This window comes from Mustela erminea, chromosome 19, assembly GCF_009829155.1.
Source record: "Mustela erminea isolate mMusErm1 chromosome 19, mMusErm1.Pri, whole genome shotgun sequence".
Classification (NCBI taxonomy): Eukaryota; Metazoa; Chordata; class Mammalia; order Carnivora; family Mustelidae; genus Mustela; species Mustela erminea.
Genome location: NC_045632.1, coordinates 11,886,674 through 12,029,168, shown reverse-complemented (window position 1 = coordinate 12,029,168; position 142,495 = coordinate 11,886,674). Strand labels below are relative to the sequence as shown.

Genomic DNA, 142,495 nt, shown 5'->3' with positions numbered 1-142,495 from the left:
TTCTTTCCACAGTTTGGCACTTGAGTTCTTAAAACCCCTGTCCAAGCTCCGCACAGACCAGAGACTACACCTGAAAACCCCCAAGCAAATCCGGCGGTGCGAACAGCAGGTGCCGTCGCATGTGGAGGGAAGGGGGCACCTGCGCACCGCGGCGGGAGCTCGAACAGGCGGCCTCTCTGGAGAGCGGCGAGGGGCCTCCGGTCCCTACGACCAGATCCAGCAGCTGCACCGCCGCGCACTCACCCGAAGGACAGAAAACTATGGGTTCCAAGAGGTCCGCGGGTCCCAACATTTACAGCCACGTTACCTGCCACGGCCACGCTGCGGCCAGAGCCCAAAGGTCGGCGGACAGATGAGGGGACAGCAAAGACGGGCACGTGCAGAGAGAGATTCAAAAGGACGGAGTCCCGCGTCTCCTAGGATGCGGAGGAGCAAGAGAGCAGGGCGCGACGTGCAATCAGCCAGAGGAAGATGGATACCGCGTGACCTCGCTTCCCCGTGGGATGTAAGGAACAGAACAAAGGAGGGAGCCTGGGGGCTCAGTGGGTTAAAGCCTCTGCCTTCGGCTCAGGTCATGGTCTCAGGGTTCCTGGATCAAGTCCTACATGGGGCTCTCTGCTCAGCGGGGAGCCTACTTCCCCCTCTCTCTCTGTCTGCCTCTCTGCCTACTTCTGATCTCTGTCAAATAAATAAATAAAATCTTCAAAAAAAAAAAAAAAAAAAAAAGAAAGAAAGAAATTCCCTGAACAGAAGACGCCATTTAAACCACATTAGCGAAATGAAATGTACCTTAATTCATGTTCGTAAGTGAAACTTAAGTTATTTCTTAGAAAGACCTCTGACAGGCAGAAAAGAAACACCAATGGCGACTACGGAGTAACACACAGCGTTGTTGAAACAGCGTTGCACACCAGAAACTAATACAACATCGTAGGCTAACTATAGATCAATAAAAAGTCCAAGTTAAGAAACATCAGCCATCTACCTAAAAATGTGTGATCTGATCAGTTTGAATCCACCCCTGCTGTCCACACCCTCTCTGTAGTAGGATAAACAAATCCTTGTTTTCAGTGTCTGAGCCATCCTGTAGTGTCCCGCCCTGGAGCTCTGGATTAGCTCACAAACCATTCTTAAACGCACACTAAGCTCTTACTGAATACTATTTTACTGATCCGGCGGTTTTAGTTTTGCTACTTCTGGGTGGTTTTGTTTTCACAGTCTCAGTATGCAGAAATATCCATTACTTGTTAAACAAGAAACTTTGCAAGTTGGACCGAGGAATCCATGTTTTCTTACAATTCCCCCAAACGACATCAACATGCAGCCAAAATCGACAGCCCGTGCCTTCTAACACTGTTGGGCATCCCTAGAAGTAGAAAGCCATAACTCACCCTTAAAACGTCTTCTCTAAGGGGCGCCTGGGTGGCTCAGTGGGTTAGGCCGCTGCCTTCGGCTCAGGTCATGATCTCGGGGTCCTGGGATCGAGTCCCGCATCGGGCTCTCTGCTCAGCGGGAAGCCGGCTTCCTCCTCTCTCTCTCTGCCTGCCTCTCTGCCTACTTGTGATCTCTCTCTGTCAAATAAATAAACAAAAATCTTTAAAAAAAAAAAAAGTCTTTTCTAACATTGCACACACCACATAGGATAGCGTCTGTGGCAAGGCCACAGGGACGAGTTTCTGATTAAGAAAGACAGCATGAAAAAAAATTAAGAAAACTGGAGAATTTCAGTAACAACATAAACAACAGGATTTTAAAATAAAATAAAATAAAAAAAGCAAGTTGCCAAGGATCATAACTCACCAACCCGGATACCAAGTCTCCAAGTCTCCTGGACCAGCTGCTAGAGCAAGCAAACCCAGAAGTGGGGAGGGAAAGTCTACACCCACCTGGGGCCGTTTATTCCTGCCTTGTTACTGACTAAGGTAGGCTCTAGAGGACCCCGTCCACAATCAGAGGAAACACAGCTTCACCTGGGCTTTTGTGCCTCAACTGTTTTTCTCCATGTAGACCTTTCTTCTCGGGTCTGCCAATTACAGGGTGGTCCAGACCCAGCTTGGGATGTTGCAGGTCTTGGGGTATCTGGTCAAGGACCCCCAAGATAATTGATGGGGGGCAGTGCCAGAGGAAAAGCAGTTTTCCACTGATAATCTTGACTTCAGATACCTACATGTACCATGAACCATGTAAGGTAAACACGCCATGCGATCTACACCAGGGTCTAGCAAGATGCCTTTCCAACATAAGTGACTGTGGAATGATGCGACCATGGGTACTTCTGGCAGGTGACAGGATATGTGGAGGCACTGCCTAGATTCTGCTCCCGGGGGTCCCGAGGTTTGGGCACCACTGGAATCACCTGACTTCTCTCACACTGACTCGTGACCTGCTCCCAGCTGCCGGCACCTTGCTCTCATCAACAGGGAGAGAGCTCTGGGGAGGATCCGTAAAGGTAACTCTTCATAGTTCATAGATTACAGAAGAAAAAAAATAAGACCGTCTTCATAGATGCAAAAAGGGTAAATCTGGAAGACTCCATGTCTATTCATGCTCTTAGATGTGTCTTTGTAAATTAGGAAAGAAAGGAATTTTCTCAGCCCATTCGGAAAGAGCATTCTGGAAAGGCAGTCAAAACCTCCTAACGGAAAGATGCTGACTGGAGACCTTTTAGGATACAGGACAAACACGCCCTCCATCACCAATCTTACCTCAGTGCAGGGCTAAAACAGAAGCCAAATCGGTGGAATGAGAGAAAGGATTTGAAGACACAAATTTGAAATTATATGCAGTAATTTGATATATCTGTGCAAACTCCCTCCCTGCAAATCTATGGAGAAAACCGTTAGGATTAATACCATAGAGTGTACTTGAAAGTTGCTAAGAGAGTAGCTCTTCCGTGTTCACACACACACACACACACACACGCGTGCGCGCTCACAGAAGGAAAGTATGGACGTAATGGAGGGGTGAGCTAATCCTGTGATGACAGTAGTTCTGCAAAATATTAATGTATCATCAACACCCCGTGCTTTTAAACAGACCCAGTGCCCATGTCGATTGTATCTCAATAAAGCTGGGAAAAAATGTCCCCAAGTTTTTAAAGAGTAACTTGAATATAAAAATCTGTGTGGGGGGGACAAGATGGTAGGGAAGTAGGAGGAGGCGCCTTTTAAACCTGTACCCTAAAGTGAGCTGATTACCTACAAAAGAACTCCGATCACCCATGAAATCAGCCTGAGATCAGAATTATACCCGTCTGGATCTCTACAGGGGCAGAAGATGCCAGTGGGCAGGTAAAGCGGAGTGGGAACAGCGGACTGATATCGGAAGATAAAGGAAAAGGGGAGGGAGCCACCAGAGGTGACCGGTTGGAAAGTAATACCCCTAATACGAGTGAGAGTGCCCTGCGTCTGGGGACCAGCATTAACTTGGAGATTGGTTGAAAGCACTCCAAAAGAGCAAAGGATTGCGGGCGGTGGGGGGGGGGGGACTGTGGGAATCGGGGGGGCGGGGGGGGGGGGCTAGGGACAGGGGCTTAAGTCCCCGGTCCCAGGACAGCCTCCCCTGGTGCTGAGCCAGAGAGAGTGTGGCAAAGAAACCAGGTCTTGGTCCCTAAGCCGACAGCGTGCCTGAAAACGCGCGTGGGGTCTGGCTCCTGTGAGGGGCTGGGAGCCTCGCCAGATAACAGAACACGCAAGCCCTGCTATACAGCCTAAAATGCGCGCACCCCACATCCTCCCCTGAGAGAGGTACACAAAGGCCCAGCCGGCACTCTTTGACCCACGCCATTGTTTCAGAGCTTAAGATGCTCGTCCCAAACACTCCCCTGAGAGAGGTGCACAAAGGCCCAGCCTGGTGCTTTATGGATCTGTGCCCCATTCTCAGAGCCTGAGACGCATGTGCAACCCACAGCCTCCCCCTGAAAGACGTGTGCACAAGCTGGGCGCTCTTAGACCCAGAGGGACCAGGCACTCCCAGCCCAGGCAGGAAAATCTCAGTGTGCGATTGCTGCTTGGAACCTCTCTGGCGGTCTGGATCTGCGCAGACAGCCGACGCTGCTGTGGTTTTGGGTACAAGCAAAAGATCCTGTGTCCCCAGGGACCGTGACTTGGAACCTGCTCTGCCAGGCGCCAAGGGGGAACTTATTTGGGCTTTGCAGCCAGACTGAGTCTTCTCTCTGAGAGGGAGGTCAGGGTGCAGTTTGTTTTCCTCTAAAACTACAAAAATCGTCAAGGTGAGAGGAAAAAAAAGAAGTGAACAAACATAAAAACCGCCAGAGAACAAAAGCCTGAAAAAAACCAGTTTCCTCAGAGCCCATCCCCTTGAGGGGGGCAGGAGGACTTAACTCAGGGAACATATTGACTGAAAACCCACGTGGCAGGCCCCTCCCCCAGAAAACCAACCAGGAAAGGAAAAAAAAAAAAAGACTACAAGAGAACAAGCACCACTACTTCATAGGACAACTTTTATTTTTAACTCGTTCCCACTATTCTGGTTCATTTTTTTTTAATATATAGATAATTTTTTAAGCTATTTACCATCACAGTGAGCTGTCCAGTACATCAAATTCCATAATAACCTTCTAACCTGAACTTTTTGATACATACACCTGTGTTTTTCTTTTGCATTTCTATTTTTTGAATTTATTTTTTTAATTTTAGTTTAGTTTTGTCTAGTTTATTCCTTTTTATTTTTATTTTCTAATATTCATATAGAGTTAAACTTCAAAGTAATCGCCTTTCCCCCGTCAATACTACCCCTATAGTATAGTATAGTATACTATAGTATAGTATAGGTAAACCAATTTTTAATCCCCCTTTATCCTAGGAAAGTTGAGTCCTTTAACAAAGATATCAAGATACATCCAGGAAGAATCAAAACAACATTCCTCGCCCACACTGAGAATTTATAACCACTCTCCCATCTTTTTCTTCCACCACTGTTTCTGTGTTTTTGTGTTTGTCCTGATAGTATATAAATCTTACACTTGGGGTTCTTTTCGACGAGGTTCTTCCTTTATTTGCATATATCTATATTTTTTTCTCTTGTCATATACTTTTATCAGTCTTTTTGTTTGTCTGTTTTTGTTTGTCTACTTCATAAATCTTATCTTGGGGCCCATTTGGGCTGAACCTTCTCTTTCATCTTCCCTTTCTTTCCTCTCTCTCTCTCTCTCTCTCTCTCTTTTTCTTTATTTTTCTTTTCTTTTGTCTCTCATATGGGTGTGGAATCCTGATTGCTCAGAAGTGTTCCAGGGTGTATCTTGACTGCACCACGGTCACTACATCTGTTCAGTCATCTCTCACCAAAATGACTAGGAGGAGGAATGCCCAAAAGAAAAAAAATACAGAGGATGGACCTTCAGCAACAGAGCTAATGGCTATCAACATAGACAATATGTTGGAAAGAGAATTCAGGCTAATAATTATCCAGGTAATAGCTAGGTTGGAGAAAGCCATGGAAGACCAAACAGAATTGATTAGGGCTGAGCTGAAAGCGACCAGAGATGAAGTTCACAATGTTAGGGCAGAGCTAAAAGCTACCAGGGCTGAGTTCACAATGCTCTCAATAAGTTCCAATCTAATCTAAATTCTCTCAAAGCTAGGGTAACTGAGACAGAAGATAGAATTAGTGATCTGGAGGACAAACAGATAGAGAGAAAAGATCAGGAGGAAGCCTGGAACAAACAGCTTAGAAACCACGAAAACAGAATCAGGGAAATAAATGATGCCATGAGATGTTCCAACGTCAGCATTATTGGAATCCCTGAAGGGGAGGAGAAAGAAAGAAGTCTAGAAGATATAGTGGAACAAGTTCTTCATGAAAATTTTCCCAATCTCACGAATGGAACCAGTGTTTATGTACTAGAGGCCGAACAGTCTCCACCCAAGATTATACATTCCAAAAAAAATCAAGGCACCTGATAGTCAAATTGAGGAATCATAATTGTAGGTATAATCTCTTGAAAGCCGCTAGGACAAAGAGGCTCCTTACTTACAGAGGAAAGCCCATCAGAATAACATCAGACCTGTCCACAGAGATCTGGCAAGCCAGAAAGGGCTGGCAAGATATATTCAGGGCATTCAATGAGAAGAACATGCAGCCAAGAATACTTTATCCAGCAAGACTGACATTCAAGATGGATGGAGAGATAAAGAGTTTCCAAGACTGGCAAGGCTTAAAAGACTATACAACCACCAAGCTTACACTGCAGGAAATATTAAGGGGGGTTCTATAAAAGAGGAAAAATCCTAAGAATAGCATTGAACAGAAATATAGAGACAATCTACAGGAAAAAAAAGACTTCAAAGGTAACACAATGTCAATAAAAACATATCTATCAATAATCACTCTCAATGTGAATGGCCTAAATGTGCACCTAAAACGGCACAGGGTTGCAGACTGGATAAAACGACAGGACCCATATGTTGTCTACAAGAGACCCATTTTGAACCTAAAGATACACCCAGACTGAAAGTGAAGGGATGGAAAAGCATCTTTCATGCCAATGGGCCTCAAAAGAAGGCTGGGGTAGTGATTCTCATATCAGATAAATTAGATTTTAAACTAAATACTGTAGTCAGAGATACAGAAGGGCAGTACATCATTCTTTTTTTTTTTTTTTAAAGGTTTTATTTATTTTTTTAAAGATTTTTTATTTATTTATCAGAAAGAGAGAGAGCGAGAGAGAGTGAGCACAGGCAGACAGAATGGCAGGCAGAGGCAGAGGGAGAAGCAGGCTCCCTGACGAGCAAGGAGCCCGATGCGGGACTCGATCCCAGGACGCTGGGATCATGACCTGAGCCGAAGGCAGCTGCTTAACCAACTGAGCCACCCAGGCGTCCCGGGCAGTACATCATTCTTAAAGGGACTATCCACCAAGATGATCTAACAATTGTAAATATCTATGCCCCCAATATGGAAGCAGTCAACTACATAAGAAAATTGTTAATGAAGATAAAGAATCATATTGATATGAATACATTAATGGTAGGAGATCTTAACATGCCTCTCTCAGAAATAGACAGATCATCGAAGCAGAAAATCAATAAAGAAACAAAAGCATTGAATGACACACTGGACCAGATGGACCTCATAGATATATACAGAACATTCCACCCTAAAACAACAGAATACTCATTCTTCTCAAGTGCACACGGAACCTTCTCAAGAACAGACCACATACGGGGTCACAAATCAGGACTCAACCGATACCAAAAGACTGAGATTATTCCCTGCATATTCTCAGATCACAGTGCTTTGAAACTGGAGCTCAATCACAAGGAAAAGTTCAGAAGGAACTCAAACATCTGGAAGCTAAAGACCACCTTGCTTAAGAATGCTTGGATCAACCAGGAGATCAAAGAAGAACAATTCATGGAAACCAACGAGAATGAAGACACTTCGGGCCAAAACCTATGGGATACAGCAAAGGCAGTCCTAAGGGGGAAATACATAGCCATCCAAGCCTCCCTCAAAAAAAATTGAAAAATCCAGAACACAGCAGCTGTCTCTACACCTTAAAGAACTGGAGAATCAACAACAAATCAAACCAACTCCACACATAAGAAGGGAAATAATCAAGATTAGAGCTGAGATCAATGAGGTAGAAACCAGAGATACAGTAGAACGTATCAATGAGACTAGAAGCTGGTTTTTTGAAAGAATCAATAAGATCAATAAACCATTGGCCACACTAATCCAAAAGAAAAGAGAGAAAGCCCAAATTCATAAAATTATGAATGAAAAGGGAGAGATCACAACTAACACCAAGGAAGTAGAAACAATCACCAGAAGTTATTATCAACAGTTATATGCCAATAAGCTAAGCAACCTGGATGAAATGGATGCATTCCTGGAAAACTATAAACTCCCAAAATTGAACCAGGAAGAAATTGAAAACCTGAATAGACCAATATCTAGTAACAAGATTGAAGCAGTGATCAAAAACCTCCCAAAAAACAAGAGCCCAGGACCTGACGGACCCCATGGGGAATTCTACCAAACTTTCAAAGAAGAAATAACACCTATTCTCCTGAAGCTGTTTCCAAAAATTGAAGCAGAAGGAAAACTTCCAGACTCTTTCTATGAAGACAGCATTACCCTGATCTCCAAACCAGGCAAAGACCCTACCAAAAAAGGAGAATTTCAGACCAATATCACTGATGAATATGGATGTTAAGATTCTCAGCTAGATCCTAGCAAACAGCACATTAAAAAGATTATCCACCATGACCAGGTGGGATTCATCCCTGGGCTACAAAGATGGTTCAACATTCGCAAATCAAGCAATGTGATAGAACAAATTAATATGAGAAGAGAGAAGAACCACATGGTCCTTTCAATCGATGCAGAAAAAGCATTTGACAAAATCCAGCATCCGTTCCAGATTAAAATACTTCAAAGTATAGGGATAGAGGGAACATTCCTGAACTTCATAAAATCTATCTATGAAAGACCCACAGCAAATATCACCCTCAATGGGAAAAAGCTTGCAGCCTTCCCGTTGAGATTAGGAACACGACAAGGATGCCCACTCTCACCACTCTTGTTCAACATAGTATTAGAAGTCCTAGCAATAGCAATCAGACAACAAAGAGAAATAAAAGGTATCCAAATTGGCAGTGAAGAAGTCAAATTCTCTCTCTTCGCAGATGACATGATTTTTTATATGAAATACTCAAAAGACTCCACCCCCAAACTACTAGAACTCATACAGCAATTCAGCAACGTGGCAGGATACAAAGTCAATGTACAGAAATCAGTGGCTTTCTTATACACTAATGATGAAAATACAGAAAGGGAAATTAGAGAATTGATTCCATTTACTATAGCACCAAAAACCATAAGATACCTGGGAATAAACCTAACCAAAGAAGTAAAGGATCCGTATTCGAGGAACTACAGAACACTCATGAAAGAAATTGAAAAAGACACAAAAAGATGGAAGACCATTCCATGCTCTTGGATCGGAAGAATAAACATTGTTAAAATGTCTATACTGCCTAGAGCAATCTATACTTTTAATGCCCTTCCAATCAAAATTCCACCGGTATTCTTCAAAGAGCTGGAGCAAATAATCCAAAAATTTGTATGGAGCCAGAAGAGACCCCGAATCGCTAAGGAAATGTTGAAAAACAAAAATAAAACTGGGGGCATCACACTACCTGATTTCAAGCTTTACTACAAAGCTGTGATCACCAAGACAGCATGGTACTGGCATAAAAACAGACACATAGACCAGTGGAACAGAGTAGAGAGCCCAGATATGGACCCTCAACTTTACGGGCAAATAATCTTCGACAAAGCAGGAAAAAGTATACAGTGGAAAAAGGACAGTCTCTTCAATAAATGGTGCTGGGAAAACTGGGCAGCTAGATGTAGAAGAATGAAAATCAACCATTCTCTTACACCGTACACAAAGATAAACTCAAAACAGATTTAAAAAACCTCAACGTGAGACAGGAATCCACCAGAATCCTAGAGGAGAACATAGGCAGTAATCTCTTCGATATCAGCCACAGCAACTTCTTTCAAGATATGTCTCCAAAGGCAAAGAAAACAAAAGCGAAAATGAACTTTTGGAACTTCATCAAAATCAAAAGCTTCTGCACAGCAAAGGAAACAGTCAAGAAAACAAAGAGGCAACCCACAGAATGGGAGAAGATATTTGCAAAGGACAGTACAGACAAAAGGTTGATATCCAGGATCTATAAAGATCTCCTCAAACTCAACACACACAAAACAGATAATCATATCAAAAAATGGGCAGAAGATATGAACAGACACTTCTCCAATGAAGACATATAAATGGCTATCAGACACATGAAAAAATAAATAAATTTTTAAAAAATACGCAATGTGAAAAAGAGTTTCTTCAATAAATCGTGCTGGGAAACTTGGACAGCTACATGCAAAAGAAGGAAACTGGACCACTTTCTCACACCATACCCACAAAAACAAATTGAAAAATGGACTGAAGACCTACATGTGAGAGCTAAAACCGTAAAATTCCTAGAAGAAAACATAGGCAGTAATTTTTTCTCACATCAGCCACAGAAGCATTTTTCTAGACCCGTCTCTTGAGGTAAGGGAAATAAAACCAAAATGAAACCATTGGGACTACATCAAGAAACCATGGGACTGGGACTGGGACTACATCAAGATAAAATGGTTCTGCACAGCACGGGACACCATCAACAAAGCAAAAAACGTACTGAATGGAAGAAGATATGTGCAAATGACATATCTAATAAGAGATTACCATCCAAAATAGATAAAGAATGTAAACAATAAAACACCAAAAAAAAAAACCCAAAAAGAAACAAAAAAAAAAATCTGATTAAACAGGTAGAAGACAGGAATAAACATTTCTCCAAAGAGGATGTGCAGACGGTCCACAGACCCAGGAGAAGGGGCTCATCGTCACTCAGCATCAGGATACGCCAATCAAACCACAATGAGAGACCACTTCACACCTGTCAGAACAGCCAGAATCAAAAAGGCCAGAAGTGACAAGTGTGGCAAGCATGTGGAGAAAAAGAAGTCTTTGTGCACCATTGGTGGGAATGCAAGATGGTGTAGCCACTGTGCATGACTGCACAGCGGTGCTGCAGAAATTAGAACTAGAGTCACCGCATGGTCCAGTAATAGCATGCTTTGAGCATTTACACAAAGAAAACAAAAACGCCAATTTGAAAATATATGTGCAGCCCTGTTTATTGAATTATTATTATTATTATTATTATTATTATTATTATTATTGTTGCTGTTGCTGTTGTTGTTGTAGTAGCCAATATATGGAAGCAACAGGAGTGTCCGCTGATAGATGACATGGTAGAGAAGATGTGGTGCGCACGCACATGCACAGACATGCACACGAGCGTGCACACACACATGCACACACACACACACACAAGAATATTACTTGGCCATAAAGGACGAGATCTCGCTATTTGCCAACAACATAGATGGAACTGGAGGGTTTGGTGCTAAGTCAAGTCAGTCAGAGAAAGACAAACGCCGTATGATTTCACTCGTATGTGGAATTGAAGAAATAAAACAAATAAACAAAGGGAAAAAAGAGACAAACCAAAAAACAGACTCTTAACCATGGAGAACTAAGGGTTGCCAGAGGGGTCAGTGGAGGGAATGGGATAAGGAACACACTGACCACCGTGAGCACTGGGAAATGTACAGAATTGTCGAATCGCTATTTTGTGCACCTGAAAACAACGTAACCCTGTGTGCTAATTATACTTGGATTTAGTAAATAACAACTGAACCTTAAGGAAGGACGTCCTATGCAAAATGGCAAGAAAACTATAAAGTAACTAGAAACAAATCTAATAAAAGATTATAAGCCTTACCAGACAAAGTATTAATTTCTATTGACAGACATATAAAAATGTAAGAAATGAAGAATTATGTTAAGTTTTTGTATGGGAATGATCCTTATTATGAAGACGTTCATACTCTCCATACAGATCTCTATATTCAGTACATCGCTAACAAAATCCCAACAAAAATTTCTATTTCAAAATATAATTCTAAAGTGCATGTGGAAAATGGGGGGCAGGGTTAGTGTAAACCAAGCCACTCCCAGAGCACAACACAGTGTGGGAAAGGGACGGTGACTGAATCGGACCTACCTCACAAAGATCTGATTTAAAAGCTACAGTATCTTTCCTTCCCTTCCCCTCTGTTCATCTGTTTTGTTTCTTAAATGCCACATGAGTGAAATCCTATGTATGTGTCTTCTCTGGCTGACTACTTCGCTTAGCACATTACCCTCCACATCCACCACATCGTTGCAAATGACAAGATCTCCTTCTTTCTGTTGGCGGAGAAATGTTTGCTGTCTACGTACACCACATCTTCTTTATCCATTCATCTGTGGGAGGCAAAACCTAAGAGATGCTGAACTCTAGGAAACGAACTGAGGGTGGCTGGAGGGGGCAGGGGGATGGGGAACCTGGGGGACGGGCATTAAGGAGAGCACTGGATGGAATGAGCACTGGGTGTTCTTTTTTTTTTTTTAAGATTTTATTTATTAATTTGACAGAGAGAAATTACAAGTAGACGGAGAGGCAGGCAGAGAGAGAGAGATAGGGAAGCAGGCTCCCCGCTGAGCAAAGAGCCCGACGCGGGACTCGATCCCAGGACCCTGAGATCATGACCTGAGCCGAAGGCAGCGGCTTAACCCACTGAGCCACCCAGGCGCCCAGCACTGGGTGTTCTATGCGAATGATGAATCACTGAATTCTACCCTTGAAACTAATAATACAGTGTGTGTTAACTAAATTGATTTTTTTTAAGATTTTATGTATTTATTTGACAGACGGAGATCACAAGTAGGCAAAGAGGTAGGCAGAGAGAGAGGGAGAAGCAGACTCCCCTCCGAGCAGAGCCCAATGTGGGGTTCAATCCCAGGACCCTGAAATCATGACCCGAGCCAAAGACAGATGCTTTAACCCACTGAGCCACCCAGGCACCCCAACTAAACTGAATTTAAGTAAACAATCAAAAATAAAAGCTACAGTGGTTAAGACTTCTGGGCACATGGATGGACAAATGAATCAAAGGAACAGAAGAGCCCAGAGGCACAGGCGGTCAGTATAAAACTCTGCTTCATAACACTGGTGGGGTAGGCAAACTATTTATTAAATGGAGCTAGTAGTTTTTTAACGCAAAATAAAAAAAAAAATAGATCCCTTCTCCCTATCCTGGAGAAAAGCCATTACAAATGGATGAACACTTCTGTGTGAAAAGCAAAACTATTACATTTTAAAAGACAATGTAAGACATCTGTACATTGAGCATTTCTTCATGAGTCTGTTAGGAAAAGTGTCTACTAGCCATCAGGGAAATATAAATCAAAACCATACGGAATCCCACCTCACACCGATCAGAATGGCAAAGATCAACAAGACAGGAAACAACGTGTGTTGGCGAGGATGCGGAGAAAGGGGAAGCTTCTTACACTATTGGTGGGAAAGCAAGTTGGTGCAGCCACTTTGGAGAACAGTGTGGAGATCCCTTAAGAAATTAAAAATAGAGCTTCCCTATGACCTTGCCATTGCTCTACTAGGGATTTATTCCCAAAATATAGATGCGGTTAAAAAGGGGGGGGCACCTGCACCCCAATGTTCATAGCAGCAATGTCCATAACAGACAAACTGTGGAAAGAGCTGAGATGCCCTTCAACAGATGAATGGATAAAGAAGATGTGGTCCGTATATACTGTGGAATATTCCTCAGCCATCAGGAAGGATGGATACCCACTATCTGCATCGACACGGACGGGACTGGAGGGGATTATGCTGAGTGAAGTCAGTCAGGCAGAGTCAATGAGCATGTGTGGGACATAAGGAAGAGCATGGAGGACCACAGGGGAAGGAAGGGAAAAATGAAGGGGGCAGAAATCAGAGATCGAGACAAACCATGAGAGACTCTGGACTCCGGGAAACAAACTGAGGGTTTCGAAGGGAGGGAGTAGGGGGAGAGGGTAACTGGGTGATGGGAACGTGGCGGGGGGGGGGGGGGGCACGTGTGGTGATGAGCGCCAGGTGGTACACGGAACTGATGAATCATGGAACACAACATCAAACGCTAATGACGTACTACGAGCGGCTAACTGAACATAACAGCGCAAAAATATCTACTAGAGAAGCCAGATACTGTAGCTAGTGTTCGCCCATGAGACTCTCGAAGACAGGATACGGTCTCACCATCGTCCATCCCTAACATGCAGCCCTGGGACCACGACACACGTCCTTGCCGAAAGGGAAGAAGGAAGGAGGACGCTACGTGGAGGGAAATGCGGGGTCGGCTGAGCATGGCCATCGGCAGCAGGAGACGGACTTGAAGGGTGAACGTGACCTCCAGACCGAGAGAGGGCCAGGAGCAAGGGCTGACATGAGCGGCAGGAGCCGCTGAATGAGGCACGAGGCACCGGTTGAATGTGGGCCTGGGATGGCTTCTCTGACCTCTGGGAGGATCTCTTTTGGTTGTAAGCAAAAAAATAAATCAGATTCAAAATTAAGAGAAAAAATTAGAATTTACTGACTCGTGAGCTGAAGTATGGCACAGAGAAATCCAGACACTGTGACAGTGACATCAGCATTCAATTTGTTCCTAACGGGAATGCTTCTGGCCTGACTCCGAAAACGCTCCATCCAGTGCCTCTGGGCAGCTCCCGGTCCACCTCCCACCAGGCTCAAGGACAGCGGAGAGACAGCAGGTCTCGCCCCCATGGGACGAGCTCAAAGGATACGGACTCTGAGTGAGCTGATGTGAGTCCTACGCTAATCCGAGGAATGGAAGTTGCACTCAGAGATAAAATACAGTAGTGATGGGATGCCTGGGGGGATCAGTCAGTTCGGTGTCTGCCTTCGGCTCAGGTCATGATCTCAGAGTCCTGGGATTGAGTCCCGCATTGGGCTCCCCACTGAGCGGGGAATCTGTTTCTCCTCTTCCTCTGCCCCTCCCCCCTGCTCATTCTGTCTCTTTCTCTCTCTCTACCTCTCAAATTAATAAGGTCTTTAACAAAATACAGTGGTGGCTCCAGGGAAAGATCAATGCCAGCCGAACAGCACAGAGCGGGCAGTACTGGCTCTTGGGCGGCAGGAGGCAAATGGGCAAGGGGCTTACATCACTACAGATGCCTCAGACCCCAGCCATCTCTGGAAGGAGAGAGACCCCAGGCCTCTCGGGGGAAGTCCCGAGATGCACACCTGGCTATTCCTCATCCTTTCAGAGAACGTTCACGGGGCGACTGCCGTGAGTGCCCCACAGCACCAGGTGCTGAGCGAAAAATAAGAGAACAATCAGACGGGGCCAGCTTATACTTTAGTGGGGAGCCACAGACATTAACCAAGTCATCGGCCACACGCAGTTAAAAGTGTAACTGAACAGACACTTTCCCATTGCGGACCCAGCTGGACAACGGGTGCACAAAAAGGCACGGGCATCCCCGGTCATGCAAGTGGAAACCACGGTCAGAGCACGGAAGTGCTGAGTCACTCCACGGCACACCCAAAACTAACAGAACCCTGTACCTTAGCAAACCTGAATTCAAACAAAAACTTTGAAAAAAAACACAGTAAGGAGTGGCCTCACCCCTGTTGCAATGACCATAGTCAAACACACAAGAGGCAAGCGTTGGCGAGGACGTGGTGAAAACAGAGCCCTCGTGCTCCGTTTGCAGGATGTAAGCTGCTGTGGCCATTGGGGAAAGTGGTGCGGAGGTTCTGCAGGATGTTAAAAATATGGCCCAGCAACTTCACGGCTCGAGTTCCACCCCATGGCAATGAGAACAGGATAACCAAGGGTTGTGCACACGCCTGTGTTTATTGAAGCCCTGATCACAATCGCCAAAATAGGGCAACAAGCTGAATGGAGAAAGATGTGATTGTGTACCACAGAGCATTATTCAGTCATGACGAAGGAAAACATACTTACTAAAAAAATTGCAAAAAATACTTATACTCAAAATTGTTTATTTATTTGAAATTCAAATTTAACTGGGTGGCCTGATTTCTTATTTGCGAAAGCAGGGACACCACTTCCATGGGAACCAAACATTGACCATAAACAGACATATGGTTCACACTCCTCCAGGAGGAACAGAACCCACTGCACTCAAGACAGTGTTACTGAGTAGCAGCGGGACACAAGGCTATCACAGAGACACGGGTGCCATTGCTCAAACAGGGAACCACACAGGAGAAATTCAGTTCCAGGCACCTGAGGTGCCTAATCACGGCTCTGATAGGGCTGTCCGGCAGAGGGCTGAATGAAGGGGGCCGGAATCCCCAAGAGGTCATGGGGTGCAGGTTCCCCTTCTCTGAACACACACGCGCCCCAGGGCGGCCTTCACCTCCTTGTTCCGCAGGCTGTAGATGAGGGGGTTGAGCATGGGGGTCACCAGGGTATAGGACAGGGACACCACCTGCTTGCTCTCGGGGGAGTAGCTGGCCTTGGGACGCAGGTGGATGACCCCCGTAGTGCCGTAGAACAGAACCACCACCATGAGATGGGAGGCGCACGTGGACAGGGCCTTGCGGCGACCGGTGGCGGAGGGCATGCGGAGCACAGTGGCCAGGATCTTGCCGTAGGACGTGGCTATCAGACAGAAGGGAACAATCATGACCAGCACTGTGGCTGCCAACACACTGGCCTCGAAGACGCTGGTGTCCGCACACACCAGGCTGAGCAGGGGGGCGATATCACAGAAGAAGTGGCGGATGCCACGGGGCCCACAGAAGGGGAAGCTGAACAGCCAGACGGTGAAAACCAGTGACACGGGGACTCCGGCCAGCCAGCACGTGGCGGCCAACAGGTGGCAGAGCCGGGGGCTCACCAGGGCGCCATAGCGCAGGGGCCTGCAGATGGCCACGTGGCGGTCCCAAGCCATGGCAGTCAGGAGGAAGCACTCGGACGTGACGCAAGACAGCACCAGGAGCAGCTGCAGGGCGCAGCCCGCGGCGGACACGCCCCGCCCCGGCCACAGCAGGGTCACCAGCAGCCGGGGCACAATGTCCAGCGAGAAGCAGATCTCCAGCAGGGCCAAGTGGCGCAGGAAGAAGTACATGGGCGCGCGCAGGGCCGGGTCCAGGGCGCTCAGCAGCACGATGAGCGCGTTGCCCAGCAGCGTGAGCAGGAACATGGCCAGGAAGAGCGCCGCGAGCAGCGGCCGCAGCGCGGGCACGTGCGCGAAGCCCAGCAGGACCAGGTCATGGGGTGCGCAGCTCCAGTTGGCGCAGGGTGGGGCTTCAGGGGCGCCCGGGGGAGCCCCGGCGGTTGGCATGGACCTGGATGGGCACAGGAGCTCTGGGAGGGGAAGAGGTAAGGAGAGGCCATGAAGGACAGAGCTGGGCCTACGCAGGCTCTGTCTCCCCAAAGTGCGCTGCGCAGAGCACGGGAGGCATCTTATCCGAAGGCAAATCAGCGCCGGCCACACACGGGTCCTCCTTGAATGCCCTCCATGAGCCTGGGAGGAGATCCCAGGGCCTCAGGAGGCCCACGAGGCCCTGACTGGCCTGGCCCACCTACCTTCTGACCTCTTCTCCATGCAGCTACATCCACAATGCCTGGTTCTGTCTCAGGGCCTTTGCACTTGCTTTCCCACTGCTTGAGATACTTTTCCCTCGGATGTTTATGCAACTCTTTCCTTCCCTTGCTAAAAATGTGAACTCAGGGCACCTGGGTGGCTCAGTGGGTTAAAGCCTCTGCCTTCGGCTCAGGTCATGGTCTCAGGGTCCTGGGATCAAGCCCCGCATCAGGCTCTCTTCTCAGCAGGGAGCCTGCTTCTCCCTCTCTCTCTCTGTGCCTGCCTCTCTGCCTACTTGTGATCTCAGTCTTTCCAAAAAAAAATTTAAAAATCTTTAAAAAAATAAAATAAAATAAAAATTAAAAAATATGAACTCAGATGCCCCTTACCATCAGACAGCCCTCCCTCAATGAGCTGGTTTCAGGTGTCTTCTCCACAACACGCACGTGCCCCAGCCACTCTCTAAGACATCCTGTCATCCCTAAAGCACACCGAAAGTAGCCTGGTTTACTTTCTTACTTGTCTGTGGTCTAACTGCTGCACTCAGAGGGCCATATCCACGGCATATTTCTGCCTGCTTTGGGGGCTGTGTCTGCAGCATGGGAAGGAGTGGCTGGCACATAGTAGGACTCCAGAAAGTTGGGTCTGTTACAAGTTTGAGTCTCCTCTGTCAACAGACAAAAGTGGGTACTTTCTCCCCACAAAATAATTTCTCTTCCGTTTGGCTCAAGTCTGTTTTCTCTCTCTCTCTCTTTTTTTTTTTTTAACATGTTGGTTTTGACCATCCAAATCAGTGGTTCTCAACTGGTAATGATTCAGTCTCCCCTCGCCCACTGGGGGGCTGTGTAATGGTGACATTTTGAGTTGTTATAATTGAGGTCCTACTGGTGTCCAGTTGGTCAAAGATAAGGACGCTGTTCAATGTCCTACAATGCCCAGAATTAGACCCCCCCATGTGCCACCAAAACTGAAGGAGTCTAACTCCAATGTCAGTAGGACCAAGGCTGAGAAACTCTGATATAAATTGATTTCAGGATCCACTAATAGGTCATGACCTGCAGTTTGAAAAGAAAGCCCAGGCTCGTAGGAGCTGTGGGACGTATTGATAAGAAATTACGGTACATGGTACATATAAAAAAAAATGGGCAGAAGATATGAACAGACACTTCTCCAATCAAGACATACAAATGGCTATCAGACACATGAAAAAATGTTCATCATCACTAGCCATCAGGGAGATTCAAATTAAAACCACATTGATATATCACCTTACACCAGTTAGAATGGCCAAAATTAGCAAGACAGGAAACAACACGTTTTGGAGAGGATGTGGAAAAAGGGGAACCCTCTTACACTGTTGGTGGGAATGCAAGTTGGTGCAGCCACTTTGGAGAACAGTGTGGAGATTCCTTGAGAAATTAAAAATAGAGCTTCCCTATGACCCTGCAATTGCACTACTGGGTATTTACCCCAAAGATGCAGATGTAGTGAAAAGAAGGGCCATCTGTACCCCAATGTTCATAGCAGCAATGGCCTCGGTCACCAAACTGTGGAAAGAACCAAGATGCCCTTCAACGGACGAATAAATAAGGAAGATGTGGTCCATATACACTATGGAGTATTACGCCTCCATCAGAAAGAATGAATACCCAACTTCTGTAGCAACATGGACAGGACTGGAGGAGATTATGCTGAGTGAAATAAGTCAAGCAGAGAGAGTCAAGTATCACATGGTTTCACTTATTTGTGGAGCATAACAAATAGCATGGAGGACAAGGGGAGATGGAGAGGAGAAGGGAGTTGAGGGAAATTGGAAGGGGAGGTGAACCACGAGAGACTGGACTCTGAAAAACAGTCTGAGGGTTTTGAAGAGGCGGGGGTGGGAGGTTAGGGGAACAGGTGGTGGGTATTAGAGAGGGCACTGATTGCATGGAGCACTGGGTGTGGTGCAAAAACAATGAATACTGTTATGCTGAAAATAAATAAAAAATTTTTTTAAAAAAGAAATTAGGGTATATGGGCATCTGGGTGGCTCAGTGGGTTAAGCCTCTGCCTTCGGCTCAGGTCATGATCTCAGGGTCCTGGGATCGAGCCCCACATTGGGCTCTCTGCTCGGAGGGGAGTCTGCTTCTCCCTCTCTCTCTCTGCCTGCCTCTCTGCCTACTTGTGATCTCTGTCAAATAAAGAAATAAAATCTTTTAAAAAATTAAATAAATAAAATAAAAAACGCTTCTCATTGGGGCCTCTGGGGGACTCAGTGGGTTAAGTATCTGCCTTCGGCTCAGGTCATGATCCCAGGGTGCTGGCATCAAGTCCCACGTCGAGCTCCCTGCTGGGCGGGGAGCCTGCTTCTCCCTCTCCCACTCCCCCTGCTTCTGTTCCCTCTCTCGCTGTGTCTCACTCTGTCAAATAAATAAAATCTTTAAAAACCAATGGATTCTTATTTAAGAAGAAAGGCACACTAGGACCTCCTTTTGTTTGAGCTATGTGCAAGGCTGGGAAACATTGCTTTAGAACACGGCAAAAAGGTCCCTTCCTCTCTCTCTCTGCCTGCCTCTCTGCCAACTTGCGCTCTCTGTCAAATAAATTTTAAAAATCTTTAAAAAGGGGCACCTGGTGGCTCAGTGGGTTAAAGCCTCTGTCTTTGGCTCAGGTCATGATCCCAGGGTCCTGGGATCGAGCCCCACATCGGGCTCTCTGTTCAGCAGGGAACCTGCTTCCCTTCCTCCCTCTCTCTCTGCCTGCCTCTCTGCCTACTTGTGGTCTCTATCAAATAAATTAAAAAAAATTTTTTTTTTAATCTTAAAAAAAAAGAATACAGCAAAAAGGAACAAAACTCTGGCAGGTGCACAAAACCTCTGGCCACTCAAGACTGGACGGGTTTGTATAAAAGACTCAACAGTTTGCCAGATTCCTGCCTGGAGTGTCCCTTTCCTGGACTGTAGAAAGCTTTTGCGGGAAGTAAAGGGCCTCATTTTTACACAGTTTTGGGGAAATTCTCTTCCTCATGCAACCACTACACCTCCTGGACCTGCGACGGCCTCCCCGCTAGCCTGCCCATCCCCCTCTCTGCTCAACACCCACCATGTCCCCGCTCAGCATTGTCCACTCCCCGCCTGTGAAATTCCTGTCATTGTCTCTGTCTGCCCAGGAAGCACACAGGTAAAGCTTCAGGTCCGCAGCTATGCCCAGCGAGGGAAAGAGGGACTGATCTTGTGTGCGCCAAGCATTTCCACAGGACTTTGTACCAGGCAAAGTTTCAAGCACATTACTCGTGCACGGACCCCACACAATAGTGACAAACTAGGTCCCCGAGTAACCATGAAGTACCAGCCCACACCCCCACAACTCACGGGGGAACACACAGCAGTGTCCAAACCTCGGCCAGAACAGGTTACCCTGTTCCTGCTTCCCAGAAGGGTGTCCACACTTGCTTACAAACTGGGGCTACCAGTCATAACACATTGAACACAGAGAGACAGACAGACACAGAGACAGAGAGAGACACAGAGAAATCATTAAACCCCTGGAAAACTTCTAGGGGGACAGTGAGGCCACAAGGAGTAATCTGGCCACAGGTCTCCTGCAATAGTAAGAACATTCTGAATCTGGGAAAGGCTCTTAAATTCTTCAACGAGGCCCACAAAATAGGCAAAGTTCAAGCAAAACCTCTTGATGACCCTCTCAGAGGGCAAGGACCATCTCTGCCCCGGGCCCTTTGGAGCCCCCAGTACCTGCCGCAGCACCTGGCATGCGGAGGTGAGTTCACTATGTGGCAGTGCCCTCGCTGGATTATTCCTCCCACAATGGGCTTCCCAGACAATGGCTGTCTGCTTCCCTCCCCTGCCCCAGACACGTCAGGACTGATCTGAGCAGAGGGTGCAGAGTGACAAGTGCCTCTGTTAACGACCCAGCACCTCCCCCCATGCAGCCCCACATCTCCTAGGATGCTCGCCCCTGGGCAGGAAAGGAAGCTTCTGGCTGGAAAAGTTTCCCCTAACTGAGGTTTTGTGCAGACCGCACTAATGGCGGAGAGCTTGCTCCTGCACTTAGCGCTGAGCTCCCCCACTAGACACGGGGCAGCCCCAAGCCAGAGCTGGGGAAGCTGTGTAACCTCGGGCAAGTGGCTTAGCTGAGACGAGGTCACCCCCAGATGTTTCAGGGAGCTGACCGGAAAGCAGCCAGATGGAGACTTAAACCCCAGCTCTGCCATCGACTAGCTGTGTGCGTCCCCAAATCTCACTGAGCCTCTGGTTTTTTTGCCTGCCAGCTGATGGCATCTACCCCATAAGACTGCTGTGAGAATTCCCTGAGATCGTAGACGACAGTCGGGACACAGGGAACATTCAATAACTGACAGCAGTGACCATCTGCCTCATCGCCACCATGATTATCACCAACCTCTTCATCACCCGCTGTCATCACCATCATCATCACCTTCATCACCACCAACATCATCATCACCACCATCATTGTCACCAACACCATCATCACCAGTATCATCGTCACCACCATCACCGTCACCATCGTCACCATTACCACCATCATCACCACCATCGTCATCACCATCGCCATCATCATCATCACCATCATCGTCACCACCATCATCACCATCAGAGAATGATGGTCACGGGGCACCCCAGCCCCCTCTTCCCCTGCAGCCTGGAGCCCTTCCCTTCACAGAGGACCCACTGACCTGCTTCTTGGTCTACCTGGAACTGAGGACAAAGCTCTGACTCTCCCCTTCAATCCAGGAGCTCCCAGGGATGACTGGGATTTCAGGAACCGGAGACTTCAATCTTTGGTTCTGGCCACACAATGAGAGCCCTGAGGACTGAACCCACAGAGAATTCTGCTCATTACCAAATTGGCACCTGTGTGCTCCAGGTGGAGGCAGAGGGAGCTGGGGAGCGAGGAGTCTCTGCTTCTCTGAAGGCTGTAGTTTCCACTACATTCCCTCTTCCTGGACTTCTCCAACCTGTGTTCCTTCTGACCTCTTGCTTCTAGAATGTTCCAGAGAGGCTGAATACTGCCTGCTCCTACCACCCACATATGCTCTTCATCTTGGCATTCAAGGCCCCCTGAAATCTGTCTCTGCCATCTCCCTGTCTTCATGTCTTACCGTGTCCTCGCCACATGTCCCCCACAGCCCCACAACTCTGGGTTATGTCAGGAGAGCCAACGTAAGCTCCATGTTTCTGACTTGTGCTTTTTCCCATATGGCTGCCATGCTTCGATCACAGAAGTAAAAATAGCCAAACTATCGAGGGGTTGGGTATGTGGGCTCTGCCATCAGAATTCCACCCTGTATGCTTGGATGAAGGGCTTGAGCCCTTTGACTCAGTTTCCCCTTCTGTAAACAGAATGTTTCTAGAAGAGTACCTGCCTCCCTATGTTGCCAGCACAGGTGATGACCAAGGATCCACATAACCCTGCTTCCAGGGGACTAGCACCATGCCTGGTTCTCCCGGGGCCAGCAGTAGATATTCTCTGGTCCCAGGATGCCTGCACATCTAACCACATCGCCCCATCTGCAGGGCCCCCATTAGTTCACATCTTAATGTGCGCACTGGATATGTGTTTGCAGAGTGAGCAAGTGAGCACTTTTACCAGTGGCGAGTCAGCTTCGTAAGCCAGACAGCATTCAGCATAGGACAGAGCAGAGAAGAGCAGCATCTTGGGATGGAAGGATAAGCCAAGTTTCCCATACATCTCTGTGTCCATTTTCCTTCCTCCTTCCCTCTCTGTCCATTTCTGCAAACACATCTGCATACCGTCTGCACTGGAATCAATGTTGTAGCGTCTGCATCTCTGTCTCCGTATCTGTACTGATAGACAGTTATCAGGTAGATTCCACGGATAAAAGTTAAATCCTACAGCGTGTGTCTTTGTTGGCTTCTCTGATTTATCACAAAGCCCTCTGGGTCCACCCATGTTGTCATAAATGGCTCTGGGACCTGAGTGACCGCACATGACCGTAATGCATCTCTCACGGGTAACTGTATGTTACCTGACTTGTTGGTGCCCCACCTTCTTGTGGTTAAGTGTGTAAAGGAATGATCATGGGACTAGCTACCTGAGAAGCATAGTCTGTACCTTGCAAGTGTAAAGTCCTTATAACAGACTCTGTGTGTGGTGTTAGCTGTTGTGTCTGAGTGACAATGAACACTCTACACTCAAAGGTCATCCAAAAAACAAGCAAACAAAACCCAAAAAACAAAACATGAAAGTCCATGCCTGACACGTCTTATTTACGCCATCTTGACAGCAACTGTATTGGGTCAGCCTTTTGCCCTGTATCAGAGGTTGGCAAGCTATGGCTCTTTGCCCACTGTCTATAGCCCTGGAGCAAAAAAGAGGGAGGGAAGGAAGGAAGGAAGGAAGGGAGGGAGGGAGGGAGGGAGGGAGGGGAGGGAATGGAGAGAGAAAGGAAGGAAGATGGGGATAGAAAGAAAGAGAGGGGGAGGGAGGGAGGGAAGGAGAAAAGAAGGGAGGAAGGAAGGAATCAAGGAAGGAGAGAGAGGAAGGAAAAGGAGGGAGGAAGGGAGGAAGGGAGATGGGGAGAGAAAAAAAGTAGAGAGAGAGGGAGGAAGGGAGGGAGGAACATTGTTACATTATTAAATAAATGCTTGAAAAGAAAATCAAAAGAAGAAGAACATTTTGTTACACATGAGCATTATATACAATTTAAATCTCACTAAAAGGTTTGGGAACACAGCCTGTCCCTCATTCATTCATGGTCTGTGGCTGCCTTCAGGCTATGATGACAGAGCTGAGCAGTTACAACAGAGAGCACGGAGCTGCCAGAGCTGAAAATATTTACTCTCTGGCCCTTTATGGATAATGTGGTAGAATCTCTGACCTATGCATGGAAATTGGTGGAGACAGAATGCACCAAAAGGTGCATAGAAGGTCAGAGAGATGCGTACAAGAATGCACCAAAAGGTGCACAGAAGGTCAGAGAGTGATGCGTACAAGACCCCAGTGCTAAGTGTCCAGCTCTGTTCCCAACCCCGCCAGGTACGCCAAGCACAGTGCACAACCCCAGAGCCCAGCCAGGGCATACAAGGCTGCAGCACAGACCTCGTGGTGTTGAAGGCTATCGGCGAGTGGGTTCAGGACCAAAGTGAGATGACATAGTTTGTGGAGCTTGGCATGGAGGCTCTGCAGCCCAGGGGACACAGGGACATGGCAGTAGCCACACCATATGAAAGAGCCATGGCCAGGTGGGAGCTGTGGAGCACAGTATGGAGTTCCCTTAAAAAGTTAAAAATAGGGGTGCCTGGCTGGCTCAGTGGGTTAAAGCCTCTTCCTTCTGCTCAGGTCATGATCCCAGGGTCCTGGGATCAAGCCCCACATTGGGCTCTCCGCTTGGCAGGGAGTCTACCTCCTCTCTCCCTGCCTGCCTTTCTGTCTACTTGTGATTTATGTCAAATAAATGAAATCTTAAAAAAAAAAAAGTTAAAAATAGAGCTACCCTATGACCCAGCAATTGCACTACTGGGTATTTACCCAAAGATACAGATGTAGTGAAAAGAAGGGCCATATGCACCCCAATGTTCATAGCAGCAATGTCCACAATAGCCAAACTGTGGAAAGAGCCAAGATGCCCTTCAACAGATGAATGGAAAAAGAAAATGTGATAGATAAATATACAGTGGAATACTATGCAGCCATCAAAAGAAATGAAATCTTATCATTTAAAACTACGTGGATGGGACTAGAGGGTATTGTGCTGAATGAAGTAAGTCAATCACTCTCTGATATGAGGAATAGGAGAGGTGGGGTGGTGGGTCATGGGGGTAGAGAAGGAAAAAATGAAAGAAGATGGGACTGGGAAGGAGACAAACCATAAGAGATTCTTAATCTCACAAAACAAACTGAGGGTTGCGTAAGGGGTGGTGAGGCAGGGACAGGATGACTGGGTGATGGACATTGGGGAGGGTAGGTGCTATGGTGAGTGCTGTGAATTGTGTAAGACTGATGATTCACAGACCTGTACCCCTGGAGCATATAATACATTATATGTTAATGAAAATTTAAAATTGTTTTTTTAACTAGATTTATTTATTTTCAGCATAACAGTATTCATTATTTTTTCACCACACCCAGTGCTCCATGTAATCTGTGCCCTCTATAATACCCACCACCTGGTACCCCAACCTCCCACCCCCCCCCGCCACTTCCAACCCCTCAGATTGTTTTTCAGAGTCCATAGTCTCTCACGGTTCACCTCCCCTTCCACTTTCCCCCAACTCCCTTCTCCTCTCTAACTCCCCATGTCCTCCATGCTATTTGTTATGTTCCACAAATAAGTGAAACCATATGATAATTGACTCTCTCTCTTTGACTTATTTCACTCAGCATAATCTCTTCCAGTCCCATCCATGTTGCTACAAAATTTGGGTATTCATCCTTTCTGATGGAGGCATAATACTCCATCGTGTATATGGGCCACATTTTCCTTATCCATTCGTCCGTTGAAGGGCATCTTGGTTCTTTCCATAGATTGGTGACCGTGGCCATTGCTGCTATAAACATTGGGGTACAGACGGCCCTTCTTTTCACATCTGTATCTTTGGGGTAAATACCCACGAGTGCAATTGCAGGGTCATAGGGAAGTTCTATTTTTAATTTCTTGAGGAATCTCCACACTGTTCTCCAAAGAGGCTGCACCAACCTGCATTCCCACCAACAGTGTAAGAGGGTTCCCCTTTCTCCACATCCCCTCCAACACATGTTGTTTCCTGTCTTGTTAATTTTGGCCATTCTAACCGGTGTACGGTAATATCTCAATGTGGTTTTAATTTGAATCTCCCTGAGGGCTAGTGATGATGAACATTTTTTCATGTGTCTGATAGCCATTTGTATGTCTTGATTGGAGAAGTGTCTGTTCATATCTTCTGCCCATTTTTTTATATGATTGCCTGTTTTGTGTGTGTTGAGTTTGAGGAGTTCATTATATGAAAGGTTGGATATCAACCTTTTGTCTGTACTGTCCTTTGCAAATATCTTCTCCCATTCCATGGGTTGCCTCTTTGTTTTTTTTACTGTTTCCTTTGCTGTGCAGAAGCTTTTGATTTTGATTAAGTCCCAAAAGTTTATTTTCGCTTTTGTTTCCTTTGCCTTTGGAGACATATCTTGAAAGAAGTTGCTGTGGCTGATACCGAAGAGATCATACCTATGTTCTCCTCTAGGATTCTGATGGATTCCTGTCTCACGTTGAGGTCTTTTATCCATTTTGAGTTTATCTTTGTGTACAGTGTAAGAGAATGGCCGAGTTTCATTCTTCTACATATAGCTGTACAGTTTTCCCAGCACCATTTATTTATTTTATTTTTTTAAGATTTTATGTATTTATTTGACAGACAGAGATCACAAGTAGGCAGAGAGGCAGGCAGAGAGAGAGGAGGAAGCAGGCTCCCTGCTGAGCAGAAAGCCCCATGTGGGGCTCCATCCCAGGACCCTGGGATCATGACCTGAGTCGAAGGCAGAGGCTTTAACTCACTGAGCCACCCAGACGCCCCTAAAAATTTTTTAAAAGAGAGATTATGCTGAGTGAAATAAGTCAAGCAGAGAAAGTCAATTATCATATGGTTTCACTTACTTGCAGAGCATAAGGAATAACACGGAGGACATTGGGAGAAGGAAAGGAGAAGTGAGTTGGGGAAAATTGGAGGGGGGATATGCACCATGAGAGACTGTGGACTCTGAGAAACAAACTGAGGGTTTTGTGGGGGCGGGGGTGAGCCTGGTGGTGGGTATCCAGGAGGGCACGGATTGCATGGAGCACTGGGTGTTACATGCAAACAATGAATCTTGGAACACTGCATCAGATACTAATGATGGTGACTAATATAACACAATAAAATAATTTTTTTAAAAAAAGAGTCTGCTCTGTCATAGAATAAGAATGTGGACTTGGTGCCTCAGTTTCCTCATCTCTACGATGCCAACAATTACTATATCTAACCCACAAGTGATTTGAAGACTATATGAGTTAAGTAAACAGTACTGTACTCCCAGAGCTGTTCACTGTTTCGACAGAGAATGAGCTCCCATCCCCACCGGAGATGGGTCTGTTGTGCTGTCTCTAGTGTGAAAGTTGAAATTGCTAAGTGAGGGCCGATAAGACATTTAGAGTCTCTATGCAAGTATGGCCAGATCTGCTGAAAATAATGGAGAAGCCAGCTGGAGGTGTTTGCTACAACTTTGTAGAGAGAGAATTATGGGGTGTCTGGCTGGCTCAGTCAGTAGGGAACACAGCTCTGGACCTCAGGGTCATGAGCTCAAATGCCAGGCTGGGTGTAGAGATCACTTAAAAATAAAATCCAAGATCTATAAAGAACTCCTCAAACTCAACACACACAAAACAGATAATCACGTCAAAAAATGGGCAGAAGACATGAACAGACACTTCTCCAAAGAAGACATACAAATGGCTAACAGATACATGAAAAAATTTTCATCATCACTAGCCATCAGGGAGATTCAAATCAAAACCACATTGAGATACCACCTCCTACCAGTTAGAATGGCCAAAATTAACAAGACGTTAAACAATGTGTGTTGGAGAGGATGTGGAGAAGGGGAAGCCTCTTACACGGTTGGTGGGAATGCAAGTTGGTACAGCCACTTTGGAAAACAGTGTGGAGATTCCTTAAGAAATTAAAAATAGAGGCACTGGGTGGCTCAGTGGGTTAAGCCTCTGCCTTCGGCTCAGGTCATGATCTTGGCGTCCTGGGATCGAGCCCCACATCGGGCTCTCTGCTCAGCGGGGAGCCTGCTTCCTCCTCTCTCTCTCTGCCTGCCTCTCTGCCTACTTGTGATCTCTCTCTCTCTGTCAAATAAATAAATAAAATCTTTTAAAAAAAAATAAATTAAAAATAGAGCTTCCCTATGACCCGGCAATTGCACTACGGGGTATTTACCCCAAAGATACAGATGTAGTGAAAAGAAGGGCCATTTGTGCCCCAATGTTCATAGCAGCAATGGCCACAGTCGCCAACCTGTGGAAAGAACAAAGATGCCCTTCAATGGATGAATGGATAAGGAGGATGTGGTCCATATATACAATGGAGTATTATGCCTCCATCAGCAAGGATGAATACCCACCATTTGCATCGACATGGATGGGACTGGAGGAGATTATGCTGAGTGAAGTCAAGCAGAGAGAGTCAGTTATCATATGGCTTCACTTACTTGTGGAGCATAAGGAATAACATGGAGGACATAAGGAGATGGAGAGGAGAAGGGAGTTGGGGGAAATCGGAGAGGGAGACAAACCATGAGAGACTGTGGACTCTGAGAAACAAACCGAGGGTTTTGGAGAGGTGGTGGGGTTGGATGAGCCTGGTGGTGGGTATTAAGGAGGGCACGGATTGCATGGAGCACTAGGTGTGGGGCATAAACAATGAATTCTGGAACACTGAAAAAAAAATTTAAGATTTTATTTATTTATTTGACAGAGATCACAAGTAGACAGAGAGGCAGACAGAGAGAGAGAGGAGGAGGAAGCAGGCTCCCTGCTAAGCAGAGAGCCTGATGCAGGGCTCAATCCCAGGACCCTGAGATCATGACCTAAGCCGCAGGCAGAGGCTTAACCCACTGAGCCACCCAGGTGCCCTGAAAAATTTTTTAAAAAAAGAAATTAAGGCTGTGTTTGGTAAGACCTTATGTGTAGCTCTTTAAGGGAGACCTTTCCTAGGACAAATCCTGTATTTTTTAATGACCATACTGGAAGAGAGAAGTCAGTACAGCTTCTAAAATGAATGTGGGCAAGGACTGGAGGTGGTATCAGTGGGAAAGTCAAGGACTTTCAAGAGAGAGAACGTGGGAGATTATTTTTCTTAGAGTCTTTTGGGTTTTGGGGGGCTCGAACTCACAACCCTGAGATCAAGACCCAAGCTGAGATCAACAGATACTCGACTGACCGTGCCACCCAGGCACCCCAGATTTGGAGTCTTTTACTGGGGCTCTCTCAAGGCATGCAGCTGAGAGCCAGCACCTCGGACAGCAGCTTCGGAATTACTCAAGTGTGTACGGCTGGTGTTGGGTTTTGGTGCCATTCACTGCCCCTCTCCGTGCTTCCGTGCTCCCCTTTTGCCACACGGGCCCCGCCAGAGCGCATCAGACCAGGAGGGGGAAGCAGCAGGCATCCCTGGGTCTCAGTGTCCATGTAGATCTCCTCCTGGTGCCAGCGCCACCCAGCCACATGTCAGGGCTGTGTCTGCTGTGAGAATCCCCACAACCAGAGCAAACCCTCCACACCCAGCATCCCCAACCCAACAATGCACAGCCCACGCCCAGGCAGCTATCACAGCAAGCCCCTTGCTTGCATCCCTGTGGGACTCGGGGCACGTGCAGAACAGAACCAAACTGACACAAAATACCACTTTAGCTGTGCGTCCTGACAGTCTCTGTCCCTGATCTGGACACCCTGACTTATCCAGCATCTGACTCCCAGACCTTTCACAGTGCTGGGCAGAAAGGCCCCAGCAGGAAGGTACAGCTAGGCAGGGGGTGAGAGATAGCAGGCCCCCCCCACCGCCCCAACCACTGCAACACGCCCCCAAGGTGCATCTTCCCAGAGGGGATCCCGAGGCAGCAGAAGTGGAGGACACACCTCTGGCTGGGGGCTGGCCACCGGATCCCAGATCAGCAGCCAATGGCCAGCATCCACCCAGCCCTCCGCTCCTTCAGCCACTGAGAATGTCTGGGACAGCCCCTTCCGTGTCCATGTCTCACACACACTCATACACAGTCCTTCACACACACACACACTCACACACACTCACACGCACAGAATTGACTCTGGTTTCACTTGCTCAGAGGAAAGACTTTTTTTAAACCTGAGTTCTTGTCTGTGAGTGTGAAGATGTGTTTGTGTGAGTGTGAGTGTGTGTGTGAGTGTTTGTAATAAACTGTAAAAGGGCTGCAAAGGAGGAACTGACAGTCTACAGTGCAGAGCAGGCCATCCAAAATAGCAATTTCTTTCCCCTCCTCGGCCCCGCATCTCATAAGTCAGTCTTTTTCCCCAAGAGCCTCCTGAACACACCCTTCCTGTCCTTGTTCCGCAGGCTGCCGACGACAGGGTCCACCGTGGGGGTGAGGATGCCACAGCACATGGAGATGACCTTGTCTCGGTCATGGGTGACCTTCTCCTGAAGAGCCACGTATGGGGGGATGGCCACAGAAGAGTGAAACAAGACCCACACCTTGCTGTGGCTGCTCTTCTGGCTGCAGAAGAGCAAGGCGAGACCCACATTTGGAGAAGTCCTGGCCATGGCCCTCTGCAGTGTGCCAGGGATCCTTCCGTAGGAGGCCACAGCAGGATCAGGGCACCAGTACCCACTGGGAGCGCCTCACAGAACAGTCGGTGAGAGCAGGCCAGCTGGAGCAGGGCCAGGAGTTCACACAAAACATGACTGATGACCTGGTGGCCGCAGAACTCCAAGGGCTGGCACAGGGACCACAGTCAGCAGGAACACCGCCATCCACAAGGTCCTGGCCAACAAGCACAAAGTCAGGGCCCCATGTGCAAAGAGTAGCGCTGGGGGTCCATGATGGCCACACAGCCATCACAGGCCATGGCGGCCAGCAGGAGACACTCCACGACACTCAGAGAGGGCCCCACAGCCTTTGGGGCCAAGCAGTGTGCGAGCGAGACCACGGGAACAGTCAGCAGGTAGTTGGCGAGCATCTGGGGCATGCAGGACACGGTGTAGCACATGCCCACGAGGGACAGGCTGCTGAGGAAGAAGGACATGAGTGTGTGGAGCCGGGGACCGTGAGAGAGCAGGAGCAGGATGAGGCCATTCCCGAAAACGGTGACGACGCAGGTCAGGATGAACAGGCAGAAGAAGACAGTCGGAGCCCACGGGCACCAGGAGAGCCCGAGGAGCATGATGTAGGTCTCCTCTCTGCCATTCTGGCCTCTGTGCCCCTTCCCAAGCTCTGGCTGGGTGGGAAAATGTGATGACCTTGGGAGGTGGCTCAGAAACCGGCAGCTCCTTAGAAGCTGGCTGGGCTTCTTTGGAAGGGCTCTTTGAAGGCACCAACATTCACGCGTTCCTGGGCACTGCGATGGGCCCTTCACCCCAGCACTGCTGCAGTCCTTGCTGAGCAATGTTGGCTGAACACAGACCACCACTCAGAAGCACTCATGGGCCCTCCAATATGGAGCCACCAACTGGGGGACTGGTGGATCATGGAAGGGACTGGGTTGTTCCTTGGCTGACTCTATCACATATTGCTTAGTGGGCTCCTTCATTCCTCCATTTATAACCTCCATTTATAACTCATGAGTCCACTTATGGACGGATTCACTCATTGTTTCTTTAATGCATTCATTCATTCATTCAACAAGCACCTCTGAGCAGCTTCTAACTAGCCCAGACTTGACCCCAAGCAATGAAATTAGTGGGGAACGAAAAAACAAAAACAAAAAACGAGGCCTGAGCTCAAGGAGTTGATAGACTAAAGAAAAATTTGAAAAGTAACACAAGTGTGCTAAGTGCTGGGACCATGATCTGTTCCTGCCCACCATACTCCCTTCCCTGAAAAACTGTATCTGCATGTGTCCTTCCCCAAGTTCCGCAACCTCTAGGAGTTTATCCTGCTGATGGATTGCATGTGCAAACTGAGATCAATAGGATTATTTTCAAACAGACTTTTAAAATTTTTTTCCGGTTTCCAGAGAAATCTATACTTTCAATGCCATCCCGATCAAAATACCATCAGCATTTTTCAAAGTGCTGAAACAAACAATCCTAAATTTGTATAGAACCAGAAAAGAGCCCAAATTGCCAAGGAAATGTTGAAAAAGAGAAACAAAGCTGGGGGCATCATGTTACCTGATTTCAAGCTTTACTACAAAGCTGTGATCACCAAGACGGCATGGTACTGGCACAAAGACAGACACACAGACCAGTGGAACAGAGTAGAGAGCTCAGATATGGACCCTCAACTCTATGGTCAAGTAATCTTCAACAAAGCAGGAAAAAATACCCAGTGGAAAAAAGACATTTTCTTCAATAAACAGTGCTGGGAAAATTGGACATTCTTCTATGTATAGAAGAAGGAAACTTAACCATTCTCTGACATCATACACAAAGATAAACTCAGAATGAATAAAAGACCTTAACACGAGGCAGGAATCCATCAGAATCCTGGAGAAGAACATAGGCAGTAACCTCTTCGACATCGGCCACAGCAACTTCTTTCAAGACACATCTCCAAAGACAAAGGAAACAAAAGCAAAAATGAACTCTTGGGACTTCATCAAAATTGAAAGCTTCTGTACAGCAAAGGAAACAATCAACAAAACAAAGAGGCAACCCATGGAATTGGAGAAGATATTTGCAAATGACAGTACAGACAAAGGGCTGATATCCAAGATCTGTAAAGAACTCCTCAAACTCAATACACACAAAACAGATAACCATGTCAAAAATGGGCATAAGATAAGAACAGACACTTCTCCAAAGAAGACATACAAATGGCTATCAGACACATGAAAAAATGTTCATCATCACTAGCCATCAGGGAGATTCAAATCAAAACCACATTGAGATACCACCTTACAACAGTTAGAATGGCCAAAATCAGCAAGACAGGAAATGTGTGTTGGAGAGGATGTGGAGAAAGGGGAACCCTCTTACACTGTTGGTGGGAATGCAAGTTGGTGCAGCCACTTTGGAAAACAGTGTGGAGATCCTTTAAGAAATTAAAAATAGAGCTTCCCTATGACCCTGCAATTGCACTACTAGGTATTTACCCCAAAGATAGAGATGTAGTGAAAAGAAAGACCATGTGTACCCCGGTATTCATAGCAGCGATGTCCAAAATAGACAAACTGTGGAAAGAACCAAGATACCTTTCAACAGACAAATGGATAAGGAAGATGTGGTCCATATACACTATGGAGTATTATGTCTCCATCAGAAAGGATGAATACCCAACTTTTGTATCAACATGGATGGGACTGGAAGAGATTATGCTTAGCAGAGAGAGTCAATTCTCATATGGTTTCACTTATTTGTGGAGCATAAGGAATAACACAGAGGACATGGGGAGATGGAGAGGAGAAGAGAGTTGGGGGAAATCGGAGGGGGAAATGAACCATGAGAGACTGTGGACTCTCAGAAACTAACTGAGGGTTTTGGGGGGGTGGGTGGATGAGCCTGGTGGTGGGTATTCAGGAGGGCATGGGTTGCAGGGAACACTGGGTATTATACACAAACAATGAATCATGGAACACTACATCAGAAACTAATGATGTACTGCATAGTGACTAACATAATTTTAAAAAATTTAAAAAAAAGATAAAAATTTTTAAAGTTTATTCATTTATTCATTTAAGTCATCTCCACACCCAATGTGGGGCTCAAACTCACCACCCCGAGATTGAGCTGCATGCTCTTCCAACTGAGCCAGGCAGATGCCTCTCAAAATCATGTTTAAAAACATAAATGCTAGATTGTATTCCAGAAGATGGAAAACCATCTCAGTATCTAGAAACACGGATGGGGTAGAGAAATTGTGGCCCATCTATGACAAGAATACTGTGCAGGAGTGAAAAGAATAAGGAAACTATGTGAACTGATAGATAGATAGATTGACTGATTGATTTCTAATATATTGTTAAACCGAAAGTCTGGAAGTGAGTTTGGTGGCAGCAGCTGTCCTATCGGGAACACCTGGGTATGTGTCTTGAAGGAGAGAACAGGAGCTATCTTTGTTTTTTAGTGGGGAAGAAAATACACTGTATACTTGATCTCCTCCTTCGACCTGACACTGAAATTGAACTGTCACATGAAGGAGATGAGAGAGGACATGTCTGAACTTAGGACAAAGGAGCACAGTTAGAGGCACTAGAGCACCTGCCTCACGCTTGTAGGAACTTGAGTTTCTGACCGAGGGCAAGGGATCCTGTCCTCATGAGGGGATAAAAATGCTTCCTAAAGAAGTGATCGAGAGCACTGGGAGGAAAGGGGCCTTGAAAGGGGGAGGGAACGGCAAGCCAGGCAGAGAGAGTAGGACGGATGGATGGACGGATGGATGGGCGGGCGGATGGGCGGGTGGACAGACAGAGCTGTATCCGGTGAAGTCTCCTTCTCCCATACCCAGCCACACACCTGGTTCCAGCGGAGTCTAACCCGCCAACTTCAGTCCTTCCTTGCATGAAGAGACGCACACAAACAGGAATCAGGCTGTCTCACACTTTGAGGAGAACAAGATCATTCCAAGGAGTCCGTGTACAACATCCTGGTCCCCTGCACCTTCCCAAGCAGGAGGCCTGAGAATAATAACATCTCATCTCCCTCTGTCTGTCTCTTTTTTTTTCCAGTCTCCTGCATTGTTTCCAGAAAGCCCGGTGGGGACGGGTGATGCTGAGGCAGGGGGAGAACCGGAGGAGCAGAGAGAGGTGAGTGATGTCAGTCCTGTCAGTCGTCTCTACCCCAACTACACCCCAGCTGTCTCTGAAGGCTCCCAGCACCACCTGGGGACGCTTGCTTGCAAAGACTGGACTGGGATGTTGGAAAAACAATCTCCACGGAGCTCTCAGAGCTGACAGAGGAAAAGTTTGGCATGAGGGGTTGCTGCCTCCCTCCAGACTCTGGGCTGCTGGGGGCAGGCAAGGAACTGTGGATGGGAGACCCAGGATCTGGGTGTGCAGGGGTCGTCCCAGCCACACTGTGGATGGGCTCTGGGGCCTTCCTGAGACTCCCATTCCTCGTGTGTGAGATGGACAGAGGAACCCCAGCTGTTGTGGCCCGAGAAAGGGCTCATGGGTGGGCGGGGAGAAGCCCGCAGTGACAGGACCCGCTGGGCAGACAAGGCCGCTCTGTGACCGCCAAGCAGCGCGGCAGAAACGAGACGAGCCCGTAATCGTGCATGAACACAGACAAAACGAGCACTGGCCAGACAAACCCAAGGCCTCTCCAGCTTGTAGGGCGACCAACCCAGGCCTGTGTTCCCAAGACTGTCCCGATTTTACGACTGAAAGTCCTGCGTCCCACAGATTTCTCAGTGCGGCTGGTCAGGCCTACTTGTGACCTTGAGACACATGACCTTGAGATGGCACAGTGTTATCCTCTGGCCTTCCGTCTGCCCAGACAATGAGGGGAGTGGAGCCTATCACTGACTTTCAAAACCCCTTTCTATAGAAAGTAGGTTTTTTTGGTTGGTGTGTTGGCCCCAAAGGAACAAAGGCAAAGCTTTCCCAAAAAAGACAGATGATCTCCAGATGCCTGGGGGGCTCAGTCGCTCAAGTGTCTGCCTTCGACTCAGGTCATGATCCCAGGGTTCTGGAACTGAGTCCTGCAGAGGGTTCCTTGCTCAGCAGGGAGCCTGCTTCTCCCTCTGCCCACTGCTCCCCCCTGCTTGTACGCGCGCTCTCTCTTTCTCTCATAAATAAGTAAATAATCTTTAAAAAAAAAAAAACAAAAAACATATTGCATGATCTCACTCCTGTGTGGGTCAGAAACAGCTGAGTGCTCAGAAGCAGAGAGTTGAACGGTGGTGGCCGGAGAAGGGGATGGGGAGGGGCTGGTCGGCGGGGACCAAGCCGCACTTACACAGAGTAAAACAGTCCAGACACCTCCTGAGCAGCCAACTGTGCCTGCTAACACTGTGTCGTGTACCGGAGGCTTGCAGAGAGTGTTCGGGTGCTCGCCTCACACACACACCAGCAACTCGGCGGCTGGACTGTCCTAAGTCTTCTCACTGCGTCCAAGCCCACCCAACCACCCCTCTGCGCACCTTACGAATATACATTTTTACCAACAAATGAAAAGAGCATCCCGAAACAGGAACTACACAGATGGGCGCATGTTATAAATTTGGGTGATAATAATTGTAGGTTTTCTTTTTGACAGATGTTAGTTTATGAACTTGTGCCGCCTCAGTCTACATCCCGCCTCAGTCTACGTCCCACGAGTGTGTGGTGATGAGTGTGCGCATGCGTGCAAGAAACTGGACACCCCGAATCCGAAGTTTATGTGTGAGTATGAAGGGACGAGCCAAATCGGAAGCCATGCTCATCTCCACGCTACAGAAATGAGCAATGAGGAGGGAAAGCTGACCAGTGAACTCACAAAGAGAGTGAAGACGCCAACCGACACGTATACCCTCTAACTTACGGGGAGAAAAGGACACTGCAGAAAAACAAAGGAAGAGAGGCACCTGGGTGGTTCAGTGGGTTAAGCATCTGCCTCTGGCTCAGGTCATGATCTCAGGGTCCTGGGATCGAGCCCCACATCGGGTTCTCTGCTCAGCAGGGAGCCTGCTTCCCCCTCTCTCTCTGCCTGCCTCTCTGCCTACTTGTGAACTCTCTCTCTCTCTCTCTCTCTCTGTCAAATAAATAAATAAATAAATCTTTAAAAAAAAAAAAAGATCAAAAGCTTCTGGACAGCAAAGGAAACAGTCAACAAAACCAAAAGACAACTGACAGAATGGAAGAAGATATTTGTAAACGACATATTAGATAAAGGACTAGTATCCAAAATCTATAAAGAACTTACCAAACTCAAGGCCCAAAGAACAAATAATCCAGTCAAGAAATGGGCAGAGGACATGAACAGACATTTCTGCCAAGAAGACATCCAGATGGCCAAAAGACACACGAAAAAGTGTTCCACATCACTCGGCATCAGGGAAATACAAATCAAAACCACAGTGAGATCCCACATCACACCAGTCAGAATGGCTAAAATTAACAAGGAAACAACATGTGTTGGGGAGGATGCAGAGAAAGGGGAACCTCCTACACTGTTGGTGGGAATGCAAGCTGGTACGGCCACTCTGGAAAGCAGTATGGAGGTTCCTCAGAAAGTTGAAAATAGAGCTGCCCTACAACCCTGCAACTGCAGTACTAGGGATTTATCCCAAAAATACAGATGTAAAGAAGGGGCACGTGCACCCCAATGTTCATAGCAGCAATGTCCAGAATAGCCAAACTATGGAAAGAGCTGAGATGTCCTTCAAGAGATGAATGGATAAAGAAGATGTTGCCTATATGTACAAAGGAATATTCCTCAGCCATCAGGAAGGATGGATACCCACCATCTGCATCGACATGGACGGGACTGGAGGGGATTTTGTTAAGTGAGGTAAGGCAGGCAGAGAAAGACAATGATCATACGGCGTCACTCATACGCGAAACATAAGCAATAGCACGGAGGGTCGTAGGGGAAGGGAGGGAAATCCAAAGGGGGGCAAGTCAGAGAGGGAGACGAACCATGAGAGACTCTGGACTCTGGGAAACAAACTGAGGGTTTCAGAGCAGAGGGAGGGTAGGGGATGGGGTAACAGGGTGATGGGCATTGAGAAGGGCAGGTGTTGGGATGAGCACTGGGTATTATATGCAACTAAGGAATCATGGAACACTACATCAAAAACTAATGATGTACTGCATGTTGGCTGAGCATGATAAAAAAAAAAAAAAAGAAAGAAAGAAAGAAGTGAATCCTGTTAAAAGGAGAGGAAAAAAAAACTTGAGTAGAAAACTTGAGTAGAAAATGCTGGGGAAGAAACTGAAAGTAGCACGTCAAAAGGGACTATTGAACGGACATTCCATACGTGAAAAAACCTGCACGTTTGTTAACACTCAGGAAAATGCACAGGAAAACCTGAGACATTACCACAAATGCTCAGATGCACCAAACATCAAAACAGAGCTTCCGGGATGCCTTGGTGGCTCAGTGGGTTAAGCCTCTGCCTTCAGCTCAGGTCATGATCCCAGGGTCCTGAGATGGAGCCCCCTGTCAGGCTCCCTGCTCAGGGGGGAGCCTGCTTCTCCCTCTGCCTCTCCCTCTGCTCGTGCTGCCTTGCACGCATGTGCTCTCGCTCTCTCCCCATCTCTAACTTAAAAAAAAAAAAAAAAAAAAAAAAAAACCAACTAAAAAGCCAGAGCTTCCAGCCAGGTTCTGGAACAGAGGACACTGGGCCACCTGCATTCTCGGTGAGGGGAATGTCAGACGGTCACCTGCCACATGGATTTGGCAGGACGGACATGGACCGTAGACGGATTCAACAACAAAGCCCGTCCACCCTCCCTGCGTGTTTAGAGACCGGCAGGGATGTGAGCGCCCTGACATGCACCAGGTCTTAAGGCAGCATCAAACCAGAAACCACACAAAGGTCCTTTAACGTGAGACTGCACGAAACATTCACCCCCAAAATGCAGTGCAAATGACCCAGTGACACCCACACTCAACCCAGTGAAATCTCACAAATGAGTTGAACAAGGTGGCCGAGGGGCACCTGGGTGTCTCAGTGGGCTGAGCATTTGCCTTCGGCCCTGGCCACCACCCAGGTCTGGCTGCGCAATCAGCCTGTCCCTCCCCCTCTGTACCCCAGCTCCCCCGCCACTCCACCGCTCACACCACCCCCTCCCAATCCCACAAGCTCTCTCTCTTTTTCTCAAATAAACCAAGTCTTTTCTAAAAGGTGCCTGTGTACTTTCCTGTGATTCCAGACTGCCACCTGCTGACCACACAGGAACCAAGGACCACTGAGGCACTCCCTCAAACTAGAGCAGGGAAAATAAACCAGATGCCTTTACACCACCCCTGTTATATTTGGGTGGAGTTTTCCTGTGGTTTTCTAAGTCCGCTTCCTCGGTGACCTTCACGGTGCAAAGCCAGGTGCAGCAGGGCTTGGGCGGGATCCCGCAGCCCCCCATGTAGACTCAGCCGGGTGAGTCGCGCAGGCTGGGTCTCACACCCCCACTCATCTCCCTGGACACACCTGCAGAGGGCCAGCCACCACCCCCGAGCAGCCCTCGGCCTCCGAGGGTCTGCACTGGACAGAGGGCAGGGCCCCCTCCTGTCTGGCCCTGAGCCCAGGTCTCCCCCATCCACACCCCAACTTGTCTCTGAACATCGGGGGAACCAGGCAACCCAGACCTGGCTTCCTTCTCTGTCCTCTAGCTTGGGCTTTGTGGTTTGACCTGGGTCCTACTAAGGTAAAGATGGGCAGGGAAGGGGGTCAAGACCACAGCGTGGCTGTGCATGGAGTGATCTCCAAACCCCCTCCAAGGCCTCCCCACCCCACATGCACACACCATGAAGAGAGGCATCTGGGCTCCCCTGGGCCTGCACAAAATGCAAGTGATGACGCAGGAGTCAGAGTTTTACACACAACAGGTAAGCAGAACTGGCAATGATGGTCATTAAAATGGTGTTACTTTCCCAAAAAGTGAGGGTCATGTGGGAAAGCACTGGGGTGGGCAGCAGGCCAGCAGGGTGGCAGGGGCCCGTGGCTGTGGGCCCGCCCAGGAGAGCCTGAGGGAGCCGGCGGCGGGTGGGCCTGGGCTCGGGATTGGCAGGTGGGCACACAACGACGTGCTCTCTGCCTCTCATTCACTAACTCTAGGCCTCGACTGGCCCCAGGAGCAACCGTCCCTGGGTGACACAGGATCAGAAATACAGAAATATACATCCTCACGAAATCCTCTGTGCCCTGTCGGCCTGGATGTGAGCCGTCACCCCCACCAAGACCTGTCCCCGAATTCCAGCTGACTGAAGTGCTCACATAGATGAACAGAAAAGCCGCACACTGGCTCTCCTATCCTCAAACCTCTGACTCTCTCATCACCCTGCCACGTGATTCCCATTTCCCTGACAAAAGCAGCAAAACAAACAGAATATTGTATTGCTTTTTTGGACAAGAAATCACTTGGTTACTTTTGTTCTTCAGACTTTTACATTCTCCAGGGACAAACCTGGCACCAGTGGAAAACAAGACCCTTAGCTCTGTTCTTTCTACCACACTCCAAGGAGCTCCCATTCCAGTGGTGGAGAAGCAATAAGCAAGTGTGGGAATAAAGGGAGCATCAGCATCGTGGTGGAAATAAGGCAGGGGAGGTGTGTGGAGGGTCTCTGGGGATGGCAGTGGCGGGGGCTTTTCTGAGGAGTTGATCTTTGAAAGGAGAAAGGATGGAGCCCCATGAAGACCCAGGTGAGGAAGTGTCGAAGGAACAGCAGGTGCAAAGATCCTGGGGCTTGTTCTTTGGAGGCACAGAGGCCAGCATAGCTACAGCCTAGTGACCAAGGTGGAGATAAAATTAGTAGGATCACGATGATCTCCACAGGACCCAGCAGACCAAGGGAAAATCTGGGTTTCATTCTGAGGGAACACAGGGTCCCTGGTTGAGGGGGATGTTAGCCGGAGGAAGGGAGTGCCTGAACTGATTCAGTCTTCTGGGTTTCTCCTCACCGCCCAGCAGAGATGTGAATGGGACTGAAGGGTGCTGGGGAGACAGGAGACAAGGGGAGAGGGTCTGCGGCCTTCCAGGTGGGGATGGAAATGCCTGAAGGAGGTGACACTGACACTGGGAGTCCCCATCCAAGGACATCAGCTGCTCTAAGCCCTGTCTCTTGCATCTGTGTAGGGAGATCACGGACGCAGAGAGCTGGGTCTGTGCAGTCTCAGGTGGCAGCGGCCCCCTGGGAATCAGCGAGGTGGGGGCCCGGGGGAGAGGTCTGTTGGGGAGCTCACCTCACAGGCCCCGCTGCCTGAAGAGTTAGAAATCTCCAGGGAGGGGGCGGAGGTCTACCTCGAGCCAAGAAATAAATCCCCATGGGCGCCTGGGTGGCTCAGTGCGTCAAGCCTCTGCCTTCGGCTCAGGTCATGGTCCTGGGGTCCTCTCTGTTCAGCGGGGAACCTGCTTCCTCCTCTCTCTCTCTGCCTGCCTCTCTGCCTACTTGTGATCTCTGTCAAATAAATAAATAAAATCTTAAATAAAATTTTAAAATCTTGTGATCTCTGTCAAATAAATAAATAAAATCTTAAATAAAATCTTAAAATCTTGTGATCTCTGTCAAATAAATAAATAAAATCTTAAAAGAAAGAAAGAAATCCCATGTATATTCCTTTTTTCTGATCCTGAATCCCATTTTCTGACAGAGTGGGGCTCACGGCTGCAGGTTCCCATGACAACGGCCCCTCCCCCTCCCCCTTCCAGACACTCCATCCTGATTTTCTGCAGGAGGCTAAGCTGCAGGCATGGCAACCAGGCTGATTGCAGGAGTGGCGGCATTGAGCCTCCGAAGGAGTTAACATTCACAGAGCCAGTGTTTTCACCAAACGCTGTTTCAAAATCAGCCAGCCACTGACTATTGTGGGAAACTTAATGACAAAAGAAAAATGTCCCTCTCGATATTTTACACAGGGAACTTGCCTACTCCTGTGGCTCACATTTACAACATTCTCACATTTGCAACATCTCTCTGCATGCCTTCTCCTGAGGGCAGATCCTTGAGAGCTGGTTTGACAGTGGTGGCTGTTAGAAACTTAATGTAAGCACCTGTGAAAGTCAAGGTGGAACAGGAGATGACAGTGGCATTGTCCTAATTCCCAGGTTGAAGAAGTCCTGCAGTGCCCAACTTGCACACTTGTGCCATTATTAGGTAATGGTCATTGTTTAAGACTGTAAGAAAATCACTGTAAGGTGAGTGATGCCTCCAATACCCTGATCTTCCTGAGTCCTGATCTCCTCCTTCCAGTGACCTTGTTCTGTAAATCACCTTGGTGCTCCTTCCCAGGTCACCCCCTCCACTGGGGTGAGCTCCCCTCTCTATAACATGATCCCAGTAATGCCTTGACCTCACTGGTGCCTAACATGCATCGATCCTTCTGCTTTTCTATTGTTCCTCATTGTCTCGCTTCCCCTCACCACTGGGGTAAATTCACAGCCCATCTACACCATAAACTCCTCGTGCACAACCCAGAGTCCTATCCCTCTGTACCTTCCCTCTCTTCTCCTGCAGAAGTCCACTCACCCACACTTGAGAACAGCTCCCTGCCTTCTCTGTCCTCTCATTCACTGAAGGTGGCTGGGCGAACCCCTTCTTTGCTGCTCTGGCTTGAATCATGTCCACCTCCCAAAAGGGTTATGTTAAAATGCTGACCCCCAGTCCCTGTATAGGAGACCTTATCTAGAAACACAGGGTCTCTGCAGATTATCAAAATGCTTAAGCTGAGATCATCAGGGTGGGCTTTCAGCATGAATGGGACCCTTACAAAAGGAGAAATCTGGACACAGACACACACAGAAGGAAGACCACACTGCCACAGGTCCAGGAGCACCGGAAGCTAGAAGGGAGGCCACCGAGCATCTGCGGAGGGAGCACGGCCCCCCCACACCGTGGTCCCAGACTCTGAGCTGCACACTTCTGTTGTGTAAGCCAGTTTGTGGGATCTTGCGTGACAGTCCTAAAATGAATAGTTTTAAAAATGCGTATGTCCCTGAGCCTCCTTCTCTCCCTCTTTGCTCTCCCCTATGTATATATTAAAAGTGAAATGTTAAAGAAATATGTATCAGCTTTGACCTTTTTGAAAAAGCGAGATTAAAATAAATGAACATTGGGATGCCTGGGTGGCTCAGTGGGTTAAAGCCTCCGCCTTCAGCTCAGGTCATGGTCCCAGGGTCCTGGGATGGAGCCCCACATCGGGCTCCCTGCGGAGCAGGGAGCAAGCTTCCTCCCCTCTCTCTCTGCCTGCCTCTCTGCCTACTTGTGACCTCTGTCTGTCAAATAAATAAATAAAATCTTTAAAAAATAAATAAATAAAAATAAAATAAATGAACATCTTCTGAAAGATGTTATTTGAGGGGCGCCTGGGTGGCTCAGGGGGTTAAGCCTCTGCCTTCGGCTCAGGTCATGATCTCAGGGTTCTGGAATTTAGTCTTGCATTGGGCTCTCTGCTCAGCAGGGAGCCTGCTTCCCCCCTCTCTCTCTGCCTGCCTCTCTGCCTACTTGTGATCTCTCTCTGTGTGTCAGATAAATAAATAAAATCTTAAAAAAAAAAAAAGGATGTTATTTGAGAGAGTGTGTGTGTATGTGAGCGAGGGGACAGACAGAGGGAGAGAGAAACAGATTCCCTGCTGAACAGGGAGTCCCATATCTGGACTCAATCCCAGGACTCTGGGATCATAACCTGAGCTGAAGGCAAATGTTTATTGACTGAGCCCCCCGGGCACCCCTAATGTGATGCATTTTAATGGAAGATAGGATCCTACAGGAGGCCTGTCCAAGGTCTGTGGATCTGTTTTACCATCTCCTATCGTGTCGGATTCTCTACTATGAGCATGTACCATAACACGAAGAAAAAAAATTCACGGGGAATGTTTTGAAGAAGCACATTAATAAAAAGTCTTAGGGAAGATTTAGAATGAAAAATCCGGTTTCCTCATCTCAATGAGGGTTTGTGGACTGTCTAAAAATAAAAACATAAGTGAAATGTTATATGTCATTTATATTTCATTAAAACTGGCAAAAATCGAATCTTAAAAGAGTGAAAGTTCTCCAGACAACTAGAATTGGCAGACAACGCTAGCAACACCATTCTTAGCGTGGCCTTAAGCAAGCTGTAGAACCCAATGGGAAACCATCCAGAAGCCTCTCCTTACATGGTCATTAACACTTTCCTCCCTAAATATTTCTTATTTTTCATAATGCTTCATTCTCAGAGTCACAGCTGTTCCAGTCCACAAAGCCCAGACTCCCGCATTTAACTATCTTCTGGAAACTTCCAGCTGGTGCCTAAACGAGAACTCGAATGGCGCGTACCCATGGAAGAGATCCGAAAGCTTTCCACCCTACTTGCATTCCCACATGTTCTGGCATCTCAATTAACAGAGACTTGGTGGTTTGTCACTCAGTGTTGAAAACTTTGGTGTCGTGCTTGCCATTGTTTTGGACTTATAAGTTATAAGCCAATCCTGCTGGCTTTTATCTTCCAAAATAGTGGCAATCAGAACACCTCTTGGGCACCTGGTGGCTTAGTCAGTTAGGCAGCTGCCTTCAGTTTAGGTCCTGGGATTAAGTCCTACATCGGCTCCCTGCTCAGCGGGGAGTCTGCTTCTCCCTCTCCCTCTGCTGCTCCCCCTGCTTGTGCTCTCTCTATCTCTATCAAATAAATAAAATCTTTAAAAAAAAAAAAAAAGAACACCTCTTAAGGATCTCCATCACTGTCATCCTTGTCTAAGCCACCTTCATCCACACGTGGGTTACTCTCCTCTCCCCCATGCCTGTCACCTGCTACTTTCCTCTCTACCTCGACTGTCATCTCAACAAAGTCATTCTATTAAAATGTCAATCGCATCACATCACGGCTACTCTTCTTAAAACCCTCCACTGACTCCACACCACACTCAGAGTGAAGGCCAAGATTTTAGCATGGTCTGGGAAGCCCTGCACGGCCCCAGCCCCACTGGATCTCCAATGGTAGACCTTGTCCACTCCACTTGAAGCACACTGTGGGCTCCGTGCCAATCTGCCCAGGACTGGATATTCCCAACTCAGCTATTCTGCCCCTGCTGTATCTTCTCTCAAAAACATTCTTCACGGGCGCCTGGGTGGCTCAGTGGGTTAAAGCCTCTGCCCTCGGCTCAGGTCATGATCTCAGGGTGCTGGGATTGAGGCCCACATCGGGCTCTCTGCTTGGTGGGGAGCCTGCTTCCTCCTCTCTCTCTGCCTGCCTCTCTGTCTACTTGTGATATCTGTCAAATAAATAAATAAAATCTTTAAAAAAAAAATGTTCTCCTTTTTCTGCTTGTATCTTTGCCTAATCAACACCTGCTTAGTGTGGCATTCTCTGAAGAACTTTTTTTTTTTTTTAAGATTTCATTTACTTATTAGAAAGAGAATGACAGTGAGAGAGAGCGTGAGGGGGGAGAGGTCAGTGGGAGAAACAGACTCCCTGCCAAGCAGGTAGCCCGATGTGGGACTCAATCCCGGGACTCCAGGATCACGACGTGAGCTAAAGGCAGTTGCTTAACCAACTGAGGCACCCAGGCACCCTAAAGAAAGCATTTATAACCAAAACATCCAACCAAAGTCAGCCCCTCCTACCTCTAGGCTGCCTTTTCTTTCATGGCATTATCAATTTCTAGCATACTCGGTAATTAACTTATTCATTGGGTAAGAGTCTGTCTCCTATCAACAAAATGGAAGCCCCGGGGGGACATGCATTTTTATTTTGTTAGTAGATGTATCCCTAGTGACTAGAGCAGTTTCTGGCACATAGAAGATACTAAAAATACAGATGATAAACAGATAGATGATAGAGAGATAGATACATGAGTAGACAGGTAGATGGGTAGGTAGATGGATGGAAGGAGAGATGGATGGATAGATGGATGGATGTGTGGATGGATGGATAGATGGATGGATAGATGGATGGATGTGTGGATGGATGGGTAGATGGACGGGTGGATAGATAGATAAATAGATGATACGTAGATAATTTGTCAAATGAATGAATCACCTCTATAATTCTCACAACAGCCTTATGGAGGAAGTACATTTTTTTGTCTCCACTTCACCAATGAAGAAATTGAGTCTTAATGCATCCGTGGTTTTTCAACATTAAATACTATATTCCAGGGGCCAAAACTGATCTGACCAAGCTGGTTAGGCTCCATCACCACCATCATCATCCTTGTGGCCCTTACACGGCCCTTCTCCTGGGTCAGGGTACCCACTGTTCTGCTTTCAACGGCGCCACACCCATAAGAGGTGGGGGGCATTCTCACCATCATCCCCATTTTACACACAGGAAAAACTAAGGCACGAGAGCAGACACAGCTCAACCCGGTCACACAGCTGTTAGGGCTTACTTAGCCAGGGGCCAAGGTACCAAAGTCGAGCTCCTCCACAGATGCAGCGTTTTTCAGCTGTCTCTAAAGGGGACGGTCTGTGCTAGTGGTGGTGTAATTAAGCCCATTCAGCCTGGCCAGCATATTTTTAATGAGATAAAACAGGACAGATGGGAATGTAATTGTAAAGACAGCAGTGAGAACCGCTATGGAGGATTTCATGCCTGGGGACCTCAGGCAGGCATAACGGGGGGCAAATCGCTGGCCCTGGGGGGTTGGGGGGGAGCACTCAGCAGAAGCCAGTGAAGTCAAGGCTGGAAACTGGGGCCTGCATGGAGCAAGCCAGGGAGGGGGACAGGGGGCTTTCTGATAACGTCACAACAGCCTGGCTAGGGGCAAAGATGAGGTCACTGGGCAGAGCCAGTGACCCTCCTGGACTGCTGTGGGGACTTTATCTCCCCCACCCTCCTGCCCACCCAGCCAGGCCCTGGAGAGGTGAAGGGACAGCAACCTATCACACACCTTTTTGCTCCAGCAAAAATGTCATGCCCTGCACTCCCAGGAGCCCATGGTGCCAGTACTTTTCCTGGGGACAGGGACCTAAAACTGCATTTCCCCACGAGGGGGGTTTGCTGAGAGCCCCAAGCCGGCCTACCCCTGGCCTAGGCGGCCCACTGGAATCCTGTTTTCCCCCATTTTTCAAGGGCAAGGCTTTGTTTGAGCAGATTTTTTTTCCTTCTGTGAGGCCACAGCGCCACCAAGTGATCAACACAGTACTTTGAAAAAGAGGATGCGTGTCCTTGGAAGTAAACAGCAGAACGAAATTCTATTTAGCACAGCTTACATGTGGCCTCTTTCCTTTTCCTCTTTTCAGAGAGAAGACTTACTGGTGATTTCTGTAATTACACTGAGAGCTCACATTCACCTCTGTCCCTCTCCCTGCACACCCTCGTCCCTCCCATCTTGCCTCGAGACTCCTGCGATGCTCAGGCCCACACAGCGCCTGGCCAGGCTCCAGTCCCTGGGACAGAATGAGACGCCGATTCAGGTGTTTCTGTGCAGACATCCGCTGGAGGTGGCTGACAGCTGGGTCTGAGCCCACCCCCCCATGCGTGTCTGCCTCTATGTTCAAGCGTCCCCTTCTTACAAGGACACCCGTCATGTGGGATGAAGGCCCTGCCCTAAGGACCTCATTTGACTTGATTACTTCTGCTAAGGATAAAGATGCCGAGTCTGATTAAGGTCACGTTCTGAGATATTGGGGGTTTGGACTCTCAGGCATCTTTCTTTTCTTGGGGGTGGGGCACAATTCAGTCCAAAACAGTTCAATGTAGCTTTGTAAAGAAAACAGCTTTAATGATCATATTTAAAGGAAAAGAATGTGTAAGTTGTTTCATTGTCCTTTTTTTTTTTTTAAAGAGCTTATTTATTTATTTGTCAGAGAGAGAGACACAGCAAGAGAGCACAAGCTGAGGGAGTGGCAGATAGAGGCGGAGGCAGGCTCCCTGATGAGCAGGGAGCCTAAAGCGGGACTCAGTCCCAGGACCCTGAGATCATGACCTGAGCTGAAGGCAGATGCTTAGCCACCTGAGCCGCCCAGGTGCCCCACTGTCCTTTCTTTGAAGAAAACATCCCCTCTCAAGATTTCACCTAGGGTGGACAAGGGTCCCTAAACACTCACGCACGAAGCTAACATATCACTATAGTGAAACCACCACTGTATTCCATCAGAGAAAAAGCATTAACATTCCTCTTGGCAGCAACGCAAACCATTTCTGATTTCCTCTGGTAATCCTGCACTTGCCATTGTTTTCTATAAAAAAAAAAATGAGGCAAATTTTAATTACGAACTTTAATTAGGGAGTCCTGCTTTTGGCCAAGATGGAATAAAAGGGATCAGGTCTCCTCTCTCAGAAACAACCATAAAAGGGGCAAAACACAGTGATTTTTAAGACTGTGGACATCAGACTACGAAGGATGGTGATTACTGGCACTTGCGGGAGATGAATGAGGTGAGCCCCAGATTGTCCCCACTTCCTGTCCTCAGAGAGTTTCCAGGTCCTGGTGCAGGGGAGGAACCAGGCAGAGCTATGGAAACCCCCTGAGCTGAAGAGACGGAGCTGCATGTCCAGGAAGACCAGGGGGCGAGGGCTGAGGGGACAGAGTCATGAACAGGATAGAGCAGCAGAGAATAAGTCGGAGATTCGAGAGGGCCTCCCGGGAGCACTTAGCACAGCAATGATCTAAGGCTCTGGAAAGGACCACCAAAGAACTGGTGTGAATAGAACCCAGCCCCCCCACCAGGCAGGGACACGTGTCAACATAAACACAGACTCTTCCAGCTTTAAAGAAGAAAAAGCACAACAGTGACTCCCAACTTCCCTCAAGATGAGTCCTTAGCGTGACCCACAGGAAACTGAATGACCGTCATCCTCAGCCTCCTCTCTGGGCCGAGCCTCTGCCTCAGCCAGCTACGGCCACCAAGTTACTGTGTAACAAACAGTCCCTCGCTCCCGGGCCTGCTCTCGGATTTATATTACTCCTATTAGAGCCCTGAACCACCCTAAGAATTTCTCCTGTTCTGCACCCACTGTGCTGGGAGGACGCCCACGCCAGCCCCACCGAGATGTCTGGCCAGCCCCCAGGACACCACCTGGGCAGGAAACCAGGCTCCAGACGGATGGTCCTAAGTGAGCCAGCGGAGCAGCTCCCGCTTTGAGCCGCCTCGGACGAAAGCCCTTGCGGAGCAGAGCCGAGGCCTCCCTCTACGCCCTGCCTGCCTTCCTGACCCACAGCAGGATGAAAGCAGCACAGTAAAGCGTTTCTCCTCACGATATCCGTGGGCAGAAGGGTTCGCCCCTGTATGTGAATAATTAGCTCATTAGTGGTAAAAACAAAAACCGCTGCGGACTTCTGAGCTCTTCGCACGGCTCGGAGAAGAGTGAGAGGTATTTTTAAAACCTCAAATATAAAACTAAAACAGAGAAAACAGCCGTCGGGGTCTTAAGACCACGATCCTTGGATCTTGACGCACGGGTCGGGGCGCCCCTGGGAGGCGGGCAGGTCGCAGGGCGGCCCTTCGCGCGGCAAGGCCAGGAGCTTCCAGCGGGACGGGGGACACGGGCTGCCCGCACAGCTTCCTCCCGGGGAGCGCCTGCGAACACCCGCGGCACCGGGCGCATGCGGTGGGGCACGTCCACTCGCCCAGCGGCTGGCCCACGCGGATGCGGGTGTCGCCCGCTCTGTTCCGGAGAGGAACAAGGTCGAACTCAGGACCGCCGCGGCCCGCGGGTGCTGACTCCCACCCTCGCGGCGCTGTTCGGCCGGCGTCCAGACTTGGCGTCTCTGATCCTCAGTGGGTTCCCCGCGGAGCCGCGGGCCGTCCCGCCCCTGAGGAGGAAGAGTCCTGCCCCCATACTCCTCGCCCCGCCCCCCACCCGAGCCTGAAGTCTGCGGCGGTCCCTCCGCCCGCCCCTCGGTCCGCAGGGCGGGGGAGCTTCCGGCCCCGGAGCGGCGCCTTCTGGGAATTGTAGTTCTCAGGAGTGGCACAAGGGGTTCCCCGTTGTCCCGCCGCGCACGCGCACTTCGCACCGGCCCGGTGCTCCGGCCCATCCGCGTGGTCACGGCCGTGACCCGTACAGCCGGCCTTTCCGAGCCACCGCGGGGCCAGGGGCTACTGGGGTCCGCGACTGCTGGAGACCAAGGAGAACCTGACCCGAACCCACGGAGCTCAGACGGATTCCTCCACGGACTTCGGAGCTGGCGCTGGGAGGCGAGGCATTGGTGTGCGGTGTGCGCGTGCGCGGGTGGGTGTGCGCGCGGGTGTGCTTGTCGTTGTGTCGCTGGACGTTCGTGACTCCCGCGCGGTGTGCATGTGAGTCCGGCCCCGCCTGTCTGCACGTGCGTCACTCCAGAACTTTGTGTGAGTCCGTCCCTCATGCCGCCGTGTTTGCACCTGCGTGCCCGTGCAGGTGTGAGCCGTGCAGGTGTGAGCCCGCCCATTTGCGCGAGGGTGACCATCTCGGCTGAACCCCTGCGGGTGTGTAACTGTGGGTGCAACTCTGCATGTGAGCCCGTCTCCACCCCCCCCCCCCACGTCACTGATCTGCCGGCAGGTGCCCCGTAAAGGGGGAGCAGCCTGCGTAACTGAGCAGGTGTCGGCCCTCGGAGACCCGTGCCCATGTGTGCCCACGTGTGGAACTTCTTCTGGGTGTGCAGTGTGTGACCCCACGTGTGTCTGGCTGTGCTGCTGTCCACAGTGTTTTCCGAGGGGCGTGTCTGCCAGCCTGAGTGTGCCTGTGTCCTTCTGTGTGCCTCACCTGGACCGAGAGGGGCGATCTGTGCAGAGGTCGCAGGGTGCATAGGAGATGCCGTGCAAGCCCGGGTCGCTGTGTTTCTGCACACGGGGCAGACGCTGCTGTGACTGTGTGTGCGTCTGGGTGTGTCACTGGGTGTGGTGACCCAGTGCACACTGTGTGAGCAGGGCAGCACATATGATTCTGCGTGACTCTGTGTGTGCCTGCCTGTGGGTATGTCTGTGTCTCGCCTCTGGTTGCCTGTCTGCCTGCGTGCGGGGGCCAGGGCTACCCGCCCTGCACCCGCATGCCCTCTGCCCCAGCATCTTCCTTCACGGCTCCCACTTCTCTCTCGCAGGTGCTGACTAGACCCACCAGTGCAGAATGGCCAGAGCAGGGGTCACAAGCTGAGGGACGTGGACAGGAGCCGATGCTCCCAAGACCACAAGGTGGGTACCCCTGCCCTCTCCTGGGGACAAAGCTGGGCCTGACTCTGGCCTGAGGGCTGCCTGCGGAGACGGCACCAGAACTGGGACTTGTTCTCACCACTGCACATAAGATGCTGCTTGGTCTGACCCTCACCCCCACATACCTAATCTCCCTGCTATCTGCCTCAGTTCTGCTACACACACACACACACACACACACCCAGCACCTTTGCTTTTCCTCTGTCACCCCAGCCATGGTCCTGCTCAGACCTTTGCCCCTGCTGCACTTGTGGCCCAGAACGCTCACTCCTTCACTTCTGGGTTTGCACTCAAAAGTCTTCTCCCTGAGGCCTGGGCAAAGGCCCTGAGTCAGGAGCACGCCTGGGATATTGCGGAACAGGGGGAGGCCCATCGTTGGAGCAGTAGGAGCCCAAGGCAGGCAAGAGCATCAAGGAAAAGCTCTGGAGTCACGTGGCCCAGGTGTGGGCACTGCCCCTTCTGGGAACGTGACTGAGGAGCAGTGAGCAAACACGTGGCAGGAGCTTAAAGGACGCCAGGCACTTAGCTCTGTGTTCAACAGGTGCTAGGTATCACCACAGTAACAGTGCAGCCAAGATGGCCACATTCCCGTGCCCTCGAATCACAGGGCTCTTGGTAAAAAGCAGAGTCTGTGTTCCCACCCGGTGTTCACAGGCAATGCTGCCAGGCCCCATTCAGGGTGGCACAGTGAACCTTTGCCACATGTTCACAATCCCTAAAAAACAGATGGTTGAGTCTGCCTGTTTGTAACCTAAGTAGCATCGCACCTGATAAATTCTCTGCATCTTACTTTCTCGCCAGCACCCCGTATCTAAGGTTCTGAACTGGTGCGGCAGCTGATGGGCGGTCATGCTCATGCTCTGAGGTACTCCCCTATATGAATATACCCCTGTCCATCAGACTGTCCCCTGTCCATGGACAGTTGCATGGTTTTCTGGTATTTGGCTGTCACACACGATCTTGGGCTTCCAGGTACACACGGGAGCAAGAGAAGCTCACATTCCAGAAAATGTAATTATTGGACTACAGGGAATATGTGTCTTCAGCTTTCCTCAAAAATACCAGTGGTTTCTCCAGTGCCCGCTCCCACCACCAGTCTGTTATGCGTGGAGTTTGGGAGCTCCCTGTCCCTCTGGGTATGATTTTTCTCCAGCAAAGAAAACTCTCGGCTCCGACAGACATAACCAAGTACTACAGACTCGGTGTCTTCGACAACCATCTCCTCACAGTTCTAGAAGCTGGAAGCCAGGGTTAGGGTGTCAGCCAGGTTGGGGTTCTGGTGAGAACCCTCTTCCTGGCTTGGAGGTGGTCTCCTCCTCGCTGTGCCCTCAGGAGGTGGAGGGAGCTCTTGTCTCTCTTCCTCTTATAAGGACACTGATCCCATCATGGAGGGGCCTCATTATCTCCCAAAGGCCCCGCCCACAGACACCATCACTTCAGGCTTTGATCTATGAATTTGGTGAGGTGGCCGGACACCTTCTAGCCTGTAGCACCAGGTTGCAAAGCTTTATTTAAGGGCTGTCAGGGGGCACCTGGGTGGCTCAGTCAGTTAAGCCTCTACCTTCAGCTCAGGTCGTTGATCCCAGGGTGCTGAGATCAAGTCCTGCCTCCGGCTCCTTGCTCATGTTGGAGCTTGCTTCTCCATCTCGTTCCCACTTGTGCTCTCTCTCTCTCTCTCTCTCAAATAAATAAAACAAAATCTTTATTTAAAAAAAAAAAGAGGGGCGCCTGGGTGGCTCAGCGGGTTAAAGCCTCTGCCTTCGGCCCAGGTCATGATCCCAGGACCCTGGGATCGAGCACCGCATCGGGCTCTCTGCTCAGTGCAGACCCTGCTTCTCTCTCTCTCTCTCTCTCTCTCTCTCTCTCTCTGCCTGCCTCTCTGCTACTTGTGTTCTCCGTCAAATAAATAAATAAAATCTTTAAAAAAAAAAAAAAAAAAAAAAGAGCTACCAGAGTCCTATTTTTGGAAGGACCTTTTAAAATTGTTTTCAGTTCATTGAGTCTGTGATTCTCAATCAGGGATCATTTTGACCCTGGGGGGACACGTGTAAATGTCTGGAGACACTTTTGGCAATCACATGGCAGGGGGGGTTGGGGGGGCGCACAGGACTGCCCGCAAAAAAAACGACCTGACCCCAACTGGCAGGAGTGTGGAGGCTGAGACCCTGCACTTAGCCTTTTCCAGCCCAGGACAAACGACCAACCTGTTTGGTTTTCGTCTTTTCTTTCAGATCCCATCGCGGACACGTGAAGACGGGCAGTAGTAGCTCCGGAGGCGGGGATGGAAGGACTCTTGCTCGAGGCCGCCCCCCAGGGTTCCGAGGCAGGAGAAACCTGGCAACCAGAGGGTCAGGTCAGGGAGAGCTGCCTGAAGCAAGAGGCCTTGACCCACGCGGAAGAGCCCGCAGGGCGAGCTGTGCCGGCGCAGGATGAGCTCAGCGCAGGGATTCCGGGAACCGGCTCGAGCCCTCCGCGTCCCCAAACCGACAGAGGACCCCAGAGGCGCGGGGCGCCAAGGAAGAACCGGAAGCAGAAGCAGGCGGAGTCCAGGGCGCAGGAGCGCGGGGGCGGACCGGGGAAGCCTTGGAAGTGTGGGGACTGCGGCAAGGCCTTCAGCTACTGCTCAGCATTCACCCTGCACCAAAGAACGCACACCGGGGAGCGGCCGTTCGCGTGCGCCGAGTGCGGCAAGGCCTTCAGCCAGAGCGTGCACCTGACGCTGCACCTGCGCACGCACACGGGCGAGCGGCCCTACGCGTGCCCAGAGTGCGGCAAGGCCTTCAGCCAGGGCTCCTACCTGGCGTCGCACTGGCGCACACACACGGGCGAGCGGCCGCACCGCTGCGCCGACTGCGGCAAGGCCTTCGCGCGCCCCACGCACCTGGCCCAGCACCGGCGCGTGCACACGGGCGAGCGGCCGTTCGCGTGCGGCCAGTGCGCCAAGGCCTTCCGCAACCGCTCATCCCTGCTGGAGCACCAGCGCATCCACACGGGTGAGAAGCCGTTCGTATGTGCGCAGTGCGCCAAGTCCTTCCGCTTCTCGTCGGCGCTCATCCGCCACCAGCGCACACATACGGCCGAGCGGCCCTACGCCTGCGGCCAGTGCTCAAAGGCCTTCTCGCAGACCGCGCACCTGACGCAGCACCGGCGCGTGCACACGGGCGAGAAGCCGTACGCCTGCCCCGACTGCGGCGCACCCTTCAGCCAGAGCGCCTCGCTGGCCGAGCACCGGCGCATCCACACGGGCGAAAAGCCGTACGCGTGCGCGCAGTGCGGCAAGGCCTTCACGCAGGTATCGCACCTGAGCCAGCACCAGCGCGTGCACACGGGCGAGCGGCCCTACGCGTGCCCGGACTGCGGCCGCGCCTTCAGCAACCGCTCGCACCTGCGGCAGCACCAGCTGGCGCACACGGGCGCCAAGCCCTACAGGTGCCTGCAGTGCGGCGTGGCCTTCAGCCACGTGTCCTCCCTCATCGAGCACCAGAAGGTCCACACGGGCGAGAGGCCCTACCGCTGCGCACAGTGCGGGAAGGCCTTCAGCCAGGGCTCCTCGCTCACACTGCACCAGCGCACGCACACGGGCGAGCGGCCGTACGCGTGCCCCGAGTGCGGCAAGGCCTTCAGCAACCGCTCCTACCTGATCCAGCACCACATCGTGCACACCGGGGAGAGGCCCTTCGAGTGCGGCGGCTGCGGCAAGGCCTTCAGCTTCTCCTCCGCGCTCATTCGCCACCAGCGCACGCATGCCGACAGGAAGCCCTGCTCAGGCGGCCGGTGCGGCAACACCGTCGCGCAGCTGCCACCCCTGACGCGATACCTGAGCGGCCCCCGGGAGGAGACGCGGGTTGGCGGCGGGGATGTGGCGGACCTGGCCGCAGGCGGGCGGGCCGACCGGAGCTGACGTGCAGCGCGCGCCTCCGCTAGCCTGGGGGCGTGCCCGCGCGCGTTCGCGGAGCACTTCCGGCCCCGATGCGCTCAGGGGAGTGCCGCCCCGCTCCCGGAGCCGCGGGTGCTGGGAGAGGCGCAGGGACTCACCCGAGGTCACACCGGGAGGGAGTCCCCGGGTGGGACTCGACCCCTCGTCTGCCAGACTGCTCCCCACGCCACACACACCCCCGCGGCCTCCTGGTTCAGAGTGAGGAATGTGACCCGAGACAGGAGACCCAAAGAAGTGTCCGTGCGTCCCTAGCGAGCGTTTAGTTGAAGGTTTTGTGACCGAGTCGGCATTTGTTCAATAAATTTAGCTGCGTAAAAAGTTCAGCTCCTTTGGGGGAAGTGGGCGTGTTAATGAGGGAGCAGCGTCTGAAGGACGCGTGGGCTCTGCGGCTGCGAACAGCGCTGCCCAGATGAGGACGGGCCGGAGGAGGACAGGTTCTAGAAGAGGCCTCTCCCTTGACAGACCGGAGGGAGTGGACCCCGGCCTTTTCCAGCGCGAGGACGCACTCTCCCCTGCTCCAGCTTTCTCCGCCCCCAGCTCACAACCCTCCGCGCAGTGACGCGTCAGTTAGCAGTTGCTGCGTAACAATCCTCCCGAGTGCACTTGTCCCTTTAATGCTGTCCATGGGGGGTGTTGGCTAGACTCACTGACGCATCTGTGGTCAGCGGATGGTTGGATGGGGGCTGGCTGTCCCAGGGCTGCTCAGCTGGGCCAACGTCCCTGTCTTCCTCAGGAGGCACATCTGACCTGGCTTGGTGCTCCCAGCACTAGCAGGAATTTGGGAGAGTGGGCCCACACAAGCACTGCTTCCTGCCTCTGGTTATGTCGAGTTTGCTTCTAGACCTATCAGCCAAAGCGAGCATCATAGCCAAGCCTGGGAGCAGTGTAGGGAGGGCCTTTCCAATGGTGTTATGAGACAGAAGACAGGGGTCACCTACTATCTCCACGAGGTAATTTATGGCCATACAGCATGAGCTCTACAAAATTACACTGTGGGTAACACATTTCTTGGGTCCACAATTAGCAAATTAAAAAAAAAATTCCTACCCCTATCCTCTTCCATCCCCTCTATCCAAGTCCCCCCTTCCCTAGAAGCAACCATTCTTGAGTTTCCTGGTATCTTTCCAGCATCTTATATGCATATAGAAACAAATATTTATGTGGATATTTGTAAAAAGATGCACAGCATACCTTTCTGTACAGTAGCACATGGCACATAGCTTCCCACCTCTTATTATTTTATATCTGGAAGCGCCTTGTACCATTAGACAAGAGAACAGGTGTTCCCGTTTCACAAGGTTTGGGCATCAGATTTCATGGGTATCACTTATGATTCTTTTGATCTCACTGTGATGTGTTCAGCTCCAGAAAAGAAAAAATCATGGGAAAAATATTTTCCAGTTAGGAATTTTTTTTTTACAAGGTTGACCAATGAAGTGTCCTGTATCATGGGACAACGTAAACCCCCTCTGCATAAAAACGAACCCCCCACATTAAATAATTTTATGAGATTTTTCATTTATACAAAAAAGGTACAATAAATGCCCATATGCCCATCCAATTTGAATGCCTTAAGAACACTATCTTAATAGAATATGAACACAATACCCAAAAATGTCTTCATAACAAAATTTGCCATATTTTATGATACATATTTGCTTTTAGAATGGGTCATGAAAATATGTCTATTTTTTTTCATGGTCTATTTTCTCAAGTAAATTGCAGACATGGTATCACTTTACTGCTAAATACCTTAGTTTGTATCTCCTTGGGAAAAGAAAAAATAGCTTCTATAAAACCACAACATCATCACACCCAGTAAAAGATTAATTTCTGGATGTCATCCAGTGTCTATTCCATATTCAGATTTCCTTTCCTGAAAAAGTTTGAAAAGGGGATGTAATTTGTCAAAATAATGTCAAGCCTTGAAAATAAACATAAATGATCTTTAATGTGTACAAGGAGGAGAGAAGCTAAGACAGTGACACAGACACATAAACACAAAGACATCTGTCTTCCTGCTCCATCAGCTTCCCTGGCTCTTAGTCCTACCAAGGAAGCTGGCAAAGGGCCAAGGAGGGCAGGATGTGTGCTGTTACTTTTGCCCTGGCATTACCTACACAGGTCTTGGCACGCAGTAGGTCCTCAGGAAATCTCACATGAATAGACAAATGAGTGGAAAAATCCCTGACCTGTCTTATGTCAAGACTCATGGTATCTTGAGTCTTCTCTGTGCTCCAGACAGCACCTAGGCCTCAGCACAGAGTAGATCCTTATGAAGTACTGGGTGACTAGTTTTAACATCCCAGCATTGGCCCTGGAGTCATTCAAGGCCAGAGGCCACACAGTTGCTTCCTCCCTGTACCCAGACATCATCCAGCCCAAGCACCAGCACACAGTAGGTCCTTAGGAGATATACATTAATAGGCCAGGTAAATTAATAAATAAGTGAACATCCTTAGCACCAGCCCTGAATCGGAGAGCATGCGTCTTCATTCCCTCCTATAATCCAAACTGTCTGGCCCAACTCTCAGCACATAATAGGTCCTTAAGAAGCTCCAGGTGACTGAATAATTGTACTTACCAGCATCAACCCTGGAGTCATTCAGAGTCAGGGATGACACAGCCAGTTCATCCCTATGCCCCAGATATCTCCCAACTCAAGTGTCAACACACAGTAGGTCCTCGGGAGATAGAGTGAATGAATAGTTGAACATGCCCAGCTCCAACTCTACAGCCATTCAGGGTCATGGGCCACACAGTCTGACTCCTCTTTCTGACCTTCACCCAGCTGAGGTGCTCTGCACACAGTAGGTCTTCAAGGAGTGCTGGGTGAATGGATGAATGAGTGCAATGGGACTCTCGTTTGCAGACATAGGCCTGAGTTCAGTCACCACAGAGACCAGGGGAAACTTGCCCTCTAGGGCAGAAAGGATGGAGGTCCCAGGCTCTGAGAATGGGCGAGGCCATATTTGCCAACTTAAGTGACGTTCCCTCCCCCCTTCCCCACACACACTGTGTTCCCCAGGTACTTTATACAGATGCTTCCCTGAGTCCAACATGTCCTGTTCCAGGAAGGAACAGAGCAGCTCAAGAGCATGGGGGAGTGGCTCAGAAAAGTGTGGGGTCCCGCCAGCTGGCGTGGAGAGTTCCCAGGAAACACAAGCTGAACTCTGCAGCCACCTCCCCCAATTCAACCTTCCCAGGAATCAGTTCCCCCAGGAAGACCCAGCAGAGGAGGACAGACCAGAACCTCATGAACACATAACTGTCTGTTGGTTATACAGGCTATGCAGAGAGTGGCCAGTGGAGGGAGGTGCTATTTGCTGACGGTGGTGGAGGCTTGTCTGAGGAGACGTTGGAGCAGAGCACTGCAGGAGGTGAGGGGGCCACCTCAGCTTCTGGGGGAAGAGCATTCCAGGAAGAGGTCCATTCCAGAGTCAGTGCAAAGGTCCAGAGGCAGGCACATGATGGGCTTGTTCAAACATCTGAAGGCCAGTGTGGATGGGATGGAGGGAGGGGTGCAAGCGCAGGCCAGTTCCCTCAGGGATGGGCTGAGGGATGGGCCCCTGAGGGATGGGCTCATCCCTCAGGGATGAGGAATTTGGCTTTTACCTGCTGAACTGAGTGGGTTAGGAATGGTCTTAATTATGGCTTAATGGGATCTATCTAGCTGTGGAGAATGGAACAACATGGTTGTGGGTGGATACTTCTATCGTCAATGAAATGAGGTTCTGGCATGTGATAGAATCCAAATGTATGACCACTGCTTATATAATTTACATTATTTTCATGATTATTTCCCACAAATTTGATGAAGACTTGAGGCACAAGCCGAACTAATCAGCCCACAGCCCCCACAGCACCCCCTTTGGCCTGGACATCTGGGACAGTCCCCATGGCAGCTCCTCATTTCCACCCTTGCCCTGTCCTTCCTGTCCATTCTCTGCCTGTTCCCATGACAACTTGTTCCTGCCTTCAGCTACTATTCTCTCCATGCCTTAATTCAAGGTTCCAGTTCTTGTGGCAGAGAAGGGGTAGGAGGTGGGACTGGGTGTGATGAGAGTCTGTCCCGTTTCCCCCACTTTGCCACTTGGACGTGAAGATCAGGGTGGTGGTGGTAGCCATCCTCCCAGACATGTGGAGAAAAAGAAGGAGGTCATTCCTGAAAGATACCATAGCCCTGAGGTCAATGAGGAGGAAAGGTTTTAGTGATATTTTTAGGCCCCAGGAACCAGCTATAAAATAAGCCAGTTTCCTCCTGAACTTTGGTGGTGTAACATGAATCAATAATTAATCAATAACAAGTTTAAGCTCCTTTGAATTGAACTTCTGTTATCTGCAACCAGTAAATCCTAATGAATGTAACAGCTGAGGCTTGTGTTTCTTTTAAGGGAATGTTCTTGCTCGTTGAATGCAATGGGCTGGTGGGAAGGATGTGGAGAGAGCATCCCAGGCTTCTTCCTGCCCTGATTTCTTTGGCAAACCCAGGAGAGGCCACTGCAAGTCCTAGCAAAACAAAATGATACAGAGTCTAAAGACACACACACGTACACATTCATGAATGAAAAAGCAAGATGGAAATGCTGACCTCTATCAGACAAGGTAAAATAAAAGTCAAGACAATCACTTTCTATTTCACAAAGGATTCAGAATGAGGTTTGAACTATACATTTATTGCGTGGCTACTCTGTGCCTGGCTTTGTACTTGGTGCTTTACCTTTACTCTTGAACTGGCAAAGACTTAACAGTGCTGTAACTTGTAAGCATCAGATAACACAGTGGCTGAATACATAAAGCAAAGGTTACAAAAATATATCAACAAACATAGTGGTAGTAACAGATTCTCACACACCCTTATTGGCTTTTGGCAGGTAAGGTGAGCCATAATTAAATTAACACATGGATCTAATCAATATAACTGATAAGACTGAGTTAGTTAACAGACATGTAGAGTTTTGACTCCTACAGACCGAAAATACATATTCACCTTAAATGTACATGTATAAACACTGGGCATGTTGTAGGCCACAATAAAACTTTTAAGAAGGTGTTGAATGCAGATATATTAGAGACCACATTCTTTGTTCACAGTGTCATAAATTATTAAAACAAAACTATTTATAAATAAACATGATCACTGAGCTTAAAACACTCTTTATATCGTAGAAACACTACAATATAACCTTTAGACAACAACATAAACAAGAACACAGGTTACCAAACTTTAAGATGTGGCCAAGGCTATAATCAGAAGTAATTTATTATTAAGTACACTACTTCAGCAAGTAATTTTGTAAAAAAAGATTATAAATGAATTAACTATTTAACATAAAAACAAAGGAAATAATAAAATCACAAACTATAGAAATATGGGCATAAATAAATCCCAATGCTAGTCCTTAGAAAAGTAATCATGGATGAGGTAAAACTTTGATAAATCTAATAATGGGTCAACCACAAACAGAAGTTGAAAGGGAAAAGAGAGTTAGAACAAAATAAAGGAAGTTTTTCATTTAATTATAGAACAGTATTCATAGGGCGCTTGGGTGGCTCTGTTGGTTTAGTGTCTGCCTTTAGCTCAGGTCATGATCCCAGGGTCCTGGGATGGAGCCCCGCATTGGACTCCCTGCTTCTCCCTCTCCCACTCTCCTGTCTGTGTTCCCTCTCTTGCTGTGTCTCTGTCAAATAAATAAATTAAAATCTTTTTTTAAAAAAAGAATAGTATTCATAATTCAGCTAACAATCTGAAAAGTTCAATGGAATGAAGAATTTCCTAGGGCATAAAAATCACTAGAAATCCACCAAAATTTATGAAGTAAAAAGTATTCATAAGTCAAGAGCATGGGAAGAAACTGAGAAAGCCCCCCAAGAATTAGTTGAAACGTTCTCCCCAGAGCAAAGGACCCTGATTCCTGGTGAATTCCTTCAAAATGTCAAGGAAGTGATACTCCTTAAGCTACAGAAACTACTCCAAGGCTTAGACAACAATAAAAGGGACGTCCTTCTATGATGCAAGCCTCGCCATGTTACCAAAACGTGACAAAGATAGCACTGATCTTACATATGAAGAGAGGCAAGAGTCGTACATAAAATACCAGGAAGTACAATTCAGAGTCTGGAAAGACTGGCCTACCACGATCCTAAGACTACCAAGATGACGTGACATTGAGGAGTCTACCAGACCTCATCAGTCCCAAGTTGCACATTTTTTTCATCCTCTCTGAAGCCGGAAAGCAGCTTCCAGTTGGTGGGATCCTACCATGAAGCAGCATGCTTTTCTTCTCAGTCATATATAAAATAATATGTGTTTTACAATCAACGATGTCTTAAGTTCGATGAAATACCATAATGCAAAATCTCACCCCAGGAGGTTAAATTAAAAAAAAAAAAATCATCAGGTGCCTGGGTGGCTCAGTTGGTTGAGTGTCTGCCTTTCGCTCAGGTCGTGATCCTAGATCGAGTCCCGCATCAGGCTCCCTGCTCAGCGGGGAGTCTGCTTCTCCCTCTGACCCTCCCCACTCTCGTGCTCTCTTTTATTCTCTCTCTTTCAAATAAATAAAATCTGTTTAAAAAATTATCTTGATGGATGTTTAAAAGGCATTTGCTAATAAACCTATTGCTGACTTTTAACCAAGATGTTTCCTTAACAAGAAAGAGCGACCAATTTCAGAACAATCGTCCTCATCGTAGTTAAATGTGGAACATCATAGGCATCCCTGTTAAAACCAGGAACAAAAACAGGACACACACTACCAAGACTATGGTGGTTTGCTGTGGAGCTTTTGACCACTCCACAAAGCCCTGGAACAGAGGGGAAAAAAGTATATTAGAAACAGAGGGGCCACCATTGTTTCTTGCCCGGTATAGCATTATGAGCTCCATACACCTTTGTCAAATGAACACAGGAGTGGAAAGACATACCAGGATGAAGGATGGAAGACAAAATGTTCAATGGCGACAATTCTCCAGATTAGTGATGAGCCAGTGCAACAGGTCTTAAAATATCAGGGAAGTTTGGGAAATGGAACTTTTCTGGAAAGTCAGTGGCGACATGAAAAAAAATCCTGATGAAGAAAAGAAGTGGATGTAGCAGATACTATGAAATGTCCAACACAAGCAGCTGTAAGACCTGGCAAAGACCCAGAAAAACTTGGAAGATATTCTTCAAATATCGAGGTTTCCCCCTTGGATTTTTCTGATGCAATAAATCTTGGATAGGACTAGAAAATACAGATTTTTTATAAAGTTCCTCATAATTCACGCTATAGAAAAATAGGACAACTTGACAAATATTTACTTTTCCGTGGCAACCACAGCACCAAAAATCTGACAATTCCTCAGTTGGGGAAATGGATACAACACAGCACATTACAAAGTATTTGGCAGCTGTAAAACGTGAATTTAAGAAAGAACAAAGGTGATCAATATGTATATCAACACAGAGAGTTATCCAGAATATTTATGATGAAGATACCATATGGTAAGATAGTAATTTTGCTACGATCTCTTTTCAGAGGTTTGAAGAAACATATGTGAGTTATTGTAGGGCTCTGTTTATAGGAAGCTCAACAACAGGCAAAACTAACCTATCAGAAACCAGAAATGTGTTTGCCTTGGGGTGAGGGAGTGAGAGAGACCAGAAAGGAAGAGGAAGGGATTTTCTGAGAAAACGGCAACACTCAAAAATCTTCATTTGGGGTGTTGGTTACACATATATACACACTCACGGATCTAGGCATTTTACTGGAAATACTTAAGACAACTTTTTAAAGCCGAGTATGAAGTTAAGAAAGCGTAATAAATACAGGTCATCTGCAATGCAGAAGGTTTGCACGCTCACGCGCACGCGCGCACACACACACACACACACACACCGGACCACTAATAATAGACCCAACAGTGCCTCCCAATTGTTCTGCTTATGGGCCGCTAGCCACGGTTTACGGCTTATGTCTATGCCTGCCCCTTCTGAGAAATGCCCTTCGCTAATGGGAGCCACCTCCCCAGGGAAGCACACGGGAGGTCGTCCACACCCGTGATGGGGCTTAACAGGATCCCCGCTTGCTCAGAGGAAGACAAGGACTACTGAGGCTCCAGAGCTGCTCCTGAGCTTGGGCCCAGGCTGAACCCCCCAACTAAACTCCCTCTCAGTCCTTCCAGCTTCCCTCACCACCTACAGGTTCCTCCTGGGAGCACAGCTCCCTCCACAAATCCCTTGCACAGAAATCCCAACTAGTCTAATTTTCCAAGGGAAAAAATGTCTCCAAAGATATATGGCAACTGAAGAAGACGTGTGAGACAGAGGAGGTAGATGAACATACGGACGGGGGTACTGAGGGACGGAGGGACGGAGTGCGTATGTGGGGGAGCAGGCAAATGACAGTGTGGACGGGTGAATGAGGAGGCAGGCGAATGAATGGCTAATTGAAGACGAGCTTCTGAGTGCAGGGCTGGAGGGTATGTGTCTCCACATCACATGGGGACCCCCCCTTCCATGTCTGACCACCACAGGACAATGTCCTCTTTCCCATGGGACACAGCTTGGAGCTCACAGCCCCAAGCAGGCAGAGGTCTGAGGTCTGCGGGGTGGACATCTGTGAAAGAGGAGGGAACCCCCAGCTTACCTGCGAGTCCTCGGACTCATCTCCCTCCAACGCGTTCCACTCCTGTGCCAGCCTGGGTTCTGACGAAGACAGGCCTGGTAGAGGAGACAGGAGGCACGAGTCAGTGACCAGGCAGCCGGGCCCTGTCTTCCCGTCCCTCCAGCCCCGTTCTCCTTCCTGTCACCCTTGAGCGCACACACTCTGGCCCAGTTGGCCAGAGAACAGCAGACCTGAAGTCTGATCCTATTTCTGTCATGTCCTGGAAGACTTAGAGCGTGTTACCTGTTGTGATCTGCCATCTGGCTCTCTGTTCCCTCACCTGTCAGATGGGTGAAACTGACCCTTTTCTACAGGCCTCCTGCATAAACCAAGTGAGGGAGCGGAGGGGAAAATGCGGAATCAGCCGAGAAGCAGCAGGCTGGCCCAGTGGAGACATCTTCCCACATTCAAATGTCAACAACCTTCTGGCTCCTTAGCTGGAAAGCACGGGCCAGGCCGAAGTGCGCCACTGTCCACTCTCCCCGCAACCAGGCCCCACTAGGACCCCCTCCCCACTGCCAGAACTCACACCCATATTATCCCCGCCCAGTCCCAGGCCTGCTTGTCCCGGATGGGAGGAGGTCCCTTGGTCCAGCTGTTTGAGCCCAAACCCCAGCAGTTATCCTGGTGGTCTCTCTTGTCCTCCCCTCCCTACGCCCACCAGCAACAACTCTTGATTCTCCCTCCCAGATGTGTCTCAAATCTCTGCACTTATGTCCGCCACTGCCACACACGCCTAGGTCCTCTCTCTCCCAGACAGTTGTGGGAAACCCCTATCTGTCCTCTCAGCTTCTACTCTGACCTCCTGGTCCTACGGTTCATCCGCGCACACAGCCGGATGCAGGCTGTCTCGGCCTGGGCACCGCTGACCTTGTGGGCTGTGTGACTCCTTGTGGTGGTGGTGGGTCCTTGACCTCTGTGACGTGGTGGTAGCATCTTCCCTATTCAGATAACCCAAACTCCAGACTTTATCAAACATCCCCTGGGAACGGGAGGCGGGGGATAACACCGCCCCCCGTTGAGAACCCATGAGTTAGCAGAACCTTTTCAAAACACAGATGAGATCCTGTCGTCCTCCTCTTCGAAACCTTCCCGTGGCTTCCCAATATTCAAATAACACACTCTGTGCTGTGGTCTCAGGATGTCGCTGGCCCAGGCTGGTCTCTACCCTCTTCCCCCGTGTCCCTGCTTTGTTCAGCACAGCCTCCAGGAACACAGCAAGCTTGTCGCCACCACGGGGTCATTGCCAGAGTGGCCTGGGTGTCCACACAGCAACCCCCAGCTCTTGGAATACACAACCCTTTCTCCTGCCTCTCTCGCTGGCCCTGACCACCCTTGCGTCCCTCTCCATCAATCACCCCACTTTACCATCTTCAGAGCTCTCGTCAGACATTCCTTTTCTTTTAATTTCATTCCTTGTTTATTGTCTGTTTCTCCACTAAAATCAGCTCTATGGGGCCATCCTGTTGGCTGCTGGATCCCGAGCCCCCAGCACGCAGTAAGTGCCTCTGGTGGGTTTTGTCCCACATGGCCTTCCACTTGTTCGTTGATCCCTGTGTCCACAGCCCCGGGCAGCCCGCGCCCTCAGGATGCTGAACTTGACCACGTAGCTGATTTTGACCGACAGCCTGTGAGCAACTGGGTGGCCAGCTCCATCTCTCTCCCCGACACCACCCCCAAGAGAATGCGCCCGGGCTGGCCTGCGGAGACAGTAGCCCCAAGTCGGCACCCTCATACTGGCCAGACGCACGTGAGGTCGACCGGCTGCCTCCGCCAGCTCATGGACGGTGGCTGCTCAGGCAAATGCGGGCGCAGGTGGCGGGAGAACCGTCCCCTGAGCCCATGTCATATGCTGACCTGCAGAATCCTGAGCAGAGGAGTGACTGTGGCTTTAAGCAACTAAGTTTTGGGGCCACTTGCTGCCCAGAAAAGGCTGATGGACACAGAGCTCCATAAATAGCTGTCCCCCAAATGAGTGAAGGAAGGAGTGTTGGGTCTTCCCTGAGGCTCAGCCACAACCTCCCCCAACCTCCCCGCCGCCCACGGGATGCCTGCCCCTCACCTTTCAGGTCACCATCACTGCCAGGGGCCCCAACCTCCACAGCTGCCCAGTCCTTGGTGAGGGCAGCGCGCTTCTCCCAGTCCCTGGTCTCCCGGGGCATCAGCGTCTTGGCCCTCTCCGGCTCTAGCAGCCCTCGGATCTGCTCCGGCCTGAGGCTCTGCATCTTTCTGGGACGTAGAGTTTCCAAGGCGAGTCTCTCCTTCTCCTCCTGCTCCCGCTGGGTTCCTGGGGCACGGGATTCAGCACCTGGGGGCTGACAAACTTTTTGTCATTCCACAAATCTTTACAGAGTGCCATCTGTGTGTTGGCACCATTTCTAGGTGCCAGAGACCCAGCAGTGACAGAAGCAGGCTCCCTGCTCCTGGGGGTCTTGAGTTCCTGCAGAGACCCAGGCAGGAGAGAAGGATGGCATGCCAATGTCTAAGTGCCCAGGGGACAAATAAAGTGAGAAAGGGAATAGGAGTTCTGAGGTGGGGGCCAGAGAGTACCTCATCCACACACACGTTTATTCCACACCCAACGCACAGAGCCACAAGGTTTTAGGAAGACAGAGTAGCCCCCAGAACCCCTCTTGCTACAGAGAAAAGGGCCACAGTCTTCCCAGCAGCCCCCAGCAGCCTCACCTTTCTCTTTTGTTGGCATAAAAGAAAACCAAGAAGCATTCCCCAGGTTGGGGGAGAAAAAGTCTAATTTAAAATGAAACGTTCTTGAGTATTCTCATTCCAGATCTTCTCAACCCAAAATTCAGGAGTCTGTCTGCCAGGAGTATGGGAACTACACTGGGTGTCCCCCCTACCCTGGGACTCTAGAGCTAGTTTATGTTCTGATTCTAGGGAACCGTATGCATTATCAGCCTTGCATTATATTAACCTGCCGACAACAGCCCTTGTGAATATTTTTTGAAAAGGAGTAAATTCTCTTGGTATAGGGAAAATAAAAGCTTTTTAAAGCATTTTCTTCTTTAATTAGGTTTTTTAAAAAGATTTTATTTATTTATTTGACAGAGAGAGATCGTAAGTAGGCAGAGAGCCAGAAAGAGAGAGAAGGGGAAGCAGGGTCCCTGTCGAGTAGAGAGCCCGATGTGGGGCTCCATCCCAGGACCCTGAGATCATGACCCGACCTGAAGGCAGAGGCTCAACCCACTGAGCCACCCAGGTGGCCTTTAATTAGATTTATACAAATAAAAATTGTTGTATCAAATTTAGAAGCCACAGGGCACACAGTCTAGATTCAAAGACACTTTAGCGACTGAGCAGGCAAAAGCACGAGGGGACCGTGTTTGGAGTCAGAGTCAAAGAAACATGGTTATGGAAAAAAAAATTTTTTTTAGAGCAATCAAGGCAATTGATTATGAACTGGGTATTCGATGATGTCAGGCCTTCTCATCCCTTCTGTTGGGTGTGGAAATGGTCTTAGGGACAGGTAAGAAAGTATCCATCTTATTTTTTTAGAGATCTTTTTGACCTGTGTAAGGGTGAGTTGACCTGATGGCTGGGATTCGTGCTTACATACTTCCACAGGGCCGCCTGGTGGGCTCAGTACATACAGCAACTGACTCTTGGTCTCCGGGTTGTGAGTTCAAGCCCCATACTAGACGTGGAACCTACTTTAAAGTAAGATGAAATAGAATAATACAATGAAATGAAATAAAATAAAATACTTCTACAGTAAAGGGAAAAGACAGAGACAAGGGATCAGAGCAAACAAAGGATGATTTCCAAACCTGGCAAATGGGGAGACGTGGCTCTTGGGTCTGTTCCTGTGCCCGTGAGTAGACCTGAAACGCTTTCTTATCAGAAACTAACACATACGCTGTGGATATGCAGAATGTGTCTTTGCTTCTGCATTACAAATTAGCAGGTAGGTCTTCTATGGACAGGGGTGACTCCCAAACCCTCGAAACTCAAATCTGAATGCATTTCCCCGGACACCTGCACCCTCTGTCCCCAGCCCCCAGCACAGCCTTCCTCCTTCTTGACAGGCCTCCACCACTGTCCTCACCGGGCTCCGCAGGCATCGCTGCCCACTTGTCTCCTCACCCGCACCTGCTCTTGTACTAGAAAACACTGTCCCCACTCTGTTCTAGTCTCCCACTCTGGTCCACTCCACCACTGACCCCAATGGTCCCCTCCCCTCACCACACTCCCCAGTCCATCCCGCCAGCTTCACAATCCTCAGGAGCCCCCCTGGTCTGGAGGCTTTCAATGCTCCACCCAGCAGGGCAGGGCCCGCTCTGGACATGGCCTCAAGGTCTCCCTCGCTATAGTCCCTATGCTTTCCCTCCTCCAGGACAGTCCAGGCCCAAACAACAGTGAACTCCAAGGAGGTGAGTTTCCTCCCTCTTTGGCACCCTCTTCTATTGCTTTTTAAAAATTGAGTTTTGGAGGCACCTGGGTGGCTCAGTGGGTTAAGCCTCTGCCTTCAGCTCAGGTCCTGATCTCGAGATCCCAAGATCAAGTCCCACCTTGGGCTCCCTGCTCAGCGGGGAGCCTGCTTCCCCCTCTCCCTCTCCCTCTGTGCTCTCCCTGGCTCATTCTCTCTCAAATAAGTAAATAAAATCTTTTTAAAAATTTAAGTCAAGATACACATAACACAAACTTCAAACTCGGAACCGTTTTCCGGCGAACAGCTCGGTGGTACTCAACACATTCACAGCTCCTCCTACCTCCTTACACCTGACACTCTGTCCCCACTGAATGACGACCTCCTCAAGGCCATCCATGGTGGAGCACGCGTCAGAGGTTCCCTCCTTTTTAATAACACGTTTGCTTGTCTGTTCGATGTCGTAGCCATTGTGAATAATGATGCTATGAATACACAGGTGTGCAGATACCTCTTGGGACCCTACTTCCACTTTCTGAGGTCTACGCCCTGAAGCAGAATTGCTGGATTGTAGGGCAATTCTGTTTTTAGGTTTTTTCTGGGAACCTCCATACTGTTTCCCACAGGAGCCACACCAACTCACGTTCCTAATGGTGCACAAGAGTTCCCTCTTCTCCACATCCTCAACAACACTTACTGCTTCCTAGGTTTTGTTTTTTTTAAGACTTTATTTATTTCAGAGACAGCGAGCAAGGGAGAGAGCACAAGCAGGAGGAGCAGGAGGTAGAGGGAGAGGGAGAAGCAGGCTCCCCGATGAGCAGGGAGCCTAACACAGGGTTCAACCTCAGGACCCTGGGATCATGATCTGAGTCAAAGGCAGACGCTTAACCCACTGAGCCACCCAGGTGCCCCAACCCTGGGTTTTTTTTATAACATCCATCCTATTGGATTTGAGGGGTTCCACCGCCCCGAAGGCGACAGTCTAGTCTGGAGCTAATCTGCCTCCCTTCCCTCCCCACCTCCGTCCTCTCTCTCAGAGAAAGCAGCTTCCTGCTCAGAGCAAGCATCCAGCCAGGAGGTAAAGATATTCGTTTGCTTTCTTGTGCTTATTGTCACCTTCACCCTCAGTACCATAAAAAGCAGGGGTGGGGGTAGTGGCTTTCCATTCCTAACAAAGTTTCCCTTTGACAATTCACTGAGAAAGACCGTGAAGGTGCGGCCACTCAGGGGTCTGGTGGGAGTGTACGTGGATTAACCACTTGGAAAACTACTTGACAAGCATCTGCTGAAGCTGAAGTCACCACCTCCCTCCAGAGAAAGGACAGCTCGCGCCACAGACACTCGCAGGGTGGCACTGTTGTCAACCGGATCCATAAAGCGCAGCAGCTCCGGTACATGGACCACCCCACTGGCTCTCGGTAAGAGGACGGACAAGTAAGCTGCTGTGCATTCGCACAATGGAGTGTTACTCAGAAATCCAGGGTCAAACAAAAAGAACAAGCGCAATGACACGGATGAGTGTGGAAATACATGTCCTAAACTGCGTGAGAAGAGCCGGACACAGAGAACACATGCGTGATTTTATTCATTAAAAAGCAAGTGTGGTACACGCAAAGAAACTGACGTTCGTATCAGTTACTGGCTCAGGCTGGGGACAGGGGAGGGCAAGGCACTTTCTTGGGGGTCCTGAAGATGTTCTGTAGCTTGACCTGAGTAGCAGTCCCATGGGTGAAAACATTTGTGCAAATTCACCGAGCTCTCCCTTCACATGCTCTGTGCCCACTGCTCTGTGTGCTTCAGACCTCACGAAGACAGAAAACGAAAACCAAACACGAACTGATTAAATGTCATGGAACTTCGTGGTTTGCTGCACAGGCCTGTTTCGATCTATAAGTAAATGAGTGGTTTGGAGATTTGCACGTTGTACACATGTGGCTGTGTTGCTCGAACCCGGTTCTGCAGTGTCTTTGACATCAATGTTCACCAAGTTTGACAATAAAAGGATGGCGTTTGAGACTGTCTTGGTTTCCCATGGCTGCTGTAGCAAATTTCCACAAGCTGGGTGGCTTAAGACAATGCAGACTTATCTTATAGTTCTGTAGCTCAGAGGTCTGAAATGGGTTCCCCTCGGAGAAACTCCAGCTGTCTCAGGGCTGGGTCCCTTCTGGAGGCTCTGGGAGAGAATCAGTCTCCTTGCCTCCTCCAGGATCGTAAGCCTCCTGCGTTGCTTGGTTCTGCAGCTCTTTCTGCCACCTTTACAGCCTACATTGCCCACTTGAGTCTCTCTCCCGCTGCGTCACTGTGATTCTGACCCTCCCGCCCTACTTTTCCACTTTTAAGTCCCTTGCGATCGCTTCGGTCCACACAAAGAATCCAGGATTAACCCCCATCTCCAAGTCAGCCCTCACCCTGAAACCAACAGACTCACAGGTTCTGGGGATGAGGACGTGGACATCTCCAGGGAACCATCCTTCTGCCTACCACGGGGATTAAATAAAAATGCTAAAAGAGAGACAAGGGAAGGGATGGAAAGGAAAAAGTGTTGAGGAACGGTAGCATGGGTGTTGCTGGGACCACACACGGGAATTGTCAAGGGTGGGGGAAGAATGAGGCTCACGGCTGCCAGCCTGGCAAGGAGTGAACATGGCGGTGACCTCACCGAGTCATCGTAAGCTTTGTGCTGAGACCGAAGGAGACTCCATACATAGTGAGTACCTGACGAGTGGAGGAACACACAGGTTTTTCCTCGGCCTGGCTCGTCCTTGCTCTTCTTTGTTGGCTTCTAGAAACTGCCCGTACCTCGAGGCTGAACGGAGACATCACTTCCCGCAGGACTCATTAACACTTGCACCATGAGGGCTTGAATGTAAATGACTTCTCCAAGGCATTTCTCAGCCAGTACTTTGTGCCAGACCTGTGCTGAGTACTGGGCCTTGCGCGTGAACCCGATACCTTCAGTGGCTCACGTTCTCCTGCAGCAGGAGGACAGCGAGCAGAGAACAAGGAACAAAGCAGCAGACCTGGTGTCTGGAACACCAGCAGCACGGTTCAACATCCAGGAGCTCCACCATAACAAAATTGAGATAGACCTAAAAAGATAAACACATCCCTCCCCCACCCCCTCACATTTACTTCACTGTTTGAAATTCAAAATGAAACAGGGGTCCAGAGAAATACTTCTCTATTGTAAGGAAAACCTGAGCAAATGCCAACTGATGGCCAGGATGGGCAGAGGCAATAGGGAGTGGTGGGGACTGTGGCAAAGGAGAGATCGGTCTGTGTCTGAAGAAGCCTAGCTAATACTTGCCCAGTGAAAACGTGGACCTAGGGTCACCTATCTTCTAATTTCTGGAGAGAACACTGGAAATCTATGGTTTTAGATTACATCTTCCTCATTTTAAAACACTTCCAGACGTTTAAAAGGAGGACACCATGTCAGCAAGCCACACAGAGCACGCTGTGGGCCGGGAAGTGTGCAGACGGTGGGGAAAGGCCGCGTCAACAACATTTTCCATGAAAAAAAGCTATTGCTCATGATGGGAAAGTTATAGAGAGAGCGTGAGTAGGGGGCCTGTTTTTGCCTTTAACATGAGCTATAACCGTGTGTTTAGCGTGAGCGAAAGGCACGTCGGGGAAGAGAGGTGACCACGGAGAAGACAAGGGCCTGGGGGTCCAGCTCATAAGAGGCTGGATCCGGCTGGATGGAGAAGGGAGGAGGGAAGGGGCAGACAGCACTCTGCGGAGGAATTCACCCCTCACCGCCTCCGTGTTAGTCCCCGAGGAGGAAGGAGGGATGTGTGGCCGCAGCAACCCGCCACCGCAACCCTGACAGGAACCCCGGCAGCCGCCGTTCCCGGGAGCGCGCCAACGCGGCAGGCCTCGGGGCGCACGCCGTGACCTTTCCCGCTGCAGTCCTGCCCTTCTTCTCCTCTGCCGGTACTGTTCCGCCCATTCCACAGACGGAGAAGGTCCTCAAGGCCGGAGCCGGGCGGGGAAGCAAAGGCGCCGGACCCCGCGCCTGTGCGCCCAGCCTCCCCAGGGCGGTAGGCGCGCCCAGACCCACAACGCACACGTGCGCAGGTGTGCGCGCGGGCGGGCACAAAGACTCCGCGTGCTAAACGCACCGGGAGATCGGACACAGACGCCGAGACCCCAGCGAGACCGGGGCGCACGTGCACTCAGCGACCCAGGTGGGCGCGCAATGCAGGGCCATTCCCCTCCCCGCGCAGAGGCCGGATTCCAACTGCGGTGACGGGCGGAGGGGCAGTCCGGGCGGCGCGGAGGAGCAGACCCGACCCAGACCCAACCCAGCCCTCCCCCAGCGGGCGGAGTGGGAGCCCCCTTCCCAGACAGGCATCCTCGCAACGCCTCTGGTCCCACCCCCAAACATTCCCGCTCACACACAGTCACCGGCGCGCTTCCCGGGTCGTCGCCGGAGCCCCCAGCCCCACCTCCCGCCCGCGGGGGTCCCTCGGAGGACTCACCCTCCCCTACCAGACCCAGTCCCGCCACTGCAGAGCTGGAGCCGCGGCGCCCGCGGCTGCGCAGACGCAGAGGCTTCGAGGGTGGGGGTGGGGGACATGGGGGAGCTGGGGATGGTGGGCCGCCTTCTCGCTGCCTCCCCTCTCCACTCTCGGGAGCCGGGACCTGCAGCGGGTAGGGAAAGGAGCGGAGGGGCCACAGGGACGACATGGCTGCGGTGAAGTTGCTGGAGGAGTAGTACTGTGCCTGCCAAGGGTCGGCCACAGCGGGATGAGCTGTCCTTCCCCCACTGACGCGTATGGAGGTTATGCCCAACTTCCCCAGCTGCAGATGCGCGCCAAGGCCAACAGCCTCCTCAGGCTCCTCGGTGATTCTCTATTCTGCAAACCCGGGTCAGGGTAGGAGGGAGGAGGAAGGAGTTGGGGCAGAGATGTCCCAGAGGCCAGACTGCCAGGGGTCAGAGGCTGGCTCTGCCGTTTGCTACTAGTGTGTCCTTGGGTGTGTCACTTAGCGTCTCTGTGCCTCCATTTCCCATTCTGCTTACCACCTCCCAAGACTGCTGTTAGAAAATAAGCCAGGCTTGTAATGTGCCCGAAACAGTGCCTAATTGTTGCTACTATCATCACTTGTTCAAGGTTTATGCAATCACTACTTCCCAAATCGCTCTGGTGGAAGCTACATCAAAGTTTTAGATTTTTTTATAAAGTCAGAGGTGGGAAGAAAGTCTCTCTCTTTGTGGTCTTATTTGCATCTCATTATCTTACATGTTTGTTGACCAGGTTTATTTTCTGTTCGTTAGCTGCTTGTTTATACCCTCCCTGCCTCGTTCTGTTTGTTTGGCTTTTGTTTCTTGACTTATAGGCATTCTTTATATATTCCGGCTACTGATCCTTTGCCTGTTCCTCTGCCTGTAGCAGACATCTTCTCCTGGCCTGTCACTTATCTCTTCACTTTGCTTACACAGGGCCTAAAGTTCTGGATTTTGATAAAGTCCAGGCCATTCACTTTTTCCACTCAGATCAACACACCTGATTCCCCAACCTTGTACTTTACAGTCTTTTTTTATGTTTAGCTTATTATACCTTCTGGAAATTTTTTGGATAGTGTGAAGTAAGGATCTTTGTTTTCCACATGGATAGACCATTGACTAATCCTGGTTTCCCAGAAAAACAGTGGAAATAACTGTCATTTATCCAACCAATTGGATGAGCAAAGGCATCACATACATGAACATTATTTCATTTTAATCAATGACCCCGAGTGGTAGGGTATTATTGTCCCCATTTAGCAGAGAAGGGAACTAAGGCATGAAGGGGTTACATGATTTGTCCAGAAGACACATGGCAAGAATATGGGAGGATTGGGGTGCCTGGGTGGCTCAGTGGGGTAAAGCCTCAGCCTTTGGCTCTGGTCATGATCCCAGGGTGCTGGGATCTAGCCCTGCATCAGGCTTTCTGCTCAGCAGGGAGCCTGCTTCCTCCTCTCTCTCTGCCTGCTTCTCTGCCTACTTGTGATCTCCATCTGTCAAATAAATAAGTAAAAAATCTTAAAAAAAAAAAAAAAGGAATATGGGAGGATTGAGGGGCACCTGAGTGGCTCAGTCCTCTAGCCTCTACCTTCGGCTCAGGTCATGATCCCAGGGTCCTGGGATTCAGCCCCACATTGAGCTCTCTGCTCAGCGGGGAGCCTGCTTCCCCCTCTCTCTCTGCCTGCCTCTCTGCCTACTTGTGATCTCTGTCAAAAAATTAAATAAGATTTTTTTAAAAAAAACAACAGACTCGAGTTTGAGGGGTTTCCCCAGAGTGAGGTCTGGGGAGAGGCTATGAAGAACTTCTTAGGAAATGACTCCTACCCCAGACCTGTGTCTGGAATCCTATTCTATGTCTTCCTCTGACCTTTCTTTAATCTCTTACATTTCCCTTTCTCAATCTTGGCCACATCTGCATATAAATGGAAATCATTTTATAACTGCATCGATTTCTGCATAACATCCATATATTAGTAAGTAGTAATTTTATTTTAAATAAATGCAGTTTCAGGACACCTGGGTGACTCAGTGTGTTAAGCCTCTGCCTTTGGCTCGGGTCATGGTCTCAGGATCCTGGGATCGAGCCCCCGCATCGGGCTCTCTCCTCAGCAGGGAGCCTGCTTACCCCTCTTTCTCTGCCTGCCTCTGCCCACTTGTGATCTCTGTCTCTCTGTCAAATAAATAAATAAAATGTTCTAAAAACAAACAAACAAACAAATAAATAAATGCACTTTCTTTTTTAAAAGCGCCCCTTGAGGGGCGCTTGGGTGGCTCAGTGGGTTAAAGCCTCTGCTTTAAGCTCAGGTCATGGTCTCAGGGTCCTGGGATCGAGCCCCGCATCGGGCTCTCTGCTCAGCGGGGAGCCTGCTTCCTCCTCTCTCTCTCTCTGCCTGCCTCTCTGCCTACTTGTGATCTGTCTGTCAAATAAATAAATAAAAATCTTTTAAAAAAATAAAAAATAAAAGCACCCCTTGAAAGAAAACTTTGCAGCACTTTGTAAGTGGAAAGCCGATTTCACGCTTCATAACAAAAAAAAAATGGAAATAAAATAAAAATTAATAAATCATAGCTAGAAGCTGCCATTTGATGTAGCAGATTGAATTATCGGCCCCAATTCACCATCACCGTAGCTGTGACACATCTTCACTCTTCATGGCGAGTTGAAGGGTGAAGAAGTAAACTCTGATTACCATGAGACCATGGAAGGATAAAGACATGTTATGCCCGTGAGCTTTTTCCCCTTTGCTGACTGTGTTTTCTACCCTTTTGCTGTAATCATCATCAGGAGTATGCCTATATAATGAGTTCTGTGAGTCCTGCTAGTGGATCATCAAATCTGGGGGTGGTCTCGGGGACTTGCTACACCACTCTCAAACCCCCAACCAGTACCTATGACTGCCCTTCTACCAGGAGCTAAGTACTGCTGACATCTCTTTAGGGCTCCAGGAGTAGCTGGGAAAAGGCAAATTAATGCTAGGTGTTCATTCATTCACTCACTCATTCAACAATTCAACAAAAACTCATTAAGCAGCTGTTACGTTGTAGCTGCTGTTCTAGGTGCCAAGATAGTCAAAGCCTGTGGCTTAATGGAGTTTACCTTCTAGTGAAATGAAGCAGACAACTAAACCAATAAATATAGAACAAAATATAGTTTTGTTGATTCTGAGTTACATGAAATAGATCAACAGGATAGTAACTGCAAAGCCACTCTAGAAGGGAGTGGTCAGGAGAGATCTTTTTGAAAAGGTGGCATTTTGAGATAAGACCTGAATGGTGAAAAGGAGCCAGTGATGCAAGAATTCTTGGCAGAGAGAACAGCAGGTGCAAAGGTCCTGAGGAACAATAAGAAGGCCACTGTGACCAGAGTGGTTGAGCAAGGGAGAGAGCAATGGGAGACAGGATCGGAGAGCCATCCATGGTCTTGAAAGCCACAGCAACATCTTTGAATGTTATAGTAGGTGCACTGCGAAACTAGGGAAGGACATTGAGGAAGGGTGTGATATAATCAATTTACATTTTCAAGGCATGACTGAACTGTTGTGTGGGAAAAACTCCAGAAGGGGCAAGAGATAAAATGGAAAGATTAGTTCGGAGGCTGTTGGACTAAACCAACCATAAGATGATGGTGGACTGAAGTGATGTGGCCGTAGGAGTGGAAAGCAGTGGACAGATTCAGGATACACTCTGGGGATGGAGCTGGGAGGACTCCCTGATGGGCAGTATTTGGGAGGTAGGAGAAAGGAAAGAATGAAGGACGACTTTTAGACTCTGGGCCTGAACAACTAAGTGCCCTGTAGTGAATGCAGTGAGGAGGACCCACTTTCTTTGTGAGAAAACCCAGAACACTCTCTTTGGGGCATGTTAAGTATTTGATGCCTGTGTTTTTAAGACTACGACCAGAAGAACCTGGGTTACCCAGAAATCAGCATTCAGAAATTCTGGGGGTGAGGGCTGTGGAGTGGGCCCAGGAATGCTCAGAAGAGCACATGTAGGGGCTCCTGGGTGGCTCCGTGGGTTAAGCCTCTGCTTTCAGCTCAGATCATGATCCCAGGGTCCTGGGATCGAGCCCCACATTGGGCTTGGGGAGTCTGCTTGTCCCTTTCCCTCTCTCTCTACTCCAGCTCTCTCTTGCTCACTTTCAAATAAAGAAATGAAATATTTTAAAAAGAATAAGGGGGACGCTGGGGTGGCTCGGTGGGTTAAAGCCTCTGCCTTCAGCTCAGGGTCCTGGGATCGAGCCCCACATCGGGCTCTCTGCTAGGCATGGAGCCTGCTTCCCTTCCTCTCTCTCTGCCTACTTGTGATCTCTCTCCCTCTGTAAAATAAATAAATAAAATCTTTTAAAAAATAAAAAATAAAAAAATAAAAAAGAATAAGGAAGAAGAGGAGGAGGGAACAGGAGGAGAGGAGAAGAGCACGTGTATGCAGCAGAGCCGTGGGCTCCTGACACTGTCCGCGGTGCTGAACTGGTCAGGTCTGCGCTGTCTGTGGTGCTGAACCTCTGGGTGGATTAGCTGGAAAGGGCTCTAGCTCCCCCTCTGCCTCTCTTTCCCCCACTCTCTATCTCTCTCCCTCTCCTTCCCTCTCTTTCTCCCTCACTCTGTCTCTCTGTGTCTCTCTGTCTGCCTCCATCACTGTCTCCCTCTCCCTCTGCCTCTGTCTATGTGTGTCTCCCTCTCTGCCTCTCTCTTCCCTTCCTTCTTTCTCTCTCCCTCCCTTTCTCTCTGCCCTCCCTCTTTCTGTATGTCCCTCTTTCTGCCTCTCTCCCTCCCTCCCTCTCTCTCTCTGCCTCTCTCTCTCTGCCCCTCTCTCTCTCCCCCTCTCCTTCCTTCTTTCTCTCCCTCTCCCTGTCTATGTCTCCCTTCCCCCGCTTTCTCCCCCTTGCCACCCTCACCTTCTCTCCCTTTTTCAAAGAACCCACCTGCCTGGGGAAAGCCCTGCTGTTGCCTGGAAACAAAGCTCTCTGGGCTTCGGGGAGTGCAGGATGAAAGCAGATGAGGGAGAAAACTGCAGAGTCATTTTTAAGAGGCAACTTTGGCTCTTAGGACAGCAGGACCTGACTACAACTTGAATGGAATTATTAACACATTTTGTATTAATGTACAAAAAGAAAATCAGGGGGAAAGTGCCCAGGATTCAGGCTGATGGTTACCTTGGGCTGAGGGGAAATGGAAGTGTTACATAAGTATATGTGAATTATTGTCAAGACCCTATTTTTATGTTATGAGGTGGGGTCACAAGAAAGGTATTATTGTAGATTTATATAAATACAGCATGGCTATATATTTTTTTAAAGATTTTATTTATTTGACAGAAATCACAAGTAGGCAGGGAGGCAGGCAAAGAGAGAGGAGGAAGCAGGCTCCCCAGTGAGCAGAGAGTCCAATGCGGGGCTCTAACCCAGGACCCTGAGATCATGACTTGAGCAAAAGGCAGAGGCTTTAACCCACTGGGCCACCCACGTGGCCCAAGCATGGCTATATTTTATGCTAACCTAAATCATAAACATTTGAAATCATGAGCATTGGGAGTATTTTTTGAAGTGAAAAGAAGTCTTACAATTCAAAATTCCTTAAAAAAAAATCCATACTTTTTTTTTAATTTCTTTTCAGCATAACAGTATTCATTGTTTTTGCACCACACCCAGAGCTCCATGCAATCTGTGCCCTCTAATACCTACCACCTGGTTCCCCCAACCTCCCACCCCCTGCCCCTTCAAAACCCTCAAATTGTTTTTCAGAGTCCATAAAATCCATACTTTTGAATTGTGTACATCGTAAACTATACTTGTTATTATATTATCACTTTATCTAGTGAAGAGACATGTCAACCATTTTTGTTAGGACTATTCTTGAGTTATGTGAGTTCTGAGTTGTCCAGAGTCTTCAAGAATGAGTCCCTGGCATAAGATCCACCCACTCTGGGACAGATGGATGAATATGTTTGTTTTTCCCAAAAATCTGGTCACCAGGGAAGCTGCAGCTACTCTGATCACTCAAGAGACAGACGTTCAAAAAGCACCCACTATGTGCTGGCCATTTCAGGGAACAGCCAGGATACCGGAGGCATAACCCCTTCTCCTAAGAAGACTATTTCTCTACCTTTTAAAGAGCAGGAAGGTTTGAGTCAGACTTCAGTGACTGATATGAACCCTTTGATCAGCTCCAGTCACTGAAGTCTGACTCTTACCTACTTTTCTATCTTCTCATGGAGCTGTTGGCCTGGAGGGTGATATTCCAAATTCGCTAAAGAAGCTGGAGCTCATTACATTATATATATTCTTGCTTTCTTGCCTTCCTCCCCTTCTAGAATGTAGACTCCATGATGGTAGGAGCTGTGGGTTTTAATTCATCCCTGAGCCCCTAGCATTTAGAACATTGTTTGACACACCCTGGATGTTCTATGAATGTTCTTTTCAAGGGTTGAGTGAACAAAAAGTGATGTTTTGTAAAGATAAAATATCCCAATATCTTAATGATGGCAACTCATCAAATTAAAAAGATGAGTGAACTGAACCGACACATGGGTGGGCTGGATACAGCTCATGGTCTGCACAGTTGAGTCATCTGAGATCAAGGAGTCCTTACTGAGCAGAACTCTGCCATGAGACTGTTCCATGGGCAGCTGACCTGTTCCCCACTCTGGTCCCTCGGCTGTGGCCCAGAGGACAGGGCTGTGGCATCAAGCAAGAATCCTGTAAGCAACGATCATTCCACAAAAAGAAGAATCTACTTATTCTTTTAAACAACTACAAGGAGGGGTGCCTGAGTGGCTCAGTCAGTTAAGCATCTGCCTTTGGCTCAGGTCATGATCCCAGGGTCATGGGATGGAGCCCATGTCAGGTTCTTCTCCCTCTGCCTGCCCTTTCCCTGCTTGTGCTTGCTCTCTCTCTCTCTCTGGCAAGTAAATAAATAAAACTTGAAAAAATGTAAAAAAAAACTGCAGGGAATTAATTCCACTATGTTGCTGCATGGTCTTTCCCCCAACTAGCAGACATTAAGGTTGTATCCAGAGACTAATCATTTGGGAGCCTCAGATCTCTTGGGAAAGGCCCAAATTCAACTTGCAAACAGCTAGAATTTAACCCAGGGAAATCTGTCACCTAAGACCTTCTTATTTTGCTACTACTGAAAATCCTTCAGTTTATTCTACAGGATTTCCCCTGTGGTGGTGGTGGGGGGGGGGGGGGGGGTGTGTGCTGGGGTGAAAGAGAAAAATGACAGAGTTGCCAAGTCTGCTTAGGAAATATGCGTCCTCTCCATGCTGTCAGTTAGGTAATATCCTTACCCTCACTTCATACAACAAAATAGATCTTTGTGGACCGATGTGGAAAGATCTTTTTTTTTTTAAGATTTTATTTATTTATTTGAGAGAGAGAGACAGTGAGAGAGAGCATGAGCGAGGAGAAGGTCAGAGGGAGAAGCAGACTCCCCATGGAGCTGGGAGCCCGATGTGGGATTCGATCCTGGGACTCTGGGATCATGACCTGAGCCGAAGGCAGTCGTCCAACCAACTGAGCCACCCAGGCATCCCCCGATGTGGAAAGATCTTGAAGACACATCATCACATGGAAAAAAGCAAACTGCAGAGCCACAGTTGCAGTCTGACATCACTCATATGAAATCCTAACTACACACGATACAACGTCCGATATTTTCTATGGATGAGTAGACGCGTACGAAAAAGTTTAGCAAATTTAAAACTCGACCGATGATTATGAGAAAAGGCTCACAAGATTAGCAAGTTTCTCGAGGTTACACATATTCATTCATAATGAAAAACCTGTAGTTTCGTTAAATGAGGATCAAAGCCAGGAGACAGATCAAGTCTCAGCAAGGCAAAATTCAGGTGTTTTAAGTTTTTGTTTTGTTTTGTTTTGTTTTTACCACGGATTACAGATTTACAACAAGTGTTTTATTATCTGGGGATCAGGACTAGACAGGGAGGCCCTGTTAGATTTGGTTAATCTCAGGGATCAAACTAATTTTTTCTTCCTGACTATGGTACAACCATGAGTGTGACAGTTTTGCTTCCACATGTATTGCTTATAAGATAAAAAGTTAAAATCCTAAAATCCAAAGATACTGACAATATGAAGGCATATTTCCAAGTCAAAGATGTTAGAATGTAAAAAAAGGGGGAGGCACCTTAGCATCAAACAAATATGACACATAGATTCAATTATTGCAACTGTTCAGCCATAACAGTGCATATATCATAGTAAAAGACCCATATATATTTGGCATTGTTATTATGGGATGGCTAATATTAGCCAGGTTTGTTCTACGGATAGGGAAGGTGAAGCTCAGAATCAATGATCCCCAGACGTGCACACAAAAGCTGCATCTATTTCTCTGGGCACACACACATCTGTACATGAGGAAGAAAAGTGCCTCCCAGTGTGTCCCATATCCACCAGCTACTCACCTCCAGAGCAGAGGGCTGCGCTGATGAAGTGAGAGCCACCGGAAGTCTTGCTTTATCAATATGTTCTGACCTTTGACAAAGAAAATATGTTTACTTATTAACTGTCCAGAAATAAAATAAAGTAATATTATTTAAAAAGGGATTTGGAGAAGGTGAGTGCCCCTCCAAGAGACAGGCTGGAAATAGTCTTTCTCAGCCCTGACGCCCAACACCTTCTGATTTCTATTAAACCGGAGTCCACCTGGCTCACACAGCCAGTAAATCGCAGCCTTGTGATGCATACCTGAGAGACTGGCTCTAGAGACTGTCCCTGTCCTGCTCTGTGGGGCAGACTCTCTCTGGAAGTTCTTCAACACCAGGAGAGGCACCTCCCCTCCCCAGGTTCACCCCAGGACTGCCCAATCCCAAGGGGAGGGAGCTGAGGCACAGGTTGGCTGTGTCTACTCTGTTTGGTCTTTGTTCTGGGTCTCTACGGCAGTCCTCTTCCCACAGAGGATCCTGGATCCATTCTTGGGCAGCCAACCCATCTCTCCTTTCCAATGATGAGAGATTGTTGATTGCCGCGGAAACACTCCCTCGGATGTAGACCACCAGCCAAGGGAAAGACAGTCCTACCATCTGATTCCCTTCTTTGCTGGCCCTGTTAGGATCCGATGAGATGTGGGGGGGTGTATATGTACATGGACAACATCTCTTGGAGGCTCCCAAGTGGTGATTGCCAGAAGAGAACCCTGCTTTTCTGTCATATATTCTTTTGACCCCTTTGAGTTTTGTATCAAATAAGCTCTTCAGTGAATAATGAGAAATAGCACAAAAGTAGGTAAACTTATCATATCAAAAAATGGGCAGAAGGTATGAACAGACACTTCTCCAATGAAGTCATACAAATGGCTATCAGACACATGAAAAAATGTTCATCATCACTAGCCATCAGGGAGATTCAAATTAAAACCACATTGAGATATCACCTTACACCAGTCAGAATGGCCAAAATTAGCAAGACAGCAAACATGTGTTGGAGGGGATGTGGAGAAAGGGGAACCCTCTTCCACTGTTGGTGGGAATGCAGGTTGGTGCAGCCTCTTTGGAGAACAGTGTGGAGATTCCTCAAGAAATTAAAAATAGAACTTCCCTATGACCCTGCCTTTGCATTACTGGGTATTTACCCCAAAGATACAGATGTAGTGAAAAGAAGGGCCATCTGTACCCCAATGTTTATAGCAGCAATGGCCATGGTCGCCAAACTGTGGAAAGAACCAAGATGCCCTTCAACGGATGAATGGATAAGGAAGATGTGGTCCATATACACGATGGAGTATTATGCCTCCATCAGAAAGGACGAATACCCAACTTTTGTAGCAACATGGATGGGACTGGAAGAGATTATGCTGAGTGAAATAAGTCAAGCAGAGAGAGTCAATTATCATATGGTTTCGCTTATTTGTGGAACATAACAAATAGCATGGAGGACATGGGGAGTTAGAGAGGAGAAGGGAGTTGGGGGAAATTGGGAGGGGAGGTGAACCGTGAGAGACTATGGACTCTGAAAAACAATCTGAGGGGTTTGAAGTGGTGGTGGGGGCGGTGGTGAGAGGTTGGGGGAACCAGGTGGTGGGTATCATACAGGGTATGGATTGTATGGAGCACTGGGTGTGGTGCAAAAATAATGAATACTGTTATGCTGAAAGTAAATAAAAAATAAATTTTAAAAAAAGTAGGTAAACTTAAAGAACTAAGATAAAACGAAAAAAGAATGGGACACAATGTCGACATGAGAGGTATGGTGGCTTAAAACTACTTTTTAAGTCGGGCTCTGCACTCAGCCCAGAGTCTGCTTAGGACTCTCTCCCTCTCTCTCTGCCGCTCCACCCTGCTTGCTCACTTTCTCTCTAAAAATAAATAATATTTTTTAAACCCCCGTTTTTTAAGACTTTACTTATTTATTTGACAGAGACCACAAGTAGGCAGAGCAGCAGGCAAAAGGAGAGGGGGTAGCAGGCTCCCTGCTCAGGAGAGAGCTCCATGCGGGGCTCGATTCCAGGACCCTGAGATCATGACGTGAGCCAAAGGCAGGGGCTTAACCCACTGAGCCACCCAGGTGCCCCAAAAAAACACTTTTTAAGATAAAATAAAATAAAATAAAAGTCATGTCCCTACATATTAAAAAGAAAAACGAAAGAAATCTGAGTGGTCAATGCACAGGAGGCATGCTGATTTATTTTCTAGACTATCCTTGTGGCTCGTATAATTTCATTGTTACTTTTTGAACAGAACTATGAGGGTCTCAGTTTCAGGTAAGATGGGGTAAGTACCTTTGTTCTGTCTCTCCCACTGAAGAATTTCAGTAAATCAGCAACCTGCACAGCAGTAGGAGCCAGTATTTTAGTCACAGACAGCCAGCACCCTTTCGGTGACCTGTAGGACAGGACAAGGCAGCTGGGTCAGGCACTCCCGTCAACTCCTCACCAGCTTTCACAGGAGCATCTCAATAGATTAATAACCTGTACAGACATCGTGCTGTTAACTGTGTATATTTGCTCCTCAGGGCTCTGCTCTAAGTCACCATCTCAGAGAGATCCTCCCTGACTCCAAAGCCAAAGCAGCCTCCCTTCACGCTCCCCCTCATTACCTCCGACCACACTCAGAAATTAGCACTCCTGGCCTCATAAGACGAGGGCCTTGGTTTGCTCACTGCAGGACTCCCTGCTTCTAGAACGGGTCTGGCACAGAGGAGGGGCTCAGATATTTCTGGAAATAATGACTCCCTGCTCACCCCAAAGCCTCTTGTCCCTTGAGGTTCCTGCTTATCAGCAGATGCAGGAAATCAAAGTATTTTCCTATATTACGCATCCACCTTATTTCTTAGATGGCCACTCTCCCACCGTTAAAGGGGAAAGAAGAAAAAAAACCACTCAGCCTCCTTCCTGACCCAAGTATCTCCTCCTCCTTTCCATACACCTCTGCTCACACCAACCTCCCTGTGCAACATTAAATTCGACAGTGGAAAAAATGCCAGCTTCACACCTGCCGCTCCTTCCCCTCCACTCCTCTCCCACCTCTCACCCTCTCTGGGAAGCAGGTGATCACCTATAATAAACACCGCATCCCCGTAGGCAGGCTTTAAAGAAACTTGGGCAAAAGAAAGATTCCTCCTATGAATGTTGATGCTTTGGGAAATATTTACAGGGTGGATGAGTATCCATGATGAAGGAAATGGAAAATCCACTCCCCCGCAGGGAGTGGCCATGCTGGGGGGAGGTGTTGGTGAGTGGGGGTACTCCCAGTATCTCTCCCTGGTCTTGGGAGACCAATAGACAGTAGGGAGACTTGTTCTGCTAACACGCATAGAGCAGGGTTGTCCTTAAACTTCACATCAACCTTAGGAGGTGATAATAAAAGTATTATAATGATAATGACCACACGGAAGAGAGCCTACTTGCCAAGAACTGCTCTAAATGCTCCACCGCTAGACTCTGTTTGTCCTTCACAACAACCATGTAAGGTAGATGCTATCCCTTCTCCCTACCATACAGATGAAAAAACTAAGCTGTAGAGAATTTAAGTCACTTTCCCAAAGTTCTTTAATGAAGGAGTGGCAAGGCGAGAGTCTGAATGCAGCAGTACACTCACTGCCTGACAGCACTCACCTGGGGCCACCAGACATTCCAGGGACAGAACCTAGTTGCAAGGCCACACCTAGCTGCAAGGGAGCTTGGGAAATGCCACTCAAACTTAGGGGTTCTAGCACAGTCGAGGCGAGATACTGGGGGACAATGAGCAGTCTTCACCACTCCCCCACACACACTTTGACCTTCTCCCATGTTAGTTAAGATCTCAAAATTCAGGAGCTCACAGCCAGCTGCTGCCCATGATGGGGGGGGGGGGTGGCAGTAATTAAAAGAGGTGTTCTGAGACATCAGCGGTGAGAGAGCCAACAGAGAAATCACTTTGGGAGGTACCAGTTAGCTATTTCAAACGGACACCTCCTTTAGGTGGACAGGGCCTCCAACACCCAGCCAGTGTCAGAGACCTGCTTGGTGGTGTGGGGGAGCAAATCCATAACCGAAAGATCTAACTTACAAAATCCTGCGGCATCATTTCTCCCACATTCTGTTGGTCAAAGCAAGATATCCAGACAGCGCGGATTCAAGGACTAGGAAAACAGACTCTTGATAGCAGGTGCTGGAAAAAAATAAAAAATAAAAAAGATGTGCCGTTTTTAATATCCAAAATGAGAAAAATTTAAAGGAAAATGGAAAGGCAGGCAGGGGGCAGAAAAGAGAAAGGAGCAATGGAAAACAAAAGGAAAAAAAAAAAAAAACCCAGCCCCAGTTCCTCGGAAGAGGTAGTGTGGGACGGTGTGGTGGAGTGGGGGGCGCTCCTTGGGCGGGTGACCTTGGCTCTGCCCATCCGTTCTCCGTGAGTTCCAGGATTTTCTAGCTGAGATCCAAGTAAAGACAAAAACACAACCGCATGCCGTCCCCTTCTTGCTGACCCTGCCCTCTAGCCTTTCCCAAATTCATTACACCTAAGCCTCCTCCTGCAGTTAAAGGACATTACAGGGGTGTCCGGAGTCTCTCCGGGGGCCGGACACACAGTACGCTCTCAGTAAGCGGTAGTAGTAGTAAAGTCATCCAGACACACAGCAAGAGGCACCCCGAGACACACATGGTGAGGCGCCAGTGGGTTAGTCCACACCAAGGGCTCCAGGGAGCGCGAATTGCTTTCGTCCGTCTTGCGCTGTGCGGTTTGAAGGAGGCCGCCCCACTCGTACAAGTGCAAGAGAAGCTCGGCCCATACAGTGAAGAGACCTAAGACGTTAGGGCTGCCCCGTTGAAAGCAGGAGCCGGTAGCCACGCAGAACCATGACACCGTAAGTTAATTAAAACACGACACAACCGCAAATTCGGTGCCGCGGCCGCACTGGCCACATTTCAAGAGCTCAAAGCCACCTGCGGCCAGTGGCCGCCGCGCCGGTCGGGGCGGATGCAGAACCTTTCCGCGAGCGCGCGAGGGTCTGCCGGACCGCGCCGCTGGAGGGGGTCCTCTACGGGGCGCCCTCCGGGAACGCCGCGGGAACGAACGCGTACAACCCACAGAGCAACCCTACAGCAGGTCTCCTTCCTCGCAGTCTCCCTGCAGATGAGAAAACCGAGGCTCAGAGGTGCAACCACACAGGTCGGGGTCGGAGCGCAGGAGCACCAGGGGCCAGAGATGCTGCACCCACCCGGTTCGAACGCATCACCTCTTCGTTCTTTTCCGTACTGCGGAGGCTGTTCCCCTTCCTTCCCCTCTTCTTTCCCCACCCTCCTCTTACCCTCTCCCCCCACCGCTTCCCCACCCCCGCTCCTTTCCCTTATCCCCCTCAGCCCCCTTTCCCACGGCCCCTCCATGCTTCTTCCCCTCTTCCCTCTCAGTCCTCTCCTCCCACTTCCTCCCGCCTGCCCCCGCCTTTACCCCTCCCTCCTCCTCCCAAGCCCTTCCTCTCTACTCCCCACTCCTCCACCCAAGCCCTGCCTGCCTCCCCGGCCTTTCTTCCTGCCTCCTCCCCTCTCTCAGAGCCCCTCCCCTCTTCTCCTCTCTCCAAGCTCTTCCCCACCCCCATTTCTCCCCACTCCGGCATCCAAGCCCCTCTTCGCCTACCCTCCCAGTCCTCTTCCCTCTTGCCCTCCCTCCTCCCTCCTCCAAGCCCCTCCCGTCTTTCCCTTCTTATCCTCCTCCCTTCCACCCTCCTTCCTCCAAGCCTTCCCTCCTTTTCTCCCCTCAGCTCCCTCCAACTCCTCCCCCATTCCCATCCCCATCTGCTCCCTCCCCCTCGCCTCGGTCTCCTCCCACGCGGAGGCGTCTGGGAGCGCGGAGCGGGGCGTGGTCCCGCGCGGCGCAGGTGCGGGGCGGGAGCTGCGAGGCGCGGAGGTGCACACCGTGTGCTCACCCGGACCCACGGCGGGGTGCGTCCGCGCCGCCCGCCGGGCTTGTCCGCTAGGTTCTCGTGGTGGGGAGGATCACGCACCCGGGATCGCGGGAGGGGCCCGGAAGGGGCTGTGAGCCCTGCCCCTCCGTGCCTCGGTATCCCCACCCGGACAGCGGGTGTGGACAGCACCTGTGCCGGGGTGGCACTCGGAGCTCCATCCGTTGGAGCTGCTCTCGTCGCTGTTGTTTAGGTAATAGTAACGGCAGCGCTGCCACCAGCAGTTTCGGAGCATCGCCTAGCCGCGTGCCGGGCGTGGAGCTCCGCGCCTGAGTCAGCGCCTCACGGACCGTGGGCTGCTCTCCCACGGTGCCCGCGCCGGGTGGACAGGGTCGACTGAGCCCCTACCCGTCTGAGTCCCCTCCACGGGCCCCGTCTCCCTAGCACCCGGGGCAGGGCAGCCACAAGTATGACTTTGAGTCCTGTGTGTCCTCATAAAGAATCAACAAACCCAGGGACCTGGCCTCAAACTCCAGCCCTGTGACACCCGGGGCTGTCGAAGGTGCAGACCCCCGGGGCCGCCCGGGGAAGACAGGCTCGAACTCGCCGGGTCAGGCCTCGGGGGCTTCTGGAACTCCCGGGGCGATGCTGCCGCGGATGCCTGCGGAAACCGGAGAGACACCCTGTCCTCTCCTTGAACCCTACAGGAGCCCCGTGCCCTTCGCACAAGGATTTCCCCCCATTTGCACATGTGAAAACTGAGGCACAAAATGAAAAGCCCCCTCACCCCAACAGGGATGGGGGAGTTAGTGCAATAACCACACTTAAGCCCTGTGCAGGTACCACTTCACAACAACCCTACAAAGCAGGGGTCTTCGGTCCCTCACCTTCCAGATGAGGAAACAGTCTAAGTTACCTGCCCAGGCACCCCCCTAGGGAGGGGCAGGCAGGGCAGCCTGGCCCCCGGGGGCTGCGCTGTGTCAGGACAGAGATCTCCAACATGGGGTGTGCCAGGCCAGTGGGGAAGCCAAACAGCTGTAGAGCTTGTGTTCTGGGTCGCTTCCAGTGGGGGAAGCCAGACAGCTGTAGAGCTTGTGTTCTGGGTCGTTTCAGTGTGAGCAGAAGGAGAGCAATTCAGTTTAATTGGCAGATTTTCCCACCTTAGATAAAAGCATGCCTTCTTTCAGCGTATGGTATGTTGGAGTCATTGAAATACAGAATTTAGTGGCATACACATGTATATTAGTGTAATTATGGTATTTCATGTGTGCGTACTTATACACCTTACATAACCGTATATACAGTATCTAGTGTACGCACATGTATACACCTTGTTTGTGAGTACATATGGTAGCGTTTGTACACCTCCTGTACCTGTTCATGGGTACTGTATGTGGACTGTTTACATGCACACGTATACATATGGTGCACATGGTATTCAGAACAATGGCACGTGTCATCAGTTTACACATATCTCACCCACGCATATATAGTGTTTAGTGTGTGGGATTCTATTGCCATTACAGGTCTCCGTGGCATCTGGTACCCCAGCACACAGATAAAACGGTCACACATACACAGGTAGATGTGGTCTAGTGTGTGACTGACCACGTGTACAGTACATGTGACATTCAGTACTTCTCTACACCCCTCACATACAGGCCATGTGTACCCATTCATATATATGTTTTGTATGTGTACCTGTGGCATTTACTCTGTTCTTTAGAGCATGTGTGTACCTTCTATACTAGTAAAACGTGGTGTAGAGAGAGAGACAGTAAGTGTGTATAGGCCTGCATGTCTAGTATCTAGTACTGTGCATATCGAGTACACGTTTTACATGTAGATACAGTCTCCAGTTTATACCACGATATACCATGTTTTGTACTGCGGTACTCGTGTATCATTAGACACCAACACTGGAGGAAAGTGCCCCAGGAGCCGGGTCAGGGGTGGTGGGGTGCGTAGGCAGAGCGGGCCTGGGTCTGAGCCTGCCTGGAGGCATGTCTCCATTGCCCACTTCTGCCACACTGCAGGGGTCTGGAGAGTGTGAGCCCCTGTGCTGTGGTTGCCATGTGTCTGTGTGTTTCTCTGAGCATCCCCTGAGAAATCTTTCTCATCCCCCCATGAGAAAAGGGGGGCAGGGTGTGTGCATGTGTTTATAGAGCAGCGCTGGGCCTGGCTCCTCACTGTCCTCCCTCTTTCTCTCCCTCCACCTCACCCCATCAGCCCCCCAGACTCAGCCACCAGGCCCCCCGTCACTGTGGGCAGTGAATGGATGGCCGCTCAGCTGCTGGCCGACAAGGCCCTGCTAAGTCGTGTTGTGCCCTCGCCCTCCTTCTCGAGGGGGGACAGAGTTGACTGAGCCCCTGCCCGCCTGAGTCCCCTCCACAGCCCATCTCTCTAGCACCTGGGGCAGGGTAGTCACAAGTATGACTTGGAATCCTGTGTGTCCTCATAAAGAATCAACAAACCCAGAGACTTGGCCTCAAACTCCAGACCTGTGACAATAATGGGCATCATAATCTCACCTGATGTTTCTTGAGTACCTACTATGTGCCCACTGCACTGTGTTGGTGTGTAGGGGGTCCTCCCAGGGAGACCCACTGAAGCCAGCTCCCTGTCCCACCGCCCCCACAGGCCTGGGTGGATCAGATGACTTTGTGGCTGCAGGAATCGGTGACCTTCACCCAGGAGTGGCAGCAGCTGGAGCCAGCTCAGAGGGACCTGTACAGAGATGTGATGCTGGAGATTTTCCAGAACCTGCGCTCACTAGGTAAGAACAACCATTGTGGGAAGGTCCCTCTTTCTGGTTCACCACCAGTGACTTACTTCTCTTTGTGTCCTTGCAGGGAGGCATGGGGGAGGGATCTGTCTGGGGACCCTTCTGGGAGGGCACTCAGCCCTCCTAACCTACTCACCTTCTCAAGGCCCCACCTTCTAACATTATCACCTGGGGTTTAGAATTTCAACATCTGAATGGAGGGTTGGGGGCACAAACATCAGTCCCCTGCCTCCGGCCATCAGGCCTTATCCTAGAACCCTCTGCAAGTGCTTGAGGGGGTTTCTCTTGGCTCTCCTAGCTCTGGAAGAAGGCCACGTGGGTGACGAGCATGTGTTCCGGCTCCTTCAGATCCAGGCCTAACAGGGACGGCCCAGAGGAAGCCATTCCCCCCAGAGCATCCTCTGGACTGGCCCTGGAAGAGCTGGGAGGGAGCCGCCTCTGGCACTCGGCACCGGAAGAGGCCGAGGGGCCTCCAGGAAGGGCCCCAGCGGAGCATCAGCCCATCTCCGCCCAGTCAGGAGTCCCAGAAGGCAGGGGCCCCCACCGCTGTGAGCCGCGTAAGCCCGACCATGAGGATGCCCGGAGTGCCCCCGACGGCGGTTAGGAGCCCTGCGTGTGCGGGGAGCGCGGGGAGGCCTTCGCGCAGCGGGCCCAGCTGGCGCACGCCCTGGACGAGCCCTTCGTGTGTGGCGAGTGCGGGCGACGCTTCCACCGGACACCACGCTGGCCGCGCACCGGCGCGCACACACCGGCGAGCCGCCCTACCGCCGCGCCTTCGTGCAGAACATGCAGCTGATCGGGCACCAGCGCACGCACACGGGGAGCGGTCCTACCCGTGCAGCGACTGCGGCAAGGCCTTCACGCTCATCACCAAGCTGGTGGACCACCAGCGTCTCCACACCGCGGAGAAGCCGTTCGCGTGCCACGTGTGCGGCAGGCGCTTCAGCAAACGCTTGTCCCTGCTCGGGCACCCGCGAGCCCCCACGGCCGCCGGCCCCACACATACCGGACGTGCGGGAAGGCCTTCCACGAGAAGTCCGACCTGGCCCACCATCACCGCACGCACACGGGCGAGCGGCCTGTGGGTGCCCCGAGAGCGCCAAGACGGGGGCGCAGAGCCCGACGCTGGCGGAGCAGCAGAAGCACACGGACGAGAAGCCATACCGGTGCCGGCGGTGCGGGGGGCGCTTCACCAAGTCGTCCGCGCTCATCCTGCGCGAGAAATTCCACCCCGGCGAGAGGCCCTCACGCTGCGCCCACGCGGCAAGGCCTTTAGCCAGAACATGCAGCTCGCCGAGCACCCGCGCAGCCACCCCGGCGACAGGCCGGCCCAGTGCAGCGCCTGCGGCAGGTCCTACAGCCAGAGGCCTACCTGGCCGTCCAGCAGCGCACACATCGGTGAGCGGCCCTTCCCGGGCCAGGAGTGCAGCAAGGTCTTCAGCCAGAAGGCGCCCCTCTCTACCACCTACAGATCCACGCCGGCGAGAAGCCGCACCGCTGGGTCAGTGCGGGCGCAGCTCCCGGAAGGTGTCGTTCCTGTTCCAGCGACGGCCATCCACAGCTACAAGAGGCCCTTCCAGTGCGGCGTGTGGGCAAGTCCACCCCGGTCAGCACGGCAGGGTCCACATCGGCAAGAAGCCCTGTCAGTGCGCGCAGTGGGGCAAGGCCTTCGGCCACCGGCCCACGCTGACCGGGCACCAGGGATTCCACACCTGGGAGAGCCCTGCGAAAGCTGCCCAAGGGGAAGGCCTTCAGGCGCATAGGGAATCTCACCTGCCACCAGAAACCCCACGTGGCCGGGAGGGGGCGCCCGCGCTGACCCAGCTCAGGGAGCAGGCCCTCCTCCCAGGTAACCAACAACCGAGCCACCAACAACGGAGCCTCCAGTGACCAGCCTAGTGTCCCAAGTTTCAGCCATAATGCTGAAACTTGAGACTCGGGGACCTCAAGAGATGCCTGTGAGGCTGGTGGCACCTTCCTGAGACTCCAGTAAAGGTAATGACAGCAGGGCCTGCTTCGTGGGTGTTCAAATTGAGCCCCCACACAGGGTGCACATTGGAGTCATGCTCTGCTGTCACTGTCTTGAATTTGCCAGTACCGGGGAGCAGATCAGACCAGGGGCTGAGAAACCACAACCCACAGAGCCAGACATGCTCTTGCAGAGCTGGCAAAGCAAGAATGGGTTTTACCTTTGGAAGAGTCGTAAAATCAAATGAAAGGAGTGTGAGAGAGCTCCTATGACCCACAGAGGGTAAAATATTTCCCATTGGGCCTTCACAAAATGTTCACCAGCCCCTAGCCATCAACCAAGAGTTATCTGTAGGAACTCTGGGCTCTGTTTCACTGTGCTAGGGTAAGGTCCCTGCTTGGTCACTGGGTCTCCTGCCCTGGTCCTCTCTGGGTGGGCTGCTCCACATCAGGTGGTGGGATTCTGAGATGGGATGGCTCCATTCTGTCATCTCTAGGCCTCCCTGTGGGCCAGACCAGCCACTGTCCTTGGTCCGGAATCCCAGCAGCTTTCTGTACCTGGCACTTATCCAGAATAGAATAAATGTGATTCCCTGTTGGGTGGCTGCAGCAGGATCTGGTGTTTCAGGGCATCTCAGGCGAGGGACGTTGGCCCAGGGGGAGCTTTTTGTAGCCCCCCCTCCCCAATTCACTGCATTGGTTTGCTCCTGCCACCATGGCAAAGCACCACAGAAATCTGTCTTCCCATGGCCCTGGAGGCCAAATTCTGAGCTCGAGGTGTCTGCAGGGTTGGTTTCTCCTGTGGCTTCTCTCCTAGGCTTGCAGATGGCAAGCCCTGTGTGAGCCCCTGGTATGTCTCTCTCCTCATGAGGACACCAGCCATAGGATGCGGGCCCACACATACGACCTCATTTATCCACAATGATCCCTTTAAAGCCCCATCTCCAAATACAGTCACATTTTGAAGTTACTGGGCATTGCGATTTCAACATATAAATCTGGGGGAACATATTCAATCTATGACATCCTCAAATGGCTAGAGGCTTGAACTTTTATAGCCGTAGCGGATGTCTACAACCCACCTGTGCTTTGTGTGGGTGGCACGGAAGGCCAGCAACCTTTTCATCATGGTGTGGAGTTGGTCTGGGGAGTCAGAGACCGCCTTTCCCACTGGCACCCAGGGTGGGGGACATGGGCCACCCCTCACCTGTAGAACGTGAGACAGGGATGTGTTCAGAAACGGCTGAGCCTTTGCCACTTGCCCTTCCCTTACCTGTCCCCTGGATCCCCAGCCCCGGGGTATCTCCAATAGCAGAGGTGCGAGATGGTGGAGGGAACCCCCATGGAGTCCTTCCTCCTCCTAACTGGCTGCAAGGAACAATGTCCCGGGCCTTTGGGGTTGCTTGCTGTGTTCAGTGCCTGCTGACCCAGGTCCGTGACCTCACCCGTCACCTCTGCCCGGATGGGAGGTCAGGCACCAGCCCTGTCTAACAGACAAGGAGACACCAGGGGAGCTCAGCACTCAGCACCCAGTAAGTGTGGGGACCAGCAGCGGAACCCGGGGTCCACTGACCCCGCAGCTGCCCTGATCGCACTCCCAACCCACACCGCACAGGCTACAGGCCCAGGGCCTGGGGCAGTTCTTACCCCCCAACGTAGTTGGTGTGGCCTGTCCAGCTCTGGCCCGAAGAGCATTTCTTAAATAAATATGGAAACTGGGTACCATTTAGAAAACAGCAACACTGCACATGAAACGTCTGTCTTTTCTGCTCCCTGATCTCAAGCAAAGTATTGGTCCCCCAAGCCTCCGTTTCCCCTCTGGAAAAGTGGGATAATTAGTAGTATGCCAGATACTAGTTATTTCTTAATAAATATTTTATTATTGATAATAGAGCATAATTATATCATATTATTTGTATATGCTTAATACTACTTATTATGGACAAAATAGAGTACAATGATTATCAATAATAAAATACGAGAATATTCAGGTTGTGGGTGAGGTTTGTACCGGATGATACTCCCGCTTCACTCAGAGCACTTTACAAGTTCACAGGAATTCCATCCAGCGTGTTGGGGTTCGCAGCGGGGTTGGGTGGGTGCAGTGATTAGTCTGTGACGTGAGAAAGGATTGTTCTGTAATTCCAAAGATTCCAAGAGATTCCTCGCCACCGCTGCTCTGGGCTTCTGCAGGACTAGCCTCCTTCTCCCCAATCTCTGAGGCCCCCAGTCTGACCACTCCCAGCCCAGGAATTGGGACTGTGAGGGGAGCTGGCTGACCCCAAGACCCCTTCCCCATATTCTAGGGCAGGCATGTGGGGTCCCTGAGGTTCTGGTGAGGTCCCCAGCAGTAGGGCAGTGTCTATGCAGGTAGAGCAGAAGGGCTACGTCCCTCTGGCTGGACATCGGAGGGCCGCACTTGGCCAGAGGCCATCCCCACTGAGACTGAGTGGGGGAGACTGGCTCTGGCTAGGGCGATGACAGAGCCACCACGCCTTTCATTTTCTGCCACTTTGCCCTCTCGGGGCCTTGCTGGCGCCAGAGAGACTGCCCCTCCCAGAGCTCTAGGAACAAGCTAGGGAACAACTTGTCTGTAAGTAGTTTTTCAAAAGCTGACCAGCCTATCCAGAGCGCTCATGCCGAGAACCTTCTCTACCAGGCGCCAGCCTCTGTTGGCCTGCCCTCAGCGCCCGGGCAGGTACCAGACTACTGTGGCCGCCCCCAAAGGCCCTGCAGTCCACTGAGATGATCCAGACACGCTCACCCTGCCTCCCCTGTTCCTTCCTGGGGGACAACGGGACACGGGCCGCATCCAGGTTTCCAGAAACTGCGTTACATCTGGAGCGGAACGGACTGGCGCTTGGGAAGGCTCGCTTGCTTATTCACAACCTAGCCGGCTGGCATTTGTTGATGCTACCCTCGACTCATTCATTCAGCATTTAGCCAGTGCCTACTGTGTGCCAGGCCCTGTTTCAAGTCCTGGGGAAACAACAGTGAGCAAAACCGACCACAGTTCTGCCCTCGTTCCAGTGAAGAAGATAGATGACAAAGAAGTAAAATCAGTACTAAGGCAGGCTGTAGTCTGGGTCAGGGTCATGAAGCAGGGGATGGAGCTACAAATTTCAAACACAGAAATCAGGAAGGCAATGTTTAAGGCAGGCCCTTGTGTCGTTCAGGGTTCTCCAGAAAAACAAGTCTTATCTTATTATATGTGTATATTTTATTACATATATCATGCATTTTATGTCATATACTATCATTAGCTCATTGTGTCTTTTTCTTTTTTTAATTTAAATTCAATTAGCCAACCTGTAAGGACATCATTAGTTTCAGATGTAGAGTTCAATAATTCGTCAGTCGCATATAACCCCCAGTGCTCATCACAATGCGTGCCTCCTTAATGCCCATCTCCCAGTTACCCCCTCCTCAACCCCCTCCCCTCCAGCAACCCTTAGTTTGTTTCCCAGTTTAGAGTCTCTCATCGTTCGTCTCCCTCTTTGATGATTTCACATTTGGTTTTCCCCTCCCTTCCCTATTTCTTATGCTTCTTATGCTTCACATATGAGTGAAACCATACGATCATTGACCTTCTCTGCTTGACTTACTTCACTCAGCATAATCTCCTCCAGTCCCCTCCATGCTGATGCAAATGGTGGGTGTCCGTCCTTTCTGATGGCTGAAGAATATTCCCTTGTATATATGGACCACATCTTTATCCATTTGTCTGTTGAAGGGCATCTCAGCTCCTCCCACAGTTTGGCTGTTGTGGACATCGCTGCTATGAACATTCGGGTGCAGGTGCCCCTTTGGATCACTGCATTCGTATCTTTGGGGTAAATCCCTGGTAGAGCAATTGCTGGGTCTTAGGGTAGCTCTTTTTTTTTAACATTGTATATATCTTTTTTTCTTTAAAGATTTTATTTATTTATGTGACAGACAGAGATCACAAATAGACAGAGAAGCAGGCAGAGGGAGGGGGAAGCAGGCTCCCCGCGGAGCAGAGAGCCTGATGCGGGGCTCGATCCCAGGACCCAGAGATCATGACCTGAGCCAAAGGCAGAGGCTTAACCCACTGAGCCACCCAGGTGCCCCTAACATTGTATATATCTTAAATATATACCCCAAATTATCTTATTTTACATATATTACATAAAATATATAATGTATATAACAATTATAGTAATTACTATATAATACAATGTATACATTATATATGTATGTTATATGTATAATGTTTGATGTTGTGTATTTTTTTAAGTATAAATGTATGTATTAAGTCTGAGTAGAAAAACACCCCACTTCTCCTGGGTACCAGATGTGCGGGGGCTCTCCTACCCCAAGCAAGTCAGCTGGGTGTCCTACAACTCAGCTCAACTGTCTGCCTGGAGGTAGCGCCCGATCCCACGGGTGGGGGCTCCCCCTGTGCAGTTTCAGAGGCCATTCCCAACTCCAGACTGTAACCCGTCCTGAGTGGCTGTGTCTCAGAGGTTCTCAGTCCTCATCCTTGGGTCTAATTTGTCAGAGGGGCTCACAGAATTCAGACACCTCTTACTCCCTAGGTCCCTGGTTTCTTATGAAGGACCTGACAGGACACAGATGCACGGCTGGGGGAGGAGGTGCACAGGGCGAGGTCTGGGAGGTTCCCAGTGCAGGAGCTTCTGTCCCTGTGGAGCTGCCCCCACCCCCGGCCCCAGGCATGGCCAGTCATTAACTCCAGCCCCTCTCCCCTCCTTGAGAAGGGGTGCGTGGGCAGGCTGAAAATCCCAAGCTTCTAATCAGCACTTGGTGTTTCTGGTGACCAACCCTTCAGGGGCCCACCTCATCAGAACAAAAGACACCGCTATGACCCATGAAATTCCAAGAGATTTAGGAGCTCCATGCCAGGACCAAACATGTACAAAACACTCCCCTTGAGGACACAAACCATTCAGTTGACAGCACTGTGTTCTGGAGGCTACACACATCACCTCATTTATTCCCCACAACAATGCTTCAGGTAAGGACTGCCATTACCCCCACTTTACAAATGAGGAAAGAGGTTCAGAGAGGTTAAGAAACTTGCCCAGAGTCACAAAGCAAGGGCAGAGCCTGGATTTGAACCCCGGTAGTGTAGCTTCCGGGCCCCTGCTCCTCCCGGTGCCCTCATGTGCAGGCTGTGTAATCTCACTCCAGCCTCGACCCCCCTGGGCCTCGGCTTCCCCACCTGCACCCGGATGACATGGTGAGAAGGACAGCATTTGTGTCATGTCCTGCGCATGTGCCCAGTGCTCCACACAGGCTAACTGTCCTGACAACATGCTCCCACCCCCTCGTGGGGATCGGTGCTGAACCTCTGATCCCCACTTCCATGCCCTTGGATGGGGATCTCAGCCGCCTGGCTAAAGGTCGCCTGGCATGTTCAGGTCTCTGTCGGGTGTCACTGACCACCCAACCTGCATCAGCCTCGTGCCTCGGCTGGCTCGCCTCCTCCGACCACCACCGGGCTCCCCTCCGCGGCCGGGCTCCGTATCCCAGCACCTCTTGCCCGCTCACCGCTGTGGAGGCACGAGAACATCAGCTCCAATGGAGGCTCATCCTGCTCCATGCTGCACCCCCAGCCTCGGCTTCGGGAACCGTGCCCAGTGTACAGGAACTGCTGTAGAATGAGGGCCGCTGCGGCCCGTCCGTCCCAGGCCTCAGGTTCCCCCATCCAAGCCCACCTTCAGGGACCAGGCAGCAAAGAGTGAAATGGGAGGTGCCGCTCACCTCACCCCTCCACGCCCTGCCCTGCACTGGTTCCGGGAGAGCACTGGCCTGGCAAGGGAAGGCGGAGCAGCCACGCAATTCTAAGCCCCATTCACCCCCCCCCACCTGTGGCATGACACCACAGGGCTGCCTTCTCTGTGTTCTCCCTCTTCCCCCAGAATCTGATCTGGATAGAATGACCCCACGGCCATGGCAGGCACACAGCAGCTCGGGCCCTGGGCCACTGCCTCTTTCAGGGAGGAAGGAGAGACCTAGACCGAGATATAGACCCATACCCACAGGATGCTTCACTGGCCATGGCAACTGTTTGTGGCTGAGTCCACAGAATGAAGCTTTGGGCCTTTGTGTCACCGCACCAGGTCTGTCTCCACCAGGACGTGACTGAGAAAATGTGCTGGAAACCACCACAAAACCATGAGGGAAGCCGGCCTGCAATGAGGCTGGCACAGGACGGGAAAGCCAGAGAACCAGAGCAACACTCCTGACGCCTGGAACAAGCCTACCCTGATACCCACCTGGCTGCCAAACAACCATCCGAGAAACCGTCCACCTTGCTTATGCACTCTTGAGCAGCTGCTTTTCCTGCTCGCAACACAAAGTGCTTACACATATAAAAGATCTCTTAAAATGAACTGTTTACTCTTTGTGGACATTGACTTAAGAAACACCTAGACATTTGCAACTAGTAGCATCGAATGTTAAAAGAAAGGCAGCATCAAAGGCCCCAAAAAAGTGAAGGACCCCAGGTCAGAACTATAGTATAGCCTATAAGTTTTAACATTCTTTTTATAACCAGCTTATGCTAACTAAGAAACTGTGGCCAGCTGACCATAGATAAGGGAGTCAGCAAGCAGCATAACAGGATAACGAATAGCAAAAATCTGTGTTTAACCCAGCTGTTTCTGGCTTCTGTATAATAATGCTTCTAATGCTTTGCTAAGAAATGAAAAATTGCTTAAACCCTCGCTCTCTGTGTAATCAAATAAAGTTATACCCTTCCCCTGTTAAGAATTTCCCCTACTACTTGGGGCACCTGGGTGGCTCAGTGGGTTAAGCCGCTGCCTTCGGCTCAGGTCATGATCTCAGGGTCCTGGGATCGAGCCCCACATCGGGCTCTCTGCTCTGCGGGGAGTCTGCTTCCTCCTCTCTCTCTGCCTGCCTTTCTGCCTACTTGTGATCTCTGTCTTCAAATAAATAAATAAATAAAATCTTAAAAAAAAAAAAAAAAAAAAAGAATTTCCCCTACTACTAAGTAAAATTGATAAGGGTTGTCTCCCGTACCAAGGCCGGAGACGTGCGGTTCAGCACGTATACAGATAAAGGTTAGAAACGTGCAATTCAACACGTACCCTCTACTGTACACTACCTGAACGGTGACTGGCCAGAATGTATGGTTGGTTTTAAAGGATTGGCTACCTGTGTGTAGGCCTTGCTGTAATGCTTTGAAATTACTGGCTGGAAAAGTGAGGGCTCTGATGTAATGGACTGTAAAATTCTATATTAAGGGACTCCCGAAACAGATCGGGGCTCTCAGACACTGACCCATCCCTCGCGGATTTCGTGGTCAAGTGTCCCTGGGAGTCCGAGCATGCCCGAATAAAATCCTCTTGCTTATTGCATCCAGTGGTCTGTGAGTGCGTCCTTGGGTGCAGGTCCTCTAGGGTCTTTCAAAAGGAGACTCTGGGGCTGAATGGGGGCGGTATCTCTGTGTAAACAAAGCATCAGGTGAGCCTTAGGAAACTCCCTTGGAGCTGCCTTCAAATTTAACTGCAAAAATCACTATAAAAACGGAGTGTGTGCCCAGATATGCAAACTTTCTAAGCTAAGTCTTTAAACCTGAATATTTGGCCCGCTGGTGTTTGCCTGACCTTCTCGTCTCCCACAGGCACTGACGCAGATTTCAACGGGACCACTGGTGCCTATATCTTTTGCACCTGTTTGACAACTGTTTAAAATTACACCAGTCTCTCTTAATGAAAAGTTTTATTTAAAAAAAAATTTAACAGACTGAGAAACTTTGGCATCCAAAGTGCTTACTGTTATTTGCGGACTCTGAAAACCACCTTTTTCGCCCATTGACAGCTTGCCATGTCAGTGGCAGGTGACATGGTGGGTCTAGCATGGTGGGTCAGGAACGGATGGAGGGAGGGGCCCTCTGGCTTCTACCCCAGGAGGGACTTCATGGAGGATGACAACCTGACATCTGGACCAGATCTAGGGTCCAGAAATGTCCCCACATTCACTTATTGAGTCCACCTCCCCCCGCCCCTCCTGCTTTCCTACTGAGTGTCGCCCAGAGACACCAAATGCCTCGTCCCAGCTCTTATATGCATTCCCACAGCCTGGAACCCTGATGCCAGGTTCCTGGAGCTCCTGGGGGTTTCCAGCCACAGCAGCAGCCCTGACCATGGCCCCCAGTGTATCAGACCCAGAGGATGTATCAGACCCTTTCTGCTGTGGGCATGCAGGTGCCCAGTGGGGAGGGGGCCGTCCACGAGGCCCCAGTCGTAAGGCCCCGGTGGGGTGGGACTCCTCTCAGCCGGGGTGCCAGTGGTGGGTGACCCTGTAGGACTTGTCGCACTGCCAGCGGGTCTGATGGATCCCACCCACACTGGAGTGGACTTGGAAGCCCCTGAAGGGAAGCCCCGGGACAAGGTGCACCCCCAGGCCGCCCCCTAGGTGTGGATCCTCAGATGGCGCGTGAGGTTGGTGTTGCGGCTGAAGGCCTTGCCACACTCGCCGCACCGGTATGGCTTCTCACCCGTGTGGATGCGCTGGTGCACCGTGAGCGAGGAGTTCTTGATGAAGGCCTTGCCACACTGGCTGCACCGGTACGGCTTCTCGCCGGTGTGGATGCGCTGGTGCTCGATGAGGTACGCGCTCTGGCTGAAGGCCTTGCCGCACTCGCCGCATGCGAATGGCTTCTCGCCCGTGTGGCCCATCTGGTGCACGAGCAGCGACGAGCGACCCGTGAAGTGCTTGCTGCAGACGGCACAGGCGTAGGGCTTCTCACCAGTGTGCACGCGCCGGTGCTGCGTGAGTGCCGAGTTCTTGCTGAAGGCCTTGCCGCACGCGCTGCACTCGAAGGGTTTCACGCCAATGTGGAAGCGCTGGTGCTGGATCAGGTAGGAGCTCTGGCTGAAGGCCTTGCCGCACTCGCCGCACGCATACGGCCGCTCGCCCGTGTGGCGGCGCCGGTGCAGCGTGAGGGACGAGCTCTTGTTGAAGGCCTTGCCGCACTCCTTGCACGCGTACGGCCGCTCGCCCGTGTGCGTGCGCCGGTGCTCAGTCAGGTGCATGTTCTGGCTGAAGGCGCGGCCACACGCGTCGCACACGTAGGGCTTCTCGCCCGTGTGCGTGCGCTGGTGCACGAGGAGGTGCATGTTCTGGCTGAAGGCCTTGCCGCAGTCGCCACACGCGTACGGCTTCTCCCCGGTGTGCACGCGCTCGTGCTGCGCCAGCGAGGACGTCTTGCGGAAGGCCTTCCCACATGCGGCACACACGTAGGGCTTCTCGCCCGTGTGCGTGCGCTGGTGCACGACGAGGTTCATGCGCTGGCTGAAGGCCTTGCCACAGTCTCCACACGTGAATGGCTTCTCCCCAGTGTGCACGCGCTGGTGGATGGTGAGGGACGAGCGCTCGATGAAGTGCTTCCCACACGCGTCACACTCAAAGGGCTTCTCGCCTGTGTGGATGCGCTGGTGCTTCATTAGCGACGAGCTCCGGCTGAAGGCCTTGCCGCACGCGCTGCAGCCATAGGACCTCTTGTCCACGTCCAGTTGGGTTGGCAGGCTGACGGCCGGGTCCCCGGAGAAGGTCTTCCCGAGCGCGGCCAGTGCCCGGGTCCCCTCTTCCCTCGGGCCCTCTGACTGTGGCGGGACCGGCCCAGAGCTCTGCGGGGTGAAGACCTGAAACTCCCGGCCCGTGGCGGGCAGCCCCAGGGAAAGCTCCGGCCGCTGCGGACGGGTCCCTGTGCTTCCCAGCTGCCTCTCTACCCGCTCGCCCTGCGTCCACACTCCATCAGAGGCCACACCGCGAGCACCATGTCTCGGGGGTCTCTCCGTGACCACCCCAGCAGGCAGTCTGTCTTCCACACTGTCCTCCTGTGGCCCCGACTCCTTCATTTCAGGTCTAGTCTCCAAGTCTAGGGGAGGAGAAAGAGAAGAGGAAACACACAGGGTTAACAATGCTGGGAGGAAGGGACCAACCAAAGCCAGACTGACAAGTACGGAAGTCAGAGACACAGCAGGGCTCGGAGGCAGACGCAAAGGACACCTGCTGATCGGAGGGAGGCAATGAGCTGGTGACAAAGGTGGTTCAAAGAAGCAGAAGCAACCTGATGGGAGCAGAGGAGAACAAGAAGGATCCCTTCGGGAGAGTGATGACAAGGACGTCCAGCAGCCGGGCGCTCGAGAGAGACGTCTGAGGAGAAGCAATAGGAGGCAGATTGGCTTGGATGGAGCAGAACACGAGCTCCTGCAGACCCAAGCCCTGAGGCACTGCCCTAGGCTCCCTGCTTCCGGGCTCCGTCCTGACTGTCCCCACCACTCAGGCTTCCCCAAGCACTCCTACTAGAAATGGTAAGATGCGTGGCACATGCTGGTTATCCTCCATGTCCCCCCCAGCAGCCAGGCTCCAGCCTTCCCTGTACCCTCAATGCCCCTCACCCCTCCGCCGCCGCCCACTCCCGGAGCAGCAGGTGTCCCTTGGTGCTGTTTCCAGACCCTCCTGCCACTGCACATCTGTCCCTGCCTGCTAGTCCCGGCCATGCTGCGGCTCCAATCCCCTCCCACGTGCATCCTGTTCATTCCTAAATCTCTGTTTCCAGTCTAGAGGACTCTCCCCAGCTCCAGATTCTGTATCATGGGATCTAACGGCTTCATTCACAACATTTAAAAACTATGAGATCTTACACAAAAATCTCATAAAAAATTCATAAAAAATATGAAAATAGGGGCGCCTGGGTGGCTCAGTGGGTTAAAGCCTCTGCCTTCGGCTCAGGTCATGATCCCAGGGTCCCTGGGATCGAGCCCTGCATTGGGCTCTCTGCTCAGCAGGGAGCCTGCTTCCCCCCACCCCACTCTCTCTGCCTGCCTCTCTGCCTACTTGTGATCTCTGTCTGTCAAATAAATAAAATCTTAAAAAAAAAATGAAGATAAGGCCACGGGGCCCTCCTTCCTACGAGGCAACCAGATCGGGGTGAAACAGAACCATTCCTGCTGCCCCATCGAAACCTCGACCCAAGCCCACAAGTGCTGGAATCCCAGACCCCTCCCCTAAGTCAGGCCGGGCAGGCCAAGGGAGTATGGACTGCAGGATCTTCTGTATGCTGACGCCTCCCAGACCTGCACCTCACCCAGACCTCCTCTGGGCTCTGCTGCAAGTACATGAAAGCCTACTTGGTGTCCCTCTTGGATACTGCAAACCTAGCACGTCTCCTTCAGAATCTGTGGTTCGGGAAACCCAGACCCTCCAAAATCAACAAAAAAAAGAGAGCCTCACCCAAAAGCCTTAGAGCAGTCAATCAGACACGGAAGGCTCCATACTGCACGACCCTCTCTTGTGAGGTCCCTGGAGTCATCCCACTCATGGATGCAGAAAGCAGACCGTGGCACCAGGAGCTGGGGCACGGGGTGTGGAGAGGACGTTAACGGGGACAGAATTTCGGTTTTGCAAGATGAAAGAGTTCTGTGAACGGATGGGGGCGGTGGCAGAGCAGTGTGCGCGTATTCACCACCATGGAGCTGCATACCCAAATGGTTAAAATGCTGAAGTTTAGGTCTGTTTTACCACTTAAAAATATTTAAAAAAAAAAAAAAAGGACGGAGCAGTCAGCCTTGATTTACCCCTTTCCTCCTGCCATCCAGATGGGGGGCAGGAGCACTGAACAGACACAATAGCTCGGGCTAGACCAAATCTCGCCTCTCACCCCTGCCACGGACCGAGTTAGCCACCTGGATTTTCTGGCCAAAATGCAGCAAGATCCACCACCCTCCACTGCCCTCACCCCTCTACAACCATTTCTCACTCAGCAGCTAGAGGATGTTCTTAAGAGTCAGGTGAAACTCTCCAGTGTCTTCTTGGCGTGCTGAGTGTCCAGAATCAAAGGCAGCACCTTCCCCTGGTCTAAAGGGTCCTCAGGACAGAGCCAGGCCCCCCTCTCCTGTCTCCCGCCATCCATCCCAGCTCATTTGCTGTCAGTCACACTTGCCCTGTGGCTCCCTATTTTTTCCCAGCAAAGCTGTCCATGCCAAGTTCATCCTGCCTCCAGGCCTTTGCACCTGCCACCACCCCACCCCACTTTCCCAACGGTGCACATCCTTCAGCCCCCAGCTAACATCCGCCACAGGGAGGCCTTCCCTGTCATCCTACAGTGGAAAGGAACACCCCTCCTGCTTGCTCTTGCCTGGATCTGTCTATTGTCAGCCGCCCTGTGGACAGTGAGCTCCAGGAGGGCACAGACCTTGTCAGGGCCCAGCTCCTACAGCACTGCCTGGCACACAAAAGCCGTCAGATGAACATTCCCTGGGCATCATGCCTGGCACGGCGCGAAGCCTTCTGCGTGGATCATCCCACACGGCCCTGACAACCACATGCGAGCTAGGTACTCCTGAGTGTACCCATTTTACAGACGAGGGAACTGAGGGTCTGGGAAACAAGTCACAAACTCAAGGGCACAGCACATTCGAGGCAGAGCTGGGATTCAAGTGGTCTGATCCCAGAGCCATGCGCCCTGAGAAGTCACTGATTTTGCTGTGAGGTACCTTCCTATCCCAGAGGAAAAAATGTGGGAAATACTTAAGGTAGGGGAATGATCGTGGCTTAGCCCCCCTGGGGTGTGCCTGATGTTCAGCCTGATGTTAGGGCAGGTGGCAACACAGGACATGAAGGCTGTGGGGTGGGGACAGGAAGGGGATGGTGAATCCGGATGGGGCCGGTGGGGTCTGAGATGTGCTGGGGTATCAACAGGCCATGGCTGCAGAGGTCAAAGCAGGCAGAGTCTCAGCTGGAAACTGTTGGAAGTCCTTTGGAGCAAACACCCTTGAGAAGCAGGATGCCACACACCCCGCAATCCAAGAGGGCAGGGGAAAGCAGGAAGCCTCCTTTTCGTGGATTAAAACCCATCAGGAGAGGTCATTTGCAGAAAAGCAAACACTTGGCTGTCAGCTCTGAAAAGCTGTGAAGAGACAGCCTGATGTCAGCCCAGTTAAACCAACCAGCCCCACAGCGCTTCACCAACAGGCCCTGCAAACAGCAGCGGCCCGCCAACGTGTGGCCCGTGGCAGGCGTGGACATGGACTTTCTTGCTGCAGCCAAGGGAACTGCCAACAGGACAGTGTCTGGAAAGGTCTCTTGGGCAAAAAGCCACTAATGTGCAAGACGCTCTTCACTCCTTTGGATCTAAGTAGGGATGTTTTTGTGGAACTAGATTTCTTGTCTCTCATACCTTCTTTTCCCATATTCGATAATTCTATGACTGTTTCTGATCATGAAGTAATTCACCCTTGTTATTAAACAAACATCAAAAAATAACAAAACGGAAGTCTCCTGCAATATCACCTGTGTTAACCATTTGGGTCGTATTTTTAGAACTTTCTCTACCCCCTAAAAAAGAATTTTCTCCCCAGTGCACACCTTTTTACAAAAGTACATAAGACAAACCTGTACCACACACACACACACACACACCACACGCCCATTTTTTCCTCCCTCAAATGGGGCTTCTGGCCCAGATTGAGAAACAGGGATAAGATTTCCCCTCAGCCTACAGCCAAAGCAATGGGGAAGGGGGAAGACAAAATATGTTAAACGAAGGTTGTTAGCCAAGAAAGGGCAACGTGACCTGAGAGGTGGCATCGGACAGGAAGGCCCTACGACCACCCAGCTTATGCAGGAGAAAAGCTGCAGGCCGTGCTATGGGGCCTTAGTGGGAGGAGGGTGGACACTGAGGCAAAGCCTGACAGACTGCATGAGCAGAGAGAGTGTTCTGGAGATCTGCGAGTATCAGATTCCTGATCAGAACAAGCGGACATGGAAACTACCCAAGCTTGGGAAAAAACACCCAAAAGGATTTAAAAATGTACCCAGAGCCGATGAAGGCTGGGAACAGCGACTTCTCACAACAGCCAGCCATGAAACCTGTACCACATAATTCACAGGCACTGGCCAGGACACTCAGAGGGTCGTGAGGACTGCAAGCTGCCTAGACTGAGCACAGGTCATAAAGGCAGGAACTGAGAGAAGAGCAAATGACACGGTGTTGGTGTTGCGACAGACATCGACGGAGGAGACAGAACAGAGCCCAGAATTGGACCCCCCCCCCACACACACACGGACGACTGATTTTTGACAGACGTGCAAAAGCAATTCTGTGGAGAAAATTCCGTGGAATGTCCAGTGGAAAAGTACAGCCTTTTCAAGAAACAGTGGTGGGACAACTAGATATTCATTTGATGAAAAAAAAATGAGCTTCAATTAGCACTTTGCATCATTACAAAATTAAAGGATCACAGAATAAAACATAAAACATAAAACTGTACAACTTAAAGAAGAAAACCTTTGTGGCCTTGAGATAAGCAAAGATTTCTTAGAGAGGACATCAAAAGCACGATCATGGAGAAAAATGACCGATAAATCGGGCTACGTGAAATTAGAAGCTTCTGCTCTTCAGCATGAGTGCTGGGGCCCTTGGATACCCACATGCAAGACTGACATTAGACCCCTTTCCTGCAAAATTCACAAAAATTAACTCAAAATGGACCGAAGGCCTAAATGAGGAGCCAAAATTACAAAAGTCTTAGGAGCAAAGACCAGAGTGAATCTTAGTGCCCTTGGATCAGGCAATGGTCTCTCAGACAGGACACCAAAAGCACAACACCACCACTACCACACACCCCTGAAAATGGCTCAAATGACCAAGACTGCGCACATGAACCTTCAACAAGAACACGGAGCACCTGGAAGTCCTGGGCTCTGCGGGCGGAAATGGAAAATGGCACCGCTGCTTTGGAAAAGTGTCTGGCAGTTTCCTGAAGGGGTAATATGCACCCACCACATGACTGAACCATTCTAATGCCCAGTGTTTGCTCAAGAGAAAGGAAAGCACAGGTCCTCCGTGAATGCTGTACACATGGGTTCACAGTGGCTCTATCTGCGGCGGCTCAGAACTGGAGACAACCTGCATGTCCACCAACAACTGAACGGATGGACGAATCCTGGTCTATCCGTGAAACAGAATATTACTCAGCAATGAAGAGAAGTGAACTACTGATACAGATGACATGGGTGAACCTCAAAATAATTAAGCCAAGCGAAAGAAAGCAGACCAAAAGAGAGAGAGAGAGAGAGAGACAGAGAGAGAACACGCTGCTTGAGTGCGTATATACAAAATTTCAGGATATGCAAATTAAACCACAGTGCCATTGGGCACTCACACATAAAGTGGCTGCCTGGGGACCGGAAGGTGGGTGTGGGAGGCACACAGCGGTATTACAAAGGGATAACGGATGTGTTCATTATCTGGATCATGGTGATGGACTCCCCCCCGAGCGTATACAGATGTCAAAATGCATCAGAATGTTTGCTTTAAATATGTGCAGTTAATCATAGGTCAATTATACTTCCACAAAAGCTGTGAGACAAATGGGAACATATTCTCGTTCTGGAAGTCAGTGGTTTAAGGGACATCTTCCCATGTCAGCATCTATACACAGTATTTGTCTTTGATGAGCTAAATGGTCTCCGTCAAACGGATACAATCTGATGTGTTTAGTCAGTCTCGCATGGGTGGGCACTGAGGTCATTTCTCCTCTCCTTCCTACGTAAAATTCTGCGCACTCACAGGAACACATCTAAAGGACAGATCCCTAAAAATGTAACCATTCAAATTTTGGTTGATAACGTCCAACGATACTCCAAAACTGCCATTCCAACTTTATACTCTGAAAACAGGAAAGTCCCTTTCCCTGCACCCTTACGATGCCGATAATTATCATTCCTCGTGGGCAAAAACGGTATTTCTTTGACTTGATTTGTATTTCTTTTGGCTACTGGGAAGGGTTAAAAACCTTTTATAAAGTGTAATTTAGTGTATTTCGACATTTCTGAACTGCCAGCTCGTATGTTTGGTCCACCTTTCTATCATTCTGGTTCTCACTTCATTCTTGTTTATTACTAGGAGCTCTTGATATAATTGTAATCCTCTATTATACATGTGGTAAATATTATTCCCCCACTTCGTTACCTGTCAACTTTATTTTTATCTTTGAACTTTCTACAGAGTCAAATCTGTCCACTCTTTTTCTTATTTCTTTGTAGTTCTCAAGTGACAGGCTGATGGTGAGTAATTCAGCGAAGCTGCCCCCTTACCCAGAGAGACCAGGTTCCTGTAGTTCTCCAGCATCACATCTCTGTACAGGTCCTTCTGGGCAGGCTCCAGCTGCTGCCACTCCTCGTGGGTGAAGTCCACTGTCACATCCCTGAACGTCACTGTTTCCTGTAAGAGGAAACCCACAACCACTCACCGCAGGGCCCTGCTCATAGAGGTCTAGAGAAATGGCCAGAAAAGCCAAGAGGATTTAGGGGAGGCATGGGATGTATCTGGAGTGATTTCAACACAGTGTGGAGTCCTGAAGGGACCGACCACTCAGTGTTCTTGGTGCCTACCTATATCGGGACGGTCCTCTGACATAGAAATAAAACAAACGTAAGACTGATTAGAGCAGAACATCACACACTTTAGAAACAGAGCAGGAATCAAAGGGGTAATGACCACGACCCTGCAAATGGATGTGTCCACTAGTTGCCCAGTAAGGGCAGAAGGAATCCAGTCGTTCCACACACCGTCCTGAGCCCTGCAGAGCTACAGGCACTGAGATAGGAGCTGGGAAACAGACATAGAGAAAGTTCAAGAATGAGCTCCTCATGAACGAGGCACAAGAACATACATGAGATCGACCAGCTGTCTGAATACCACCACCGAGAAGTCTTCCAGGCGCCCGAGCAATGGCAGCTCTAGGGCGCGTCCAGGAAGACTTTGGAAAGCTGACACCGAACGCAGTCTGAGGGACAATGAGTGGCTGGGTCTGTGCGGGGAGGCCACAGGGGTCTGAGGCTTAAGAGGCAGATGAGGCAATGGGGAACGGTGGGGAGTTCCTGGGGTGGAAGCCTCGGTGCCTTCCCGACAGATGCTATAAACCCCGTGTGTAAAATGAATATTCCGCAGCACGGGAGGTAATGATGATGGTGGTGACGTCAACAACCACGTGAGGAGACCTACCACTTACACACTTGCTGTGGGCTGGGTCCTATCCGAAGCGCTTGTCGTAGGTTGAATTACGTCCACCCCCAAGTCCTGTGTGGAAGTCTGAACCCCCAGCACCCCAGGATGGACGTTACTTGGAAACGGGGACATTGCACATGTAATGAGTCAAGATGAAATAATACTGGGCCAGGGTAGGCCCTCGGTCCGACAGGACTGATGTCCGTTTATAAGAGAGATTTAGACACAGACACACGGGCAAGGAGAAAGCCACGGGAAGACGGGCGTCATGCTGCCATGAGCTCAGAACTACCAGAAGCCCGAAGGGAGGCCTGGAGCGGCTCCTCCTCTAAGGCCTTCAGAGGAAGCGTAGCTCTGGCGACACCCTGACCGTGGGGACTTCATCCTCCAGGACTGTAAGAAGACAGGTCTCCGCTGTTAGCCCCCCAGCCTGTGCCGCTTTGTCATGGCAGCACTAGCAGGCCAGTGCCTCCGTCCTGCTCACCACAATATCCCCAGGCTTCCTACAATGCCTGGCGTCCGGCCGGCGCGCGGCAAACAGCTCCCGAGTGAGTAAATGTATCAATGAGAAAAAGGGCATGAGAATTAGGGTAATTCCCATCTGCTCCTCAGAACAGCACATCCATACAGCAGGTGCTTGACAACCATCAGCTACTGTCACTGCCTCCCACAGGTCCTTGGGTCCCTCCAGTGAGCTGAGCGCCACTCCTAACCTGGGCCCTGAACCACGGCCCTTCCTCCCTGGGAGACCTCATCTGCTGGCCAGTTCTCTCACTGTCCCCAGCACCTGCCCAGTGCCCTGGGCTCGTGCTGGCCTCCCCAATGCAGGGGCCACCATCCCCCGATGCAGAAGCAGCGTGCAGCAGTGGTTAAGGGTTTTGACTTGGGAGGCCGGTAGGCTGCAGTGCAATCCTGGCTCTGTCCCTCTTAGGCTGAGTTTCCTTGGGCTACCCTCTCAACCTTTCTTTTTTTTTTTTTTTTTTTTTTTTTTTTTTTTTTTTTTTTTAAAGATTTTATTTATTTATTTGACAGAGAGATCACAAGTCAGCGGAGAGTCAGGCAGAGAGAGAGAGAGAGAGAAGCAGGCTCCCGCTGAGCAAAGAGCCCGATGCGGGGCTCGATCCCAGGACACTGAGATCATGACCCGAGCCGAAGGCAGCGGCTCAATCCACTGAGCCACCCAGGCGCCCCACCCTCTCAACCTTTCTGAGACTCATTTGTTCTGTGGGCTTCATAACAACAATCCCCCCCTACGGTTGTCCTGGGTGTTAAGCAAGGTAAGGATGTGTGCTTCCAGCCCCGTGCCTGGTATGGCTGGAGTAAGCGCTTGACAGACGCCAGCTTTTGCTATCATCAGTTGATTAATTTTGCTATTTCATATGTATCTTATATATACTTTTTATTATTAATAACAATTATTGATACAGAATATTATTTAATTCTCTGACCTAATACATCCTTTGACCAGTCCTGTTAATAATTCCTTCTTTTAAAAAAACCCACTTTATTGAGGCCTGGGTGCCATACAAAAAGCCATGAACATTAATGAATACTATTTGCTAAGTTTGGAAAGCATACACTCATGTAATCACCACCACGATCAAGGCCATAAACTCATCCATCACTTCAAGTTTCCTCCTGCCCCCTTTTAAAATTTATTTTAATTTTTTTTATATGCTAATTCCTTCAGAAAGTCTACCCTAAACACGTTCCATCTCAGCTCACCCAATGAGTCAACTATTTGCTGAGCAGGTCCCACACATCAAGCCTGGGCTGGGGGTGTACAAAAGTGCCCCAGACCCACACGGCCAATCTCGGGAAGTCTCAGAGCCCATGCCTTGCCCAAGCATGCTGGGAGGGCAGACAGCAGGTGGTCGGGGAGACCTCCCGCAGACATGAAGCTTAACCCCAAATGCACCCGAGCCCTCCGAGTCCTCCTAAATAATGCAGGGAAAAGAACAAACAGACACAACCAGCACCGACAAGGTACAAGCGGAGACAGCTCGGGGCAGCTGCTCTGGAAGAGGTCGATGGCCGCTTCGACGGTTAAGTAGTCATTGTGGGAGCCAGCAATCCCTCTCCTGAGTGTGTGCCCGAGAGAAGCAAAGACACAGGTTCACATGAAAAACCTGCCCTGTCCACTGCACCGCTGTTAACAATGACCAGAAAGTGAGTGAGCGAGCGTGCTCTCCCTGCGCCACCGCGGAAGCCCTCGCACAGGTGACCGCAAGGCGGGGCCCCACCACCACCGCACTGAACGCAGACACAAACGAGCACGCGGCCGGCGGTTCCACTCCGTGAAACGTCCTGATATGAAAACTCACAGAGACAGGAAGTAGATCAGGGGTTACCCGAACAAAGGGCAGCAAGTGCTACCGGACACACATTTCCGGTCTGTGGGTGAGGACTTCTGCAATTGCCCGGGGTGGCCGCCGCACAGCCCTGTGGTCAGATGAGATCAGGCAGGCGGGGTGCGTCCCAATAAAGGAGTTACATAAACATCATGACAAACCGACACTCACAGACAACAGAATTGACACGTTCATGCAGCAAATTAAAGTTCAGGTAGATACACAAAAGATTCAGAAGTTTGTGGTTATCACCTAAATGATAAATGGAAAAAGGGAAGAAAATACAGGTCATGTATGACATGTGAACAGAGAGACCTTTAAAGACAACAGATGTTGGGCCGCTTGGGTGACTCAGTGGGTTAAGCCTCTGCCTTCAGCTCGGGTCATGATCCCAGAGTCCTGGGATCAAGCCCCACATTGGGCTCTCTGCTCAGCAGGGAGCCTGCCTCCCCACCTCTCTCTACCTGCCTCTCTGCCTACTTGTGATCTGTCTGTCAAATAAATAAAATCTTAAAAAAAAAATAAAGACAATGGATGATACCACAGAAGGAGAGGCAAATTTGGTTTTAAAAATCTGAAATGTGGAGCCTGGGTGGCTCGGTGGGTTAAGCCTCTGCCTTCGGCTCGGGTCATGATCCCAGCATCCTGGGATGGAGCCCCACATTGGGGTTCCTGCTCAGCCTGCTTCTCCCTCTCCCACTGCCCCTGCTTGTGTTCCCTCTCTCGCTGTGTCTCTTGTTAGGGCCAATTTAATGTTAAAACCTGTTTAACCATTAGGGCCTGCTTAGTCAGAGTGACGCCATATTGCCTAGGTAGCCATATTACTGTTTACATCCACAGACTTCATTCCGGGAATAAACACCCCAGTAGTTCCTAGCATTGGTTCTGGGTATTGATTCTGGAAGTAAACGCCTTAACAATAGAAGCTACGTACCTTGGGTCTGCAGTTATGCCCTATAAAACCAGCCTGTGAGATCGGGATGGGGTCGCTCTCTTCGGAGGCGGCCCTGGCCGGTCAGTCTGACTTCTAATGCTTGGCATAGAATAAAACTTTGCAAAACTTTCACTTTGTCTCAGTCCCATTCCTTTGATAACAGACCCCAACATCTCTCTCTGTCAAATAAATAAATAAAATCTTTAAAAACATAAATTAAATAAATAAAAATCTGAAATGCTTTTGTATTTTAAAAATATAGAATAAAAGAAGAAACAAAGAGCAAGCCTGGGAAGAATAGCTGCCACATCTACTTACATACACACGCGTGCATGCTTAAAATTTCCAAAATACTGAGAATCCTGTAGACAGATAATCTACCCACCTGCAGAAATGGCTAACAAACATTTGCTGAAAATAAACCCTGACCAATACCACAGACAACGCTACTCAGAAAGAGATAGCATGACACCATTTGTCACCCATCACGCTCAAGGTCAACACCGTGTGTCATTTATATGCCAAGTGCAGAAGAAATTCTGACAACAGTAAACGCAAACCTCCCTCCAGCCTGGCAGGAACACACACACCACCACCACCTGTCGGGAAAGTGCTACGTGCCTCATGGAAGGCTTCAGGAACATCCAACCCAGGATTCCTCCTCAGGGAAGCACACCTAAGAAATCATATGAAACGCACGGAAAGACTTATGCACCAGCCATGTCCCTCCTGATACTGTTCATAACCACGAGTAACAGGAAACAAATAAATGTCCCATAAAGAACCACGAAGGAAACCAGCTACAGCCCTTAGGTAAAATTTTTATGTAGCCATTAAAATGGATGTTACGGGGAGCTTTTAACTACACAGAGAAATGTTTAGGATGAAATATTCCACAACAACAAAAAAACAGGATATAAAAACTGCTTAGCCAAGGTGATTCTGGTTTTTGCAAAGCATGTATCCAGGGAAAGAAAGACACACAAACACCAAACAGTGGTTATCTCCTGCAGTAAGATCACAGGTCATTCCGATTCTCTTTGCTATGTTCTTCTGGATTTTTCTAAGCTCTTTATAATGATCGTGTATTTCCTTACCTGCCAGGAATCTTCTTTTATGATAGGCTATTTATAGCATTGAAAAACTTATTTAAGGGGTGCCTGGGTGGCTCAGTGGGTTAAGCCGCTGCCTTCGGCTCAGGTCATGATCTCAGGGTCCTGGGATCGAGCCCCGCATCGGGCTCTCTGCTCAGCAGGGAGCCTGCTTCCTCCTCTCTCTCTCTGCCTGCCTCTCTGCCTACTTGTAATCTCTCTCTGTCAAATAAATAAATAAAATCTTTAAAAAAAAAACAAACTTATTTTAAAAAGAAAAGAGAAAAAAAAAAAAAGAAAAACTTATTTTTTAGGGGCGCGTGGGTGGCTCAATGGATTAAAGCCTCTGCCTTCAGCTCAGGTCGTAGTCTCAGGGTCCTGGGATTGAGCCCCGCATCAGGCTCTCTGCTCACTGGGGAGCCAGTTTCCCTTTCTCTCTCTCTGCCTACTTGTGATCTCTCTCTCTCTGTCAAAAATTAAAAAATAAAAAATAAAATAAATTATTTTTTTTTAAAAGTCAAACTAGTGATGTTTGTAAAGTTTATGAAGTTTCAAAATAAGAGAAATCCTTATTAATTAAAAGTTGAATGGGGAAAAATCTCAATATTAAAATGATAGGGCCACCTGGGTGGCTCAGTCACTAAGTGTTTGCCTTGGCTCAGGTCATGATCCCAGGGTCCTGGGATCGAGTTCCGCATCGGGCTCCCTGCTCAGCGGGAAGCCTGCTCAAGTTTCTGAGAACAAAAATAGAAGGAGAGGGGCACTGGGGTGGCTCAGTGGGTTAAAGCCTCTGCCTTCGGCTCAGGTCATGATCCCAGGGTCCTGGGATTGAGTCCCGCATCAGGCTCTCTGCTCGCAAGGAGCCTGTTTCCCTCCCTCTCTCTGCCTGCCTCTCTGCCTACTTGCTATCTCTGTCTGCCAAATAAATAAATAAAATCTTTAAATAATAATAATAATAATAATAATCAGGGAAGGAAGAAAATAAATGAATACCCAAATATCCATATGGCTTATATATGGGGAAAGGGACTTTGAGTGAATTATATTGTCTTACTTACAGTTTACTGTGTTTTCTCAGTTTTCTAGGAATATCCATGTTATTTTTTTATTATGAAATATTTCTGGCACAAAAGGAAATTTAGAGAAAAATACAACAAGCAACCATACATGTGCCACCCACTAAAGCATAAGCCTACCAGCGAAAGCCACAGACGCCCAGCTGCCCTACCCCAGGGCGGCGTCCTCTCTCTCCAGAGGTAACCGCTGTCCGAAGTGTGCAGGCCCATTCCAGCCTGTGTTTTGGACTTTCACCACATGTGTGGGTGTTCGTAAGCGACATTCATGAGTCTGGTCCAGTGTGCGGCCCAAGTCCCTCTGTAGGGGCCTTTTTCACACTTGATGTGGTATGTTTAACCGCCACTTCCCAGGGGCGCATTTGTCTCCTGAAAGCCCCGAGGAGAGAGCCAGTCCCTCCCAGCTGCCCTGTCCCTCTCGGCTGACTGAAGCCAGTGTCAGGGGCAGGCAAGGGGCTGCTGGGCAGAGCAGAGGAGGGCAGCACCCCTGCATGCGACCCACCCCCCGCAGGGCAGACACAGGCCCCTGCAGACTGTGCTGAGCATGTGAGCCCCAGAGGGGTGTTGGGAGCAACAGGGTCATCCTGGGCAGGAGTCCTGCCCTTTAAGCTTGAGCCTCCGGAATGGAGTGTGAGAGCATGACAGGACTTACCAGGGCCTCGTCAGTCAGCAGCTGTGTGGCCATCCTTCCAGTGCCCAGGGTGATAGGAATGGGCGGACTGTGGTTAGGAGAGAGCAAGAGAGAGAGAGGGCACAGTGAGAAACCAGGCCTGGCAGACGGGACAGATAGACACATACCTACCATGAGACAGGCAAGGAGGGAGACACACACACACACACACACACACACACACACACGTTAATAACAAACACTAAGCTCTGTGCAAGGCCATGGACAGAAATCTCTCCTTTAATCCTCTTAATGCCCCACAAAGTAAGTCCTACTTCTACCCATCCCATTTCACAGATGAGAAAACTGAAGCCCAAGGGATAAGTCACTGGCCCAAGATGACACAGCTGGGGAATGGAGGTGGGCCGAGTATGTCCAGCTCTAGGTGCTTGATGCCTCTCAAAAGCACCCCCAGACACCCTCACACCCCCACACCCATTCCCACAGCTGCTGGGAGCAACAGGACCCTCTGCCTTCTCCCAGCCACCTGCTCAGGCCCCCTCCCCAGGTTGGAGTGCTGGTCTGAGGCGCCACTCCCCACCGCTGCAGGCAATTCCCCATGTCTCCTGGGGGTATCTGTGGGGTTCAGCTAACACACACAGAAGGAACCTGGAGCACAAACTCAACACAGAGCTGCCATCATTACTGTTGTTGGTCGAGTATGTTCCAAGAGTAAAATGCAGTCAGCTTTGTTCTGAAGTCTCCTTTCTTATGGCAAAGCCCTGATCCCATTTGCGGCAGTCACAAAGAATACCCTTTTAAACTAAGTTGATTTAGGGGCACCTAAGTGGCAAAGTCGATAGAGCGTCCAACCCTTGCTTTGACTCAGGTCGTGATCTCCAGGGTCCTGGGATCAAGCTCCCATAGGGCTCCACACTCAGCATGGAGTCGGCTTAAGACATTCTCACCCTCTCCCTCTTCCCCTTCCACTTGTGCTTGTGTGCTCTCTCTAAATAAATAAGATCTTAAAAAAAATAAACTAAGTTGATATAATAAATAAATTTAAAAACCAGTGAGCCAATTTAAATAAAAGCAAAGTAAAACACTAGACAGGTGGAATAGGTTAGCACAAATTCTTAGTTTAGGACATGCTAGTGCAGTCCTGGCTCCACAGTAACCTGCCAGGACTTTGCATGCCTCCCATGATGAGGAGCTCACTACCCGAGTCACCAATACCTCTGACTGGAAACAAATTTTCCTTCTGCCATTAAGCCAAAATACACCTCCCTAAACCTCCCTCAGGATCACTTGTAAAAATGCAGTCTTCTATACAAAAGCCCTTCAGCTACTGTGCCATTTCTCAAAATGTCAGAAATCACCAGAAAAGCTTATTATTATTCAGAATACACATCCCTAGGTCCCTGCCTAGACCTGATGCATCAAACCTGCTGGGATGGGGACCAAGAATTATTGATTTCCAAATGAGTTTCTTAAAGTGTAAGAACCACGAAGACAAAGAAGGGTCTTTTTGAGCTCAAAGGGCCCCCCACTTTTACAAGCAGAAAGTTGCAATTTTAACTCGCACATAAGGACAGGTTGGCAGAAATCTTTAGAACACTACTTCTCGGCCAGAGGGTGATTTTGGCCCCAGGAGACATTTGGCAATGTCTGGAGACATTCTGTAAGTGCCACAATTTGCGGGAGGCGCAGCTCTGGGAATTTGGTGGGTGGAGACCAAGCAATGCTGCTCAGTACCGCCAAGTACACCGAGTCCACAGCGCAAGACACAAGGCGGCCCCACAGCAAAGACTGCCAATAGAGCGAGGCCAAGGAGCCCCAGTATCCACTGCAAATGCATGGGCTCAGGTCTCTTACCACTTCCCATCCACAGATTCCACAGAACCATGTCTGGCCTGCAGCAAGCCCTCAGTAAAAATGTCCTTCAGCTAAAAAACCCTCCTGTGGTCTCCCACAGCATTAGAAATCACCCAGGCTTCCCAGCTGCCCACGCGGCCCTTATGGTCTGCACCTGCTGGCCGTCACCCTCCCAGTCTGCTCTCCTCTCCAACACTTGGCCCCAGGCACACTGGCCTTCACATCTACTGCTCCCTCTTCCCTAGCCATGGGAAGAACTAGTGCCTTCTCACAGTCAGCTTAAGCATCACCTCCTTGGAGAAGTAAATCCCCCACCCCCAAGCCCCTGAGCTCAAGCGGCAACACCCCTACCCCTTCCACCATCTTCCCATAGCACACATGATTATCAGCAACTGTCTTTTTAAAGAGTAGTTCTCGGGGCACCTGGGTGGCTCAGTGGGTTAAGCCTCTACCTTCGGCTCAGGTCATGATCTCAAGGTCCCGGGATCTAGCCCCACGTTGTGCCAGATTCTCTGCTCAGCGGGGAGCCTGCTTCCCTCTCTCTGCCTGCCTCTCTGCCTACTTGTGATCTCTCTGTCACATAAATAAAATCTTTAAAAAAATAAAATAAAGAGTTGTTCTCAAGTTCCTTGTCTGTCCTCCCTCCACCAGAAGGCAACTCGTCAGGAAGCAGAGATGATCACGGCATCCAGGACGATGTGTGGCACACAAGAGGCACCCGAACACAGAGGGAAAGAACAGGTGAGCAAACTTCTAGAGCTGGCAAAGACACAAAGAAATGGGCCTTCTGGGGCGCCTGGGTGGCTCAGTGGGTTAAGCCGCTGCCTTCGGCTCAGGTCATGATCTCGGGGTCCTGGAATCGAGTCCCATATCGGGCTCTCTGCTCAGCAGGGAGCCTGCTTCCCTTCCTCTCTCTCTGCCTGCCTCTCCGTCTACTTGTCATTTCTGTCAAATAAATAAATAAAATCTTAAAAAAAAATTTTTTTTAAATAAAAAAAATAATAAAAAAAAAAGAAATGGGCCTTCTCCACACAGCAGAAGGAATGGGAGTCTCTCACCTTTCCATAAAGCCAGCTGGCAACATAAGAACCCCATAACCCAGCAGCCCTGTCTGAGACTCTGCCACAGCAATAAAAGCTCTGTGTAAAAGGTTACAGCACAAAAAAGCCATATTTACTGTAGAATTATTCCTGGAGGCAAAAGGCCAACCAACCCACAAAAAGTCCAGAAATAAAATAAAAAGTACCCATCAATAAGGGAGAGGCCATATTATGAAGGATCAGGTCTTCTCTACAAAGGAGGAGTAGTTCTGCGTCTACTCACATCCGTAATGTCACTAAGTGAGAAACACAAATTAGATGAGAGTTTTACACCTGACTTTAAGCTCTCTGCATAAAGACAAACCAGCACGTGGAGGGCAGGGGTTGCTTCTGTGCAGCATTTCTGAGCCTGGGAAAGACCATGGAATGATGGACACCAGGTGGTGCCTTGAGGGGACAAAGTAGGAATGAGAAGGAGGTGTTATTCATTGTTTTCCTTCATATTCTTTGTTTCACTGGATGCAGTAATTTCCTATCACCGTTGTAATGTTTGAAAAAATATTTAACTTTTCAAAAGGTATTCTTTCCGACTGGCAGACTCTGCCTCCTATCCCTGCACTGTGAAGTCAACAACACCAGCTCTTTGGCTGGACACAAACAGAACCAGAGCCAACTTATCCATGAGGTACAGTGAGCTGAGCGCCAAGAGCCAACTTATCCATGAGGTACATTCATCAAAAAGGATGAATGTAATCCAACCCAGATTATATAAATCCTTATAGCCGTGGAATCACAAACTGTAATTTTAAATTTTTTTTTTTTAAAGATTTTATTCATCCACCTGACAGACAGGGATCACAAGTAGGCAGAGACACAGGCAGAGAGGAGGAGGCAGAGACACAGGCAGAGAGGAGGAAGCAGGCCCCCTGCCAAGCAGAGAGCCCGATGTGGGGCTCGATCCCAGGACCCTGAGATCATGACCTGAGCTGAAGGCAGAGGATTAACCCACTGAGCCACCCAGGCGCCCCACAAACTGTAATTTTAATAACAAATTTATTTTGAGAAAGGAGTCCATGAATTCAGAGTGGCCCTGTAAGGTGACGCATGCACAGGGCTGGTGACTATTGGACAGAGTGTGGTCTGAGAGCTGTGCTGTTGCAAAGCCAGTGGCTCCCTCCTTCCTCCTCTTCCTCTGAGGTTTCTGCTATTTCCTTCCTTCCATTGTTTCTAGGGGAGAATCCCATGGGGGAAAAATCCTGGAACTTTGTCTCCAACGAGTTGAAAGGACAAAAGAATTTCCCATTTGTCTGGTGGCTAAGCATGGGGGCTCTGGACCCCAGATGCCTGGGTCTTCTTAGTCTCTAAGCTGGGTGACTTGGTCTCTGAGCTCAGTTTCCCCATCTGTAAAATGGGGGTGGTCAGGGCTGCAACCTCAGAGATCCTGTAAGGCCTCTAAAAGAGGTAGTCCCGGAAAGTGCCTAGAGCAGCACTCTCAGTGCCCAGTACACGTTCTCTGAACAAATACACCCCTGGTCAGAATGGGGTATGGGCACGACTCCCCTCGAGAAGGCCCTGTGAGCAGAGGAGGGACAGGAAGGAGCACGCCCCCTCGGCCCCACTTGCCACCGCCCACACTCTCGGGCCGTGGGCTCCCGCCCCTCCAGAGCCTTCTATAGGCCCCACAAGTCTTCGGGGGCCCCAGGCTGGGCCCACTTGTGCAGCCACAGCCGGCCCTCCACACGCGCGACGGCGAGGGCACACCCGGACGCACTCACACCCAGCGACAGACACTGACGGACACAGGGGGACAGGTGGGCCTCGTAGGGACACACCCCACACCCAGACACAGGGGCCAGAGGCCGGGACCCGCACAGCTGCGCCCCGGGGCGGCGCCCTCACACACACACACACTCGGCCACGCTACCCAAGCAGACGCTCGCACGGACGTGGGGAGTCCGGCCCCGGGCTCAGGGGCGCACCCCGAGACGCCGAGACCGGCGGGCGCGTAGGACGCCGCCCCGCCCCACACTGACTCCACACCGGCCCGACCGAACGGCCCGCGCACACGCGGTCGAGCACACAGAGACGCCTCCTTTCCGACCCCAGCCGCGTCTCCACAGCCCGCAAACTCTCCTCCGCCCCTCCGCGCACGCAGCCCGCACGCCCTCACCTGGGCCCGCACGCCCCCTCCGCCAGGCGAGGGTCGGTCCGCGCGGGGGCACCCTGGTGGGAGACCCCGCCCCCTTTCCTTCCGCCCCTCCCCGCCCGGCCCCGCCCCGTCCGCTGCAGGACTCACCCGCGCGGCTCTGCCAGGACAATAACCCGCGCCCGCGGGGCCCGCCCGGCCGCACTGCGCCTGCGCTGTTGGAGGGACTACACTACCCAGAAGCCCGTGCGCCGCCGCCTCCGTTCGGGCCTCCGGCCGGGCTGAGCCGAGCGAAGACGAGACCCGATCGCGCCCTCTCGTTTCCTGGAGGTCCCAGCCGCACCGCTACCAACAGGGCTGGGTGGTGGAGGGAAGGGGAGGGAGAGGGCGGGGCGAGAGCAAGGAGGGAAAGGGAGGAGGAAGAGAAGGGGGAGTGGAGGGGGGAGGAAGGAGGGCGGGAGATGGAGAAGGGCCAGGGAGGAGAAGGGGAGAGGGGGGAGGCCTAGGAAGGAGTGGGAGGGGGAAGAGACGCACAGGGGGAGGGAGGAAGGAGAAGGGAAGAGATGGGAGGAGGAGGGACCTGGAGGAGGGAGGAAGATCTGAGAAGGGGAGGAGAGGTTAGGGAAAAAGAAGGAACACGACCAGGACAGAAGGAGAGAACAAAGAAGGGTTGAGGAGGGAAGACGGGGGGAAGAGGAGAAGGAACAGGGAAGAAGTGGGGAGGGAAAATTCCAGAAAAGGAGGGGTCATAGTGAGGGGCAGAGAAAACCCGTTTTTCTGTACCATCCTGCAGCCAGGCCTAAAGACAGCCAAGAAGGACAATACCGGCCGGCTTTCTAGAACCTAATGATCACGCTGATTCTCCGCGACGCAAAGAAGCAATTGATCATAATAAAAAAATATTGACCCTTCTTACTAGATTTCCTAGGTGCTATCTTCTGTACTTGGCATTTTCTGATTTATGAACTCATTTAATCCTTAAAACCAAGCTACTTTTTTTTTTTTTTAAGATTTTCTTTATTTGAGAGAGAGCATGAGAGGGGAGAAGTTCAGAGGAAGAAGCAGCCTCCCCATGGAGCTGGGAGCCCACGGGACTTGATCCCATGATTCCATCATCATTACCTGAACGGGAGGCAGTCGCTTAACCAACTGAGCCACCCAGTAGCCTACCAAGCTACTTTCTAGGTAAGGAAAGTGGTGCAGACAAGAGAGGTCTCATAAGAGCAAAGGCATTGTTGGGGGAGAAACCAGGCCTCCTGACCGAGTCCCTCTTATACCATAAACCTGGAATCTAGGTACGAAAGCATTTACTAAATGACTGACCACGGAAGAAAAAAAATCAGCTAACCTCAGGTGGTGACTCATGATTTCTTAATTGGGTATTTTATTTTGAGATAAAAGTAGAATCACACGCAGTTGCAAAAAATAAAATGGAAACCATACAGAAAGATCCCCTGTATCCTTCATCTGGCTGCTCCCAAAGGTGACATCTTGCAGTATCAAAATTAGGATACTGATGTGGATGTTGTTAAGATACAGAATATTTCCATCACCACTAGGTTCCCCCACATGGCTCTTTCATAACCACACCCACTTTCCTTCCAGACCCCATCCTTTCTTAACCCCATCACTAACTTGTTCTCTGTATCCATAATTTTGTTTACAACAGGCTTTTTTTTCCCATTAAGCATAATTCTTGAGATTTATCCAAACTGTTACACGTATCAGTTTATTACTTTGTTGCCAGATTCTACCCCATGGTACTGACACCACAATTTGGGTATCACATCTGGGATATTTTCAGTTTGGGGATATTCCAGGTGTGGGGTTTTTTTTGTTGTTTGTTTTTTGTGAGGTTTTTTTTTTTTGCCCTTTTCTTTCATTGTGGTAAAATCATGTATATTTTGGATATTAACCATTACCAGATACGTGGTTTGCAAATATTCTCCCATTCCATAGATTGCCCTCTCAGTGTTGTTCCTTTGTGACAGGTTTTATGTAAACATAAATCTTTATTTCTCTGTGATAAATGCCCACGGGTCCAACTTCTAGGTCATATAGTATTTGCATTTTTAGTTTTTCCTTGTTTAAACAAACTGCCACACTGTTTCGCAGAATAGCTGTACCATCTTACGTTCCTACCAGCAATTTAGGAGGTAAGAGAGGTTAGGACACAAACAGCACAGAGGGATGACCACATAAAGACACAGCGAGAAGGTGGCCACCTACAATCCAGGAGAGAGGGCTCAGAAGAAACCTACCTACCCACACCTCAATCTGGCCTCTACAGAACTGTGAGAACACACATTTCTGTGGTTAAGCGGTATTTCATTATGACACCCTCGCGAACAAAGGCACCAAGGCAGGTGCCTGGTTCCTTCAACACAGAGACACTACTGCTGCTGCCTGTCTGTGTGTGGGAAGGGTGAATGGACCCAGGGGAGGGCAGCCTGGGAGGAACCGTGGGGGCTGCTGGCTGAGCCTGTTCCTTCCAGAGTTCCTGGATCAGGATCCATGACACCGGCCCACAGGCAGGAGTTTGGTGATGCTGCGGGAAGATCTGTGGGTCACCTCTGCACATTCCTTAGGATGTCCTATGCATTCCTAGTTCACGAGTACTGGTTCCATGATGGGTTTCATTTTTGTTTGAGTAATCCACAAATTACCCAGCCCAAAAAATGCAGGAGCAGATCAGAGCCAATTTGTCTGTTGGGGGATGCCCTGAGCATCACAGATGCCAGATAGGGGACATCCTACTTTCAGGTAGAGAGAGAGGATCTACTGTCAGACAGCATTACCAATATCGCAGGCTCTCAGTGCACATGCCAGGTGTGAAGCTGGTTTTGAGGACACAAGGGATGGAGTGTGGCCCCTCCACTCTATGGGTTGGCCTGGCATCACATTCATGAGGACTCTGTGCCCTATGCCCTCTTAACCCTATGACTTCAACTAGCATAAGACATTTCCAACAATATCATACAAATATCTCTAGTTGCAATTTTTTGCCTTGATGGTGGAAGTTCAAGATCTGAGTTTTAAATTACCCAAAGCAATTAGATACCAGCATCATATACACTCTTTGGACTTAGCAGTCCTCTTCCTCTTTAAACTGCCATAATCCAGGATCCCTGACCTCCACTCATCTCAGGTGACTACAAATAATAATTTACTTCAATGTTTACCCCGTGCACACCATGAGCTCTCCACTTCCTTATGCTAGAAAAGAAACAGGACTCTTACTTGCGCCATCTCACTTAAAACCAATCCCTAATACCTCAAATTTTCCAAAGATTCTACAGCCTATCACCCAATCTTCATACCAAACTGTATTGGTTAAGTTGCTTTAATTACAAGCATATGCACGATATAGGTAAAAAATGAAGAACTGAAGAATAGTGGGTAGTTTGCAGAATTACAGCCTTAGAAAGCCCAAGAGCTAGAGTGACCCCAAAGATCTCAGTCATGAGAACACCAGCGTCATCCCTTTAGGGAGCTGCCATTAGATGACAAAGACCCAACCACCTTGCAAACTCCAGAGAGAATCTGATTAGCCAAGACCATCAGCGCCATATGGTACAGTATGGTCAGCTGCTCGAAGGAAAAGAAGAGATGGTGTCCTCAAAAGAAGGAATGGAAAACAGGGCAGAGAAAAACAGAAAAATACATATTTTAAGTTTTATTTCTGGTATTATGAGTTTATACTAGAATACAGATCTGGAAATGTTTTTCATTTAGCATAATACAACCATCCTTCTATGGCTATATACACATTTATAGCTCTTTTTTCAACAGCTGCATGTAATTCTACTGAATGAATACACCATAATTAACTTATCCATTTACCCAGCACCCAAATGGTTTCTACTGAGTTCACCATCAAAAATATTTTTGCCATTATACATTTACCTACATTTGTGCACTTTGGTTTCTGAGTAATAATGATTAAAATGGTATATACACACAGAAATTTATATAACCAACAATGGAACTGTTTTTGACACAGTCACTAGATATAATCACTTTTCTATTATTTAAAATCAATCTTTTGGGGAAAAAAGTAGATATAACATCATTTTATTCTGCATTTCCTTGATTACTAGTGATAGTGGGTCATTTCCATTAGCTGTTTCTCATCTTCTTTGAACAGGCCATTAGCTTTGTCCATTTTTTCTACTGAATTGCTGGTGTTACTATTATTTATTTGTAATAATGCTCTGAATATCAGGGGTTGTTATCCTTCGTTATGTTGGTTTTGCAAATATTTTCTTTCAATCTCGTATTTGTATATTTGACTTTGACTCTGATATTTTCCACACATAAATGTTATCTTAATGTCAGCTCCTGGATTATGTGTGATACTTAAGAAGGCCCACCTCAAAATTATAGAAATAACATTTTTCTTGTACTCTAATATTGTACTTAGATCTTTCAGAGCTTCATTAGTGTACAAGGTACGTTCTTTCCATAGAGCTAAGTCCCAACACCATTTGATTAATCCATCTTCCTCTCACAGCAATGAAAAATCCTTTTTACCATACATAAGGGGAATCTAATAGGACCACCCAACCCCTAGCCTCTATCCCCAAGTCAAGAGAATCCCAAAGCTCCATTTTCTAGCACTCATGCCCTCTGGATGAGAGCCAGCCTTCTGTGCTGCCACAGGCAAGTCTGAAGAGAAAACCCAAAAGCACCAAGTAAGAGTACTCCTCCAGGGGTGCGGGTAGGCTTTTCTAGGTAATGAAATGTGGTAATGGTTGTACAAATCTGAACATACTAAGTCAATGAATCGTGCACTTTAAATGGATGAACTGTATGGTATGTAAATTGTATCTCAATAAGGTTACAAAAACCAGATACAAGAAACAAGCAAACAAACAACCCTCCACTAGACCTGAAAATCACTACTGATAGTGTGAAGAGAACACTCATGATCCTTCTAAAACCATCAATTCTGTCTTTCTGCAACACCAAAAGCGTAATTATCTACCATAGGACTAACTTATACCCACTGTATCAAACAGTTTCTTCTAACTGCTTCTAATGCCCATATGTTCTGGGAACAGTAAGGCACTCCTTGCCATCACTCCCTAGCTCCCTCTCTCGGGAATTTCTAGTCATGGTCATACTGCACACTTTTCACATAGTATGACTTTCAACTTTGTCTGTCTTCTCCTACTAGGTCTGTGAGGGCAAAAACTTGCATATTTTGCACTCTGTTCTATCCCCAAAACAGGGCCTGGAACATATTAGTAAATGCTCAGTTAATGTTAAGTGAGTATAGTAAGGCACGTAGCACTCACTCACTCACTATTATACTCACTATTATACCACCATCCTATATTCCATAGATGGTCAGAATCAGCTTGTCAACTTAAAAATATATTGGGATTTTTACTGGACTATTGATTAATTTACAGATTTAACACAAGGAGAAATATCTTTGCCAAAGTCTTTCTATTTTACAAAGAAGGTCTAGCTTCCTACTTCCTCGACCTTTTAAAATTTAAAAAGTAAGCTTAAGTTTTAACATCAAAATTCACAAGCTAAATGCAGCATATGTGCTTTTCTTCTGGTACCACTCTTGTCAGACTCACAGAGTAAGATGGGCAGCTTTACTGTATTTATTTTATGCTCTGTAACAATTCAAACATCACAGGAACTGTCTGTGCTTTTCTAAAGGTCAAAGTGTTAAACTACTTTTTTCTGTTTATTTCATGGCTATTAATCTGTTTAAGTTTTCTTGCTTGCTGACTTTAGTTTGTTTTTAATACCTAGCTAGTCCTACATGCTACCAAATGCTTTTGTTCTAACGGGCCTAGTCTAACTGCTAAGCGCCGGGAGAAAGTGAGTGTCCCTCATCAGCAGTGCTACAAACCCTTGTATTTATTCATTCGGAGGGAGTGGTAAGCCAACATGTTATCTTGTCCATCACAGACTCTTTCAATCCTGAATGTGTTCATTTTTCTACCTCCTAGGAACGCAGACAATCCTTTGTCTTCTCTAAAATGTATAGGCTTCCTAGCCTTGAACTACTAGATTTTACATGCATCTGAACATGACAGCAAGAAAACCTTTACCTTAATGGCACTAATTATATGTCAACGGTTGTGTGCTAAGCCCTTTAGGTAGACCAACTTATTCTTAAAGACAAATGTTTTAAATGGGAAAATAGCATAGATTTTTATTATTAAAAGATTAAGCTGGCTATAGTGTTAAAAATGCACTTGAGGGGAGCAAGAGGGATAATGGCTGTAACACTATGGTAAAAACAAAAATGAGATGGTTTCATCTTGGACTATGATGATAGGACATAGACTAGAAAAAAGTGGACAGACCCTAGAGGCAATCAAAAGATTAAATCTAGAGGACTTGGTGATATGGGGGTGAGGAGGAGGGAATAATTGAGGACGACTCTCCAGTATGAATTCGCTGATGATGCACAAGATGTACACTCTGCCTGAAGGCTTTCCCACATTCTTTACATTCATAGGGCCTTTCTCCAGTATGAATTCTCTTATGAAGTGTAAGATGGGCAATCTGGCTGAAGGCTTTGCTACATTCCTTACACTCATAAGGTTTTTCTCCTGTATGAATTCTTTGATGTAGTGTAAGAGATTTACGATGGCTAAAGGCTTTCCCACAAACATTACAGTCATAAGGCTTCTCGCCTGTATGACACCTCTGGTGACAAATCAGGGACGCCCTCTGTCGGAATGTCTTTCCACATTCAAGACATACATATGGTCTTTTCCCAGTATGGAGTCTCTGATGCTGAACAAGATAGGAGCCATCACTAAAGGCCTTCCCACATTCAATACATTCATAAGGCTTCTCACCAGTGTGAACTCTCTGGTGTTGAACAAGGTGTGCAATCTGACTGAAAGCCTTACCACATTCCTTACATTCATAAGGTTTCTCTCCAGTGTGTATTTTCTGATGTTGTGCAAGGTGCGCATTCTGGCTGAAAGTTTTGCTGCATTCCTTACATGCGTAAGGTTTCTCTCCAGTATGAATTCTCTGATGATGAGCAAGGTGTGTACTCTGCCGAAAAGCCTTCCCACATTCTTTACATTCGTAGGGTTTCTCCCCAGTATGAACTCTCTGATGAAGAGTAAGTGAGCCACGATGGCTAAAGGCCTTCTCACAGATATTACACTCATAAGGTTTCTCTCCGGTATGAATTCTCTGATGTACAGTCAGGGACGAGCCATGGCTAAAAGCCTTTCCACACACATGACATTTGTAAGGTCTCTCTCCAGTATGAATTCTCTTATGCTGAATAAGACCTATGTGATCAGTGAAAGCCTTCCCACAATCAATGCAATCGAATGGTTTCTCTCCAGTATGGTAATACCGCCGATGACGTATAAGAGAAGCATTCTGCCTGAAAGCCTTCCCACAGTCAACACATTCATATGGTCTTTTTCCAGTGTGAATCCTTCGATGATGAGATAGGGATGAACAATCACTAAAAGCCTTCCCACATTCGATACATTCATAGGGTCTCTCTCCAGTATGAACTCTCTGATGTTGAGCAAGGTGTGCAAGCTGGCTGAAGGCCTTATTACACTGCTTACACTGATATGGTTTCTCTCCAGTATGAACTCTCTGATGTTGAATAAGATGAGCGTTCTGACTGAAGGCTTTCCCACATTCAGTACATTCAAAGGGTTTCTCTCCTGTATGTATTCTCTGATGTTGGGCGAGGTGAGCACTCTGGCTGAAGGCTTTCCCACATTCAGTGCATTCATAGGGTTTCTCTCCAGTATGAATTCTTTGATGAAGAGTGAGTGTTGAGAATTTTGTTAAAAGTTTCTCACAGTCATTACATTTCAGAAGTTTCTTTTCTCTGTAGACTTGCTTGTGTTTTTTCACAAACGAATGTGTTTTTAAACTTTTACTATCGATCTCAAAATTATATATTCTCTCTTTGATGGGAAATACCTGCTTTAGATAAGATGATCTCTTCAGATGAAAAACTGTCCCAGATTGTTAAAGTGGTCTCTTCTCTCAATAAGGGCATCTGTATGAGTGACTGTCTCCTGACTGAAGTGTGTCTTCTGACTTACCAGCTCCCTCTTAAATAGGTCTTCACATTTCCAGTTTACCCCTAATGTGGGACATTTAAGGTCATATCTTGGAAGTATTTCCATTACCATTGCCTGGGATAATTTTTCTTCATAAATGCCCCGGTTTGGTGATAATTCATTGGTCATCCAAACATACTCCAAGTCTGAAAGATATTGAAAAAGCAAATGTCTCCTTTACTTAACGCTAGAAGAATAGAAACTTCCAAAATGAAACCGTGTGAATCAATTACTGAAGACCACAGAGGTCTTTGACAATTCTTACAGAAAGTTGGGCAATGCAACCATGCTTGTATTTCTAAATAAACCCTCCTGGGGCTCTGGTGTATTATTTCAAGATGATTTTTTATTCAAAATTATGTACCAAATATTCATAATTGAAATCTGTATTTTCCTTTTTTTGATGTTATTTTGGTAATATTCTGGCATCAAATGTTATGTTGTCTTCATAAATGTAATTTCTTAAAATTCTTTTTAAAATTCTCTGTCATGGAACATTTTAAATGATGTTGATATTTTTCCTTACAGGTTTTACAGAATTTATTTGTGAAACTATTGAAAGTTGTTGCTTCTGTTCTTGGGGAAAGCAGTTCTGAGATAACTTTCTACATTTCTTCTATGGTAACCAGTCTGGTTAAAATTTCTCTCTCTTCTGGTGTAGGTTACGGTAATTTATATTCTCCTAAAACATTACCCATCTCATCCAGGTTTCCAAATTCCTTATAGAAAACTGAGGAAAACAGATTCATATGATTCTTTTTTTTTATATGATTCTTTTAAGTATTTATGCATCAATAGTTACTTAATATCATTTCTTTTCTTGTTTTCTCTCATTTGTTTATATATTTAACAATTTATGTATTTTATTGGTTTTCTAAAGAAGCACCAACTTGATTTTCATTATATCTACTATTTACTAGTTCATTTACTCCTACTTTTACCTCCAGTAGTGTAAGTCACTATACATAAGTTTAGTTTACCTTAGACTCATTTTGTTCTTTCTAATATCCTGAGTTGGATGCTTATTTATTTTTTCTTATTTATTATTTATGAATATACACCAGTAGGGCTACAAATGACCTACCCAAATCTTCTTGAACCTCTGAGAACTGGAAGCAGGAAAAAGCCATACTACAAGGTACAGAATAAACTGTAACCATCTCACCTGAGGCTTATTTCACTGTAACATATAATCTATAAACTCTTATCTAGCTTTCATACCAGAAAAACACCTATCAAGCAAGGCAGGGAAAAAAATAAATAAATTTTAAAAAATTAACTGGGCCAAAAATCCCAATGAGTACAACAAAAGCAGGAAGATGTTGAACATAGAGAAAGGAGGTGAAGTTAGCTACCTAATTTATTCATGCTTTATGAGTATCAAATGATTATGTTTTAAATTTCAAATGGATCAATTTTAAAATACAGATTTACAAATATATAAAGACATAAAAGTAACAACTTCTAGGACTAAAACCCTTTTCATTTCAAGGAGTAGGATGGTGTAAAAGGGAAAAAATAAAACCCAGACATAAACAACAAAGCAAAAATAAGTAACAGAAACACCAAAGACAAAAATAATTAAAGGCAAAGGGAAGAGCATAGCTATAATAGTGGTTAACCTGATAAGCTCACATTTTAAAGAAAACACTTAAACCAGTTTAAAAAACTAAACACATATTTGTCTAAAGAATTCAGAAATGTAGGGGTGCCTGGGTGGCTCAGTCAGTTAAGCAGCTGCCTTCAGCTCAGATCATGATCATCTGGGATCGAGCCCCACATCAAGCTCCCTGCTTAGCAGAGAGCCCGCTTCTCCCTCTCCCTCTGCCTGACTCTCTGCCTACTTGTGATATCTCTCTCTCTCTCTCTCTGTCAAATAAATAAATAAATAAATATCTTAAAAAAAAAAAAAGAATTCAGAAATGTTGAACATCAGAGATGAGTATAACAATATGGTACTTGAGAACTAGGTAAACATCACAGAACATAACAGAGCTCACAAACAGACTGTGGTGTCTGCAGGAAATCAGTAAAGGTAAAAGTGGTATGTCACACCAGTGGAGAAGATCCACTTAAAACAGTGTTAGAATAAAAAGTTTCAATTTGAGAGGGATTTTTAAGAGGGGTTTTCCCACAAGTATCAGAGAAGAAATATCTTTAAAAAAAAAAACAAAAAACAAAAAACAAAAGAAACCTCTTGAGAATAGTTCCCCAACTCTAATTATCTGCCTTACCTGAGCAGAAGCCTCTTGTCATCTCTCCTTCCATCATCCACGGCTCTCTACCTTGCTCCAGTAAGGAGATTACGTCTGGTTTAGAAAGGCAAAGACCTGCACAGAAGGAAAGATAAGAAATTGGCTATGTTGTGGAGACTGCAGAGTTATGACCAGTCCAAAAGGTACTGAGAGAAAAGGGATATTACAGGGAAATGTTGATAAAGGCATAAAAGACTACAGAGGTGGAAAGACTCCAATGCGGAAGAGAAGGACACTCTTACCCAATGAAAGCAGGTTCCTGTAGTTCTCTAGCATCACTTTCTTGTATAAAGTCCTTTGGGCAAGATTCAGCCATTCCCATTCATCTTGGGAGAAGTCTATGGCCACATCCGTGAAAGTCACTGAATCCTGAAATGACACAAAAATAACCTTGCTTAGTGCTCGTGCCATTACTTAGCTAGCTCTACGGGTCAAGGGCAATGCTGTTCATGCTACACGGGAAACAAAAACCCAAACATTCTGCATATATAATTACACCTGGGTCCAAACCAGTTAGCTACTGGACAACTTTTCTGTCTAGTTATATTAGCTCTCTAAACATTCACGATTTTATAGTGGTGAGAAGAGACTGTCATATGCATAAATGTTGACTGCATTTAAGACAGAACATCAAGTACTAAATTGCAGTTGACCCTTGAACAGCACAGGTTTGAACTTCACAAGTTCACTGACATGTAAGTTTTTTTCAATCAGTAAGTACAGTACTATGTTATTTTCTCTTCCATATGACTTTAACAATTTATTTTCTCTAGCTAATTTTTTTAAGAATGTAACATGTAATACACACAGCATACAAAATATATACTGATCAACTGTTTATATTATCAATAAGGCTTCCAGTTAACGGTAGGCTCTTAGGAGTCATGTCTGGCGTGAACAAAGTTATATGTGGATTTTCTATGCGGAGATCAAAGTCAACCCCTATGTTGTTCAAAGATCAACTGTATTTATCTATGTTAGAAGCTAGATCACCTTTCTACATGGAGAAATTAAAGAGTTCTGGTACTGGGGGGGTAAAGCTTCAAGGAAGGATGTTGACCTGATGAACATGATTTCAACCTCCACAACACAGTCTAAGAAATCTTAGTGTTCTGAGATGTTAAGAGGTATGTCTAAAAAATGAAAGAAAAAAATGCCTAGCAATATTTTTTCCTTTTGACATAAAAGTATGTTTGCATTAGGAAAACACACTGATGAGAAGTATCCAAAGAGATCATATGAGATGAGCACAACCTGTTTTGCTACATGGGCTGAATTTCCTAACCAATCAGCAAATGATACTGGTCACCCATTCTGTGGTTCCTGACAGATTTTCCAGTTCTTACTTTGTGATTTCACTTACATCAACATTTAAGAATGAGTTCTGAATAATTACCAATTGTGAATAAAACCAGACAAAAAGGTCAGATTATTTCAAAGAATTCAGGCTCTGGCATAGACTAGCTAGACGATCTTGTGAAATTAATTAACTGCATGTGCCTCGGTTTTCCCACATGAAAAATGGGAATTATTTTGGTAGCTACCTCACAGCTGCATTGTGAGAATTTAATGGGGTAACAGTCACAGTTGAGCTAAGTGCTCAAGAATTGTTACCTAAGATAATAATGAAGGAGGGATAGGAAAGGAGTAGAAGGAGGAGGTGGCCAAGAGCAGGGGAAAACATTTGGTTTAATATTTCAACAAGTTTTACTTGTGTTTTATCTAATTTCAATATACTGTGTTAGTTAAGAACATGGTCCCTGAAGCCAGACTGTATTCAAATCCTGTTCTGTTCAGTAAGGTGAAGATATTAGTTCTGCTTTTAATATTTGAAGATCTTTTAAATAAGTCAGAAGAACAGTGTATTGTATTTCATATATATATTTACCATTTTTTTTTTTAGATTTTTATTTATTTATTTGACAGACAGAGATCACAAGGAGGCAGAGAGGCAGGCAGAGAGAGAGGAAGGGAAGTAGGCTCCCTGCCAAGCAGAGAGCCCGATGCGGGGCTCCATCCCAGGACCCTGGGATCATGACCTGAGCCGAAGGCAGAGGCTTTAACCCACTGAGCCACCCAGGCGCCCCATATATTTACCATTTCTGTTGTACTTTCTCATTCCTGATGTTCCAGTTCCCTTCTTATAATTTCGATCTGAAGAACCTCCTTTTGCAATTCTTTGAGAAATCCGTCAATGAATTTTCTTACTTTTCCTTCATATAAGAAACTATTTCACCTTCAATTCTGAAGGCTATTTTTGCAGGACAGATAATGCTGGGTTGGAAGTTCTTTCCTCTGAGTACTTTTTTTTTTTAAAGATTTTATTTATTTGACAAGGAGACAGACACAGAGAGAGGGAACACAAGCAGGGGGAGAGAGAGAGGGAGAAGCAGGCCTCCCCCTGAGGAGCCCGATCCCAGGACCCTAGAATCATGACCTAAGACAAAGGCAGATGCTTAACCAACTAAGCAACCCTGGCTCCCCTCCTCTGAGTACTTTTTAAGCTGTTCTACTTCCTTTGACTGCCATGATTTCTGATGGGAAATCCACAGAACTGAAATCGCTGCTGCCCTATATATTATGCATCACTTTTCTCTGGCTGCTTTCCAGGTTTTCCCTTGTCTTCAGTTTTCAGCAGTATGACTATGAAGCTCCCAAGCAAGGGGTTGGTTTGTTTATCATGCTGGAGTTTGCTGGGCTTCATGAATCTAAAAGTTATGTCTTTCACTAAAGTTGGCAATTTTTCAGCCATTATTTCTTCAAATATTTTTTCTACACTTCACTTCTTTTTGGGACTTCAATGATACAAATGTTAAACATTCTGGTGTTGTCCCACAGGGCCCTGAGACTCTCTTCAGTCTTTTATCTATTTTCAGATTAGATAGTTTCTATTTAGTTTCAAGTTCACTAAGTCCACTGTCATCTCTATAATGCCACTAAGCCCATCCAGCGAGCTTATTTTGGTAATTCTATTTTTCATTTCCTATTGATATTTTCTGTTTCTTTGCTGACACAATCTATTCGCTTTAAGAGTTTTTACTTGTTGGAGCATTTTTATAATAACTGCTTTAAAATCTTTATCAGATAATTCCACCATTGGTGTCACATCAATGTTAGTATCTGGTGATTATCTTTTCTCCTGTGAATTGAAATTTCCCAAGATTTTCATCAGCTGAGTAATTTTAGGTAGTATCCTTGACATTTTGGATGTTATGAGACTCTATGTCTTGTTTAAATTATATTTATATAAAGAATATTGATAACTTTATTCACACTCCATTTCCAAAGCCTATGAAGTGATGTGCACGTCTGTCTCACTGGTGTAGTACTAGGTGGCCGGCCATCTAATTTGGAGTTCACTTCTCACAGACAATGGCATGCTTTTCAGGGCCAGATACGTGCATGAGCAACTTAGAGTGAGCCCAGGAGTTCATAAACAACTTTATATGGTTGATTTCCAAAGCTCCCCCTTCTCTGTGGTCTGTCCAGTGTTTTCTACTTCCTAGGGGTTCCCCTTTTAAGTCTTCTGACCAGATGACTGGGGCTTATTTATTCCACTTATTTATTCCGCTTATTTATTCCACTCTACTGGGCAGCTACCCTGACTATATCCACCCATGGGACCGAGAAAGGAAAGAACATAAGCAAGGAAAAAGAAAAAGAAAAAGAAAAAAGAAAAAAAAAAAAAGGCAGTAAAAGCTTCTTCAATCACAGAGGAAATTTCTTATCCTTCGGAATTTTAGACTTCTGCAGACCCCACTGCTAGTCTCAGGGCACGAGAAAACAGAGAACTTTTCTTGCATGGTAGTTTTCCATCCACCCTCTCCAAGCAATGGATCCCCTTCCTACTTCTTGAGCCTGAACTAGGTTTTCTCCTGCAATTCTTTTTATCCATGCCAAAACCCCCTTCTCGGTTTTGTGCTTTGTTGAATCCATGCTAGGAGATACTGGGAGGGGAAAAAAAGGTAATCACATTGCACTTTGAGTTTCTTCCCCAATCAGCCTGCTACTATTTACTTTTTTTTTTTTTTTAAGATTTTATTTATTTGACAGAAAGAGAGACAACAAGAGAGGGAATAAAAGCAGGGGCTATGGGAGAGGGAGAAGCAGGCTTCCTGCAGAGCAAAGAGCCTGAAGTGGGACTCAATCCCAGGACCCTAGAATCATGACCTGAGATGAAGGCAGACGCTTAAGGACTGAGCCACACAGGCGCCCATACTATTTACTTTTTAAAGCCCCAAATCGCGCTCCATGCATGCTGTTCTGGTTCTATAGCAACTTTCAGTGGAAAAGACAGGGTAAACTGGGCTTAGTCCTTCTTACCCAGAACAAGGACTCTCCCAAATTCAGTGTAAATTATTATTAGTTTTAAAATTAAAATCCCACTGGATATAAAAAGCCTCCTGATGTTTAGGGCTTCTTGTGCATCAAACATATTGTAGATTTTTCACATATATGTTACAGTGTGTATATACTGTGTGTATTTTCTATACTGTATGAACAACTACTGGCACATAGGCAAACAGTAGCATATAAATCTAATGTTTATATAGTGCTTATTATGTGCCAGGTACTTTTCTAAATACTTAAAATACATCAATTCATTAATGCCCACAACAATGCTATAAATTAGGTACTGGTATTATTCCCATTTTTATGGTTAAGGAAACAGAAATTAAGGTGATTATTATCTAGTATATACTGGAGCTAGAATTTGTACCCAAGCAATCTGGTGCCACAGTCATGCTATTAATCTTTATGCCATACTTTGCCACTCTTAAAATATTCTCCTCACAAATAACAACACTGCTTACATCTAAAACGTTTAAATGCTTAGGAAACAAGTTCAATTGGTACTGCATTTTTAGTGGTATTATACCTGATCAGAAAAGGTGTTTTGCTATAAGTTGTTCAATGTGTCTTCTATACAAAATAAAGACAATTTTATTATCCTATTATTTTTTATTTGGTAAGTTTATTCATCACATTTTATAATTTTTTATAATAAAATTTGCTGATGACACTCATTTAGCAGTTCACTTTAATTAGAACATGAATTATAATTCTTAAATTGGTCATAAAAATATTAAAATTAAAAATGTTCAGGGCGCCTGAGTGGCTCAGTTGTTAAGCACCTGCCTTCAGCTCAGGTCATGATTCCAGGATCCTGGGATCAAGTCCCACATCAGGCTCCCTGCTCAGCAGGAAGCCTGTTTCTCCCACTCCCACTTCCCCTGCTTGTGTTCCCTCTCTCGCTGTGTCTCTATCAAATAAATAAATAAAATCTTTTTTAAAAAATTAAATTAAATTAAATTAAAAATGTTCTGAAGTAAAGTGTGAGAAACTCTTAATCCACAAGAAATGAAAAATTGAGAATTTAGTCCAAGAAAATTATCAGTGATGAGGGCAAAAATTCAACAACAAAGATGATCACTGCAATAATCTGTTAAATAATAAAACACTGGCAATAATTTAGCTTTGGAACAAGAGGCTGATTAAATAGATTATGGTATTCATCCTAGAAAGAAAAAGGATATACAGAACACTCCCTGGCATTTTAAGATGCTCATGATTCCAAGCCAAGTGGGGAGGGGAAACTTTTGCATATTCTGGCCCAAATGCCAGACATCTCACCTATACCTGCAGATCTCTTCTTCTTCCTTCAAGATTCAACTCAGGAATCACAGCTCCCAACCCCTCCTCCCTTCAACAGTGAGTATGATTATGTAGGCTACATGCCATTCAAGGATCTCTCACCAAGGAAGCAAAACGGAACTAAAAATAAAGTAGATTTTCTCTTGCTAGATTATGGTGTGTCACAGAGCTTCATCACTCCCGAAGGAACACCTTTTCCTAACTTACCCAAAGGTACTCAGATGACCTGTGAATGGTCCTTCCCCATTACTCCTCAGCAAGTCTAGTTCTATAGCTACAGCACTGATCACACTGTATAAATAAATGTTTGCTGCCTTTTCATTTCTCCAACAGATTATAAGCTCTACGAAAGCCAGGATGGTGAGGCACCTGGGTGGCTCAGTCATTAAGTGTCTGCCTTCAGCCTGGGTCATGATCCTGGGGTCCTGGGATCAAGCCCCACGTGGGGTGGGGCTCCCTGGTCTGCAGGAGGCGTGCTTCTCCTTCTCCCACTCGCCCTGCTTGTGTTCCCTCTCTTGCTGTCTCTCTCTCTGTCAAATAAATGGATAAAATCTTAAAAAAAGAAAGAAAGCAAGCAAGCAAGCCAAACAGCCAGGATGGCTACTTAGGAAGTAGGCAGATGATGGCTCTCAAATTTTCTCTAAGGACTGTATTTCTGTGTTGTCATATACTTATGAGAAAACACAGACGGACAAGCTCAGAGTGGGTCATTTCTTTTTTTTTTTTTAAAGATTTTATTTATTTATTTGACAGACAAAGATCATAAGTAGGCAGAGAGGCAGCAGAGAGAGAGAGGGAAGCAGGCTCCCCGAGGAGCAGAGAGCCCGATGCAGGGCTCGATCCCAGGACCCTGGAATCATGACCCGAGCTGAAAGCAGAGGCTTCAACCCACTGAGCCACCCAGGCGCCCCAGAGTGGGTCATTTCTTGAATGAAGACTAAACAGCTGTAAGGAGAAGAGGAAGTTCTGAGAGGGAATTGGCTTATCTGAGTCTGTCTCTGTGGTCCCATCACTCATCAGAAAGGGAGGAAATAGGAAACAGGCCCAGGATCGAAGTCTTCAGCAGATACTCTTCAGAAGGAAACAAGCATTACCAAATCCTGGAAAGCAAGACCTTCAGAAGGAAACAAGCATTACCAAATCCTGGAAAGCAAGACCGTATTTTAAGAAGGAAAGAGGGAATACTAACTCACCAGGGACGTGGCTTTAAGAAGTTCAACTCCCATCACCTCCTCTTCCCAGCTCCTCATCAGGCAAAGGGCTTTACCCTGAGAGGGCAGAGGGAGGACAGGAGAAAGGAGTTCTGAGAAGCTGAGTAGCTGTAATATTCCTGCCTAGAAATGCCTCCCTTCAGCTCCCCACCACTTCTCACCTCCCACCCCCACCCCCTATCCCCACAGTCCAGGCACTCACTGGGACACCTACACTCTACAGCGGGGCGGCTCCCCTTCGGGTTTGCAGGCTCCTCTCTCAAAGCCACTCGGCCACTGTCAACACCTGCCTCGCCTGGAAGGGAAGTATTACCTGTCACAACAAGGGATCCCCATGGCTTACAGAGGCCGGACCAAAAGTAACCCCTCAAGAGACCCATTTTGCTTTGTGAAAAACTAGTTTTCAAGGAGCCCCTGCCCACTCTGAACCAAGTTTCTTCTGTCGGAGTTCGGGAAACAGAAACCTGCTGGTGGGGGGGAGTTGGGGTCTCGACCCTTGAGGTCGTTTACCGTCTGAGGGTCACGTTTTCAACTGTGCGAATGGTTCCGGACACTGACCTCAAGCAGAGGTAGCGGGGACTATGTGAGAGTCGTCGCAAGGTTTCTGGAGTCGGCCGGTGCCGCATCCGGATCCTGGCTCCCCCACTAGCCGGCGGTCACCTGCCCTCAGCACCCTTCAGGTCCTCTCTGTGAAAACGAGGCAGCTCACGCTCCGTGGTGTGCTCCCGTGACGTCGCGTGTCACTCAGCGCAACCAGCGAAGAGAAGCGCGGCTGCGAGCCACAGCGCGACACAGAGCGCTTCCTCCCGCCGTCTGTCCTCACTCCGGCGGCAGGGACGTGGGTGCGGCAGAGGAGTGCGGGGCAGGAACGGGAGGAGTTCCGCGACCTCGCCCTGGAAAGCTGGGGATCCCTTTCCGTTTCAGAGGCTGTGAACATCCTGTCACCCACAAGCCCCATCGCACAATGACCCGGAGGCCAAGACTCAGACCCGGTCACCGGACTCTGTGCAGGTCAGCCGCACGCTCCGGGCCCGGGGACCCGCCTACCCCACGCTCTCTGGTCAGCCGCACGCTCCGGGCGCTGTAAGTTCCCATCCCCGACTCTCCGAACAGGTCAGCCGCACGCTTCGGGCCCGGGGACCCCTCCCCGACGCCGTGGACCGATCAGGGACCCCCCAACCCTGGACTCCTGGGTCCGCCGGCATCCGCAGCCGGAGACGCCCTCCTCCCGCACTCGCGCCGCCGCGCCCCAGCCACCTGTCACCCTCACCTGTGCACTCAGTCCCGGTCCGCCCCTCCAGCCTCACGGCCCCAACGGGGCTGGCGCCGGGCTCGCGGCGGCGGCGGCGGCGGCGGCGGGAGTGCGAAGGGCTGGCCTCCCTCGGGAGGCTGTCCGGAGCACGGCCTCGCGCCGTCATCCGTTCCTGCACGCCCCGCCGCCCACGGCCTGCCGGACGCCCGTGGCCGCTCCTCTGTCAGACCATCAGCTGCCGGCTCCCGCGCTAGACGACTTTCCCCTCAGCAGCCGCCAGCTCGCTCTAGCCCGCACTCCCTCCCCGCCGGAAGTGGGCGTGTCCTGCACCGCAGGGGCCCCTGGGGACGGTAGTTCAAACTGGACGACGCGCTGCCGAGCTTCGTTCCAGCCCACCGAGGGCTGGGGACTGCTACCCTCAGCCCCCTGTAGAGGCCGGCTGGCGCGGGACAGTGCCGCCCAGGAGCCTCTCAGTCCTGGCTCTGGACGCGCCAAGTACACGCCGCCTCCCTGAAGGGAGCCGAGCCCTGAGGATTCTGGGAGCACCCTCCAGGCTTCGAGTGCGCAGGCGCCGCCTTGAGCCGCCAACGCTGAGGCCCGGGTTCCCCCCAGCCCCTGCGCCTATAGGATCGCAGGAGGCGTGCGGCGCGCAGGCGCGCGGATAGCGGTCGGCTTAGGGCCCAGGGGCGGAGCCTTAGGAATAGGAGGTGGGTGAGGACTTGGTTTTGCCAGATGTTTTGCGCACTTTTGTGACTTGTGACGTGTGTGTGTGCGCGCGCGCGCGCGTGCCTTGTCTTAGTTCATACCCAGTCCTCTCTTTCATGGAAATGCTCTCTCTAAAATAAATGAATCTTTAAAAAGTAATATTTCCTGTATGTCTTTATGCAATTATGTTTCTCAGTTTATCCCCTTCATTTAGATTTCATACTTAATAACTGTATAATTGGGTGTTCAGTTCTCCATCATGTCTAAAGTCACTGCCCTTTTCTATTATGCATTCTTTTCTTACCGTTTTGTTATTGTTGGGGGTGTTGTTCAGTTGGCTTTAAAAAACCTCCTTTCTTTCATCAGAGGATTGGATGCTTTCTGCATCTTTTCAAAGACAGGGCTTCTGGTTCTGTTAATCTTCTGTCTTCTGTACCTTACTGGTTTCTCTCTTCTTGTCTCTCATTGCATATGTCCAGTTGCTCTTGAGTGCATTTTGGTAGGTGGCTCGCTTGGCGGAACTTCATCTCCAAAGTCTGCCTCCCCGGAGATAGTAGTGGCTGAAGCCTGAATTTTTTTTAAAAAAGATTTTATTTATTTATTTGACAGAGAGAGAGACACACACACAGAGAGAGAGAGAATGAACAGGAGCAGGGGGAGTGGGAGAGGGAAAAGCAAGCTTCCCGCCAAGCACGGAGCTCGAGGCGGGGCTCAATCCCAGGAGGCTGAGATCATGACCTGAGGAGATGGCAGATGCCTAATGACTGAGCCACCCAGGCGCCCCAAGAAGCCTTAATTCCTCCTTAGCTGGGATTCCTGGAGTTTGCCCAATAGTTGCATGAGTAAAAGATCAGTCAGAAATTTTGAACTTTAGGGCGCCTGGGTGGCTCAGTGGGTTAAGCTGCTGCCTTCCGCTTGGGTCATGATCTCAGGGTCCTGGGATCGAGTCCCGAGTCGGGCTCTCTGCTCATCGGGAAGCCTGCTTCCATCTCTCTCTCTCTCTCTCTCTCTGCCTGCCTCTCCATCTACTTGTGATCTCTATCAAATAAATAAATAAAATCTTTTAAAAAAAAAGAAATTTTGAACTTTAAGTGCTGGTGAAGGCTTTTAAAAAAAGTGAGAACAAACCTTGTTAGAAACTGGAAGAAAGAGGGGTTTTATTATGTAGGAACAGAGAGTTCAGCAACCCTATTATTTGCAATTAATGTGAAGAGTAGACCTGGGTGATCTGAGGAGACTTTAACCAATATGTTGAAAATGTTTCCTGATTTTTTTTTCTTGCTGCTTATAGAAACATGCAAAGGAGAGAGAGAAATTGAGGGAAAGTCTATTAGAAAGAAGCAGGACTTGATGGTTTTGAGATGGCAGATGATGGTAAAATCAAGAAATGGCATCCAAGCAGAGATAAAACCCAGGGTACTGCTCGGGAACTGGCCTAGAAGGGAAAAAGTATGACTGTAAAATCTGCTGGAACCTCAGAAAGATCAAAACTGGTGTCTCGGAGTACTATTTAATGATACATGGTTGTGGCTTTTTGTGCAGTGGGGTGAAGCCCAATGGAATTCACACAAAGTCCACAAAGTGTTTAAGAGAATTAGCTCAGTAGATATACTGCCAGCTGGGAGTGAACAGAGGCAGAAAATACAAGCTAGAGACGACTGGATTCCCAAAATTCAAATGCCAGCAAGCAAGGTTAGAAAACTACTGAGCTGCAAACACGTGGCAGAACTGAGATCTCAGAATGTGAATTATTCCCAGGCCTTGAGACCTAATCAAGGAATTTCCAAACATTTTTCTGGCCAGATTTCCAAACTGCTATGTACCCGTGATTTCACTGTTGCCTGCAGGAGACAAGGAGCAAGGGGCAGCAGATAAGGTGCTACGTCCAGAGATCTGTAGATCAAGAGGAACTGTCCTTAAGGGACAGCGCCTTATGAGCCTTGTCAGCACCCAAACCTAATTCAGAGGACAGGATTCATAACCTTGAGCTGGTGCTATAATGAGATGAGACATGGGGAGGGCCTTGGAAGGGGATGAGTGTGTTTTCCAAGTAAAAAGACAGAAACTGGGGTGTCTGGGTGGCTCCATGGGTTGAGCTTCTGCCTTCAGCTCAGGTCATGATCTCAGGGTCCTGGGATCGAGCCCTCGTCGGGCTCTCTGCTTGGCAGGGAGCCTGCTTCCCCCCGCCACTCTGCTTGCCTCTCTGCTCCCTTGTGATCTTTTTTAAGATCTTTTTAAAATCTTTTTTAAAAATAAAAATAAAAAGACATGAATCAGTAAGGAGTCAGCCAGAGCAGACTGTGGTAGGCAGCCATTAACATGGCTCCCCATGACCTTGCCTCCTGTTATTCATACCCATTTGTAATCCTCTGCCTTTGGAAATGAGCTGGACCTCATGATCACTTCTAAGCAAACAAATACAAAAAGAGAAGGGACGTCACCAATAATATGGGGTTCAAAAGGAGTTTGGCTTCCATTTTAGGTACCCTCTCTTGCGTACTCACTTTCAAGGAAGCCAGCTGCCATGCTGGGAGCCACCCATGTGGAAAGAATTGAGGTGTCCAGCCACAGGCCCACAAGGATCCCAACCCAGCCAACAGCTTAAATAAGTGCGTTTGGAAGGTGACTCTCCTCCTGTAAAGCCTTCAGATCACTGCAGCTCTGGCCAGCCACTTGCCGGCAGCCTTGCAGGAGCTGAGGCACCCAGCGAAAGTCATGCCTGGCTTCCTTTTTCAAGGAAACTGAGAGAATCAATGTGTGTTTTAAGCCATTATGCTTTAGGGTCATTTGTTACACAATAGCTGACCGTCTTACCACCTTGACAACCCTTCCTCTGTGACACAGTGAGTTAAGACAGGGATCCTATCTGTACTCAAAGATGCCCTATGGATTAGAATTACAGTAGCTACTATGATCAGAACCCAAGTGCTATTACCTTAACACATATAAGTTTATTTCTCACTCGCATAATAATCCATTGCTGGTGCTCCTGGGGGACTGATGGCTTTCCTCTGATGTAGTGGTTTAGGGGCCCAGAATCCTTCCTTCTTGCGGTTTTGCCATTCCGTATTATCAAGATTCTTCTTCCAGGTGGACAGGACGTCCTCTTATTAACAAAGCCCCAACTGACACACTGCTATTCAAACTATGCTGAAGAAAATTAGTCTAATAACTAGTCCGATAGCCATAACTAAAAGCAATAGTGGCTGAGTAATGTAGGATGTACCTGGATATTCACATTTCAGAATCAAGTCCAGACAACAGAATAAGAGGCACGAACTTTGGGTGGTCATCTAGTCCTAACACAGGTATTAACAAACACCCATGACCTTGGAAAATAATCTTATGGGTTTTTGGTAACTGGACCTGCTATATGCTAAACTAGAAAACAATTCCCCTATGACCCCTCACTTGCATAAATGCAGGTCTTTTAGAAATTCCGGTGGAATTGTTCACAGTGATTTTCATTACAATCATTCAGGAGGGCTCAGTCCCTTTTCTGTTGACACAAATCAATGTGTGACTCGCATGCCATGAGATGTATTGAATTAAAACAAAACCCTAATGCAGGGGCGCCTGGGTGGCTCAGTGGGTTAAAGCCTCTACCTTTGGCTCAGGTCATGATCCCAGGGTCCTGGGATAGAGCCCTATATCGGGCTCTGTGCTCAGCAGGGAGCCTGCTTCCTCCTCTCTCTCTCTCTGCTTGATTCTCTGCCTACTTGTGATCTCTGTCTGTCAAATAAATAAAATCTTTAAAAAAAAAAAAACCCTAATGCAGTGTGAACCCTGGGGACCTATTATTAAGTACAGTGGACACACTAGGTACTAGAACATCCTTGGAGTCCGTGGTTTATTACGACCATTTCCCTTTCTTCCTGGGTTAACCATTACCCTATAATTCAGCTACAACACATGCCATAGTTCAATAACACTTTTTAAAAAAATTGATCTGTTTGTTTGAGAGAGCGTGTGCAGGGGGGAGGGGCAGAGGGAGAGGCAGTCTCAAGTAGACGCCAGGCTGAGCGTGGAGCCCAACGCAGGGCTCAACCGCAAGACCCCAAGATGAGGACCTGATCCAAAAGGGAGTCAGACGCTTGCCCGACTGTGCCACCCAGGTGCCCCTTCAGCAGCACTTTCAAATGCCATCTTTCATGAGAAGTCCCGGTACCTAAAGGAGGAGACGTGAGGAAAATTTTAAGATG

General features: G+C 48.9%; 5 protein-coding genes across 10 annotated transcripts; 2 read left to right on the top strand and 3 right to left on the bottom strand.

Moving 5' to 3' along the window:
* Positions 1-15,663: 15,663 nt before the first annotated feature.
* LOC116579413 (olfactory receptor 10A7-like) lies at positions 15,664-16,901 on the bottom strand. Its single transcript, XM_032324819.1, has one exon. The coding sequence runs from the start codon at positions 16,805-16,807 to the stop codon at positions 15,821-15,823; it is 987 nt and encodes a 328-aa protein (XP_032180710.1). The 5' UTR covers positions 16,808-16,901; the 3' UTR covers positions 15,664-15,820.
* Positions 16,902-50,309: 33,408 nt separating this feature from the next.
* Positions 50,310-58,715, top strand: ZNF835 (zinc finger protein 835). The gene is made up of 2 exons (XM_032324751.1): positions 50,310-50,400; positions 52,650-58,715. The coding sequence occupies exon 2, from the start codon at positions 52,700-52,702 to the stop codon at positions 54,317-54,319; it is 1,620 nt and encodes a 539-aa protein (XP_032180642.1). The 5' UTR covers positions 50,310-50,400; positions 52,650-52,699; the 3' UTR covers positions 54,320-58,715.
* Positions 58,716-60,875: 2,160 nt separating this feature from the next.
* SMIM17 (small integral membrane protein 17) lies at positions 60,876-94,619 on the bottom strand. The gene is made up of 8 exons (XM_032324838.1): positions 94,584-94,619; positions 92,065-92,184; positions 84,402-84,503; positions 82,634-82,736; positions 70,100-70,473; positions 65,063-65,315; positions 62,983-63,056; positions 60,876-61,159 (listed from the first exon to the last, which is right to left on the bottom strand). The coding sequence occupies exons 5-8, from the start codon at positions 70,202-70,204 to the stop codon at positions 61,049-61,051; spliced, it is 543 nt and encodes a 180-aa protein (XP_032180729.1). The 5' UTR covers positions 70,205-70,473; positions 82,634-82,736; positions 84,402-84,503; positions 92,065-92,184; positions 94,584-94,619; the 3' UTR covers positions 60,876-61,048.
* Positions 85,306-89,374, top strand: LOC116579434 (zinc finger protein 891-like). The gene is made up of 3 exons (XM_032324843.1): positions 85,306-85,459; positions 88,866-89,005; positions 89,313-89,374. Exons 1-3 carry the CDS (start codon positions 85,308-85,310, stop codon positions 89,372-89,374), a joined length of 354 nt encoding a protein of 117 aa, XP_032180734.1. The 5' UTR covers positions 85,306-85,307.
* A 3,413-nt stretch (positions 94,620-98,032) lies between the features above and the next one.
* Positions 98,033-119,362, bottom strand: ZNF71 (zinc finger protein 71). Of its 6 annotated transcripts, XM_032324737.1 has the most exons (4): positions 119,279-119,362; positions 114,110-114,176; positions 107,096-107,222; positions 98,033-100,871 (listed from the first exon to the last, which is right to left on the bottom strand). In XM_032324737.1, the coding sequence occupies exons 2-4, from the start codon at positions 114,140-114,142 to the stop codon at positions 99,403-99,405; spliced, it is 1,629 nt and encodes a 542-aa protein (XP_032180628.1). In that variant the 5' UTR covers positions 114,143-114,176; positions 119,279-119,362; the 3' UTR covers positions 98,033-99,402. The 6 variants fall into 6 exon arrangements, with proteins under 6 accessions (XP_032180628.1, XP_032180631.1, XP_032180632.1 ...); XM_032324739.1 differs by lacking the exon at positions 107,096-107,222 and having other exon boundaries at positions 98,034-100,871; positions 119,279-119,298; XM_032324738.1 differs by lacking the exons at positions 107,096-107,222; positions 119,279-119,362 and adding an exon at positions 119,153-119,261 and having other exon boundaries at positions 98,034-100,871.
* Between the last annotated feature and the right edge of the window lie 23,133 nt (positions 119,363-142,495).

What these genes read in the sequence shown, in the direction of transcription:
- LOC116579413 (XM_032324819.1), bottom strand. Translation starts at nt 16,807, where the DNA reads ATGCCAACCGCCGGGGCTCCCCCGGGCGCCCCTGAAGCCCCACCCTGC.
- ZNF835 (XM_032324751.1), top strand. Translation starts at nt 52,700, where the DNA reads ATGGAAGGACTCTTGCTCGAGGCCGCCCCCCAGGGTTCCGAGGCAGGA.
- SMIM17 (XM_032324838.1), bottom strand. Translation starts at nt 70,204, where the DNA reads ATGTCTCCGTTCAGCCTCGAGGTACGGGCAGTTTCTAGAAGCCAACAA. An exon ending in TGTGTTCCTCCACTCGTCAG is followed by an intron (nt 65,316 to 70,099) that starts GTACTCACTATG and finishes AAAGTTTGTCAG; the next exon opens with CCCCCAGGTGCTGAATCCCG. An exon ending in ATGAGTCCGAGGACTCGCAG is followed by an intron (nt 61,160 to 62,982) that starts GTAAGCTGGGGG and finishes CCTCTGTTCCAG; the next exon opens with GGCTTTGTGGAGTGGTCAAA.
- LOC116579434 (XM_032324843.1), top strand. Translation starts at nt 85,308, where the DNA reads ATGCAGAACCTTTCCGCGAGCGCGCGAGGGTCTGCCGGACCGCGCCGC. An exon ending in TCCTTCCTCGCAGTCTCCCT is followed by an intron (nt 85,460 to 88,865) that starts GCAGATGAGAAA and finishes CCCACCGCCCCC; the next exon opens with ACAGGCCTGGGTGGATCAGA. An exon ending in CCAGAACCTGCGCTCACTAG is followed by an intron (nt 89,006 to 89,312) that starts GTAAGAACAACC and finishes TGGCTCTCCTAG; the next exon opens with CTCTGGAAGAAGGCCACGTG.
- ZNF71 (XM_032324737.1), bottom strand. Translation starts at nt 114,142, where the DNA reads ATGGCCACACAGCTGCTGACTGACGAGGCCCTG. An exon ending in TGCTGACTGACGAGGCCCTG is followed by an intron (nt 107,223 to 114,109) that starts GTAAGTCCTGTC and finishes TTCCTCTTACAG; the next exon opens with GAAACAGTGACGTTCAGGGA. An exon ending in CAGGAACCTGGTCTCTCTGG is followed by an intron (nt 100,872 to 107,095) that starts GTAAGGGGGCAG and finishes CTCCTCCCCTAG; the next exon opens with ACTTGGAGACTAGACCTGAA.